The sequence below is a fragment of the Plectropomus leopardus genome, chromosome 13 (genome assembly GCF_026936395.1).
Source record: "Plectropomus leopardus strain MGB_pleo_1.0 chromosome 13, ASM2693639v1, whole genome shotgun sequence".
In the NCBI taxonomy this organism is placed as follows: Eukaryota; Metazoa; Chordata; class Actinopteri; order Perciformes; family Serranidae; genus Plectropomus; species Plectropomus leopardus.
The window spans coordinates 35,226,305-35,370,483 of NC_142188.1; the positions used below are offsets into that span (position 1 = coordinate 35,226,305).

The following is a 144,179-nucleotide window of genomic DNA, read 5'->3' on the forward strand; positions in this document are numbered from 1 at the left end:
TATTAGGGAATTACAATAATCCAGCCTAGAAGCCAATCATTTTCCACATCTGTTTGAGACAGGATATCCCTAATTTTTGCAATATTAAGCAAGTGAAACAATGGTGTCCTTGAAGTTTGTTTTATATGAGAGGCAACAGATAAATCTCAATGAAATTTAACTCAGAGATTCCTTATGGATACGCTGAAGGCCAACACAATGCCATCTAGAAAAAAATATATTCTTAGAAAAAGAGGTTCTGAGATGTTTGGGGCCAAGTACAATAACTTTAGTTTTGTCTGAATTTAACATCAAGAAATTGCAGCCTATCCAGACTTTTATGTTCTAAACACACACTTTTCTCTAGATAACTGATCAGTTTCATCTGGCTTCATCAATAAGAACAGTTGCATATCATCCGCATAACAATGGAAATATACAGAGTTATTTCTAATAATGTTGCTTAAGGGAAGTAAAGTGAAAAGTTTTGGTCCAAGCACAGAACCTTGTGGTACTCCAAAACAGACTTCAGTATGCATGAAGGATTGATTATTAATTTGAAAGATCTGAGAATGATCTGATAAGAGATTTAAGAAAGATTTAAACCAGCTTTAAAGCTTTCCTTTAAGGCTTATCAGGTGTTCCAGTCTGTGCAGTAAGGTCATTCGTGTCAAATGCAGCATTGAGATCTAATAAAATTAGTACAGAGACAAGTCCTTTATCAGAGGTGATCAATAAGTCATTATTAATTTTTACTAATGTCATCTCAGTACTATGAAGCACTCCAAATCCTGACTGAAAATCCTCAAATAAATTATTTTAATGGAGAAAGTCACAGAGCTGATTAGCAACTACTTTCTCAAGGATTTTAGAGATAAAGGGGAGACCAGATATCAGTATATAGTTTGCTAAAACCTCTGGACTGAGAGTGGGCTTTTTTAGAATAGTATTATAGTAGTAATAGTATAATCACAGCTACTTTAAAGGACTGTGGTAGATAGTCTGTTAACTCTTTGAGTGCCAGCCCTATTATATAATGGAAAGTGGCTTGTGTCAGCTTTTCTGGCCATTTTGAGTCATCTTTCAAGACCCATAGAATATTTTGTACAAAGACTCTGAAAACACCAAATGGCTCAAATGAAAGAAGAAACTCTCTTTTTTGTCATGGAAAAAAAACCCTTTGTTTACACCTTGTTCCATTCTTGATTAATCTGAAGTTGAATAGAGGCGAGTTTCATCAAAAAGACCACTTTTTTTTCTAGAAGCTGTGAAAAATGCATTTAGAAGTGCAGAAAATGCAGAAGTAAGAAAAGGTCAAATATTACAAACAAGGACTGTTGAAAAAGTGAGTCTCTCAGAGCACCTGGTAAAGTTTTCATCCTGGTCTCAGGCTGTCAGCACTGTAGCACGTCTGTAATGGCGACTTCTGAAAGATAAATTAAATGCATACTCCACAGTAAGTGAACAACAAGATGCAGAACACAAGCATATGAGGATGAAATAAAGATACTAAGCAAAAGGAATCTGTTACCTAGTAACAGCAAGCTGTATCATCTTGATATCTTTCTCACTCCTAACCACTTCATCACCATGAAGGCCACCACTGCACCACCTCCCCAAGGCAAGTTTGTCAGAGAGGATATATATGGACAAAAAAGATGGCGTCAAGTGCAGTACCTGGCGGAGCAGTCATGGAGCCGTTGGAGGAAAGTGTATCTCCATAACATCACTGTCAGACAGCAACGGCACATGGTAAAGGGAAACATTCAAGAAGGTGTTGTTGTGATGAACACAGATGAAGCACAGCCAAGATCTGTTTGAAGATTTGGAAGAGCAAACAGCAAACAGTATTTAAAACAGTATGAAAGATTTAATGATCGACAGAATACCTGCTCATTCACCAGTACACCTCCTTGAGGATTATATGCTGGCATGGTGTAAAATACTGATTTAGTTGTAAGGGTAGTATTACAACATTCATTTCCAAAACACAAAAACTGCATTCTCTGTATCTAGCCCTTATAGCAGTGCTACTGTGGGCTAAAATATGTATTCTTTAAATCATTATCCTAGTTTCGTCAACAAGACAAAGATTGTGAGACATATCCAAAGCAACTTGACAGAGAAACAGTCTCTTTTGTCTTGTGTTCACATTTCCTTTACATTATCAGTTCTGTCACCTCTCCAGTGGACTTCAACATTCAAAACAATGATTTGATAGTGCTGTGAAACAAGCAGATTCTTCAGAAAATATTGGTCTTGGGATTCATTACTTTGTCACTGAATACAGGTCAACAGGCTCAAGGAAGGTTTTAAGGACACTTCAAAAGTACTTTTACTTACTTTACTTATTTAAGATAGCTCAGATTTAGAGCATATATTATGGCCATCAGCAAAGCACAGCACCTTGGGATAAAGGAAGTTTCTAAAAGGGTGTCCAATTAGTCACCATGAGGTTAATTCCATGCTGTGTATTGAGTGTCGATGCTTAGATCTTTTTCATTTGACAAGTTCACAGTGAAAAACAGATTCTAGTTCACATTACAGGAAAATTATGGTTTATTTAAAATTGGGTGTTTATTTTGAAGTTTTGTCCATCACTCCTAATGATTATAATAACATGTTATTTAGTTAAAACTCCTGAAAAAGAGTGGCAGAGGATGATGAGGGATCCCTCTTCCAGGACGGACAGACGTGCAATAGATGTCGTAAATAACAATGAAATACAATTGTGGTAAAAAGGAAAGAGGGAAGGGGGAGAGAGGCACAGCAATAATGGAAACAGACGCATGTCATACAATAACGATAGGTGTGAAATTATTGAATGCACGCTAAGATGATATTGTGGGTGTCGATAAGAGCGTCATGCATATATTGATAGGGAGGTAAGGCATGGTCACGGCATCGGCGGAACCAGGACCAAGGCCACGATCAGGGCGAGCAGGGGGTATAGTATCAGTGCAGCCACAGCATGAGCACAACCAAAGGCAGGGTCACAGCGTCAGCACAGCTATCACCACGATCAGGCAAAGCCAAGGTTGCGGTCAGGATCTGGGAAAACTAGGAAACAAGGGAGAAGGAATGCTCTGGAGAGGCAACGGGATTAGTGTAGGGCAGTTCAACAGACCCAGGCTATGTAATTGCGAGCCCCAGGTAGTGACAGTCCCACATGGCTAATACAGATGCAAGGCTAAGCTAAACTACTGAGGCTAAGCTAAGCTAACAAACAGCTATCACAGATACAAGGCTTAACAAAGCAGTAAGCGTAATGCAGTAAACAGAAGTGTGATTTTCAGGTGGCAGGAGTAAGAGAAGGAAAAGAAGCTCAGCATATCATAGAAAGTCCCCCGGCAGATTAAACCTATGTACTATAACTAACTGTAACTATAGGCTGGTCCAGGACACCTGAGCCAGTCCTAATAAGTAGACCATTGATGTGTGAGGTAAATTTGGTGCTATTGCACTGTATAAAAATTAGGTTATTGAATGTTTTCGCGCTCCATTGTTGCACTTTATATATGGTCCCTAAGCACTCGTCTGACAGCCCAATGACCAATGTAAATTGTCCGGCTTGGTGGACAGATATTTTGGATGAAAATGAGGTTATAGCTTGTTTTTAGACAAACTGCGATTAGAATGAGGCATTGTTTGTGTTTTGACAGCATTTCATTCATGAAGAAATGAGATCAAATCTGTCAATATATCCACTTAGCATATCCACTTCCACTGTGTGAGTGGATATGCAGCTTCTCCTTTTTACATTTGTTTTCATATATAGAGTGTGTTTCTGTATTTGCAGCACGTTTCTATATTTGTGCCGTTGTCCTTAAGCATTTGTTTTTGTATTTGCAGTGCGTTTCTGTATATACACTCGTTTTGGTATATGCAACGCATTTCTCTATATGCAGCGCGTTTACCCTTGTCAGCCACCATGCAATATGCTTAAACAGTGAACCAACAGGAAGCAGAGCAGGAGCAAGTTTCTGTGCACATCTGTGCAGGTATAAATGGGAGGAATATAGGAGGAGCCTGATATATAAACTCACATTGAGAATCTGCTGTGTGTAGACATAATTCTTGAAGAAAATCTAATCAAACTATGTTGTCCTACTAGTTTTCCAGTTTTGCACATTTCTGACATAAAAACAAGTTGTTTCTAAGTGCTTAAGGACAGAAATGACAGCTTTAGCTATTATGCTCCTAACTGACTGATGATCTGTGAGCATGCAGGCAGCCCCAGGACCAGAAACAGGTTTGACCTGTTGACCCCGACAGAGAGAGAGAGAGTGAGAACTCCCACTGAATCCCACACATCAGCCACAGCAAGTTAGTGTTTTGAATTATCTTTATTAAGTAAACTCTACACTTTTAGTATTGCTTTTACCTTTTTTTCACTCTAAATAATAACCTTTTGCAATCAGCACATACAGATTTTCAATCAAGCTACACTTTTTGAGGAATACAAAAATATCACAGTACATTTTCTACTAAGTCACCTTCACCTTTGTGGTCCAGGGCCAATCAGAGAGGCAGGCTAAGAACCACAGCAGCTGCCTGGACAGAGATGGAACATTTAACAGCACCATGTCTATGAGCTAACCACATTAAAAAGAGGAGTCATTCAAACACTCTTATCTAATTTTTGACAGGTGTGGGTGAGTGTTTGGACTCAAGCAGGGAGAGCCAAACCATGGCTGCGTCTCATTTCAGGGGCAACTGTAATAAACTTCTGGATTCTGAAGTAGTGACCTTTGGAGGTGTCCGCCAAAGTTAGTCCTTCCTAGAGTATCTATCTATCTATCTATCTATCTATCTATCTATCTATCTATCTGTCTATCTGTATATATATATATATATATATATATATATATATATATATATATATATACACACCCTGCACACATTCTGTGCCCAAGTATGTACAGGAGAGTGATCCTGGATGGCCCTGTTTGGCCCTGGCTGTGGTTAACTGGCCTCTGGTTTGGTCTGGAGCTGTTTTCACATCAATCCCCGGGCAGGCTGAAATGTAAATGCGGATCCCACACAACAACAGCACATTCTCTCATTCTATTTCTGTTCCTTTCTGCATACATGTAATATTCTATACAGAGTATCAAAAAATATTAAACAAAATACTGAAAAATCCTCACCCGTACTCACAATATAATTTCTCATATTAAACCCTTTTTTTCCTTGCAAAACTTCCTTTTCTTTCACACTGCAAAGATTCAGATCCATAGTGATAAGCTTTTGGTGATAGAGGTCTCACAGCAACTACCACTCTGGACAGGAATGTTGCAGCATGAAAATTCACACTTGCACTCAGTGGTTTCATTAGAACAAAACTAAAAAAACTACAAAATACTGGAAATGAAGTGAGGATGGTGATTGAGAGATCACACTCAATGTCTTTTGTTGAAGGTAAATGGAAGAGGCGAGTTAGATGAAGAAAGGAAGGACATTTGAACTCCACAGTTACACAAACATGAACCATGGTGGACAGACACAGATAAAAAAGAAAGTCTGTGGGAGTTGGGGGTACGAGAGCTGACTGTACTGCCTGTGTGCTGTGTTTGTTTGAGTCCACATAGCACAGAGCAGGGTCCCAGACAGAACCTGACAGCTTGAGCACAGCCCACTCAGTGCAATGGCAGTAGTAATGTTGGAGGCTGAGTGGTTGCTGGATGGGACTCAATCCAGGCCCAATACAGTCTCCCCCATGAGCGTGCTGCTCAGGGGGAGAAGGTCGCCATCTCCAGGGAGATGCGCTGCCATAGCTCCTTGGTCTGCTTGCCTCTCTTCAGGTTCTGCAGCACGTCGTTAAATTGCATCATACCCACCGGCGTCAGGCAGAAAGCACCTCGAGCACTGCGAATAATGTTGACAAAGTCATCATAGTCAGCAGGCGTCAGGTGGATGAGCCGGTGGTGGATATACTGCAGAAAAAGAGAGGGAGGTGTGATTGTACAGAGCGCCTGGATGAGGACAATTCAGAGATCAGATAGCACTGAGATAGAGCAGCACTGAATGGGCCAATAAAAATGTATTATATGATAGACAAACATGGATTCCTATTCATTTAAATGAGAGCTGATCATTCAGCCTATAACTTGCAAAGGTTACTTTGTGCATTTCCTTCGCGTTCATAATTTGTGACACCATTCAAAACATACACAGAACAGGATGCAATGATTTGCAAACCTCTTTTGACCCATATTCTATTGAACAGAGGTTCCAAAAAAGTTTTAAAAGTTAAATTCTTTCTTGTTCTTTAAAAAAAAAGTTTATTAAACAGACTTGACATTTTTGTCAAAATGCTATTATTTTTACCCAAAACTATTCAAGAAGCAACATATTGCTCACCCTCCACTCCAGGGACACCGCCTAAAATTTTTTGTAAGTGTAAAAAGGACATCAAGTCCTTTAATCAAGAAGTTGTGCCGGGGGGGGGGTGGAGCTGTTCCACTGTAACAATATACAATGTTTAGCTATGAGTGAAATGAATGCAACAAGGTCAGCTTAGTATTTGGTAAACCTGCATTCAAGAGGAGACACACCAAAAAAATAGCAATTAGGGGTCATGGGGTTAGGGGAATCTCAAGTGCTTTACGGTGCGTACCCACCAAACGCGATTAAAAATGATCGCGCCTCAAGATTACATACAAAGTCAATGCAAAGACGCGATTTGACGCCTCATTTTGCCGGGCGACGCGATGGACGCGATTGCGCGGCCAACGCCTCGCGTCCAACGCTCGAGTTGAAATAATTGAACTTTTGCGGCGTCGTCGCGTGAAGACGCGCCGCGACAGCCTATCAGCGTTGAGATCGTCATCGACGTGCTGACGTATGGACGTCCTGGTGTTCCCTCGCAAAATCTAATCAAACCGCCAGAAACAATGGAGGAGCAGCTTATCGTCGCCGTCACCGCTCACCCAGAGCTGTACGACAGTTCCTGTCCCTTGTTGCAGGAGACGCTGGAACTCGCCGAGCTCACGCCGCCTCCGTAGGGTAGCATGCACCCAGAACCGACGTCGGCGCCTAGCCCGCAGACGACGCTGGGAACTTCTCCAGAGCAGATGCGGTGCAGCGATCGTCAACGAGAGAATGAAATGGCGGAAGAAATGTTGTTGTTTGGGCAGGCTCAACGCGCGGCGCGATTTCGCGTGTCGAGTCCCATTTGGGGTTTTTTATGCGGCGTCAAAACTGGAGCGTCCGGCGCGACGCGATTTCATTTGAGGCGCGATGAAATAATTTTTATCGCGTTTGGTGGGTACGCACGGTTAGAGAGGGTGTCAAAAAAAGACGCCCAAAAAGGGATAAGCTTTGAGCAAGAGAAAAATGCATGTGTGCGATCTACTGGAGACAGAGAGAAAGCACTTGATACAGAAATCACCCTTAAGCTTGGCCTTGGTATGAAGGATCCTGTAAACAACTTTGAGTTGAATAAGGCTCATCGGAGCACGTGTGCAAGTTGAGTTGATCCTGAGCAGTGCATCCCTCCACCAGTTTTCATCTAACTTGAACCACAGTTCCCTTTTCCTTTGTCAGAGAAGAGAAGATGATTATAAATAGACGAAATATTGTTTTTCTTGTAGGGACGTCATTATATCCTCTGACCGTTTTCTCAAGTGTCTAAGGAAGGGATGTAAAATGAGCTCTTGTGAAGTTGCATAATTGGAAGTATCAAAACAGATCCTGATTTGGTAAGCTGAATTTCGTTACGACATTTTTAAAACTTCCAAACAATTCATAAAAGTAGAAGTCATTAAAGGAAACAAGCCCCCTCTTCTTCCATAACCTAAAAGCTGGATCAAGAGTAGAGGGTAGAAATAAGTGATTGCTGCAAATTGGAGTGAAAACAGAAGTAACTTTTAATCCAACATGTTGTTTAAACTGTTTCCAGATTTTGAGTGAGGAAACTACAACAGGGTCACTAGTGTGTCAGGAAGGAAATACTAAGAAAGGAGCAAAATGTAATGCAGGAAGAGAAGAGTTGGCTTCTATGATACACAAATCGATGTCAGGGGAATGACACAATTTCTTATGTTTCTGGAGGTTGGTGACCCAGTAATACAGCAACACGTTGGGTAAGGCCAAGCCTTGTTTGGCCCTTTTTGAATCCTATGGGGCTTACCACCCCAAATAAATACTATAATGGCATTAAGAAAAGACCTGGGGAGAAAAAGAGGAAGAGTCTGACAAAGAAATAGGATTCGAAGTAGAACGTTCATTTTTAACATTTCAATTTGGCGCACAGGCGAGAGGTAACATGTACCATCTTTGAGGGTCCAGTTTAATCTGTTCAGTCAATGTCATCAAATTATTCTCATAAAGAGAATGCGAGATGTTGACACCTAAATATTTAAAGCAACTGAGAGATAGGTGAAAGGTAGTGCTCCTGGGAGGATAAATTTGGCCAACTGATTGACAGGATAACAAACATTCTTAGTTTGTATTTAGTTTGTAACCTAAAAATACTCTGAAGGTCTTAAACAGATTCACTATTTGATGAACACAGTTTACTGGATCTTGTACGTATAGTAACAGGTAATCTGCATACCATGCCAATCTGTGTTCAATACATTCTCTGTGTATGCCTGAGAACAAAGTGGAACATTTCAGAGCTATAGACAGGGGCTCTATAGCTAGCACAAAGAGTAGAGGTGAGAGGGGGCACCACTGGCGTGTGCCACGATTGGGAGGGAAAGGCAGAGAGGTTTAAGAATTTGTTTTAACTTCTTTCTTGTTCTTGCTTGATAACAACTTCAGTGTCTCAATGGGGTCTCCGTTGTCGTATTTTGTGCTCCATAATGTGCCACTCATGGAGATCGAAACCCTGTTCTATTAAGGACCTGGTTCTGCTTTTTTCAAAACTCGAAAATCAATCATGATTTTATCAATACTGCTGTCATGTCCAGTGGATCCTATAATGTAACATTACATTTCTAGTTGAGTCATGTCATTTAAATACAATCACTCGTCCACATACATCGTGTCCAATTAAGTTTTTGAATACAATTGAATTGCCAGCCAACTAAGCAAAGAAATCTGGTTGTCAGTTGCTTACGAGGATAGATAAAGTTTGGCTGCATTTTACCAAAGCAAAAGATAAGAAGGAAGCGAAATGCAATTTATGTTGCAAAATGATTTCTTGCATGAGGGAACACAACCTCCATGGCCAAGTACATCAACACTTTGCATCATAAGCTAAATGCAGAACCTTCGACTTTCTTCAGGTTGAAAAAAACTCCATCAACTCTGTCAGCTGCTGCTGCCACAGCCAGCAGTGTCTTCATCATAATCCACTCAAAGCAGCGGTGGGAAACATACCCAAAATAAATATAAAAATATATAACGTTGCATAAGATTTCATTGTGATGTGTTCAAGGTTGGCTCAATAAAATGACTATTATGCAATGGTAAATAAAACGTCATCATGATGTTTTGAAATTTGACGTCAAGAAAAAGAAAAAGTAGTTTCTGGTGTGAAACTTGACTAATACAGTTTTGCAATAAAAGCAAAACTAGTTCTGCCAAAAACATATTGTCGCCTCATCTTTCCACCAAATAATAGAAATATATCGATAGTGGGATCGATAAAGACTCAGATAGTTTAGGAGTCATGATAATGGTATTAATATCAATAAAAATTAACAATCCCCATCCCCAATCTGGATGGTTCTTTTCGTCTTCAGCTCTGAGGACACCAAGTCTGAGACTTGATTGACTGATCAACCAAGCCAACCGAGGATGCCCTGTTCATACCCAATCATGCTAATATCACCCGTTACCAAATAACCTGTTTACCTGTGGAGTGTTATAGGTGTTTTTTTGATCATGCTACAACTTAACAACTGAGAATTAAATATTCTGTCGTACTGTATTCAAATAAACATATGTCAAAGAGGATTTGCAAATCATTGTGTTCTGTTTTTATTTACATTGAACACATTGCCCCAAGTTTTTTGGAATAGGGGTTGTATTTATGAATATCTTGATAAGGGGTTTGCTGCCTTTTAAATATAGATTAGGCTGAATAGTTAAAACACAGAAGTGAGAGCTTTGGATGTATGACACAAAATGTGTTTAAGTCGCAGAGCTTTATTATTCCTGAGTGGAATAAAATTGTGTCAGGTAGCTGCATGTTTCCGGATTGCTGCACACATCCCTGATTTGTTCACAGACTCTAATCGGGCTGACGTGCTCAACTAAATAGAGCTCTGTGGTTGGGATTTAGAATAGGGATGTCATCTCCCTATGCCTGAACAGGAAATGTGTAGGTGTACAAGTGTAGAGATGTTTTGTAGTGAGATGTTTACTGCTGTACAGATTGTTGTAAACAACTGTTAAATTCTCATATGTTCTTCAAGTAGTGTAGTAGACGCTATACATGCTGAGATGCGGAAGGCTGACATTAACACATCTTTGTGTTGACTTCGCAGATGATCTCACTCTCCTTTCAACCAACCAACCCAACCTACGAGCTAAATATGACAGGCTCAACAACTTTGCCAGACAGGTCAGACTCAACATCAACACCTCCAAGACAAAGGTTATGTGTGTAAACACCAGCCCCACAGCACCCATTCTTGTGATAAGGAACTTCTTGAGTCCCTACCTGGGCAGCCTTATCAGTAAGGACAGCAGGACCCAAAAAGACATCAAAGCAAGGCAAGGAAAGGCTCAGGTTGCCTTCTCCCAACTCTGTTCCATCTGGAGATCCAAACAATACAGCCTTGAAATCAAGATGCTGTTATATAACAGTAATGTCAAGTCTATTCTGCTGTATGGTTCAGGGAGTTGGCAAGTAGTCAAAACAGACATGAGGAGACTCATGACCAAAGACTTTAAAATTGTTCAGTATTTTTTTCATAATGTCGATTGCTTTGTTTCCATGGCACAAAAGAGAAAATAAAAAACAAGAAAATGAAATAAACAACATAAACAACCAAGCATCACTATCAATATCAGCTATTGGCCTTATTGTTATTTTAAACACCACTATCAGTATCGCCCAGAAATTCCCAAATGGCGTAGGCAGGGCACTATTCGTGGCGTGCGGCTTTCTGTGTGTTTGCATGTTTTTATGGTTGTTTTGTGTTTTCTGTAAACTCATCAAAAGCGTGAAATCAACTGCAACAAGTATGACAACCACGCCGAAATATTGGCACCTGATTGCCTCCCTCAAACCAACATTTGTGATCTGGACTGCAGGATCCCATTAAATGCCATGGAGGAAGTATCACTTATCCACAGGAGACTCTGCTGGATCTGCAGCTTGCTTCCCTGGATCTATGCGCATCATCTCTCCTTAATGGAATACCTCTGTCTCTACTAAGAAATTATTACACCAAGTGCATTTGGAGGAAAAGGGGATCCAGAGGAGGAATTCACAACAGAATGAGGAGACGAGGTAGGAGGCTGCCACTAGCTGCAATAACCCTTTCTAATGTGCGGTCATTACCAAACAAAATGACAGAACTTTCTGCACTCATCAAACACGACTCCGACTACTGTCAAAGTCGTCTCTTCTGTGTAGTGGATGATGAGGACAACTCTTAATAAGAAGACATTCAAATTCCTTAACAAAACGGAAACTTCTTTTGGAGATTCCTTGGATGAGCCTCGGGGTCAGCTAATGGACCTAACTGCCCTGTTGAGCTTATGACTCTGGTAAGCAGAACTAAATTACAACAGATTTTATTGCCTGACCGACAGTTTGAGTGAACTTAAGACTCATCTGGGGCAAGGAGCTGTCAACTGAGCTCCTGCAAAGACTGAAGGGGACATCAGGAGATCCCTGCATCATAGGAACTAACAATTTATGCTTTTGTTGCGTAACCAATGCTTTTGTTGCGTAACTGTAAGAGAAGACCACATTAACTGATTTTCATATTCAAAGTACAATGTACTTTGAAATGTTGTGTGGTGATCTCATACCTACAGACTGGAACTTTGCTTACATGCCTATTTTGAGGCCAAACTCACAAACACAAGCTGTGCATGTGTGTGTGTGTGTGTGTGTGTGTGTGTGTGTATTGATGGATGTGACCTTTTGTAACCCTCTGCCAGCAGCAATGTTACACAATGAATGGAAAGACATTTTATACAGACTTGCATCTCCTTTATCTGTAGCTTAATTATCCTTCCTTCACACTGTTGTGTGCAGATGCTATATCGTTTTGTAATCATGTGAACTGTGATTTTCTAATAATTCGTTTTGTTGATAGACCTTTGGTCATATTAAGTACTTTCATACTTTGTTATATTTTGATGCTAACACTTGTATACCTTTACTCAAATAGGATTTTTAATAACCTTTAATTATATCATTGTTTTGACACTGTAGTATTACACTTATTTTTACACATATTCTTTATGTTTGTTAAATGTGGTTAATACTGTTTTACTTAGTTAATGATCTGCCAAATAATTATTTGGTTTTCTTATAAGTGTTTGGTATTGATCAGCAAAGGAAAGTGATTTCAAACATTGAAGATTTGAGTGCCTGTAGTGAACTTTATCAACACTTTCGAAAGAAATTAGATGTAGACAATTAAAACAGTAGGAGTGATAAAAGGGAGGAGTGTATTTTTCCCACTTTGACGGTCAAGCACCACACCCCTTTGTCATAAGAGTACCCCAGTGAAGTCGAAGGACTTTGACATTTTTGGGTTTTTTGCACTTTTTGACTTTTGGGCTTTTGCATCTTACCCTCCTCCTTTGAGGAGGTGGGGTGAGGGGGTGGTGGATGCCTGCTTGTGCTGCAGCCCTGAGATGCTGTGAGCTGGTGTTAATCTACCTTGAAAGGGAGAACCTTTGAATGGCCTGTGCCTAAATGCCAATTAAGAACCAAAGGAGTTTGCACAGTCTCTCTTGTGCTTTGGTTCTTAATCGGCATTTAGGCACAGGCTAGACTGTGCCACAGGAGACTTTGAATGAAACGAGGCCTGATGAGCTGTCATGGTGATCTCATCTCACCCACATGAGGTGTCAGGATGATCCAGCTGTTCATGGAGGAGAGAGATGGAGGAAACAAACTCAAGCCAAGTTTGCATGCCCCCCCCCCACCACCAAAAAAAATCAAAATGGGCTATCAACCTTTCTATTTTAATGGGTGGTACTACAATTTTATAAACTGTAATTTTTAATGTAAGCTTCCTGATAGCCGAAGTCCCATTACTCCTTATGCCGATTCATATGTTTCTGAGTCATAATGTTGCATTATGAGTTAAAGTTATGTATTTTGGTATTGATTTATTAATTAATTAATAATTTAAATGAATTCATTAATGAATCCTTATTTAAACCACTTCATCTGCTACACGGACACATGGTTATTAGATAAGATAACCGATGTTGTTTCGGACAGATTTAACATTGTACGCTTTGACAAAGACCCCAGGCAAACACGGAAGTTGATTTGGGGGCGGACTTTACTTGGCTGTAAACAACAGTAACCTCAAAGTCAAGCACCAAGCACCATGAGATCACGTATGTGTCATTTAGACCGTACTACCTACCATGAGACTTTACAAAGATCACAGTTATTCTAGCATATGTCCCTGGGCCTGACAACACATTTGCAGTAGAACACATTGGTGATTGTTACAACAGAGCTGTAAACCAGAGCAGCGAAAAGCCTGTGTTTTTGCTCGGGGACTTTAACAAGTGTGATGTCACTACATTATTCCAAAATTTGGAGCAGTATGTGTCATCACGCACCAGACTTGCAATAATGCTGGATCTGTGTTTTGGTAACATACTGGGTGCCTATGTCTCAAAGCCCTGCCCACCACTTGGCCGCTGTGACCATAATGTCATTCTGTTGCAACCAAAATACAGACAAAAACTGTAAACAGACAATATACAAATAAAAACCATTAAACTCTGGAATGAGGACTCTGTTGAGACATTAAGGGGCTGCATGGAGATGACAGATTGGGAAATATTTTTCCAAAGCTGTGAAGGGGAACTAAGCCCACTGACAGACTCTATTTCCTCCTATTTGACTTTCTGTGTGGACACTGCCATTCCATCAAAATAGGTTTAGCTGTAACCCAACAACAAGCCTTAGATTCATACACCCTCTGCAACCACCTTCAAGCATTACAGATCAACTCTACATTGATACTATGGATAAAGGACTTTCAGAAAGGGCCTCAGTATGTGGCAGTCAATGGTTTTAAATCCAAAAACATGACTTTAAACACTGGGGTCCCCCAGGGCTGTTTTATCCCCTATTTTATTTTCCATTTACACAAACAATATAACTTACAATAACAATGACATTTCACTTTTTAAATATGCAGATGACATGGCCCTGGTTTCTCACATTAAGGATGAGATCTCACTGCCCCCACCCTCTCTTTGAACGCCTGAGGCTGAATGGCCAGGCAGTGGAGCAGGTGGAGGCCTTTAAGTACCTAGGCACAGAGATTGACAGCCTTCTGTCTTTCTCCCAACACATCCTATCAGTATACAAGAAGGCACAACAATGCCTGTTGCTGCAGAGGAATTTTAGAGAATTTGATGTGGGGAAAGGACATTTTCAACAGCTGTGTACAAGTCACTCATTAAATTTGTACTCCCTTTTAAGATCACATCGTGGTTTGACTTCATTGCAAAGCTTTCACAGATCATTAACCAAACAAGTAAAATAACTGGTAAAACCCAAACTCCACTGTCAATACCCAAGCAGTTGAAAGGAAAGCCAGTCATATTACAAAATATCCCACTCCACCTCTGCATACGTCTTTTCAGGTACTACCATTAGGCTTCCACTATAAAGACATCCTGGCCAAGAAAAACACCTATAAAAATCTCTTCATTCCCACTGCCATAAATATCTTAAATAAAAGGTAATGGTCTCTACATCTACATAAGCACTATGCCACTATGTCACTTTGCACACAGTAGTTGCACTTTTTATTCTGTCTAAACTATTTGTATATTACGTATTTCTTCTGTTTTTAGGAACACATGCTGTGTGTTTTTTTGTCTGAGTTTGTTTTGCACTGCATGCTGAGCCATCTAAGAAGATTTTTTTGTCACAACAGACAATGGATTTTTCTGAATCTGAATCTCTAATAGATTCATAACATGAATGTAGCAGGATTGTTTTAGAGTTCAAAATGATACTATACTGATATTAGTCTATGTGCATTAGATAATTAGTAATATTAACTGAAGGAGAAACCAAAGTATATCATTGCACAATTTATCAACTCTCCATAATGACATCACTTTCCACTAGCCTATATACTGCAACTGCAGTTTCAAGTTCCTGAAATTTATCAATGGCTTTTGGTTGTGTCGTGCCACATTTGTGGCCTTGCACACATTGTGGCCACATTTGGCCACAGCTGGCTCTCTCTCTCACACACTCTACTGTGATTGGTGCACTACTTAGAATGTGTGTGGAAATGTCACAGTGATATAGGTGCACATTCTATGCATACTAAATTTCTTACCTTGTGATGACACCAAGTTAAGTAAACAATGAAACTCAAACGAGGTTCTGGTTTTGTCGTGCCACATTTGTGGCCTTGCACACACTGTGGCCACATTTGGCCATCCCTAGGAAAGAATTCTGGCTGTGCCACTGCCATATACTTTTTTATGAATGCAGCATAGATAGAGAGGAGTGTTACCTGCAGGTAGGCCTGTTGGCAACGCTGGACTAGCTGGTGGAAAGCAGGTGTTCGGAGGTGGGCGTGGATGTGGGCAGGGTTCAGCCTCTGCAGAGCCTCCATGATGATCTCCTGAAGGACGAACGGACTGAGGACACCTTTTGCTGCTCCAACACAGAACTGGTACACATAGTTGACTCCTTGCAGGATGAACAGGCAGAGGGAAGAAAGGTGAAGAAGCAGATATAAAGAAAGGGAAAAGAATCACTGTCAATTAAGGTTTAAATTTAACTTGAGGCAACATTCTGAAGTGACAAGATTTAAGTCTGCTTTGATTGATCAGCAAGCTAAGTAAACAATGAAACTGGGAGGAGCAGAGCCTTCTGAAAAAGCATAATAGGGCCTCTTTCATATCAGTGTCCTGAAATTGGTATTGGTTTGTATAAAAAAAATTTTCTACACTGTTCATCCTATAATGAAAAAACATTCAAACACCCTTATAGCTTACTGTCTAAATGTTACCTTATTGCGGATGTGTGTACTGTGGACTCGAGTCACTTGACATGGACATGAGTCAGACTTGAGTCACAGTTTTGACTTAAACATACTTAATACATTTTCCTAAATAGTAAATGGCCCTGCACTTGTATAGTGCTTTTCTAGATGTTCAACCACTCAAAGCACTTTCACACTAAATGTCACATTCACCCATTCACACACACATTCACACACTGAGGCTACCGTACAAGGTGCCACCTGCTCATTCATATGCGTGCATTCACATGCACTCACACTCCTATGGAACAGCCATCAGGAGCAATTCTGGGCTCAGTATCTTGCCCTAGGATACTTCTACATGTTGACTGGAAGAGCCGGAGATTGAACTCCAATCTTCTTATTAGCGGACAACCCGCTCTACCTCTGAGCTACAGCCGCCCCAAATAGTACATTATATAAAAAGTGTGTGATGGATCAATTAATTTCCTAAATCAACAAACGTTTTACATTTAGCTGACACTCAATTCCCCAGATCCACTTTGTCTAAACCAATCCACCAGCAAGTTGCCATAGAGAATCATAAAGAACTCAAGTTATGTCACTGAGCACCAGTTGGAAAAAGGATATCAAAGAAAGTTTCGTTTGCATACAAAAACAACACAGTGGTCAACGATAAAAAATGAACAGCTTGCCAAACTTGAAGCTCAAAAGTCGAAAATAGAATTGAAAAAAGAAATAAATAAAAAGCATTTATGATTTTTGTAAATGTTTTATGTTCTTATTCTGTTCATTAAAATTATTGTCATGGTCACTGCATTTGGTGAAGAGTGCTTACTGATGTGTTAAGGGCTAAAACTCAAAGTTTAGGACTTGAAACGTATCAGTCTTGACTTAGGACTTACTTGTGACTTTGTAAAACAATGATTTGATCCCGACTCTGCCTCATAGCCATTGTTTCATTTCTAGTTCAGTGAAATCCTATGTATTGGAGTTCAGAGAAAAACACAATGAATCTGTGACTGTGAGCTTTGTTGAGTGGTCATAGCCATACTCACAGTTACTAAAAGCCATTGTTATTTTAGTTTGTCTGCTACTATCTTCAGTAGGCCACCTTCAAGCTATCTCCAGCCCTTGCTCCATACTTGAGTATGCTTCTAGTCATACTCAAGTATATACTGGATGCCCCAACATCCCATAAATCAGGCAACTAACCAATAACAACCAAATTGGTCCTTCATTATTGTCCATGAGCAGGCTTACCTAGCCTCGCAGCCAGTCCCAGCAGCCATTTGACATCCTCGGTGTAAGGTGGGCTCCTGGAGAAGTTGTTTGGGTGGTCATTGTGAGCCCTTCTGCCCAGCATCTCTAATGCCAGCATGCCTTCACACAAAAGAACAATAGAGATCAAATTTGTTCAGCTCACACTTTGGTCAGAGTAAAATACAACTCATATTCCAAAAAAAGTTGGGACATTGTGTAAAATGTAAAGGAAAACAGAATGCAATGATTTGCAAATCTTTTTTGACCCATTGACAATTGACTGCAGTACAATGACAAGATATCGAATTGTAAAACTGTTTCGTGTCTATTCTTTTGTATACACTCAAAGTTGTGACAGGCGCAACAAAAGACTGGGAAAGTTGTGAAGCACTTAAAGAAGAACTGTTTGGAGCATTTCTCAGGTAAACAGGTTAATTATAATGACTGAGTATGAAAAGGGCATCCTTGAAAGGCTCAGCCATTCACAAGCTGGGACTATCACTTTGTGAAAAACTGTGTGAGCAAACAGTCCAACAGTTTGAAACATTTCTCAATTCCATCCATCCATCCATCCATCCATCCATCCATCGGGTCACGGGGGCAGCAGCCTAAGCAGGGAAGCCCAGACTTCCCTCTCCCCGGCCACTTCGTCCAGCTCTTCCTGGGGCCGAGGCGTTCCCAGGCCAATTAACAATAACAAAGAATTAGTGATTTCACTGTCTATAATACATAATATCATCAAAGGATTCAGAGATCTGGGGAATTCTCTACACATAAGGGGTAAGGCTGAAAAACTGAAAAGGTCATGACCTTTGACCCCTCAGGCAGCAGTGCATCAAAAGTCAACACGATTGTATAAAAGATATGACTACATTGGTAAGTTCAGACTCTACCATGCAAAGTGAAAGCCAAAATGAACAACATCCAGGAACATCGGCGACTTCTCTGGACCCAAGCTTATCTGAGATGGACTGAGAAAGTGGAAAGCAATTTAAAAAAGTAATTTTTTCAAATTGCTTTTAGAAATCAGGGACTTGGTGTCCTCTGGGCCAAAGAGGAAAAGAACCCTCTACATTGTTATCAGCTTAAAAATCCCACCTCCTTTGGATTTAGGGCTGTATAATTATTAAACACAGACTGCTCACCAACTCTGTAGGCAGAATGCAGGTAATGCAGGCCCTGCTGGCTGATTGGCTGGTTGTGCTGCTCATCCTCTGCTGGGAAAGGAGTGCTGGCCAATGAGCCTGGCTGGGCGGAAAGGGAGGGAAGGGATGCTCCCTGTATGGCCTGGATGGTTGGGCCGGAGTGGACACTGCCTACTGTAAAGCATGATAGGCACATGTGACTGTTAAAGCATAGACCAACACACACCCACCGCCCACAAAACAGACACACAGTGTGTAGTCCTGACCTGCTACAGTAGTGCTGAGAGGTAGGCCAGTATCAGCGTGGTAGGGATGGACGGCAATCTGAGTCATGGATGGGACGGGGACACCAGGGAATGTCACAGCTGTGGCTGCAATAGGTGGCTGGGGGCCAGTGGCAACAGAGAATGGGTACTGTGCACCAATGAAGGCTGGGTGCATTCCCTGAAGAAATACATACATACATACATACATACATACATACATACACACACACACACACACACACACACACACACACACACACACACACACAGAAAAAACAGCTCTAAAGATCGGTCTGAATATGTCTATAATGCATAGTTATTGACATATATAAGCCATCATGTATAGTGATTGACTTGTTATTGTTAGGCAAGTTTTGGAAATCTCAGAATCTATTTGGGTTTTTTGCTAATTTTTATGATTTCCAAACTTTTTGGCTTTTTCATCTTTTCTTTTTCAAGTACCTAATTTAAAAAATTGTTCATAGACAAAAAATGAATGGTCACATTAAAAAAAAATTACTGAATAAGTTATGTCTAAGTATTTTGTTGACTAATCATCCAATTGATTATAATCAAGAAAATAATCAGCAGATTAATTTAGAAGTGATGAGAATTTTTTTTTTTTGAGTTTGGCATTTCAAAAATTGTTCAAACATTTACTGCCTACACTGATTTATGTAGTTTTAAAGACAACAACAAATCTTTACTTTCAAACTGCAGCTGTGAACACCTTCTTACTGCATGTATTTCTTAAACAAAAGGAAATTCTACAGAAAGTCTGATGGTTGTATGAGGAAGAGTTCTGACCTGTGCATATGCAGCCCCAGCTACAGGGAAGACAGTGGGTCTGGGGACATGCTGCAGAGGGTGTCCCAGGTACTGGGGGGTGCAGACGGTGGGGAGATGGGCCTGGATGGTGGTGTAGGGGTGGAGGCCCTGGCTGTGGGGGTGAGTCATGGCCTGCCCGGGCATGGCATGGGACTGGTAGATGGTGGAGCCCACAGAGATGACAGGTACAACAGCTGCTGCAGTGACTGAGGCTGTGACTGTTGCCACCCCAGTAGACTCCATATTGGCGCCGGTGTCAAGGACAACACAGCTAGACTCCGGTGCCCTCCTTCCCGAGCCCCCGTTGGCCCCACAGCGCCCAGAGCTCTCCCGCTGTTGGCCTGTGCCCCCACCCACTGACTGCTCATACAGCCAGTACCACTGGTGAGCCACCTCAAATAGAACCTCAGGGTAAACACCTCCACCCTTGGCTGCTTCCTCAACTGCCATGCAGGCCTTCTCCAACATCACATTATCCTGGAGGGAGACAGGGACAGTCAGGGAGTTTAATACCTTTTTGTGAGCACAACAAGAGAAACAAATGGGCAACAGTGTTCAGCTGCAATTTGGATTTTGTCACTGCAATCAATAAAATTCTGAAATGAGAAAAAGATTAAGCTCATGAGATTCATTTCATTTTGTGGTGCCAGAACTAAATTCAGATATGACTTTCACACCACATACAGGGACAAAATATGAGCAAGCATACACAGATTCACCAGAATTCAGATTGTTTTTTTGTGACTGGCCTACAGCAAACTACATGAGCAGCCGAAAAAGTACTACAGACATATTTTTCAGACATGTCATTTTCAATCTCAATCGCCCCCTTGTGTCTGACTGCATTACAGGTTTTTCTCTGTCTTGCTTTGTTCTTGCTATGACGACGGAAGCGCATGCTGATGCAGCAGCCAGTAGCTCCTCAAATTCTTGATACTTTTGTGACATTTTCCTATTTTTTTCAACTGCATGGCCCCTTCTGGTGAAGCACGACTTTCCTACGATAGAGGAGCACTCATCGACATCAGGAAAGGTTGTGTAGTTCTTGGACTGAATGCAGCAGACCACGAGAGGATCTGAACAAACAGCATACACCAAGCTGCCAGTCAAACCAAAAAGGTAAAAACGAAACCAAAAGCACCAGACGCAGAGAGGGAGGGGAGCCGGTATCAAGGCAAAGCTGACCCGACTTAGACTGAGAGCTGTTGCTCTACCAAGCCTTCTTCTGGCTAATGAGCAGTTGCAGAAGAATAAAATTGATAAGATGCAATTGAGGCTCACTCAGCAACAGGAGATCAGAGACTGCTCTGCAGATATCTTTACAGAGACATGGTTAACCCCTAACATCCCAGATCAAGCTGTTGCACTAGATGGGCGGACTTTGTCAAGAGCAGACTGCTTTGAATAAAGACTCCGGGAGGAGAGGAGGAGGGCTTTGTGTTTATATAAATGATGCTTGGTGTTTTAAACGCAGTTAAAGTGAATGGAGTGTTCTTACCAGATGTTGAGTTTTATATATACATACCCCCAGAGCCCTTTAAGAGAGAGTCGCGTCATCTCTGTTTGCTCCCATGGACCATTTTTTCACAGCAATGGCGGAACGTGGAGCATCTCAATAGTTCCCGAAAGTAGCATTGATTGCAGCGGCGCAATGGAGTTACAGCAGAGAAGACCATTTGTGATGGGCTTTAACAGGATAAGACATCTAAAGAATCTTTTTTTGAAAATATCAGCATATTTTAACTGAATTAAGATGTGCATTAAAGCATGATACTGGATTAACTGCCGCTAAATATTAGTACATTAACAAAGCAATAACAGATATGCTAACAGAGTAAGATAACGTTAGTAAACTGTACTGTATATACTGAACACATATCATTAGCCGCTAACAGTCAATCAGTCATTTTCTGTAACCGCTTGTCCTCGTAAGGGTCGTGGGGGGCGGAAGGCGGGGTACACCCTGGACAGTTCGCCAGACCATTGCAGATTAGCTGCTAACAGCGTGTTAGAAAAGGCTTGTGTGATTTGTTTTACAGCTCAGCTTTGTTAAAGATAACATGGTGCTTGATAGCAGAGTGCTATTTTATGGTACATAAGTATTGATATGGATTAAGAGTGCATATTTGAGATTAATAAACAATATAAAAAAACATTACTGTAAATGGAAATGTAATTTAAGGGTGAATGTTTTTAGCTTTGTGATTTTGATTATTCCATTTGTCTTTATTATGTTTCAGCTCAGCTGATTTTCCATTGATGACAAAGGGAGGGAAGCTGAAAGACCTGAATGATATCACAGGGTAAGTCATTTAAAAAATGAAAAGTACTAGGCTTAATGGGGAATTATTCTGAATACTACTGTTACACTACTGTATTTTATTTTATTTTTTATTTTGTTATATGTATATATGTAATCTTCTTATTGTATATTGGTAACTTACAATAAGAGCACGGGGTGCTGAAGGAACTATTTCGAAGCGGGTTATAAAAACACAGAATGCTCTAGTTTAATACAGTTCATTAACGTATAAATCCCATAGAGGGCAATGTTACACAGCCTAATGAAGGCTCTCCTCTGGAGCGCAGATCTGACTAATTCATGCATTCACATGCAGTGGTTTACACTTTGCATTAAAATCACTCTCTTATATTCACGGTAGGATGACAGTATAGAACAATGAAGTAGCCTAGACCTTTTTAAACAAAGGAAAAAGCTTGGACACAGGGACAGGCAGGCTGACAAAGGATCAAACTCTGATAAATTATTAAAAAAGGACCAATATTTGTAGGCCTATCATATGAAATACTATAGACAAATGCTGAGGTTAGCACAGCAATAGTTAATTTCTAAGCGAGTAATTCACTATAATAACACAACTAACAGTTTCATAACTGAAGTTGGGGAAAAAACATGCCTCATCTCTCAAAGTGGTTTCCACAGAGGCCCATAAAGGTATGTCTAACCCTCTCTCCTGTCCTTTTCTCCCTCTCTCTTTCAGCAAAAGAGCTACACAGGATTCAATGGAGCCTGGAGACTCCCTGCACTAAGACAGCACCCTCATCCTGAAAATCATTCTTATTTTTATTAAACCATATACAAGGCCTGTCAATGGTGTGCTCTTTGTTTGGCCTTTCTCTACATGCCTGGATCGTCCCTGTGCAGCACAGCAAAACATGGTGGAGGACACCACAAGAGAAGTACATATACCAACTGCTTGATGTGCTATTTATGTTTCTTAGTTTATTAGATATTAATTAAATTAATTAATTGCAGTAAAAGTCGGTAAGAAAGACAAAGATAAAATAAATAAATGATATACACATGTGTATATATATATATATATAAGCAATAACCAGCAACCTGCTCCTTTGCCATGGTAAGTCTAAAATATGTCAGCATAACCATATATGTCATATCCACGTCACTCATATTTATACTATGTAATATACATTATATACATAAAAGTACTATATATGTATTTATTTATATATTTGTACTTTAATCATATTCAACCCTTATTTGGCACTCAGTTACTTTTTTTCTATTGCCTCTGACTCTTGAGCTGCTGAAATGTGTGAATCTCCTAATAATCTTCAAATATAAGGACGTTTTACTTTAAAAAAAACAATATAATAATGAAACTAAAGACAATGCGCTCTTTGTATATTGTAAATCAATGTGGTTATTGACTGCTATTTAGCGAAAATCTGAGTTTTGTCTCTTCGTATAATGCATTCAAATGGCACGCCAGACACTTCTGGGAACTATTCGAAGCCTCCATGAGTGCGTGACGCTCAAGCATTTTGAACCTCCGTTGTCATAACTCTGTTTATTCTAGTGCACTACATACCCCAAGATAGAAATTCAAAAAATGCAGGAAGGAATTGTATGATGCCATCAGCAGCAACATCACCAAGCAACCAGATGGAATCTTCATAGTAGCTGGTGATTTTAATCAAGCAGACCTCAAATCTGTCCTACCTAAATTCCACCAGCATGTCTAGATCCCCTTCAGAGGAATAAATATCCTGGACCACATGTATACAAATATTCTTGACAGCTACAAAGCCCTCGAATGCCCTCACTTTAGCCTGTCAGATCATATTGCTCTGCTCCTCCTGCCGACATACTGTCAGCTGATAAAAAGGCTCAAACCAACAGTTAAAACTATTAAAGTGTGGACAGATGAAGCCACAGCAACTCTACAGGACTGTTTTGAGCACAAGGATTAGCAAATGTTCAAAGATGCTCTCACTCAAGATATGAAGATCAATTCTTCTGTGACATCATATATCAGCATATGTGCTGATGACGTGGTGATCACAAAGACGGTGAGATCATTCCCCAATGAGAAAGCCTGGATGAATGGGGAGGTGAGGGTTCTTCTCAGAGCAAAAAAGCTGCCTTTCAGCCAGGGGACAAGGAGGCATACATTATCGCCAGAGCACGACTGAGAGCTGGCATCAAGGAGGCTAAGAGGAAACATCAGCAGAGACTGGAGAGGGACCTCTTCAGCAACAGCATTAAAGATATGTGGAAGGGTGATTCAAAATGTCATAGGCTACAAAAGCAGGAGCGCTCCCATGAAGCCACGCTGCCGGACGAGCTGAACACATTTTACGCTCGCTTTGACCTTCTCAGTAAGGACTCAGCTGTGAAGTTTCCGCCTACAGAGGACTGCCCCCTCTCAGTGACCCCAGCAGATGTGAGAAAACTCTTGCTGAGAGTGAATCTAAACAAGTCTGCAGGCCCCGGCAATATTCCTGGATGTTTACTAAAAATCCAACCCCTCCTGATAAAGTGCTTTGAGAAACTGGTTCACCAGCACATCAAAGACAACATCCCTGCCAACCAGGACCTTCACCAGTATGCTTTCAGAACCAACAGGTCCACAGAGGATGCCGAATCTACTGCTCCTCAGTCTTCCCTGACCTGTAGGATAAGAACAGCTACATTAGGATGGTGTGTGTTTACTTCAGCTCAGCAGTAAACACAATCTCTACCATGAAGCTGATCGGAAAACTTAACACTCTGGGCTTCAGTACAACACTCTGCAACTGGATACTGGACTTCCTCACATGCAGACCCCAGAGAATAAGGACTGGCAGTCTCACCTCCGCTACATTAGTGCTCAAAACCGGAGCCCCCCAGGGCTGTGTGCTCAGCCCCCTCCTGTTCACACTGTACACCCATGACTGCACTCCCAGACATCAGGAGAACTCTATTGTGAAGGATGCGGATGACACCACCATCATTGGCCGTCTTACAAACTACGATGAGAGTTTATACCGGGAGGAAATCAACAATTTTGCAGAGTGGTACACAGTGAACAATCTACTGCTCAACGTCAGTAAAACCAAGAAGCTGATTGTTGATTTTAGTAAGAAGGAGGCAAAGACACACCTCCCTGTCTACATCAGTGGAGCTGAGATGGAGCAGGTGAACAGCTGTAGGTTCTTTGGAATTACTGTCACTTAGAACCTATCTTGATCATCACACATCACCACCCAGATTAAAAAAACACAGAAGGGGTACCTGGTGGATCAGTGGATAGAGCGGGCGCCCCATGTATAGAGGCTGTGTCATCGCTGCAGCGGCCATGGGTTTGATTCGAGCCTCGGCCCTTTGCTGCTTGTCATCCCCTCTCTCTCTCCCCCTTTCACATTTGTGCTGTCCTATCAATTAAAGGCAAAAATGCCCCCCAAAATATCTTTAATAAAAAAAATATAAAGTAAAATAAAAAAAAAAACAGAAAAGGCTCTACTTCATATGGAAACTTAGGAAGGCTAAATTATAGAGCAAGATCCTGGTTAACTTCTACAAAGGAGCAATAGAAAGCTCATTGTACTTTCTGTTCCAGTCATTAATGGTAAGTGGCATAGGTCACTTCAAGATGTTAGAGCATACTGAGGTGGAGATGCCTATAGCGACCACTACTTAACGCTGCCACCATCAAGCTCACACTAAAGAAATTGGTCCAACAAGGTTAGCGACAGAAGATACTGGACATTGCTTAACTCCACTTTGTATTGGAACTCAGAAACTGCTTTAGCACACTAGATGCTTCCTCTAAAATCGAGGAAAACCCACCATTGACAATAAATGGAATACTATCAAGACCATATACTCTGAATCAGCACAAAAAGTCCTAGGCTTCAAGCAGAAAGGGGGCAACGAATGGATATCAGCTAACATCTGGCATCACGAACCGGCATGGTTAGCGCATGGCCCAGGACAGGAAGGCTCTACAGCGGGTGATTAAAACTGCCCAGAACATCACCGGTTCCCATCTACAGAGCATCATTGACCTCACAGAAGTGAAGCGTCTGCACAAAGCCCAAAGGATACTGAAAGACAGCAGCCACCCCAGCCACAGCCTGTTCACCCTGCGGCCATCTGTAAAAAGATACAGAAGTATCTGCTGCTGAACAACCAGACTACAGAGCAACTTGTTTCCCCAGGCCGTGAGATCCAACTCCTCCTTCAATGCCAAAAAGATGCAGCAGGATTTTGGATCAACTTTAATTTCATTTCTTCTTAAAACACATTTAAGAAAAATGAGTATAAATCTACATTGTACCTTGTACCTTGTCATAGTGCCCACCCCTCAATTTTAGTAAAGGGACATAGGCCAAACTAAAAACTCAAAGTACATGGTAATTCATTTTTCCACAAGACGGTTTCTGACACTGAAGGTAGTTCTCATAACCCTGATTGTTCAAGTGTTTGTTTTTATTATAAGTTTGGTTTTAATGACTTATTAAATTATACAAAAGGCGACTTATCTGTGGTGATTGGCAGCTGTGTGTGCCATTCCATACACTCGCATTCAATGGGGCTGCTTGCGACTGGTCAGATGGGTGTTTTGGAGGGGAACTCTGCCAATGCAGATATCGCAACTGTGCAGAATCCAGCTCTCAATGATGTCACCCTCACAAGATGACAATGCCCATATCTCAGATATTTTAACTTTACTAAAGCAGAGCAAATGTACGTAGGGGCGCACCGTCCATCTTTATATACGTACAGCCTAGGTTTGTGACCATTGCTTGAAACCAAAGCTGAAATTCAGTCTGAATCTTTTTGCATTTTATCCCTTTTCTTTCAAATAGAGATGTGCCATTTCCCCATGTTGATGCTAAGACCTACTGTTGGCCTGAGGGGGTGGGCCTTCCATGTGGTTGGCAGCTGCTGCTTATCAACAGCCATAGCATCTCCTCAGACACCACTTTCTTCACAGGCATGGGTTACTGTTACAGCCCCACGGACATGATCATTAACCTGTCTCTGCTCAACCTGCAGCCTCAAAGCCAGCATTAGATTCCATTTTGATTACGATAAGCACAGTCTTCAATTCCATTTTTTTCTTTTTTTTAAATTATTCTTATGATTCTCATTACTACTACTGTCCTCCATAGTTTAGTTTTATCAATTTTACTTTGGCTCTCTTTCCCCTGGTCACACCTCACTTATAGCAACATTTTGTTGTACAACTTCACACAGACTGCGACATCCACCCTGCAAGAAGGAGCGCTACCGCAGGTCATTCATCCCATCTGCAATAAGACTCTATAACATCAGCATCACTGGCTGAATAATTTGCACAACAAATTTTTGTAAATTCTATTCTCAAATCCATCTTTTGTGTACATACTTATTCTATTACTTACTTATTATTATGTGTACATACCTTATTTCCTCTATGTACATACTTATTTTATTACTTATTTATTGTTATTTGTTATTGTTATTTTCTTTGTTACATTTCACTTTTCTTTTTTCATGCTGCTGTAACATTTGAAATTTCCCCCAATGGGGGATCAATAAAGGAATATTCTATTCTTCTATTCTATTCTATACAGAAAAAAACAAAGCTTTGGGGTTTTTTTTGGCATTCATTAATTCTTTCATTCATTCACCCACCCAGTTAACTGGATTACTAAACAAATCAACAAAAAAAAAAATTTACATTGAAAATTACAACAAAAAAGCTGTAATCTTTTCATCTTGGGACCAAGCGCACAACAAACACATTGACAGGTTTTATCGATTATTCTAAAGGTCCTTAGGTAGGTCCTTCTAAACTATAAACATACTCCCAAAGTACCTGCTCTTTGCACTGCACCAGGGCTCTCTGGATTTCATTAGGATTGAGGGCATGAGCGTGAGGCAGACAGCTCAGGGCCAGCTCTGCTGCCGCCCGCACCATGTTGGGGTCTCTGGCCCGCGATGCTCGGTCAGCAAGGGATGCCACCTCTGGAGGGGTGAGGTGACCGTCCCAGCACTCTACCAAAATGTTGAGGGCAGCACTGCCGATCTCCATGGCCTGGCCTAAAGAAAAGAAAGAGTAAACAGAATGTGGGCAGGAAGGAAAGCAAAGAAAGAAGGGACGCTGTATTTGAAAATCTGGGTCTTCAAGTTTCTGTCGAACTCTTCTCTCACACACACTACCCCTCACCAGTGATCCAGGACACATGTGAGGAGTAGGTCCTGGACAGCCAGTTGGGTGAGACAAAGTTGTGTAGGCCAAGAGCATAGAGGCCAATCTCAAAGGCACAGAGGTGCAGGTTTCTGTGGGGCCCCTGGTGGCCCCCGCTGGCTGACGGCTGGGTGAAAATGGAGGTGGAGGAGTTTCCTCCAGCTTTGATCAGCACCGTTTTGGCCAGCTCAAAGTAAAAATGGGCTGCTGCCTCTGATGGCTGGTTGGGTACATGAGGGGCATGGCACTCTGGACGTCGCCCTTTGTACCTGAACACAGAGAAATATATGACATGTGAATTAAGATTAATTTTCAAAATGAAGAGACAAAAAATAGATTTGTTTTCAAGAAAAACTCTTACATTCCATAAATAACTAGAAATACCACCATGTGGTTGTATGCCTCTGAGCACCAGTCATGTTGCAAGACAATCTTTGGGCACCAAAGATTAGCATCACCAGTTTGGTATCTGTCCAAATGTCTCCCTTTCTGTTCCTGACTTAGCCTCCACCCTCACACTCAGCACTGGCTCCTGAAAAGGCTGCGTGCTAAGCCTGCTACTGTACTCTCTTCCTACATATGACTGTTCACCTATAATTGACACGACTGTGACTGGACTTATCTCGGGGGATGATGAGTTGGCTTACCAAGATGAGGTCCACAGACTGATGCTGTGGTGCTCTGCAAACAACCTGTCACTGAACACAAAGAAAACACAAGAACTTATCCTGGACTTCAGGATGTGCAAAGCTGACCCCCCCGTGTCTGGGAAATTGGTGGTGGCCTTCTACTGCTGTGCTATAGAGAGAATTTTAACATACTGTCTCATGGTGTGGTATGCAGGCTGCTCAGCAGCACAAAAAATCTTTGGATGCCCTCTGCCCTCACTCCAGGACATTGCTGATGCCAGCTACCACTCCAGAGCAAGAAACATTGTCAAAGACTCTTCTCAGCCCGGACACCACCTATTTGACCTTCTTCCCTCAGGTAGCTTATACAGGTCAATAAAATCACGAACCACTAAACTTAAGAACAGTTCCTTTCCAGTTCCTTTCCAAGGCCATCCACTCTCTCAACCAACACACATAATGACTCTGCAAGCCATTTACTGAGAATTGTGCAATACATGTCAATTTATTTATTTTACATATTTATATTCTATACTAATGCACTTTTCCCCTGCCCTTGTTTTATGACTGTTTTTTATGTGCATGTGTTTTCAGTGTGATTATATTATTTTTAAGCACTGCTGGGAGGGGCACACACAATTTCGATGTATTTTTGATGCAATGACAATAAAGGCATCTTATCTTATGACATTGAGTATTAACCAGAAAGGTGTTTTTGCAGAATATTATGATGTGACACTTGACCATTGACCAGTTGGATATAAAATCTCAGAACTTCATCACTATATCCTATTAGACGTTTGTGTGCAAATTTGAGTGTATGAATTCTTAAATTATGGCCAAAAACATGTTTTATGAGATTTGACCTTCCACCACCAGATTCTAATCAGTTCATCTTGAGTCCAAGTGGAGAAAACTCCCTTGAGGTCAACTTCAAAGATTGCGTTCATGAGATTGAAATTTTAAGTCATAGTGACCTTGACCGTTGAACACCAAATTCTAATCAGCTCACCGTCGAGTCCCAGTTAGGCTTGGTATACATTTTTTGATATTGGCTAAACCTCACAGAATTTTACCGGGTTATATGGAATATGGTGTGCGGCACTAACCCCCCTTCCCATCAACTCTGGTTTGGTCAAAATAATCCCTTAATTCACCGGTTTAGATGTGAAAATAAGATTTTGTCCCTTTGGTGTCTCTGCTACTGCAGGGACAACACGGGCTGTTGTTGACCTGCTGCTCACAGTCTTGTCTTGACCTCCAGTGGCACACGATGCACACTGCATTTAAAGCATCCTCATTAAAGCCTCTCCAGTATGAAATTAATAGAAAGATGAGGGTGCTGAGATGAGATGAGATGAGATGCTGAAAATAATTTATTAACTCTCTTAATTCTTCATCCTTTCCCCCCACCACAAATACCTTTACTAGAGTAACTGAATCCAGCAGGTCAGTTATTGATCACATAATTACAAATATTCGCAATACTTTTATTGAGGTATAGTATTTTCAGGTACTACAGACCGCTCTCCCCTTGCTAAAATGATTGATGATTCACATCCTAAATCAAAAATTAATCATAAATCATGGCTTACTTCTATAGTAAGCCATGATTTATGATTCATTTTTGAAATTAAAAATCTGTATATAAAAAGAACAAACTTTCTTTTGTGTTGTTGAGTGTTACTTGAACAGCCCAAGATAACATAAAAATAATCAGATACAAAATACAGAAATAAGTTTACATATGAAATACCAATGAGTATGCGAAGATTACACCGTGCTGATTGAAGCTTCTCAGGGTGATCAAAAGCAATCATGGAAAGTGCTTAACAAAGTCCTCACCTAAGGTCCTAAAACCACTGTGTTTCCTGGCACCAAAATCAAATGCCATGTCAGAAATGCCAGCAATGATCTTAACATTACTGATTCTTATATCGGATAATGTTAGCAATTTTATCTCCATCTACTAAAATGCTCATAGAAAATAAGCCAACCAAATGGTTCGTTCAGGCAATAACTTAAAGGCTTTTTTTAAAAAGTCAATTTTTTTGACTGATGGATATGAAGTCTCAAAAAAACCTATTATGGTGTCAGAAGCACAGCGCTCACTTGGTTTGGAAGCTATATGTATGGGAAGGATCAATTTGTGTGATGTAGAGGGTCACAAATCTCAAAGTAAATCCCTCAAATATTACATCCCCCAAGAACCCATTTTTGAGGCTGCTACTCAAGAAACTCCTCTAGCATTATTAGTGTTATTTGCTGTTGACACAAATTTATTCTTATCACACAAAAATCTAAATGATCTGCAAAAAAAGTGTTAATAAGGAACTGATTAAAGTAGATATACAGTTTGAATGCAGCAAGTTATCCCTAAATAAAAGCAAGACAAACTTCATTATTTTAAGTTCCAATAGAAATCAGTGTTGAAGATTTTGTATTGGAATACATGGTGAGGTTATTGAGAGTGAAGTCCACCAGATTCCTGGGGTTGCAAAATGTCAAATTGAAAAATTGACAAAGAAATTATCAGAACATATTGGCTTATTCTTCAAGTTGAGGCTCTTATTTTCACAAAGGCACTTTTAACCTTATACAAGTCTTTATTTGAGCCTCATATAAACTACTTTACCTTTCCTAGTTATCTTGTGACATTAAAGACTCTATAGAAGAAAGTAATTAGTGCCATGGTCCCTGTTAAATGCTCCTACTGGCCTTCTTTTTCATAGTTACAGTCTACTGGAGCTAACTGATTGTTGTATCTTTCACAATGCTTGCATAGTGTATAATGTTGTATTTATGCTCATCAACATAGGTGACCTCATTCCAATTGAGTTTTCAACTCATACATGAGACCAGAAAAAAAGCATCTTATAGGGGGAAAAACATGTCAACTTAAATGTACGAGCTTTAGTGTGGTTGGCAGGGGTTCACAAGTATGGAATGGGTTTGATAACAGCAAGAATGTTTACATGCACACAAAAAAGACAATCATTATCTGATTTAAGGAGTTATCTCACTATTCAAGTGGTCATGTAAACAGCATAATGCAATATGGTTTATCAGGAGAAAAGCCATTATCAGATTAGGAAAAATCCGATAAACACACGTTTGTCCAATAGTCTGTTTTATTCGGCGCATGTTTATTGTTAATCTGGTTTCTTTTTGTTGTTTGACATCTGCACATGTGTTGGCGAAAGCAGAAGTGTTGAACAATCATGTAATGCAGTGAACGACTTTGACTCTAGAATACAACTGAGTGTTTGACAACCAAGTTATACACTCACTGGCCACTTTATTAGGCACACCTGTCCAACTGCTCGTGAACGCAAATTTCTAATCAGCCAATCACATGGCAGCAACTCAATGCATTTAGGGCTGTAGACATGGTCAGGACGATCTGTTGCGGTTCAAACCGAGCATCAGAATGGGGAAGAAAGGTGATTTAAGTGACTTTGAACGTGGCATGGTTGTTGGTGCCAGATGGGCTGGTCTGAGTATTTCAGAAACTGCTGATCTGCTGGGATTTTCACGCACAACCATCTCTATGGTTTACAGAGAACGGTCCGAAAAAGAGAAAATATCCAATGAGTGGCAGTTCTGTGGGCGAAAATGCCTTGTTGATGCCAGAGGTCAGAGGAGAATGGCCAGACTGGTTTGAGCTGATAGAAAGGCAACAGTAACTCAAATAACCACTCGTTACAACCGAGATATGCAGAAGAGCATCTCTGAACGCACAACACGTCGAACCTTGAGGCAGATGGGCTACAGCAGCAGAAGACCACACCGGGTGCCACTCCTGTCAGCTAAGAACAGGAAACTGAGGCTACAATTCGCACAGGCTCACCAAAATTGGACAATAGAAGATTGGAAAAACGTTGCCTGGTCTAATGAGTCTTAATTTCTGCTGCGACATTCGGATGGTAGGGTCAGAATTTGGCGTCAACAACATGAAAGCAGGGATCCATCCTGCCTTGTATCAATGGTTCAGGCTGGTGGTGGTGGTGTAATGGTGTGGGGGATATTTTCTTGACACACTTTGGGCCCCTTAGTACCAATTGAGTATCGTTGCAATGCCACAGCCTACCTGAGTATTGTTGCTGACCATCCCCATCCCTTTATGACCACAGTGTACTCATCTTCTGATGGCTACTTCCAGCAGGATAACGCGCCATGTCATAAAGCTCGAATCATCTCAGACTGGTTTCTTGAACATGACAATGAGTTCACTGTACTCAAATGGCCTCCACAGTCACCAGATCTCAATCCAATAGAGCACCTTTGGGATGTGGTGGAACGGGAGATTCGCATCATGGATGTGCAGCCGACAAATCTGCAGCAACTGCATGATGCTATCATGTCAATATGGACCAAACTCTCTGAGGACTGTTTCCAGTACCTTGTTGAATCTATGCCACGAAGGATTAAGGCAGTTCTTAAGGCAAAAGGGGGTCCAACCCGGTGTGGCCGGTGAGTGTATGTGCTTCTGCGGCGTTTCATGAGCATGAAACGTGAGACAGACAGACAGACAAACAGAGCGGAGCTTCTCCTCAAAGCACCACAGACAAATATTCAGAGATGGAAAGTGACTTCTTTAGACTTCTACTTTGTATTAGTTTCAGGTTTACTCAGACTTTGGATGGAATTATTTAGAAAAATCAGGACGCATCGCTCCGTGTCTCATGCAGCTGCTTGTGCTGAGCTCTCAGTATTATTACCAGGGGCAGATGTAGTAATCTGGGGGCCTGGGGCCACAGGCACATTGCATTATTTTCACCCTTTCTCTAACTGGGAATGTTGTCATGTTGTTGGCAGCTATAGAAGAAGTAGGCCTACACCAAAAAAATATTTCCGAGTAAAATGATTAATAGCACACAGCAGAGGCTGAAGTCATATGCATCATATACTTATTAAGCTCAAACACACCATGGTCAAATGACACTGTGTCAGTGAACTATGAGGGTAAAAAACAAAAAACCAAACAAAACAAAAAAAAGCAATAAGCAAGATAATAAGTTATTAATGGTAATCAAGGTAAAATGTTCAATTAATTATGATACTGATTTTAGGTATAATTGCCTAGCCCTACTTCATGCTAAATGAAATGAAGGATTTGAACATCCTTCATATCCTGGTTGGGAGAAAGTATAGAAAAAGCTTCACAAATGCACCCCGAGACATCCTAAAATTCTCTTTCCATTCTGTATCAGAGAACTCCTTGAGCACCACACACTCCCACTAGTTCTTACTCCGAATGCACTCCAGCAAGCATGGGTTTTCCGTGCGAGGGGAGGAAGAACTACGCTGAGACCAAGAGCAGATGCTTAGTGTAGAAAAGCTTGTCGTCGTTTTCTACTCAAAGAGACAATGCGAAGAAAGCCTGCACCATTTAGCAAGAACAGCCCTGACCAGCTGCGAAAACAAGACAAGACGTTTTTTTAAAATAACAGGAAGTTTGGGTTTTACATCATGAACTTGGATAGAAATCCAACTAATTGAATCAATCATGTACACTAGGTTTTTCTGATTATCGCATGACTGAAGCGCTTGTAAACATGTCAAATCATATCATTACCATTACCTGATTATTCCCAGTAACCGGATTATTGTGGTCATGTAAAGATGCTCAAAAATGTCATTATTGTCATTATCTATTTTACAAAAGAGCTTTAGGCAGCAGTTATAACAAAAATATGTCAAAGCCTTATTGGCCGGGGACTTCTAAACCAGTTACTTTCAAAATCCATTTACATTGTACTGTTATGTCCACTTGCCATATGTCTCTATTTATGGTATCTTACCTATATAGTAGGCATGGTGCTTAAGACTGATGGAATAAATGTCTTGGGACCACTGAGATGCTAGCATTATAGGGTGAAGTTTTTAGGTGTTTGTATAGTCTAAAGAGTTTTGTAGCTGTAAATGTTACAGTATAATCTATGCACTGATCTGTGTCTGACAAGCTTTAGATAGCTTATTAGGGTGTCTGTTTTCATATCTTAATTATGTCTCATGAATTCTACTCGTATCTTTGAACTTTTTTGTGAGTAGGAATAAGTTCAACTGAAAAAAAACGAACTGCCTAAACATTTTTCCAACTACGCTTTACCTTATCTCTCATCAGCCTTTTTACATTTGGACTGTACTGTTTCCAGAGGTCTCGTGTTTGTTATCATAAGGCCGCTCTGTGTTTGACTTTTCTGTTGCACTCATGTTTATTATCTGTCTCCTTTGATTGGTAAAAAAAAAAAAAGTAACGCTATTATAATTTCCTCTCTCTTTAGATGTTACATATATAACTAATTTAACAATTTACTGAAAGTATAAGAGCAGCAGACATCTAAAGAGTTTTAAAACTATTTCCATCATATGACAACCAATTTATCACTTGTCAGATGACAAAATGGCCAAGATTTCCTGCAAACCAAGATCATTGAGGAATTAATTTTGTCTGGTGCAGCACATTGCTGAACAGCATTATATTATTACTATCTCTTTGGCTTTGATAAAAATAAATTTAATGTTTGTGCCTCAAAAGTCTCATTGTGAACTGTTGTGAGCTGTGCTTTTGACAGAGGTCTGTACTTCAAAGCCCTGAACATATTGTTTTACAAGCTTCTCTGAGCTTCCTCATGTGTAGTCACACATCCATAGTGTAATAAAAATGGTCTCTGTCCCCTGACCACTTAAATTATTTAAATCTAAAATAAACAAAAAGGGGAGTTGTACTTGAAAATCTAATAAAAACGAACATCTCTACTGTAAGAGAACATTATAACAGGAGAATTAAATGTGGACTTTTTAACATCAGATCTTTATCATCTAAAGTTCTTTTAGTTAATGATTTGATATTGAATAATCATATTGATTTCTTCTGTCTCCCCCTCCCCTGGACCTGGTTGTGTCCTGATGGCCTGAATGAACCCACTCCTCCCTGTCATATAAATACTCACATTCCGGTTTGATTCACATTTATTGATTAATATGATTTGATTCAATCTTAGTAATAGATCCTAGACCTAAATTAAATTATAATTCATTTGAGGGGTTTTTTCTTAGTCTCTCACACCCAACCTGGAAAACTTTACGGCCAATACTATTTGTTATAGTGTACTGCACTACCGCCCCATACTCTGAATTTCTATCTGAATTCTCAGAGTTGGGTTCAAGTTTAGTTTAAGTTATTATTGTAGGTGAATTAAATATTCATGCGGACATTAATAATGATAGCCTCAGAGTGTACATAAACCCACTCACTGTTTTAACCACATCCTAGATCTTGTTCTGGCATACAGCATCAAAATTTATGATTTAATAGTCTTCCCTGAGAATCCTGCTTTGTCTGATCATTATTTAATAACCTTTGATTTCTTATTACTTGATTACATGCCACTCAGCAAGTTACTATAATAGATGTCTGTCTGAAAGTGCTGCAGCTAAATTTAAGGAATTGATTCAATCAGCATTAACTGAGAATGCTTATACTAACTTAAGTCCCAAAGTGATTATCTTGTTGATAGTGCTGCTGGCTCACTGCAATTAAATCTTGATTCCACTGTACCTCTTAAGAAGAAAATAGTGAAACTAAGAAAATTAAAGCTGCAAGCAGCGTTGAAAGGGCCCTTGGAGTGAGATATCTCACATGGTGTAGTATTTCCAGCATCCAATAATTGGCACTGGAGGGCGCATGAATTACCAAGTCACTTTGGTGTACATCATTTGAATAGAATAGAACAGAATAGAATAGAATGCCTTTATTGTCATTGTACAACAAAATTACGAGTTCTTCGTCTGATCAGATGCAGTAGCATAAGAGGACATGCAAATTAAAAAAAGCACTTTTCACATATTTGAACAGCAGACACAGTCATTGATTAGCAGACACACTCAGACATAGATTAGTATAAATATTTGGAAGGGAGGCTGGCTTTGATGTAGTCAGCTATGAGCCTTTCAAAACACTTCATAACTGCAGATGTTAGTGCTATGGTTTTGTAGTAATTAAGGCAGCTGACTGGTGGCTTTTTTGGGTACAGGGATGATGGTGGCCGACTTCAGACAGGAAGAGATGGTAGCTCGTGCCAGGGACAGGTTGAATATCCTGGTGAGGATTCCAGAGAGCTGGTCAGTACAAGCTTTGAGTACTTTGCCAAGTACTCCATCAGGTCCTGCTGCTTTCCTGGGATTCACCTTGTTCAGCACCTGGCTCAGATGAAGTACTTCAAGTGATGAGATTATGCTGGTGGACTGTTTGGGGCCTCTTTGCCTCAAAGCGAGCAAAGAAACGGTTAAGCTCCTCTGCCAGGGAGGTGTCAGCACCAAACACTTGCCATGGGTTGTTGTGTGAGAGATGGTCCTCCACCTTCCTCTTGTAAATCTCTTTAGCAGCTTTGATGCCTCTCCTTAGGTCTGCCCTTGCCATGTTGTATTGTTCTCTGTCACCAGACCTGAAGGCCAAGTCCTGGGATCTCAGGAGGGCTTGTATGTCCCTTGACATCCAGGGTTTCTTGTTGGGGTAGACCCGGATGCGTTTGTCAACAGCGACAGAGTCAGTGCAGTTCTTGATGTAAGCTAGGACAGTCTCAGTGTGTTCCTCCAGATCTTGCTGATCAAATATGTCCCATGATGTGTGCAAAACAGTCTTGCAGTTGTGGGAGTGCTCCCACAGGCCAGGTTTTTATAGTTTTTATTTCTGGTTTTGTCTTGCGTCTGAGGGGTGTGTATGCAGGAAGAAGGAGCAGTGAGAGGTGGTCGGACAGGCCTAGGTTGTGGGGAAGGCGACTGGTCTGTATGCATTCTTCAGGTTGAAATAGACACGGTCCAGATTGTTCTTTCCTCTGGTGGAACATCGTACATATTGTACATTTTTGGGGAGCACAGTCTTTAAACATGCATGATTGAATTCCTCTGCTACAATGTGAGCTCCGTCGGGATGGAACTTCTGCTGTTAGTCAATGATGTCCTGCATGTGATCGAGAGCTAAGCTAGCGTTAGCATCTGGTGGAATGATTTGTAGACCAAACCATGTAAATATCATGTAAATCAAATGATAATTAGCTGTCAAGGCTTACTTCCTGTTGCCAGTAGGTGGCGCTATCACGACTAATGCATTTTTAATACAGATGTGTTCAGGGCAGGACCCCTATCAAACCTATGATGTTTCAGGCAGATCGGGTTTGGGGGGTGGGTACAAGAGGATTTTTTGTGCATCTGGGCATGAGACATAAGTGTACTGAATTTTGTAACTGTAGGCGAAATTGGCAATTGTGGCTACACGCTAGGGGGCGCTGCAAAGTCATTTTGCCACACCCATTTCCAACATCACCAAAATACAAAATTTTGGTGGCGTTGCCAGAGCAAACTATTACTCATCATTAATTGAGGAAAATAAAAACAATCCATTTCTTTTCAACACTGTAGCCAGGCTGACACAGAGTCACGTTTCTATAAGTGGATTTTATTTCCCTAGCCCTCAAGCGATGACTTTATGAGTTTCTTTGATGAGATAACTATAACTATTAGAGAAAAAAACCATCAACTCCTGCCCTCAACCTAAATGACCTCAAACAGAGGAAATTTAGATACGGCTGTAAGGCCTTGAATTCACTTTGACTGTTTTTTACCCAATCAACCTTCACCAACTAACAATTTCCTCATCCTAGCCAACAACTTGCCTGTTAGACCCCATCCTGACCAAGCTACTTAAGGAAGCTTTAGCCTTAGTTTACAATTCTTTATTAGCTATAATTAATGTCTCTATTAAGAGGCTATGCATCACAGTCCTTTAAAGTAGCTGTCATTAAACCTCTTCTAAAAAAGCCCACTCTCAGTCCAGAGGTTTTAGTAAACAATATACCAATATCTTATCACCCCTTTCTCTCTAAAATCCTTGAGAAAGTAGTTGCTAATCAACTGTGTGACTTAATTCACAATAATAGTTTAAGGATTTTCAGTCAAGATTTTGAGTGCATCACAGCACAGAGACAGCACTGATTAAAAATACTAATGACTTATTGATCAGGAGGACTTGTAGCCGTGCTAATTTTATTAGATCTCAGTGCTGCATTTGACAAAATCGACCATCAAATCTTACTACAAACACTGGAACATTTAATTGGCCTTAATGGATCGGCACTGAGCTCGTTTAAATCATACTTATCAGATCGTTCTCAGTTTGTTTATATTAATGATCAATCCCCCTTGTATACTAAATTCTTTTTCGTAGTGCTGCAAGGTTCTGTGCTTGGACCAATCCTTTTCACTTTATCTATGCTTCCCCTAGGCAACATTATTAAACATCACTCCGTAATTTCCAATTTAATGCGGATGATACACAACTATACTTATTGATGAAGCCAGATGAAACTGATCAGTTATCTAGACTACAAGTGTGTGTTAAGAACATAAAAGTCTCGATGAGCCACAATTTCCTGATGTTAAATTCAGACAAAACCGAAGTTATTGTACTTGGATCCAAACACCTCAGAAACTCTTTTTCTAAGGATATATATTTTTTTAGATGGCTTTGCCTTGGTCTCCAGCACAACTGTAAGGAACCTCAGAATTATATTTGATCACAATTTATCTTTTGCCTCTCATATATAACAAACTGCATTCTTTCACTTACATAATTTTGCAGAAATTAAGCATATCCTGTCTCAAACAGATGCAGAAAAAACTGTGCATGCATTTGTTCCTTCTAGGCTGGATCATTGTAATTCTTTATTATCACATTGCTCCAACAAGTCTATAAAGACTCTCCAACTGGTCCAGAATGGACCATGTTGACTCAGCATTTGATTCTTGTGTGTAATGTAGCTACTAGGATCGTCAGGGACAACCGTTGCTTCTCCAGGGCTGCTATCTTCAATGTCTGTTACCTTGTCTTTGTATTTTTTCTTTTGTATTTTTTCTATGTCCTTTTTTATGCCTGCAAAACCAATTACCCTTTGGGGACAGATAAAGTTAAGGTTGAAGTTGAGAATGCTGTGGCATTTGTACTAACAGCAACAAGGGAAAGGGATCATAATTCTCTTGTATTAGCTTATTTGCACTGGCTCCCCGTAAAATCCAGAACTGAATTTAAAATCTGCTCCTTACTTACGTACATAGCTCTGAATGGTCAGGCTCCGTCATGTCTTTTAGAGCTCATAGTTCCCTATCATCCTTCAAGAGCACTGTGCTGAAAATGCAGGGTTACTTCTGGTTTCTCAAGTCTCCAAAAGTAGGATGGGAGCCATAGCCTTCAGCTATCACGCTCCTCTTTTGTAGAACCCTCTTCCAGTTTCAGTCCGGGAGGCAGACAGTCTACACATTTAAGAGTAGACTTAACACTTTCCTCTCCAACAGAGCTTATAGTTAGGGCTGGTTCAGGCTTGCCATGGACCAGCCCCTAATTAGGCTGACATAGGTCTAGTCTGCCGGCAGACCTCCTATGATACACTGAGCTCCTCTCTCCTTCTCTTTCTCTCTCTTCATCTGCAAACACTCACTTCCTATTACTGCATGTCACTAACTCAGCTTCTTCTCTGGAGGGTTTGTGCTCCCTTGTTTCGCAGATTTCTCGGATCATGGCTACGCCTGATCATGGTCATGGATGTGCTGATGCTGTGGTCCTGTCTGTGGCTGTACCTGTGTCTGAGTCTATTCAATGCCAAATTCTACTAACAATAATATATATTTCTATTACTATTGTTGTTTTGTCATTGTTAACATTATCGCTGCTGGGCATCTCTCCCCCTCTCTTTCTCTTTTTCTCTTTTCCTCTCTCTCCTATTTATCATTTTGTCATCATTTTGTTATCCTCCATGTGCGATTGGTGTACATATTTGTTTGTACATATTTATTATACATATATTTTTCGAGACTGTTGAGTTGTTGGCACCTTGTAACTTTATGTTACTATTTTTATATTTGTAATTATTTTTTACTATTGTATTGTTCTTTTGCTGCTTATCCTGTACCTCATAGCTGCTGTAACACTGCAAATTTCCCCACTGTGGGACTAATAAAAGACTATCTTATCTACTGTAATTTAATTTATTTTACAACATCTAATGCATGTCTGTCCATCCTGGTAGAAGGATCCCTTCTCAGCCACTCATCCTGAGGTTTCTACCACATCCCCCTGATATAGGGTTTTTTGGGGGGAGTTTTTCCATAGTGGATGTGAGGGTCCAGAGGGATGTCATATGCTGTAAAGCCCTCTGAGGTAAATTGTGATTTGTGATTATGGGCTTTCTAAATAAAATTGACTTGACTTGACTGTTCACATTTGGTCTAAATCAGCATTCGGGAACAGTTTAATTACAGGTCAGTTTGGTAATTTTGCTTAAGTCAGGCTTCAAGCAATGAACATCACTTTTAATGAGGTGGATTTATAGTTGTATGTTATGGCGTCATGATGTGGCCACATGGTTTTGCCATGGCTGATGTGCACCTCCTTAAAAAAAACTACCTACACATTGGGGGTACAGTAGCTACAGATAAAACTCTTTGACACCACAAGAGTTGAGCTGTGAATAATCAGATTTCACTACTTAATTTTCTAATGGAGAAGCCTTAACCTTAATTTAATTTCTTCTTAAACCACATTGACAAAATGACAAATAAATCTACCTTGTACCTTGTTGAGAGTAGAGAAAACATTATGGAAGTTAAGGATGGGCTCTGTAATATTTTCTTTTTCAGCAACACACATCTAGCAAATACATTTTCATCACATGCCTTCTTCTCATTGCGAACCCAGGTCTTTGTAACAGTGAATGTAGGTAGGTAATGAGAAGGAGAGAAATGTGGAAGTTACCTGAATGTGACTTCAGTTCTAAAAGTAGGTTCGTAGTTCACCATCGCCCGGTATCACAAAGTTAATAACAGAATCTTAACACAGTTACTGCAGGGTATAGGATTTAAAATAAGGACATGGCCTGATCATGTAGTATGGCACATCTGTCTATTGTTGTAGTTAAGGCTGTACCTGACTCAGAATTTTGCAATTTGAATCAGATTTGGCTGTTCTATACGAACATTCGATGATCAGTTTTTTTATTTTTTAGATATATAAAATTAGAATAGGCTAAGAGGGACATTCAGTGTGACAATGGCATTCACTTATTATTCACATATTAAACAAGCTAACAGTGCTAATGATGGGTCGTAAGTGCACAAAAATACGTTTTGCCAACACTAGATATCAAACAATAGCCACAGTATCTGATTAAGTTTCTGTGTGATGTAAATTCACCATTTCTAAGCAGAAGAGAGAAGATATTGCCTTACAATAAGGAGTCTCTCTTTGTCCTAGTGCCGCTGCATCACATCAACTCCAGCTTGTATAAAAAAACTATCATAAAACTCAAGGGCACTCACTCCACAGCAAAAAAAACAAAAAACAAAAACGAAACAAAAAAGAACTAGTGCAAAATTTGAATTTGATTAACAATTGCTTGGTTGGCTACAAATGATATATAAAACATCTATCACAAGAACAGGAGTAACCAGTACCCTATAGTAGAAAAAAATAGAAGAGAATATTTAGTATCTTTTGATTATTCAAAATATACAAGGAGTAGAGATTGGAGATGAATAACACAAAATGGCAATGCATGGAAATTATATAATTCTCTACTAAACAAATGGAACCCAGTCAGTTATGGAAATAATGGATAAAATCAAGCAAAACTTTGGTTTATCTTGGTATAACTTCAATACAAGAAATCATTAAACAAACTCATATTTTCCAAAAGAACTGATATAACTGGTGGTAAGAGAGATAACATTTGTATAAGCACAATAAGAGCGTAGGTAAAACTTCTAAAAACTATTTCAAAAAGATTGGGTTTATTTGAATCGCAAAATACCAAAATTTACAATCAAGTTTGATAGATGACACATTCAAAATATGGGCCAACATAGAATTGACCAGATTTAGCCAGGTGATCACAAATAAGGGGGTGAAAACCCATGGGAATATTGAAAAAATATTTAAACTTCCACATGCTCACTTTTATAAATACCTACAAGCAAGAAGCCATCTGATAATATATATAGCCAACACAAATAATAAATTAATCTCTGAATGTTTTAGGACAAATATATAGAATTATTTAAGGCAATAAACAGGAGGAGAAATGTTAAGTAATGATTAATGACATCTGAAACATGTCATGTTCAGCTTTTGTGCCTAAAGTCTGTTTGGAAACAGCAGGGACATATAAATGAACTGCAATAAACTTGATCATGTGTGCTTTTAATACCTTCTGTTAAACAACATGTCCATCTGACATTTTATAATGCCTAGTCTCACCAAGGAAGTCATTTTGGTGAAAGTAGTGCAAAAGTAGTGCAATGCATTACTCTACATCGATAGTAATACTGTAATATAACTTATTACTTTCAAATAAGGGTAACAAAAAGTTATATATTACATTTTAAAAGTAACTTGCTCAACACTGATAAATAAATTACTACAGAAAACAGTGTTGGTAGTGCTGTGTGGCAGTCAGATAAAGCTGTTCACACAATCCTGTCCCATCCATCATCTGAGGACTTGCATTGTTTGTAAGACGATCTGCAAACTGGCAGTGTATGGATGTTTAATTATTGACTTCAGAAGGAAGGAGGAGGTCTCCCCAGTGGTAATTAAGGGCCAGCAGGTAGAAACTGTCCAGTCGTACAAATATCTTGGTGTCTACCTGCACAATAAATTAACCTGGAGTATGAACACTGCTGTTGTACTCAAGAAGGTTAAGTCAAGGTTATTCTTTTTGAAGGAAGCTTACATTCTTTGACATGTCTTTTATCAGAGAATCTTAGCTCGTGTCCTAATGGCAACTTCACTACAGTTGATAAAAACATGATCAATAAGATAATCAGAAAGGCTGGCTTGGTTATTGGCCTTACTCCAGACTCACATGAAACCATTGTAGCAAGCGAAAAGGGGTTACACTAAAAACAGTTGTGTGTATTGAAAGCCATCCATTACACTGTGTATTGTTAATGGACTCAGAAGCTAGGCAATTCAGGATGCCTTAGTGTTCTTCTGAAGGTCTTTTCTTCTAGAAGCTGTTGAATTTTTTAATGAATACTTTTAGATGTAGTCTCAGCTGAAGATGAAGTCTCAAATAGCTTTTTATTGGTGTTATTTGTGTGTTTTACATTTGTTTTTGTACATAGTGTGTTGCCTGTGCGAGTTGTTCCTGGTGGAAACTCAGGAACAACACAAGTTTTATTCATCCCCCATTGGGGATGAATAAAACTTTCTAATCTAATCTAATCAAATCTAATCTAAATTTAGTTTAACAATTTATATTGTGTGGTTTCAGCTAACATGCCTAAATCAATATCTTAAGTTATTTAACACTAACCTGTTCGCGCACCTTTGATTAGTATTATATTTCATATTAGTTGTATAATAACTATTACTTCATATTTGTCATATCAACTGTCATTTTACATTTGTAAGTATGTATAGTAGAGTTGTGTCTACTTGTGTGTTAGTTTTACAAAAAATAAGTATTCAAGTAACTTCATAAACGGAATCCCAATACTCCTGGATTTATCTGAGTACATATGTAAAGCTGACTGGTTAACTGGACACAAGGAGCTCTAGTGAGTGCAATCCGATGTAGTTGTCAAATTGCATCAACTTTGATTTTTTTAAAAAGGTCATTGTTCTAATGCTAAGCAATCTAACCAACTAGAGGGTTGGAAACAAACAAAAAAAATGCTCTTAGAGGCTGTGCCATCAGTGTGTGATTGTGTATGAAATGAATGTATAAAAAAAAGTAGCAGGTCGAACCTTGTTCGGTAGCCTCAGCCACAAGTGTATGAATGTATGTGTGAATCACTGAATATAACAAGTTGTGAGAAAGCACTTTGGGTGGTCGAACAACTAGAAAAGTGCTGTAAAAATGTAGGTCCATTTACCATTTATGTGCAGTCCACGTTTATATATTACATTGTTGTGTGAGTAACGTAGCTCCTTTGGGATATAGTTTAGTACAGTGGAGTAAGTGCATGGTTGAGAGAGAGAGAGAGAGAGAGAGAGAGAGAGAGAGAGAGAGAGAGAGAGAGAGAGAAACTATGGATGTGCTCAGAGCACACAGATGCTCAGGTGTGTTGGTGTTGGCAATTGAAGCAGAGAGGAAACTGGCAGTAGAACTGTCGAGTAGTTTTAAATGTATGTAGGTTTTAACTTAATTTTTTTTAATACTTAATACGGGGTAAGTCATCATGGTTACATTTGATGTTTACAAGGTCAGAATGTTCTACTGTGACTGCAAGATTTTACAATTCAATAGCTCAACAAAGACATGTTATTCATATCAATTCATGCATCAGTTCATGTAGTTTTAACATTAAAATGCACGATAGAACAGTGTGTATGCTGACCAAACCCAATGTTGTGTTGCTCATATCATAGAATGATTTATTACTTGTGTATAGTAAAAATACAGAGGATAAGAACTTACTCAACTTATTCCATACAGAATTGTAGCACTTGTCTACAAACAACAACTACAATTATATTATTTTCCCATATTGTTCAGACCTTGTGTAAATCCAGCTTCAGCCTCCTTCATAAAATACCCAGCTAGTGACCAAGGCTTGACAGGCAGTTGACTTGTGTGATGTCTGATGAGGTCCCAAGTAGACTTCTGTCAGCAGTCAGGCTTTATATTTCAATTCAATATGTTGTGGGTAATTCTAGTAACATGGCTAGTGTACCTTTATATGTCTTAGTAAGCTGATGAAGAGGAAGTCTGTGCTTACCTGCTGGTGTCGGTGTTCTTAGCCCTGGCCCCGCCCCCCGCCCTGCGGGAGCCGCTGGAGGAGGAGGAGCCGAGTGAATCAGAGGATGAACTGCTGATGCTGTCACTGTCCTGGCCCCGCCCCCAAGATGTTGCTGCCCAGCCGCCCCGGAGCGGCCGCCGGCTGAGTGTGGGGGAACTGTCTGAGGTTGTCTCTGGGGCACTGCTGTCAATACTTGCCATGCCTGTCCAAACAACATGCACATCACATTTACATCTTCATTGTGTGTGCTTGTTGATTATTTTATGTGGAGGTTAAAGTGACAGTAAATTGTGTTCTGTTTAAAGAACATTGACATTTCTGAGTTTACCAGTGTGTTTCTTCTTCTGCCGGACAGGTGAGCCCCAGCAGCGCTGGCTGTATCCACAGCGTGCCCCCAGTGCCAGACGACTGGGCACTGTGGCCTCGAGCTTAAATGGAGCAGTTTCATTCTGCTGGTTATTTGATAACGAAGGACCATCTGACACTGCAGGGAAAGAAAATGTGTTAGCATAGTTTGATTACCTAATGCATGGTGACATTGGAATCTAAGTTTCATAAATGTAAACCAAGTCAAAAAATCTAAACTCAAGTCAATATCAATTTTATATTTGATTTGAAGATTCTCTTATTACCTTTAAAGTAATACATGGGCTGGCTCCTAGTAAGACTGTTGAAAGGCTGTTCCCCAATGAGCCAGAATATCTGATAACAACAACCACAATTCCTAAAGTTGGGATGCTGTGTAAAATGTAAATAAAAATGTAATGCAATGACAAATGCAAATGCAAATAGTGCTCCACCTTTTTTCAATTGAATACAGTCCAAAGGCAATATATTTAATGTTCAGACTGAGAAAGATCTTGTTTTTTTTTTTTGTAAATATACACTGATTCTGAATTTTATGCTTGTAACACGTTCCAGAGAGTTGGGACAGGGGCATTTTTACCACTGTGTGGCATCACCTTTTCTTTTAACAACACTAGTAAGTTTTTGGGAACTTAGGAGAGTTACTGTTGAAGTTTTGAAAGTCAAATTACTTCCCTTGCTTGATATATGACTTAAGTTGCCTGACAGTCTGGGGTCTCTGTTGTTATAGGGCCTGTGCCCACCTACCTTTTTTTGTGTTCTTCAATAGTTCCCTATGAGAGGCAGGCATCTGCTGCCACATGCGGTGGCCCAGAAAAAAAAGCGCTGCACCCTCCTTTTTTTTCAGAGCGTTCTGTATTTTCTGTGCACCCACTCCCTGTGCTTCGAGTTGAAAATCTCTGAACTTTTTAGCAAGGCTACTGTCACAAAAGTGACAGAGGGGGCTGTCTGTAGGAGCAGATCAGCCGGTGGACACTGGGTGTTTCTTGATGTGTTACGCTTTCATCACTGCACCATTGTAAGCTTGTCGTTCACTGTGTAGTCTTCCCTCTGTTAATGTAGCATTATGTTAGCTTAATAGCTAAAGCTAATGTAGAGGTATTGTCATTGAAACAAAACCCACATGCAACACGTTGTTAAAAAAAAAAGAAAAGACAAAACGCGCTCTTTTATGAACCCATCAGATGAAGCTCTCGAGCACCTTGCCACCTGTTTTCTGCTGAAGAAAAATGCTAGGCCCTTACTTTGCACTTCATAATACACTACATACTATTTGTTTAATGGGAGACAGGTCTGGACTGCAGCAGGTTAGTCTAATAGCTGCACTCTTTAAGGACAAAGCCATGCTGTTGGAACACGGGCAGAATGTGTCTCATTGTCTCTCTGGAAGCAGGGACGTTCCTGAAAAGACGTCATCTGGATGGCAGCATATGTTGCCCCAAAACCTGTATGTAGCTTTCAGCATTCATGGTGCCTTCACAGTTACCCATGATGTTACCCATGATGACATGGACACTCATACAACCCATTCCATCACAAATGCTGGCTTTGGACTTTGAGCTGGTAACAATCTGGATGGTCCTTTTCCTCTTTAGCCCAGAGGACACCAAGTTCATGATTTCCAAATTGCCTTTCATCCTTTCATCCCTCCTTTCATTGCCGATCATGAGATTATCACCTGTAAGCAATTAACCTTTTTACCTGTGGAATATTTTATTCTATATTAAGTTTTTTTTGACATTGCATTAAATCAGAATGACTGTATATTTACAAAACACAATAACTTTTTTTCAGTTTGAACATGAAATATCTGGTCTTTAGACTGTATTCAATTGAAAATTGGTGGAAAAGGATTTGGAAATCATTACATTCTATTTTTATTTAAAGTTGACAGCGTCTAAATTGTTTTGAAATTGGGGTTGTATATGAAGCTGCTGTGGATGGTCTAAAGTATACTAAGACAAAGCACCAAGAAAGGGGGTGGCAGGAGTGGAGGTTCTCACCATGCTCCCTGTTCTCAGCAGTGCTCTCTCCTGCTGAACTGTTCTGTATTCGGTTAAGATCAGCCTGTTGTGCCACCTCATCACCAGCCACTGCCGCAGCAGAGGATGAGCTAGAAGAAGAGGCTGGCAAAGTGGTTGCAGATGAAGATGAGGGTGTGTGTTTGGAGACACCCCCAGCAGCCCCGCTCACCCCACTCTGACTGGCGGCAGTGTGTTTGGACGGGCTGCGCTGGCTGCTAGCAGCTGGCTTGCTGGAGTAGAAGGAGCTTAGAGTTTGGGGCTTGTGGGTCTGACTTTCCCTGTCCAACAATTTATCAAGTATCTGAGGATGGAAGGAGGAGAGAGAGAGAAACAAGAAGTGACACAGGAAAGAGACAGAAGTCTTCATTAAAGAAACAGGATGAAAAACTTTTCTTCCTAAACTCCACTCTGGGTTACAGAAGACAGTATAGCAAAAACAGTATGTTTATTATTGAGTTTTCTTATTTTACACAATAACAGTAGAAGACAGACACATGAAACTAGTAACAAAAACAAGCAAAAAACAGCTCAGATCAAGAATCTTATGTAGACGGTTACTGGAATCAGCTTTTGTTGCTGGTGAATCTTATCTTGCAAGAAGGTTCAGGCAACTCCTTGCAAAATAATAGTAGAAAAATCAGGTCCAACATAATTCAGATAAGGCAGCCAGGTTTATAGAACTGATCTACAGTAAAGTGCAAAACTATTCACCCCCCTGTGGCATTTTTGTTATTATATACGTATATACGTATATATATATAAATATAAATTTCAATTTAAATATATATATATGTGTGTGTGTGTGTGTGTGTGTATATATATATATATATATATATATATATATATATATATATATATATATATATATATATATATATATAAGGGGATAGAAGGCTAATGCAAAAGGGAGAGACAACGGAGGACAGCCCTGTCTAGTCCCTTTATTCGTAAAAAAGCTCTTTGATCTGAACCCATTAGTCATAACTGCAACTTGAGGGTCATTATATAAGACTTTATCCCATTTCACAAAATTATTACCAGGACCAAATTTTTCTAATGTGTAAAATATAAAAAACGCTCAATTCAGTCAAATGCTTTTTCTGTGTCTAGAGAAGCACTAGACCATCTAGAGTTTTGTCCAAAAAAAACACTTAAGAGATGTCTAACATTGTTAGTTGAATTTAGTTCTTTTATGGTATTCTTTAATTAGTATGGGCAAGAGGTCCTCTAAACAAGTAACTATAATTTAAGAAGGAAATTTTTGGTCCACATTTAAGGAGGAACAAGACTCCGAACATTTTCCATTTTTAATATAAGTGAAATATAAGCCTCCCAAAGAGCTGCAGGTATTTCTGCAGTATAAAATGAATGAAAGAACATTTCAACTTACAATTCTAAAAGTAGGTCCGCTAATTCCATAAAAAAATAGCTGCAAAACCCATTAGGTCCAGGTGACTATCTTTAATGGCATTATTACATCATCTCTTCTAATGGGGCCATTGTGAGAAGACTTTTCTGTTTTTCAGATAATGCTGGGAGATTAATATGAGGAAGAAAATTCTTCCAATAATTGGGGTACATTACTCGACTGTTCCTAAGAGTACAAACTTGTGTAAAATTCTTGGAGTTAGTTGTTTAACAACTTATTTTCTTGCGCGTTGCCCTTAGCATTACCAATACCTGATATAGCCAAAGACTCTACTCTTTCCTTTCTTTGCATCTTCAGTAAGGAGACAATTTATAGATGTTCTGGGCGCAGATGTTTTTTCCCATAAATAGGTGACTTAAAGTTTATATAAGCTTTTTCATTATCTGACTTCACCCTCTAAAGACTTGTTTTCCTTGTTTTCAGCCCCCCCAGTGGCAGAATAAGATATAAGTAAGGGATTATCTTTGATTTCAGGTTGATGGTTAAAATGCCTTACATTTTGTGGAAATATGAGCTGTGAAGTTTTAAAGAATTCTTGTATGAAATTCTACTGTCAAGATCCATTTACTGAACCTTCAAGATTTATATCCACAACCATAGTGGCACTGTTGTGTTAAAATGCATGCTCTGCTGATAGAAAAACAAGCTGTTTATCAAATCCCAGATCAAGCAGTTACACTGGATGGGGAGACATTGTTGGGAGCCATAAGGACTCTGATGCAAGTTCACGTTACCGTTAATCCCCAACCTTGTCTAGATCTGTCAACTCAATAACCATAACAGCAACGCTGTAGCATGTCACAAAACTGACTGCTATAAGAAAAAAAATACAAGGGCAGAAACATGTTCACAGGAAATGCACTGAATTCAGGTGAAGAAGAACCTTAGTTTATGTCTCTTATCTATGCAAAAAAATATTTTTTCAACATGGTAAGTATTTTACTTCATTTTATGGGATTGTAAATCCCTCATATATGCATATTGCAGAACATTTGTGACTATATGTCTATTTTTATTATTATGACTGTAACTGATTGCAGTTCTGTTGATTGATTGCATTCTATATTGTATTGTATTTTGTATTTCTTTTATCATTTGTAAAGCACTTTGTGAGTCCTCTCTGTGAGAAGTGCTATAAAAACAAAATTTACTTACTTGCTTACTATATATTCCAATTACAAACTCTTAGCTTAATTTCCATTATTTCAAAGTGTTAATATGAAAATAAGATTAAGAATATCCTGACAAACTTCATTTAAAAAGCAGAAACATACAATGACTGAGCTGTGTAAAAACAAAGAAACCAAACAAAATATCATATAGAATAGAATGTAGGGGAAATGGAGGAATATCCCTCCTTCATGCAAAAAGCTGAATGAAAAGCAAAAAGCAAAAAACCATGACTATTTAGTCACATTTTGCAACCAGATGCACTACTGCAATTTGCAAATACTGTTAATATATATGATCACAGTGAATGAATCCTCAATGTCAAAGGCGTTCTGGTATCCTTTTTAATGGTCTGCTAACGCTAACATCCAACTGCTGACCAGAACTTCAAGTCCACAGCAAAAACACTGACACATCCAGCCCGAGACGAGCCAGGTCCTTAAAATGAAAGCTCCATGGGTCTCGCTTTGATTTATTTAATTATAACAATACTTTTTAAAAATTTCATTATAAAAGTACTATATTTAACGTCCTTATAACTATATTTCATTAAATATTATATAACAGTAGTGTTTTAACTTTATTGTATGACAGTAGCCACTTTTACTTTATTGTAAAGGCAGTTCATTAAATTATTTTGTATTTTAGTAGTTAACATTAGTTTAAAGGATATTTGAGAAAAATATCAAGCTATATATTGTTTAGCACGATATAGCCTTAAAATAACGCTAAATCAATTTAAAGCAATATTGCCCAGCCCTACATCACACCACTGAATATTATGCCAAATTAACATAGGATTTACCATGGATCACACTGCTTTAAACAACAAGGTAATATTTTGCATTCTGTGACAATAATTCAGACACAAGTTGACTGAAGCAATTCTCTTAAAGGGACAAGACACTCCCTCGAGTTAGGCCAAAATGAGAGGGAGGGTTATTTTATAATTTATTTTGTGAAAATAGGCTACTGTGAGCTATTTGTTTATTCATAGTTTCAAGCACAGGGTATACATTGGATCGATTTTAATAACTTTAAGAAAGATGTGCAATGTGCAGCTGTGTTATCTAGGAAAATAGAAGTTTCAGATCAGACTCAGTATCGGCAAGAAATATTAGATGGCTCTGATGGGGACTGGGAGCAAGAAAACTGATCAGGACATCCCTACTAGAAACATTAGATAATGGTTCTCCACGCACCCCTGATCTGTTGTCCTATTTTTAAAGCCAGCGGGCATCTGGCACATCTGAACACATCTCAGTTATCAGTCAGAACTGTTCAGGAAAAACAAAAAAACTTTCCAATTTATTATCAAATGGTTAGAATTACAACAGTAGTGATAGCTACCTTCTTTAGCTTGCTCTGGTCATCTTTATAGGTGATCATGAGAGCCAGAGCCAGATCACCTTTCACTCGTCTAGTTCCTTCACACAGCAGAGGATGCTCCGCCTCACTTACTGTGGTCTTCATACCTTCAGACATGCAGAGGGTTGCGACAAGCAGAGATACCAGTGTGTCGGTGAACAGTATATGGTTTAAAGTAAAGACAAAAACAGTGGACATGAAAGAAGTGGTGAGAAGATAAAAAGAGACTGAATCTAATTCAGACTTTGATTAAGGAACAGGACAAGAATAATTTTACCAAGTGCAGCAACAGCAGCTTCAAAGCCTAGCTCTTCATCACCAGGCATCTCGTTGTTACGGTTGCGGCTTGGTGGACGGGAGCCTGTTGGGGACACAACTGCACAAACAATATGAAAAAGAGTGAAAGGGTGTATATATGTAGTATATATATTAGTGTATATATACGATATATACTGTATAATTTAAATGTAACATTAGTCTGATTCTAGATGGGGACCTCTGTTGCATGTCTGACATTTTTTGCTTCAAATCAGTTGAAAGCCTGCTTACTGCCTGAATGCACAAACTCTTGTGTAATATTACTCAAAATGGAATATTTAAAAATTTTAGCTTGAGCCGACAAGAAAAACCTCTAAAGAAATATCAACAATGTCACTTATATCCAAAAAATCTATGAACACTAAATGGCTTGGCTTTAGACCAATCTTAAAAACAAGACAAGACGAGACAAGACGAGACAAGACAAGACAAAAAACTGAAGGCATCTCCTTTATGTTAAATTTAACGCAAAAACTACATATCCAAGTTAGTACAGTTCAACATTTTAAATCTTAAACTTAGATTTTAAAGGTTTAAATCCAGGGATCAAACAATAACTGGTGCTCACCTGGGGTACACAGTACATCAAATATGAAGCTGGCCAACATAAGAGGCAGCACAGGTCTATAATCACAGAAGTTTCCATCTCTAAGCTGCTCGCCTCTCTCTCTGATGGCCGACATCTCCACCAGGCCCAGAGGAATCTTCTTCAACAGAGCTACCACTTCCGACTCCTGGTAGGCCAGCTTCACCTGGTCAACCCAAACCCACAAACACAATGAGTATGTGTGCTAGACATAATTTCTCCACTCTGTATACAAGTATACGCATGATACATTTGACATGTAGGAACAAAGCAGCCATTCTCAAAAAACAACTGTTGTTTACCTACATTTTCAGCATTTTAGAGACAATCCTATTCATACTAACTTACAGAGATTCTCTATTATGGCTAACCTGCTTGTAATGGATAAAATAAAAATATGCAGCATGTAAACACCATAACACACATCAGTCCAAAAAAATACTAAGGGTGTGAAATAGTTTATTTTGGGATTCAAAAATGGCATGGGATTAGGGCCGAAATGATCAATTAGTCAGTCAGAAATGTTATTCTTTTGTGATCATCCATTTACCAGGACACATTTAGATTAGCATGGCTGAAATCGTGGACAGGCTTCCATGCAGGTTTTCAAATAAGTTTTACTTGACTGCTGATAAATTCTTATATTGACCATCATAATATCATACTGTAAAATTTACAACTAAATAGTACTAAAAGAAATTTTTTTGGAGCAACATCAGCTGCCACACGAGCAATGTCTTGTTCTTGGACATCCCTGCTTTTTCCAGCAATATAGTAAAATAGTACAGCTACTAGACCGCCCTGCCTGCAGTCCAGACCTGTCACCTATTAAAAAATTGTGGGGCATTATGAAGTGTAAAATTCAACAATGGAAACCCCAGACTGTTGAGCAACTGCATATATCAAGCAAGACTGGGCAAGAATTTCACTTCAAAACTTCAACAATTATTGTCTTCAGTTCTTAAAACACTTACTGACTGTGCATTCACACTGGATATGTTTCTGTTTCCATTCAAAGTACATCAAACATCAAATATCTTATCTTATGACTGTATTCAAATAGGTATAGCTCAAAATAGATTTCAAAATCACTGCATTCTGTCTTTATTTACATGTTACACAGCATCCCAAACTTCTCTGAAATTGCAGCTGTATATAGTTGTGAAGCCCCACACAAAAAAGACAGAAAGCATGACTAGTGGATGTATTTTCAAAGCTTCAGAAATTAAACCAGCCCATACTCTGCCACTCAGTCCAGTTTTCAAAATCAGAGACCCCCACCAAGGGTTGCCAACCGTCCAGTATAATGCAGTATTGTCCCGTATTTCAAGGTAAAATGTGCCGTCCCGTACTGAATTAATATCGGACGCAAATTGTCCCATATTTCTGTAAACACCCTACTCTAACTCATAAACTATGTTTTCACATGCTTTGAAAGACATGAGCATGATAAAACCAAAATAGTTTCACGCGACATAACGAAGAAATATTATATAATAAAAGAGAGAGTGACACTGAATGACAGACCCAGCTGCATAGTTGCCATAGTTACAGAGACTCAGATGCCTGCTTTTTAAAAATGTCATTACATCCGTCCATGAAAAGAAAGATGCGGTCTGTAAACAGAACATAATGACAATGACATAACTGACAACACATGGGTCGGTCCAATAGGAGGAAAAGTGTACAAGGTAAACTAATCTGACTGAACAGGAGCACCACGCTCTCTTTGAACCGCTGACTGTTGCTGTATCAAGTTATGCGAAGGTCCATTGGCGCCCGACTGTTAAGCTGCTGAAGTTAGAAAGCTGCATATGTCTGATTCTGTTTAACACAGGCTATCTCAGTCACTATGGAGCTGCGCACACATGCACAAGCCATGTTTCCACTCCCACAGTGAGCCATAAATTTATGTAGAAATGCCTTAAATCCCATTGCATGTCGGTATCTGTGCCTGCTTCATCGCTCATTGGATCTGTCAATGAGAAATAGGCATGAGGAAAAAACAAAGTTAAGTTTTACAAACGGTCTTGCACCAGCAATTATCTCCAACAGAACAGCTGTCATTATGCAAGACCATTACATACAGAGGTGGCTATTAATATCGCCCATACCCCTAATCACATGCACCTGTTAACCATCTTCAAGCTGATAGCACAATCATCATTATAGAACATATAGAACAGATTATTGAAAAGTATTTACTAACCCATATTAAAACAGACTTCAAAAACTGACACAATTCAGGATAAAATCAAAAGCTCAAGGAAATAATAGTACACATAGGCTAAATGATTATTCAGGTTAGCCTAAGTAAGTTTGTGATGGCATCTTTAAGTGGGTTCATACAAGACAGTGTATACTGAAAAGAAAAAAAAAACACAATATTGGGGAACCTAAAAAAACTTGTATCTATGTATAAAAAACACAAATTTGTGCGTGAAACTTTGCCAGAATGCAGGAAATGAGGTCTCAGACACAAAAATCTCGTGGGAGAGGGCCCCCAATCCCCCTCTTGATTTGTGTCGGTCTGGGATGGAGCCACAAGGTGTTCCTTATTTTTCCACCCTGAAGTTGGCAACCCTACCCCTTACCTAAATTCCACTTAGACGTACAAAAATTGAGAGGCAGATGTAGCACCTCATCATTTTTTTGTAATTTCCAGGCATTTTACTTTAATGTTCTCCTCCTACAGATTTAATTGTATGAACTCTAAATTTGGTACAAAGCATCTACAGATGTTGCAGATGCTTCATTGTGAAGCGTTTTTATCAAATGGCGTGGATGCGGTGTGGTGTCAAACTACATAATTTACCACGAAAAAGAAAGTGGTTTATAACTATGTTTATTACCTACAGTTATGTAAAAGAAATTAGGACACCCATTAAATATTCAGTTCTTTGTTAAGAAATGTTCACATATTGATGCCTAATTTTGTTTTTATTTATCTCTGGAAAATAAAGAGATTCAATTGCAGGTAAACAACAACAAGTAACCTTGTTTTACTCATTAAAAAGATATCAACAAAAATGCATATTCTAACTGAGGAAAAAGTTAGGACACCCTACCCCCTAATAGCTAGTGTTACCCCCTTTGGCTGAAAAAACTTCAGTGAGACGCTTCTTGTAACCATCTACCAGTCTCTGACATCAGTCTGAGGAAAGTTTGCCCCACTCCTTAACGCAGAATTCTTTCAGCTGTGAGATGTTTGAGGGGTTTCTTGCATGTACAGCTCGTTTCAGGTCACCCCACAGCATCTCAATGGGATTAAGATCTGGGCTTTGACTTGGCCATACCAGGACTCTCCATTTCTTAGTTTTCAGTCAGTCCTTGGTGGATTTACTGGTATGTTTTCGGTCACTGTCATGTTACAGGGTGCAGTTTCGCTTTAGCTTTAAGTTTTTTACAGTTGGTCTCACATGTTCCTCAAGCACCCTCTGATACACAGTAGAATTCATGGTGGATTCTGCGATGGTGAGCTGGCCAGGGACTGCTGCAGCAAAGCATCCCCAAACCATGACACTTCCACCACCGTGCTTCACAGTTGGTATGAGGTTCCTTTTCTGGAATGCTGTATTTGGTTTACGCCAAACATGTTCTCTGTTCTGGTGTCAAAATAATTCAGTTTTAGACTCATCTGTCCAAAGAACACTATTCCAGAAGTCCCGGTCTTTGTATACGTTCTCTCTGGCAAACTTTAGTCTAGCCTTTGTGTTTTTCTTAGAGAGCAAAGATTTCCTCCTTGTACACCTCCTATTAAAGTTACACTTATGCAGTCTCTTTCTGATTGTAGAGGCATGTACTTTCACATCAACAGTAGCAAGAGCCTGCTGTAAGTCCCGTGATGACATTTTAGGGTTTTTGGAGGCTTCTTTAGCATCTTGTCTGCTCTTGGGGTGAACTTGCTTGGACGGCCAGACCTGGGCATGTTGACAGTTGTTTTGAATGTCCTCCACTTGTAAACTATTTTCCAGACAGTGGATTGGCTGATTTCAAATTCTTTTGAGATCTTTTCAAATCCCTCACCAGACTCATAAGCTGCTACAATCTTCTTTCTGAAGGCCTCAGACGACTCTTTCGATCTTACCATGCTGTTCACTCTCACTTCAGTCAGGTGCACACCAAACTAAATGAGGTTTAAATAGGGCAAGCCTCCTTCACAATGCTGAGTAACGATGTTTTAATCATGTGCACCTGATGTGATACACCTGTGTATGATTTTAGCGATTTTTAATGGGATTAAATGTGGGGATGTCCTAATTTATTTCTCACCAGAAATTGCATTTATTTATTTAATATTAAATCTTACAGAATGTTTTTTAAGAAATCTCTTAATTGTGTAGTTATATTACTTGAATCTCTTAGTATTGTTAAAATCAATATTAAATATCCACAAGCCCAAATTTGTTAAAAAAAACACACAGACTGTCATAGGGTGTCCTATATTTTTGACATGACTGTAATCTTCCCAAAACTACACGTTTCATAAGACTCCTGCCCATGACAATTCTATGTGATAATCAGAGTGTCACCTACTGGCAAAAGGAGATGACATGTCTTAAACTTTCATGTTCTGTTCTCAGCAGGCTGACCAGATCAATCTCAAATTTGGACAAAAAAGCCTTCAGACTTTGATGATGCTTAATTGTGAGGACTGTGAGTTTTTGTACAATGGTGTTACAGTTGCAGTGCGGCGAATTGTGATGTTTTGACATTATACTGAAATTACACTGTTGTAGCTTGACACCAGCTGGTCACATTTGATGAGAGTCCAGGCCTGAACAAATACGCAGTGCGATTATGAATCATTGTCATAGCACCACCTACTGGTAAGAGGAAGTTAGATTTTTTTCCGCTTTAATGTCCTCCTCTAAGCAGATTAACCTAATTAACCTCAAATTTGCTCTGAATAGTTGTAAGACTTAAATGATAATAAGATACAAGGCATTTACATTTTTACTTAACGCCATTGCCATGGTGATGCATTTTTCACCATAACACTGGAAACTCTGTTTGAGGGGCTAAGGATGCTTAAAATCTCACAAAACATGGCACACATAAGAAGTCCTAAAATGTGGTATCTGCTATGATATTTTCTTTTTATTTTCGGCTTTAGTGTTGCAAGAAGGCTCTGTAGCGTGCCACAGAAAATTTCAACAAAGCTGCCCCCGCGGTATGTTTTACATAGAGCTATGAAACTTGAGAGGTATGTGTAATACACCTACAAAGAAGCTTCCTGGAGCCAAGCCCTAAACCTAACAGGAATTCAACCATTTTGAATTTTACATACATTTTTAGGCGTTTTTTCCCCAACATTTCCTGGCCTCATACTTAAACAAACTCCTCCAACAGATTTCAATTGATCAACCTTAAATTTGGACAAGAGAATCTACATAAGTTGGCTATGCTAAATTGTGAAGAGTTTTAAATTTCGTCAAATGGTGTAGCAGTAACGCCGCAATGAATTTCGATATTATGATATGACACAGGAAGCTAATGTCATTTGACTTAACTTCCTATCTGCTCCAAATGTCAAATGTCCAATTCACTTATACTTATAGCGCCACCAACTGGCAACAGGAAACTGGCTTGAAATGTACCAGTTCCAAATTTAGTAAGCTACAGCCAAAAAGGATAGTCTGTCTGATCAACAACGAATAGAGTCCCACTTTGTTTTATTTATTCAACCACACAAATCTGTAATCTGATATGGGTTTTTTGCTTGGATTTCGCATGAGGCAGTGTATATATACACACACACACACGCAAAACATGTTTGTAGGTTAATGTATGAGACACGTGTGATATGTGTGTCGATAGATGTACTGCATAAATATATTTTTCTATTTTCTTTACTAGTTTAAATACCTATTTTGCAGTTTTACTAATTTGTTATTTATGTGATCTGTTGTTAATTTCATTCACTGTATTTATACTGTAATAGTGCTTTGAGAGAGAGAGAGATGCAGCTCCAAAAGTCAATAATCTATAATCCGTCTGAAAATGCTGACACAAATGAATGCGTGCACACTGCATAGATTTACACACAAAATGTTAGGCTGACAGGTCCAGTATTATACAAGACAAGCTGCCAATAGACAGATACACACAAACACAGAAAACCAAATAGATGATCACCGCCAGGCATAGCCTGGCAGAGATAGTAATAAATGTTACTCTACTCTACTTTTAGGAATTTTCAAGTATCTGTGCATATAGAATGTGTATGTGTACTTATGTAAAAGTGAAAGACCTCCAGAGCTTTGGTAGATGCTGGTGGTCTTTGGAGTTCCAGGGAGAACATGCCGGTGCTGAAGGCCAGGTTGTGGAGCTCCAGTCGTTCACTTAGAACAGTAAGGAGGAAGGCGGCTTTTGACAGTGTGTTGGTAGCTACCTGCGTCTGACGGCTCGTTGACACCTTGCTCTTCTTACCCTGAATTAGGGAAAATAATAATTATGTCAGCAAATTTTAAAAAAAGTTACTTCTGAGAAGGAGATTCACACTTTAAAAGTATTATTTTTTGTGAATAGTTAAAATTTGTGTCTCCTAAAGAAACGGGCGCAAAACAAAAATTGGCACAGTAACAATGGTTTTCGTTCATGAAGAAAGACTCAAAATCCCGATACACATTTCAAGACACTGACTGATGAGTTTGTAAGATTAAGACTGTAAACAGAAGGAGTGAAGAGAAGTAAAAGCACATTGGAGAATGTGTTGCAGGGTGTTGGGACCTGTGACTGGACCTACCTTTGTCTGTGGCTGCTCTACTTTCAAGTCTGGAGGGTTGGCTAACAGATCTCTAGCCAGCTCCACAGCCAGCCGACATGCCTCATTACTATAGCCATGAGCATGTAGGGCCTCCGCACACGCAAACAGCACCTGCACACGCAAGCACAAGCACACGCACACACACACAGACAGACAGACAGTATTCAGGTTAGTAAAACAAAAGTGGGGTTTTCACATCTGTGCTAAATGGCCTGGAAGTATGTTTCTCCAGTGGCATTAGATCAGGTGTGAACACAAGATAAAAGACCCTGTGCCACTAAATATATGTTGAACGCAGTAGTCCATTCTCTAGGTATATGGTCATCACTTTTACTTATTTAGTTATTTTTTATTCTATTTTTTTACTTTTTATTCAGTGTTTCATTTTTTCCAAATAACATAACATTTCCTGACATAAGACCTCTTAAAATAAGTAAAATATAAATAAATAAAAGTATAAGTATATTGTATATATATTTTAAAATGATAATAACTAAAAAAAAAACAAAAAACAAAAACAAAACCCAAACAAACAAAAAAAACATAAGCAATACACTTAAGTATACAATTAAATAAGTTAAATTATTAATACAAAACAACTCAATTAGTTAAATCAATAATAGAAAACTGAGAATTGCAAAGAGGGGAAGCATTTACACGGCAAGATCAGTTACAGATGAAAACAATAGTAAAAGTTTGAGTGATATTTCATTATAATACAGTCTATTGCAACAACCCATTCTTCTTGACTAAACCCCCAAATACAATCTTACTTGAGCCAACCTTTGTAAAAGTTTTTCAGTTGCAAACTTGCCATTATTCATTCCATTGTGTAAATCCTTTTGAGTCATCCACTGGGTTACGGACGGTAGTTTAGTGTCAAGATTTATCTTTCGCCTCCCATATAAAACAAACTTCAAGGACTGCTTTTTTTCACTTACATAACATCGCAAAATTTAAACATATCCTATCCCAGACAGATTCTGAAACATTAGTACATGCATTTGTCACCTTTAGGCTGGATTACTGTAATTCCCTATTATTCGGTTGCCCCAACAAATCACTTTGGTCTCTCCAACTGGTGCCGAACACTGCTACACGTGTTTATACGGGAGCCGAGAAAAGGGTCCATATTTCTCCTGTTTCAGCTTCGTTGCACTGGCTCCCTGTAAAATCCAGAACTCAATTTAAAACCCTCCTCCTTACTTACAAAGCTCTAAATGGTCAGGCTCCATCCTATCTGTCGCACTCATAGTTCCTTACCAACCCTCAAGATCACTGCGCTCTGAAAGTGCAGGATTACTTGTGGTTCCCAAAGTTTCCAAATGTAGGTAGGAACTAGAGCCTTCAGTTACCATGCTCCTCTCTTATGGAACCATCTTCCAGTTCCAATTAGGGAGGCAGACACTGTTTCCATTTTAGGGGTAGACTTAAGACCTTCCTATAAAGTTTGTAATTAGGGCTGGCTAAGGTTGCCCGGACCTGCCCATGATTAGGCTGACATAGGTTTAACCTGCCGGGGGACTCTCTATAGGGGTCAGAGAGCAGTGGGGACTAACACTGCTCTCTGACCTTTATATTTAAGCCATAATAGCTGATTAGTGACCCTAGTTTCGTTAGTGTGTATATTCCTAGAGCACAAGTTTCTTGTGCTCAGTTGAAATCCCCGTCACACTGACGGGGAGGAGGGAAAGGTGGCAGAGCTTTCGGCCCAATCCATTGGGGGAAGTTTTGAGTCTGTTCAGACCTGCCACTCTGGCTCTGCTTCCTCTCTCTTTCTTTTCTGTTACTGCTCTCTGGCATTCATAGTTAAGTCGTAATTGCTCATCAGTGACTCTAGGATGCTCATTGAGTGCTTGAGTGCCATGCCTTAAGGTGTGCTTGTGCTGTGGCTGCACTGATACTGTGCCCCCCGCTCGCCCTGATCGTGGTCTTGGTCCTCGTTGCCCCGATGCTGTGATCATGTCTTTGGACACCTCTGTATCAATACATGCATGAGACTCTTATCAACACCCACAATATCATCATAGAGTGCATTTGATAATTTCACACCTGCCGTTATTGTTATATGACGTGTCTGTTTCCACTATTGCTGTGCCTCTCTCCCCTTCCCCCTCTCTCTTTCTCTTTCTTTTTTGCCACAATTGTATTTCATTTGTTATTTACGACATCTATTGCGTGTCTGCCCATCCTGAAAGAGGAATCCCTCATCATCGTCTGCCGCTCTTCCTGAGGTTTCTTCCTTGTTCTTTTTATCCTCGTTACAGGGGTTCACGGAAAAAATGGAGCAAATCAACCTCGGCTCATATTTTTCCCAAATGCGCTGATAGAAAAACTGTTCACAGACCATATAATGCAGGAAATGATGCTGAGGGTTTTTAGAAATAGTTGCCTTCTATAGCTGTCCACTAGACACACTAGGTCATCTCCAGCCTTAGAACTACATGGAAGAAGTACTAATTCACTGCTGCACGCAGTGTTGCCCTTGCTCAGAGAGACATGGCCGCATCAGTCAGCTTCCAGTGAGTAGCCCCAACATGCACAGAGGTGTGAGGGCCCGTTCATCGCTGCTCGCGCCTTTAATTAGGGCCCGAGCACCAAGGTTGTGAGGACTCTATTGTGTCCGCTCCGTTTATTATTGTTGTTATTATTTCGCCGAATGAATTGTTTTTTTGAGGGCTTTATCATACTCACAAAACTCATTCAGCTTTGCACACTTATGGGAACTGGTGAAATTTTTTGTATTTTATAGGTGTCTTGTATAGGTGTCAAAAAATGAGCTCAGTAGCGCCCCCTAAATGTCAGCCCCGGCAAACCATTTCATGTAGAGGAAAGAAAATTTGGAGGTACAAAGAACATCCTAATACGAACAAAAAATCCTCTTAGAGCAATGACATCAAAAACTGTCATAACTTGACCCCAGATGGTCAGATCTTAACAAAATTTCACACATTTGATCAGAGGCCAGGCCTGAAAACACCTGCAGTGCAATTTTAAATCACAGTCATAGCACCACCTTGTGGTAACAGGAAGTTACTTTTTTTAAACTTTGTTTCTTCCTCCAGAGCAGCTTAACCCCAGTGACCTCATACTCATAATACTGAGAAGACTTTCATGATACACAGAAAAAAAACTTTTGCGTTTTCGTCACACGCTATTGCCTTAGTAACACACTATTCGCCATAAAATAGATAGCACTTTTTGAGGGACAAGGCATGCACAAAAACACACCAAATGTGTCTAGATCCATCAGAAATCCTAAATTGTGATATCTGATATGATTTTTTGGCATTGATGTGCAAAAACGGCTCTTGAGCGCCCCCTAGAAAATTCCAACAAAGGAGCTCCCGCAGACCGGCAAATCTAAAGCTACGAACATTAAGGGACTGATGTAGATCATCAGGAAAAAGGAGAAATATATACACTGTCATTTTTACCCAAGTTTCAACAGTGCTGTCAGTGGTAAATCACAACGCGCACACACACACAACACACACACACCTGCTAAAGTTAGTTAGCTCATCTCCAGCCTTAGCACTACATGGAGGAAACACCTATCACTGCTGCAAGCAGTGTTGCCCATTCCCAGAGAGACACGGCCGCATCAGTCTGCGTCCAGCAAGGAGCCCCGACGTGAGCGTAGGGGCGAGGACCCTCTTGAAACTGAAGGAAATATTATTATTATTAGAGCCCGAGCAGCGAATGGTGTGAGGACCCTCTTGAAACTGAAGGAATTCTTTTTCTTATTCTTCTTCTTCTTATTATTCTCTCAAATAAATTGCCTTTTTGAGGACTTTAACAAATTAAAAAAGTCACGCAACTTTGCAGACTTATCAGGTCTGGTGAAAAATTTGATATTTTAATGGTCTCGTGTGTGGGTGGGAGGAAATGTAACAGTTGCGCCCCCTACTGATTTCCAATGAAGCAGCCCCCGCAGAACGTTTTACCTAGAGCTGTGAAACTTTAGAGGCCTGTGCAACACCCTAGCACTTACAAAAAAGTCTCTTGGGGCCATAACGTAAAACCAACAGGAAGTCAGCCATTTTGATTAGAAGTTGTAGTTTTGGTGTAATTTTGGCCATTTTCAGGGGTCGTGATCTTGAGAACTTGTCCTAGAGGTTTCATCAGATTGACTTCAAATGTTATGGCTACCTTCATAAGACCTTTGACAGCAAAAGTTGTTCAAATCATGAGTTTTCATCACACCGTGTGATCTGTATGAGGCATTTAATTTGCATGTTCTGCCATAAACCAGGAAGTAAACAGGAAGTGGTATGTAACTCTGCTGTAAATGGTCTGATATGACCCAAACTTAACATATTTGATGGGAGTCCCGCCCTGAACACATCTATATGACAATTTTAAGTGATAATGAGAGCGCCACCTATTTGCACAAGAAAAGTAAAGTTTTACAATAAGATGTCCAGCTCCTAGTAGGTTGACTCAAAATGGTCTCAAAAAATCTTTAAGACCTTGATGATGCTTGAAAATAAATATTGAGAGTTTTCGTTGAAAGGGGATAACGAAGTCGGGTGGACAATTTCGATGTTTCAACATGACATCAAAAACTGTTGTAACTTCGCCCCAGATGGTCAGATCTTTACAAAATTCCACAGATTTGATAAGAGTCCAGGCCTTCAAGACATCCGCAGTACAATTTTGAATCTTACTCATAGCGCCACCTATTGGTAGCAGGAAGTTACTTTTACTCTTTGATTTTTCCCCTGTAGCAGGTTAACTTAATTGACCTCATATCCAATTAGAATACTGTAAAGACCTTCATGATGCACAGAAATAACACTTTTGAGTTTTCATCAAACGCTGTTGCCAAAGTTACGCATTATTCGCCATAAAACTGGAGGCACTTTTTGAGAAGCAAGACATGCATCAAAACTCACCAAACTTAGCACACACATCAGATGTCAAAATGTGATATTTGATATGATTTTTTTTTTTGCACTGATGTGCCAAAATAGCTTTGTGGCGCCCCCTACAGATTTCAATGAAGCAGCCCCTACAGTACATTTCTCCTAGAGCTACAAACTTGGGAGGCATATGTAACAGCCCAAGACCTACAAAAAACCCATACCCTAAACCCAACAGGAAGTCGGCCATTTTGAATTGAATTTTCCAATCTTCTCGTACCGATTTTATTCGATTGACTTCAAAATCTAAACATCCTCTCAGAAGGCTCTGGACATCAAAAGTTATTACATTTGTGAGTTTTTGTTACACCGTGTGGCCGTTACTGGGCCAAACATTTCCATGTCTCGCCTTTAACCAGGAAGTAGTTTATAACTGAGGGACATGGTCCAATCTTCACCAAACTTCACGTTTGATGATTGTCTTGGCCAGAACACATCTACATGACAACCATTACCATTACTTTTAGCGCCCCCTACTGGCAACATGAAATGTCATGGAAATTAGATGCTTTCTTCTTTGATGGAATGCTCCTACAGATTGTATACGATTGACTTCAAATCTGGTGACAAAACCTTTAAGCCCTTAATGATGCCTCCCTCTGAAGTATAGGTTTTCCATGAATGCTGTTGTCATGGAGACCCAGTGGTGGCTGCAAAAAAGGAAGTTGTTGTAACTTAACTTTAGGTCGACCGATTGGCCCCAGATTTTACAGTTGTGGTCAGACTGCAGCCCTGAACACATCAACATGTCCTTTAATATGATACTCACTGAGCCACCTACTGTCAACAGGAAGGACGCCTCGTACCACAACTATCCTTTGATTTTCATGAAGTTTACATGTTTTGTTCGACAAATGATGTAGACCAAAATGCCAGAGATTTTGTGTGTCCAAAGGAAGTAATTCAGCATGTGAAATATCTTCCTCAAGGGTCCAAAGTCTCTACATAGTTTTTCCAAGTTTCACTGAAATGCAGATTGCATCACTGAGTCCCTGTAGCCTTGACTTGCCTGGGGATGCGAGGGCCCGTTCATAGCTACTTGCAGCTTTAATTATTATTATTATTCCTTGAAATGAATTTGCTTTTAGGGGGGGCTTTAACATGTGCAAAAACTCATGAAACTTTGCAGCCTTGTCAAAACTGATGAACTTGTCAATATTTTTTAGGTCTCAGGCTGGGACCTATAAAAATGGCTCATGAGTGCCCCCTAGACACTTTCTACAGAGGAGCCCTCAAAGGCCATTGCACCTACAACTACAATAATTGGCAGGCACATGCAACACCCAAAGATGGATGAAAAAGTCTCTTGGAGCCATACTGTAAACCCAACAGGAAGTTGGCCATTTGGAATTGAAAGTGCAATTTTGGTGCATTTTTGGCGTTTCACAGGGGTCATAACTTTTCGAACTAGTCCTACAGATTTCATACGATGGACTTCAAAATTTAAAAATCCTCTCAAAAGGCCTGGGACCAAAAGTTATTAGATTCGTGATTCGTGAATGGGCCAAACATTTCCATGCCTCGCCATAAACCAGGAAGTAAACAGGAAGTAGTTTATAACTCTGAGTGACATGGTCCAATCTTCGCCAAACTTCACATGTTGGATGACAGTCCCACCCTGAACACATCTACATGATAAGCATTACCATTTCTTATAGCGCCTCCTACTGACCACAGGAAATGACATGAAAATCACGTGTTCTTTGATGTATATCTCCTACAGATTTCACCCAACTGACTTTAAATGTGGGTACTTAGACCTTCCTTAAGACCTGTAACACAACAACTGATTTAAAAAATTTAGTTTTCGTCACAGTATGTGGGCGTGGCTTGGTTTCCAACTTTGAACATCACTGCCATGGCAACATGGTCTTCACCGCCAAACAGGAAGTTGTTGTAACTTCACTTTGCATCAACAGATTGGCCCTCAGATTTTACAGGTATGATCAAGGTGCAGCCCTAAACACATCAACGTGTCAATTAAGCATGATAATCACAGCACCACCAACTGGTAAAAGCAAGAAGGCAAGTAAGCCTCTTCACACAACTATACTACATCATCTGTAGACCAAGATGATGTACATTACCTGGTGGCCACAGGATGTATTACCGCATATGAAATATCTAACTAAAGGATCGAAACTCTCTGCCTCCTTGTTCCGAATTTCACTAAAAAGAAAGATCCTGGGACATCAAAAGTTATTCAGTTTCTGAGTTTTCATCACAACATGTGGGCGTGGTTAGGTTTTTCACTTCGTCACTGCGTCGCCATGACACAGTAAGTTGTGGTAACTCAGCCAGACATTGTCCAATCTGCCCCAAATTTCTCATGCTCAATGAGAGTCCTGACCTGAACACATCTGCATTGCCCATTTAACTTACTGGCATACTGCAACCTACTGGAAACGTAAAGTTAAATGAGTTATATTTTTAGGTGCATGCTCTCACAGGTTTACCACATTCAGCTCAAACTTCGCAACAAAAGCTGCTTTAAAGACCTTCATGATGCCTCCTTGTGAAGATCATATATTTTCAATAACCACTCTTGCCATGGCAATGCTTTGGCAGCCCTGAACACATTAACATATAAGTTAACCATGATACTCAACGTGCCACCTACTGGCAACAGGAAGTATACCTTGCAACACAATTATCCTTTGATTTACATGAACTTTACATGGTTTGTTCTATAAATGATGTTCACTAAGATGACATGGAAATTATGTCACCTCCACTGCCACCTAGTGGCCACTGGAAATACTATGCCATGTGACATTTCTCACTCCAGGGAGAAAACTCTGGGTGCATAATCTTACTTTCACAGAGATAAGCACCTGTGTCAGATGGAGTTCTGGAAGGAACCCCTACATGTCTGGGGGTGCAAGGGCCTGTTCATCGCTGCTTGCAGCTTTAATTTTTTTTTTTGTTTTCCCAAATGAATCGCATTTTTGGAGGTCTAAACCTGCTCAAAAACTCATGAAAGTTGGTACGCTCATCCGGACTGGCCAAAAATTTTATATTTCTGTGTTTTTGGAAACAGGTGTGGCAAAATTGCTTCACAGCACCCCGTAACATGCAGCCACTATGGAAAGTTCACATAAAGTTTCACCTACTATTATAAAATTCACTACACTCATGTATCATGCCAAGATGCACAAAAAAGCCTCTTGGACTGAACCCCCAAACCCAACTGGAAGTCAGACATTTTGATTTTGTGCTCATTTTTGCCATCTTGTCCAACTGGATTAATCTCATTGATTTCAGAACTGGTGTGTCCATTCTCTCGCAACACTTTTTCCTGTTCGGTGGCATACAAATTTGATGTCTCGCCATACAACAGGACATTGTTGTAACTTTGGTGTACAGTGTCGATAGTTTGATAAGGGTCCTGCCCTGAACACATCTGTATGACAATTTCACTAGTCATAATAGTGCCACCTACTGGCAACAGGAAGTAACCCTTGAGGGACAATTATCATTGGATTTACATGATATTTATCTGGTTTGGTCTGTAAATGATGTACAACTAGATGACTTGGAAATTGTGTCCCCTCCACTGCCACGTAGCGGATGATGGAAGCACTACACCATGTGCAGTAGTACCAGTGTCTCTGCATGCATTATCTGACCTTCACACAGATAAGTGACTGTGTCAGTCGGAGTCCCGCAATGAACCCCGACATGCGTGGGGGTACGAGGGCCCTTTCATGGCTGCTTGCAGCTTTAGTCAATAGTCTTCGGAAACCAGTTCACTACTGGCAATTTGTTGTATTTCAATTTAGAAATGGTTTCTTTAATTTCGTCCTCTGTGATAGGTGTTACTAATTTAGCTGCTTCATCTTTGAAAAATTTTGTCATTTTGAGGGGTCTGAAAAATTCATTAATTATTTCTTTCTTAGATTTGTGTACGTGGCCCTTATATACTATAAGTGTTAATCATTTGCAACATTTTGCAAAAACAACTGCTATTCTCTGAAGATTTGTCTCAGTAAGATTAGTTTCAGGGTATCTGATCTTAGGAACTGTGAGTCTAGACTGGGCTTTCTGGAGTTGAAGTGCCAGCAGCCTGTTTGCTTTATTAGCTTTATTTTCTATTAGTAAATCTAAGAGACCCCTCTGCCTTGTATGTTAGTGCCTCATGCAATTGCAACTTAACTTCCTCTAACTTTTTAAATGTGTCTTCTTTTATATATTGTCTATATTACCTATCTAATATATTTATTTCACTTTCCAATCATCATTTTTTATGGCAAAGTACTCAGCTAGTTCCATTTGTAACTCTTGTTTAATGTGAGTATCTGTTAATAATGAGACATTAAACCTTCACTACCTAAAATGATCATCTAATCCTCAATCAATTTTCATTGTGACTGGACCATGGTCCAAAATACTGCTTGATTCAGCTGTGGTTTCTTTTATTTGGTGTATGTCCCTTTTTTTTTTAGATGAAAAACAGGTCTTGTCTTGAGTAGCTCCCATGTACTTTTTCATGTCAGATCCATGTCACAGTGAAGCTGGTACTGTAATGGCCTCTGGTGATACATTGCTGTGACTTTGGCAGTGGTAAGTCTTTCTTCTGTATTTTTAATTCTCTGCTCATGCCCATTCACCTAGTCTCTTATGTCTGTGACAGCTTGTTCCAGTCATTCAAGGGACATCTTAGTGTGACTATGTCCATCTCGATTTTCTTACAGAATTTCCTCAACTCTTCTAGTACATTCATCTCTGACTGACATTTGTTGCTAGCATTCAAGTGAGCAAGGCTTTTTGTGTTACATTTTTCTTCCTTTTATTTGAGGCTTCTTGTCTGTCAGGGTTCTTCTGTCTAGAGGTTGCACACATTCTTTAGGAATGTTGCTTTTTGTATTTTAGCATTTAATAAATAGGGATGTCAAAATAATACTAAACAATACTCAGATAGTAATCAATACTAAATTTAGTATTCGAGATAATACTCATTTGCAACATTATCAATACCATTAGTACTTTCTTCACCTCCTCTTTGAAGCAGAGACAGGCTTACAGCCCCTTCTTAAGGCTCACTCAGCAACGGGAGATCAGACTGCTCTGCGCCATCTTCACAGAGACATGGTTAAACATCCCAGATCATCCTGTTGCACTGGATGGACTGTCCTTTGGACACAAGACTATGATGCAAATTCAAAAAATGCACTCCAGGAATTTAATGATGCCATAAGCAGCAACATGCCCAAGGAACTGGATGCAATTTTCAAAGTAGTTGCTGATTTTAATCAACTCACCCTGCAACTCCAAAGATATAGCAGGATTAAGGGCAAAAGGACCAATAAATCTACCTTCTACCTTCCTTCTCTCACTAGCAGGTGACATTAGCTGTTGTCCACAACACCCTCAACTCAAAAGTGGCGCCAGTTGGTCTTTATGAGGGATTAAGAGAGGTCAGGAAACTTCCCGTTTCAACATCATTGGAGTATTAAACATTTATAATAAACGGTAACCTGGCCAGCAGCACACATTAATGGTAGCTGCTTTATTATTAGCCATTAGCCGACAGCCAAATAAGCTGTCTGTTATGCTATTGTTAAGTTAGCTGATTAACAACAACTAAAACAAACCCACTTCCATTAATGTGCGAGCTAGGCAGTCAATGTTATCAGTCCTGCCCATTTATAACGTTATTCGACAGTGTTAATTTAACTAGTTAACACAATTATCTGTGTTTGAGAAGTGTTATATTTCTCTTAAAGTCCCAGACTGAAACTGAGAAAAGTCAACCTGCAGCTAGACTGAAACACTCACAGCCTAACCTACCAACTCTTTTTTTTTTTTTTTTTTATCAGTGACCAAAATATGGTGCCAACTCACCAGAAGCACAGAAAATAAACAGGGCTGTAGCAGACTGCATATGCACAACATTGTTGCAGTTTTTCTTTCTTCTTTTTTTTTCACTACCCTAGACAACCTAAAAACATTGTTGTCATTGATCATTGATTGTATTGGTTGTATTGTTCTAATCTTCACTGAATATATTTTTAAGGGGTGCCTTAAAAGTAGCTCAGTTGGTAGAGCGGCGCCCCATGTACAGAGGCTAAGTCCTTGCTGCAGTTTGATTTCGGCCTCGCCCCTTTGCTGCATGTCATCCCCTCTCTCTCCCCCATTCATGCATACACTGACCTGTTACCCAATAAATGCATAAAAGGCAAAAAAAAAAAAAAAAAACATTAAAAAAAAAAATTAATGCCTTTTAATTTTTAGACATTTGTTTTAAAAATTGTATCTAGTATTTCTCTGGGTAATGGTATTGAGTTAAATAAAGTATGAAATAAGAATCATGACAACCTTACTAATAACTATACTTGTCACTTTTTTCCTGCTCTGCTCGAGAGCTCTGTTTCTATGCTGCCATACTCCACCAATGATGTCACCGGAAGACGATCACTTTGATTTAAACGTAACAAATTCTGTTAATGTATGGAATAATCATGTTTTTGTTTTGCTTTTTTAGATGAAAACCTTTTGTAGTTTGTGCACTTGTGCAACCATTGCAGAATGTCATTTGATTAGTCCTCCTTTGGGTTGTAGCTGCAACCATGAACTGTCTCCCTTCATGGATCGAGAAATGGTGACCAGGCTGTTAGAAGTCATAGCTTACAAATATCACAGCAAATGTTGGCCTAGTCTTTTGTTTCAACCCACACAGATGTTGCACCAATCAAATTTCAGTACTGACACTGTCAGCCTGTACCAGAAATTCACGCCCATTGGAGAACACTTGGTTGTCTTTCCTTACCTCCATGCGTCCCTCCTGCTCCAGCGGTTTCATCCCTGCAAAGATGTCTGGCTCCTCCTCCTGGTGGCTGTCTGTCAGCTGTCTGTCTGCTCCCTCCTCTGAGGCAGCACTCAGATAGTATGCCTGATAGTCATCTTCACCAACAGCTTCTCCTCCTGCAGCTCCACCTGCTGCCTCAGCTCCTTGGTTAGCTAGTCCACCTGAAGCTTCTGCCCCACTCATTGCTGCTGTTCCAGCAGACGTCCCCTCTCTGCAGCCCCGTGGTGACTTGGCAGATGTTTGAGTGTTACCTGATCTTGCTATGGCAGTTGAGGTGGAAGGCTGCTTACTGCCAGCTGAGTCTACATCTTCATCTTTGTTATGAACAGGCTCCACTTCCAGCTCTGCTTCCTTCTCTGCAGCACAGGGCATGTCCATAACAACTAACACTGTCTCTTTGGAAGGGAAGCAAGGTGGAGCAGACTCTGCAGTGGGCATAACAGCTGAGGCATGGCTGACACGCTTTGTTTCAAACATCTTGCTCCCTCCGCTGCTGTTGCTGTACTTGCGTGAGTCTCGGAGCAGTGGGCTTGGGGAGGGCAGCATCTCTGGTGGCGGAGGGAGAAATTCAAAAGTGTTGCTAGCCTCAGCCCCCAGAGCCAGACTACAACCATCGTCCAAGCTGAGCTCAGCCAGATCCGGCTCTAGGGAGCTGTCCTCACTGCTGGTCCTCCGCTTGGCACTAGCATGCTTACCCCCTCCTAACCCTCCACTTCCTCCAGGACCTCCCAGAGATGCCCCCTTCCCAACTCCTTGTGTTAGTTTCAGCTTTCCTCCAGAGGAGGAGCCTGGCCCTTTATACATGCACTTCCCTCCTCCATCTTCCAGGGCCAAAGAGACACTCCCTCCCAGACGAACCAGCATCCCTCCCCCTCCACTCACTGACAGACCCTTCCTCTTGGTCAGTATGGTCTCCTTGGGTCGCACTGCTACCTCCTGTGGATGACCACTTCCTCTTCCTTTATAATCTCCCCAGCTCCGCATTCAGCTCTGCCCCCCCCTCCTGGTTCAAGAGGTTCTCCCCCCAGTCCTGCAACAGCTTTGACTCCTCTCTGGTGCTGCACTGCCCTGGACCAACAGACTGTGGCACTCTTCTTATCAGCGCTGCAGTAAGTGATGCCATCCAGTGGGTAGGCCACTTCCCAGTTAAAATAGCAGGACTCCACAGCAGGCTTGAAGCCCTGGAACAGTTTATCCAGGGACTTGCGATGTTGTCCCCGCTTCACTATCTCTATAACTTTCAAGTGCCATTGCTTGAGCTGGCCTGCCAATTCTAGACGCCTGGAAGACATCATACACAGTCATTATTTTCAGTCTCTACTTAATATTTACCCTTAGCTTAAATATGTCTTCAGTTCAATTTGCTATAAATGGCAGATACAGTATTTCAACACATTCTCATTCATTACAGTCATTCTCATTCACTTTCTTATTCTAAAAGCAGTGTGTGGTCTGGTGTCACCAGTCTAACCTGCAGGGGCTCATCGTGGGGTCGAGCACCGCCAGCCTCCATAGCACCACCATCTCATCACACATGCTGGCACAGGCATGAGCTGCCACTTCTGACTGGCCGTTGCTGCGCCCAGTGTGGCCACTGGCACTGCTGTGGGATGCTGAGGTCCGAACACTATACCACCAGCTGATGATCTAGACACATGCAGTTAGACAATAAAGTGAGGTGTGTGTCAACGAATGAACAGTAGAACGACTGCCTTTTTATTGAAAGCCCACATATAAATTCTATACAAGGTTGGAGGTCTGACACATTGCCAGCACAATGTACCGGCATATATAAAACTTAGTAAGCTGTCATTAATGTAACAGAGATCTATATTTGGGATGGGCAATTAATCAAAAATCACTTGAAACGGACATTCAGAACCTCTAACCGATGTAATCTTGCCCATGTCGGTTATTTCGGTTATTTAAAAATTATGTTAATCCTTTCCCCACCGAAATTATTTAGAATCACCGGTCTGAGAATGCTGTTATGATCTGTTACTGTTGCACCAGTCTGTGACTGGTACTACGGTCTGTGACTGTTGCCACTGTCTGTGACTGCTGCTACAGTCTGTGACTGCTGCTACAGTCTGAGAATCTGTGACTGTTGTTACAGTCTGCGACTACTGTTACAGTCTGTGACTGCTGCTACAGTCTGTGACTGCTGCTACAGTCCGAGAATGCTGTTATAATCTGTGACTGTTGTCACAATCTTTACATCAGTCTGTCTTTATATCAGTATATCTGTCAGTTATTTCGGTTATTTGAAAATTATGTTAATCCTTTCCCCACCGAAATTATTTAGAATCACCAGTCTGAGAATGCTGTTATGATCTGTTACAGCTGCACCAGTCTGTGACTGTTGACTGCTACAACAGTCTGTGACTGTTGCTACAGTCTGTGACTGCTGTTATAATCTGTGACTGTTGTTACAGTCTGCGACTACTGCTACAGTCTGTGACTGCTGCTACAGTCTGTGACTGCTGCTACAGTCTGAGAATGCTGTTATAATCTGTGACTGTGACTGCAGTCATTTTCTCGCCCCAAACTTATGCAAAAATACATTCGCCCATAGGCGTAATTTATGGGGGGGATGGGTGGGTTGCAACCCACCCAATAATTTAAACCAGCCACCACAACCCCCCCAATATCATATCATAATTATTTAAAATGAATGTTAGGTATTATAAACACGACAATGTGGTAGATTTTCTCAATGGCAGTAAAAAAAAAAAGTGACTGGTCTGCGCCCCCATTTGACTCGTGGTCTAATGTTGAATGAATGAAAGTTAGTCCTCCTCTCTGCTGTGCTGTGTCTCTTAGCTGTTATTTAACACAGCCTGCTGCTGCTGTGGGGCAGATGCTGCTTGGACCGGGCGGTGCTTACGGCGGCTCGATCAACTTCGTCGCTCGCTTTGACAAGAAAGTTTAAATAAAAAAAAGTCTCCAGAGAGTTTGGACAGTCGTCTGATTTTACCAGAAAGTTGGCAACACTCATATAGTGGTCTGGAAATCTCACGATCTAGTGTGTTTGAGGCGAGCCGACGGCGGCGTGTTCTTCATAATTCGTCCGGGTTCGGAGTGCGGGGTGCGGACCCAATTGGATGTTACACCTGCATAATGCGCCTGAGTGTGTGTGTACGTGTGTGTGTGAGTGTAGCCTATACTACATGCTGAAAAGAGCATCACAGGAAGAAAGATCAGAGTCCAAAGTGGCCGTGTTTCTGCTAAAAACCCGCCGGACCGAACCGAAACCAGCCCAGTGTTTCTCCGCACACAAACACACACAGTGATCCACACGTTATAGCCTAAACACACACGTACACACACACAGGCACGCACACAGTAAAAAAAATGTAAACAAAAAAAGACAAAACAATGCTGGGTCTTTTGTGTCAGTAAATAGGGTTAGGCAAAGGCGTAAACAAACTTTTGGTGCTTTTACGTAAAGTAGGGCAGTGCCCACACAGAATGGGCTAATTCACAGAGACAATGAGATAAAACACACTAGTGTATTGATAATCATCAGTAAAGCAAAGAATGCAAAGAATATAAAATTTAGTTAGCAAGTTCAAAAAATTACATTTTGCTGTAATGTAAGCAAGGTTAAGTCCATTATACAATCCTGTTGGATTGTAAGGTGTGTTGTATCGTAAAGTTGTCTTATTGCTTTGAGGTTTATGGTTAAAACCTTTGATAGTTTGTTATTCTGTGTGTTCTTTGGACAAATAAACCTAAACCTAGTTGTAAATGTGATTTATGCTATATTTTCACTAGTGATCTGTCTCTCTACCTGAGCGGCTCATGCAGCCTGTGTCACTCAACCCCCCCAATGTTCAACTCAAAGTTACATCCTTGCATTCGCCAGTGATGATCTAAACTCCATATTACACCAGTGATGGCATAAATCCATGTCATAACAATTTTAAGTTACAAGTCATGTACTAAAGTCAAAGCTAACCTTCTAATTCCCCAGTTCAGGGAAATAATTACTATGATATACAGTGATTTAATTAATGTATGTGTCACAGCAATGCTTTGAGTTTGAGGTCCAGTACTTTTTCCTTATCAGACATCTGACATATAGAGTCTATAATTTTAATATTATCTTTATCATTAATATCATAACACAGCAGTGATGTGGAAATTTGACATTTTTTTTAAATATTCATCTATTATTATTGTTTTTTGGGATGACCGAATAATATAATTTTAACAATAATAAGACAAGTTATTGATAATTATTTCTATATAATTATTTTTAGACAAAGGAATTTGTTTTTTAGAACATCTGATAAATTAGTCAAAAAAAATAATCATTAGATTATTTGAGAATATATAATATTTGAATATATAATATTTGAGAAAAATAATCGATACGCGCAAGTATTCATATAAATCAGAAGACGCAGTAAAATTCAAAATGAGGCTGTGTGTCAAGCATGTCAAGTGCAGGGAAACATTTGTATTTTAAATTTGAACCACTCGGTCTCATTGCAAAAAATGTAGACATGTTCTTATCTAAAATGAATGGCATTTTTTTCATGAGTTATGAAAATAGGTGTGCTCCATAAGACCAATGAAAAAATGTTGATTATATGTTATCTATACTAAAATATATTATTTATCCTGAAGTAAGCCCCCAGCAGAAAAATGCTAGGGCTGGGAGATGAGCTAACCACTACTGCCAACTTCAGGTGAAACTGAGCAGGAAGACGATCCGGAGTGAGTGTCTGATAAAAACTGTGCTCACTGTGATGCAGCTGCAACAGCCACCCTGGCCACTGTTTTTTAAAGTCGTGCTGATGCTCTCTGCTGCTCCGTCATTTTTCTCTGTGTGCTGTTAGTGTCCTCTGTTCATGCTGTGAGGTTATCAGTTATAAATTTGCTTTTCACTATGTGAATAGTGTCCAGAAATAGTGGCGTGAGAGGGTTTGAAGTGTCTGCTGCATGAGTCTTATAGTCAGTGCATCAGAACTGGTGGCTGTACCAGGTTACCTGCACCAGTGTATGTAGAGTTCAAAAATATGTACACAGCTCAATTTTTACGTGCACTTCCGTGTATATGCAGATTGTATTTTGTGCCCTGCCTGCATTATTGGCTGAGGACTATATAACACTACCAAAAGGCTGCAGGCCATAAAGGTCACGGCAAAAGAAGAGTAAAAGCTGACAGAGGGTAGGGGCTCTGCAGATTCATACACTCCCACACACTTCTACTGGGTTGTAAGTAATAATTGAGAGATTACTTCTGTGTGAGTCTTTGTAGTTTGTTTTTCTTTTACAAAAACCCTGCACAGTATACTTTTAAGTCTGATACCATGTCTACAAGAACAGTTTTAACTTTTCAACTCTACTTAAACACCAACATGCCCACGTCTGTAGTTTTTAAACTTTGCAGTGGTTTACTTTTAGCAGCTGAAGCTTGGGTCGTGTAAGGACATACTTGTTCATAGGTGAGGCACTGCTCAGTGAGAATCTCAAGCAGTGGGGCTGCATTGCTGTCTCGTCTCTTAAGCATCTCCCTGACGATGGACAGAAGGTTCCAGATTCCTTCTGGCTCTCGGCCCCTTAGAGGTCTTAGTAGGCATGCCCATTCAGCAGCAGCTGGCGGCTCCGTGGACGAAAGGTACATGGAGTTTACGTCACTGTGGTACACAAACAAACAGCACTGACTTTAGTCAAGTAACATTGATGGACATCAATCAAAAAGAAAGAGGGAGTGAAAGTAAAATAGTAGAGTAAAAATAAAGACTCAAGAAGATGAAGCTATTTTTTGTATTGTTCATAGTTTCTGGACAGCATGTGAAAGTTCGTGAAGTGTTTGGGTATAATCCTAAAATGTAAAATATTCCTGCTAAAGCCTCCCAGAAATGCTTAAGGAACCATTTTGTAAGACAGGCAGTGCCTACCTGAAGACAACAGGCGAGGGCCCACAGAACTTGTGCAAAGTCTTTTTGATGTTGTCACTGAGGGTCGACTCATCCAAATACCAGGTGCTCTGATCAGACGCTGAAGGGCCTGCTGTCGGGTCTACACACATCATGTAATGATAGTTTAAGCTTTCACTTTCTTTTTCCAGAGAAAAGTTTGACTGAAATGATAAAAAGTTCTCCTTTGGCAATAATATCAGACTGCACATCAGGACAGCTCAAGGTAATGAAAACAGATTGACAACAATCCATTGTCATTACTTCCACTATACCTGGAGCTCCACACACAGTGTTGATGGCAGTAGACTGAGAGGACAGCAGCTCATCCAGCAGCCGTTGAGCTGTGGGTAGGATCTGGAGACACAAAACTGAATGAAACTTGCTTCGACATATATGCAGCATAAATCGTTTAAGTATCATACTTGCATTTTGTTCAATATTTTGGTTATTTGAGTTAAAGGCTAAGTTTTGTGTATTTCAGCCTAGACCCTTTTTCTTCTGTTTTTTCCTTTTTTGCGTCTAAAGGACTTTAAAATATGTTGAAACTGGTCCAGTATTAGAGAGAAACAGGTTGCATGTAACAATTCAGGGCATTTTCACACTGTCAATTTACTTCAGTTAAAAGTGTTTTATCTCTGAAAAGCTCAGATTATTATTCTAAGTGTCTGACAATTTATGGAAATGATCCCTACAGAGATTCAGCTTTTATTCTCGCACTCGCTCAATACTGGACCTATTTCAAAAACTGTTATTTTCTTTAGTCACTCAATTACAAAAATATGGGAAAATTGTGTCTAGATTGAAAAGACTAAACTTTGCCTTTAACATCTGGTACAGGTGGATGTTACCTGCTGAGGCAGCTCACTGATGAGGTACTGAGCAAACTTTTGAAGCTGGTCCCTCTGTAGCCTGGACAAAGACTCAGAAACTGGAGCTCTCAAACATACTGCTGATGCCTGCATGCACACAAACACGCATGCACACACACACACACACACACACATACACACACAAACACACACTATAATGAGAACCAGTAACCCAGTGACCTCAGTTAACAAGTTAAGTTTAAGTTTAAGTTTAAGTTTAGTTATTTATAAAGCACCTTTAAGAAGACAGCAGTCGATCAAAGTGCTGTACATAGGATACATAAAAAGTAAATAAACAGATAGATTACAATAAAAAAAACAATAAAATTAAAACAGCGAAATGAAAACAGTAAAAGAAGAAAAACTGCAGTGCCTGTGATTTGTGTGCTCTTTTATGAAATGCCAGGGAGAAGAGATGGGTCTTTAGGGAAGATCTAAAAGCCTCTAGGGTCTGGGAGGTTCAAATATGGAGGGGGAGACTGTTCCAGAGTCTAGGGGCAACCGCTGCGAAGGCCCTGTCCCCTCTAGTCTTCAGTCTGGTTTTGGGGATCTCCAGCAGCAGCTGGTCACAGGACCTTAACGGTCTGGTTGGGAAGTGACGATGCAAGAGCTCAGACAGGTACAGAAGGGCAAGACCATCGAGGGCTTTAAAAACGATTGAAAGAAGTTTAAAAACATTGCAAAAGCAGACCGGGAGCCAGTGAAGGCACACTAAAACTGGTGTGATGTGGTCGCGCTTTTTCTTGCCAGGAAGGAGTCGAGCAGCAGCGTTCTGGATAAGCTAAGGGCAGTTGATAGATGACTGGTCCAAGCCAGTGTACAAGGAGTTGCAGTAATCTAATCTAGATGTAATAAAGGCATGGACAGTCTTTTCAAGATCAACCTTTGACAAATAGCACTTGGTCTTTCCTAAAAGACGGAGTTGTTAAAAGCTTGTTTTTACAATGGCACTGATCTGCTTATCAAATCAAAAATATCAAAAATAAAACTAAGGTTTTTAACGACGGACTGAAAGTTGGAACTCAGAGGGCCCAGGATATCAGTAGAGCAGGTTGTGGAGGTGTTTCCTCTGAACAGGATGATTTCCTTCTTAGATTAATTAAGTTTGAGAAAGTTTGCACTCATCCATAATTTAACTTCGCTAACCATGAAAAGTCTGAATAGAATCCTAGCCTGGCGACCTTAGTGGGATGTAAATTTGGACATTGTCCGGCTAGCAATGAAAAGAAATGTTATGTTTCTGAAACAACACCCCCAAGTGGCATACACAAAAGAAAAAGGATAGGACCCAAGATGGAGCCTTGAGGGACTCCACAGGTCAGCGGGGCCACATTGGAGGAAATGTGGCCTAACCGCACAGAGAAGGTCTGCTCTGCCAGGTAGGACCTGAACTAGCAGAGGGCAGAGCCTGTGATGCCTACATAATGCTCAAGATGCTATAGGAGAATTTCATGGTCTACGGTGTCAAAGGCAGCAGACAGGTCTAGGAGCATCAAGAAGGCAGGACTACCTTAGCTAACAAGTACATTATATCTGTGCGCATTCTTTAAAATAAAAGACAAGTTTAACATTCCCAGGCATCATATTCGCTGTATCTCAAGCTCAGGTCAGCCAGAGAGGCTTACAGTTCCCTCTATACAACGCTCTCATATGGCGTGTTTCCACTACATTGTACTGGTTCTATTCTACTCTACTCTACTTGCCTTTTTATAGTTTTACATTTGGAAAAAGTAACCAGGTATCGCAGCATGTACAGCCAGCCGTTTAAATGGGAAACTCTGAGTGAGTGAGTGAGTGGGTGAGTTTGCACCACTGCTCAGTGTGACTGATGATGTAAAGTTCTGTTTCCCCACTAGTCATTGCTCTTTCAAAATAACAGGCATGAACACGGTGGACAGACTGACAGATGCTGACAGTCCTGGATTACTATAAAGTTAATTATCATTTTCTGTAACCACTGTAGAATGGCAGCATGGTGGAAATAGCAAGCTGGAGACCTGACAAGCTATCCGCGGTCCAGCTTTGGATTGAGGAGAGAGGATCATCTCATCAGTCTGTTTGAGCAGCAGCTGTGTCTGTAAGACACGAGCCTTACATTTAAAGCATTATTAATTAATATGTGTTACAGAGTCAGAACGGGTAGCGCTGCCCTTAATAAGAGAAGAAGAAAATCTGACACTCATGGAAACTGAAGTGAATATTACATGTTAGTGTTGCCATAATGACAAAAAAATTCTGATTGGTTATCAGGGGCGACAGGATGATTCACAAGGGAAGATGTGTTAAATGGTCAGCAGATACAACTCCAGACAAAGCAGCTCTCCCCCGCTGTGTGACTGTGTCCAACGTTAGGTGTACTGGTCTCCATTTAAACATGTATTTAGGCTACATGAACTTTGGACTGGACTGCAACAACACTTTTATTACACCAACGGTTCTCAACCTGGGGGCCCCAGGGTCTTAAGGCCTTCTTGATCTTAAGGGGTGCTAAAAACTTTAAAAAATATGTATAAAATAAACAGTAGGCCAGTATTTCATAACTTTCTGCAAAGATAACTAAATCAAAATTAAAATAAAGAAGTCCCTGAAGGAGAAATGTTGAGAACCACTGTACACGGTCCAGCCATATACTAGGTTTTAACCTAGTCCTGTTCTTAAATAAATGATCATTATATAGCTTTAAAGGTTCCTTAAAAAAAACATTATTGCCCATCATAAATCCAAAGCGAGAGTCAAAGTGATGTTTTTAAGTTGCTTATCTTGTATGACCAAAACCCATGCTATCCAATTATTCATTTTTTTTGGTATTTCCCCTGACCATAACTTTGTGTGGTTGTCAATTTTCTGTCAAGACTGACCCATTTCCTTCTCTTCTAATGTTGATGCTGTGTCTGATACATCCTGTGGTCAATGAATACTTTTGTTTGGTTTTCTGCTGATAAAAGAGTATCAACTGATGTGATGAAATGGTTATAGAATTTGTTTGTGGAAACATAAACTCACATTGTGGATCCTGAAGAGGCAGAGCGCCACCACATGGGCACACCATTTGGCACCAGCACCACAGGTGCAGCTGCAGGAAGTAATGCGGCAGCGGTCAAACATGACCGCCACATTGTAGGCCCCTTTAGACTGACCAGCTTGACTGGAAACCACTGTAGCACTGAGATGGAAGCCTGGTGTAACGAAATAGTGTAGTGAAATTCACAGGGAGACAGACAAACACAGAATTAGGGAAAACAGCAGGAATGGGTTGGACAAGGACATAAAAACACTTTCTGAACTCTGTACTGTTTTATTTAACACACTAAATTTTATGAATTTACCATGTATTGATTATAGAAATGGGCTGCTGTTACAGAAATTTGTAATGTACTAACTATACAATATACAATTTATAGATACCACGGAAGTGAATGGAATGGCTTAATATCAAACGTTACTCAACTGGTACCTGTCACAACTACAAGCTTAAAGGGGAATTCCGGTATTTTTCACTCTATGTTTTCCATGTTTGGATATTTGAATGATTCTTTTTTACCACAGGTCTTGGAATCACTCCAGTAGATCAGCTGAGCCAGCAGCTGCGACGCATCTTCAACAGTTTTAACGTAATCCTGTGGGGCAATTGAATATAGCAAAGTTTTGTCGTTCAAAAGTGTTTGTTTTTCTCAGACGTGCTCTTATTGTTATACTAAGAGTCAGAAACGATAGTGACCAAGAGTAACCTTGGTGTTGACCCACAAACAGTTTCTATATCTATATCTATCTATACGTATATATATATACATATATATTGCATGTAAATAAATTTACAGCACTTACTCAACATATAGTTGCCTGTTTGGTCCCTGTGGTCTTGGTTGCCTCTTCCAGTTTATTTTGGGCGCATGAAAAAAAGTCTCTAGTTCAGCCCAGTTGATAAAGAAGGGGAAAATCCTCCACTGCAGTGATACAACGTGGGGGACTTTCTGTGGTCTCGTCTCTGGAAACATCACAGCCAATGGTGTTTCACAAATCCCATTCTTGGCAACAAAGGCTTTCTTTTGCTGTAGCCATGGGCTCACAGCACACACACAAACACCACCAAATTTCTGAACGCAGCTGCTTCTCTGGCCTTTTGCCCCTCTCGCTGTCTTGCTTGGTCTTCAGTTTCTCTAAATTCTTCAGCTGTATGTTCTGACTCAAAGAGATAGGGGTGGCCATCATACTCAAACTGCTCATCCATGTTGGTGACATCCATGTTGGTGACATCGAAATCATCGACATCGTGAAATCTTCAACCATGACCTTGATAACGACTATTCTGTAGTTCTTCTCTGTAAACAACCAACTCCACACTCCAGCTGTCTCATAGCAACATCAACAACATGTTGTTGGTACAATTAGAAAATGCACAAACATTAATCATTGCTCTTTGATATCTCCTGGATACCTGTAACTCCAACGCAACAAACTCTACTCTCCACCCTTTCATAGCAACATCCGCCAGCATCCTCATAGAACGCAGCAGTAAATCAAGATTTCACTGCGAGACTTCAACTTGGACAAGACTGTTTCTGGGTTAACACAAAGGTTACTCTCAGTTACTATCATCTCCGACTCTTAATATAATAATATGAGCATGCCAATGAGAAAAACACTGTTGATGGGCGAAACTTTGCCAAATGCAATTGCCCCACACAGGATTACGTTAAAACTGATGAGGATGTGTCGCAGCTCAGCTGATTTACTGGAGCGATTCCAAGACCCGTGTTGAGTCCGAATCATTCACACATCAATACATGTAAACATAGGGCCCAGGTTGAAAAATACTGGAATTCTTCTTGAAGTGTAGTTGACTGGTATGCCATACTGAGCAAAATATCATCGATGCTGTTATAGTTTACAATAGGAATGAAAGCTGTGCCTATCTATGTACAATAAGAGGTACATCCAAACCTACCAATCTGCAGGGGGTCTTTGACCGCCCTGATCCTGTAGAGCTGTTCTCCACGTTGGAATTCATCGGGACTCCCATTAGCTAAGCAGGAATACAACCTGCAGCAGGAGGAGGACAGAGGCAAAGAGAGGGCGAGAGGACCCACAGAGAATGGACAGGGGCAGTGAGAGAGACAGGAAGAGAGAGAAAAAGAAGAAAAATGTGAAGGGAGGATAAAGAGAAACAAATTGGCAGGTGAATCACAAAACTGAGTATCTCCACAGTGGTAAGTCCTGTTTATTCATCTATCCTGTTTAGATGATGTCAAAATGTATTTAAAGTAAAAAAAAAAAAAACATCATATTAGGGAGGATTCAGTGACACACTGAATTTACACTGCATTGCTGGCTTTAATGTGTAAAAATGAGGTGAAGTAGAAGGGATAAATAGAAATGGGTATTATGAGTACAAATGTCATGAAAAGTCAAATAATACCAAAAATGTAAAAAGATGCGGAATGTGTTGAGGTTTGAGTTGATACTACACTCCATTGTTGGCTCAAATTTATTCTAATGAGACAAAGCAGTTTGAGTACTTAGTAAAGTGGGAGTGGGCTTGTTCAGTACAAATGTTACTGAAAAGTTTAATGACAGCAATAATGTAAAAAAGTAGAATTTATATAGAATGTTGAAAAGCTGCCGCAACATGGCATTGCAGTAAAGGTGAATGAACAATGCATAAAAGATGAAGAACATTGTACTTTTAGATAGTGTCTTGCTGAAAGTGTTTTTTCAAAAGCCTGAAAATGTCTGAGTCCTGTAGCTGTTATGCTTACAAAGGAATGTACATAGCATGTCATAACAGAATAGTAGACTGAACTAGAAAATTTCTCCAGAAAATTTGACAGCCTGCTTCCACGCTGAGGACTTAACAACAAATCTAGAAAATCGATTATAATCGATTATCAAATGTGTTGGAAACTAATAAAATAATCATTTCGTTGTGTTGCGTGATTATTATGCGAGTTGCTGTGCCGGGGGACTGTTTACAGGAATGGAGGTGGAGAAGACGGTGTTTCAATTATCAAATAAAATCCATAGTTGCAGCTCTTGACTTAATATAAATAGCAGTAGCTATTAGATCAGAGTACAAATTCCACCTATACATTTACTGTATGTAGTAGTAGTAGTAGAAGTAGTAAAGGCAAATATGTCACAGAAAAAAAATAAAAAGAAAAAAGTTGTATAAAGATGGACAAGGAGGGACAAAGACACAGTCAACCAGTCAGCTGTGTGTGTGTATTTAGGACATTTTCATGTTGCAGCTTTAACTTTACAGAAGGATTCTTAATAAAGCAATGTTAAAAATCTAAACATGATATTCACAGCAGAGAGAGAGAGAGAGACAGAGAGAGATATTTATGAATATTTATTATATGTGTGTCTGTGTCTGTGTGTGTGTGTGTCTGTGTGTTTGTGTCAGAGAGAGAGAGAGAAAAAGGGGGGAGGGGGGGTAGTTTTAAACCTGGAACTTCTGAAGGCTTAAATCTGTTATCTTCTTGTTAACATGCATCTTTGTATTGGAGAACACAGCCACACACGAAGAAACATGTCTCTGTGTTTGTGTGTAAGTGGCAGCTTCCTAACACCTGCCCCACTGTGAGGAGACATTATTATTGGGGGTAAATATTGGGGTTGTTTTGATATTGGGGTTGGTTTGATATTGGGGTTGGTTTGATATTGATCAAAACAGTAATATTGACTTCTCCCATCAAGGAAAGTAATTATTAACTATATGAATGAGTTTGCACTTTTATGTTTGGAGGAAGTATAATCCAAAAAAGAAAGAATTCACTTGGTATTAAACTACGCGTAAGACTTTCAGATTGGATTTTTTTTCTTGATTTCTAGGACCTTGCTATCAAGTATTGAGAAATGCAGTTACAGTAGCATAGTCATTTCTGACCATGCTGTAGTATCTTTAGAATATAAAACTAGAAAAGAATTTCATGGACCTCCTAGGTGGAGATTTGATACCAAGTGGCTGCAAGACCCGGAGCTTATTTAATTTATCGATTCACAAACAGAATTGTTTTTTCAGGTTAATACATCTGAAACTTCACCATTAATTACATGGGATGCTTTTAAAACCTATATTAGAGGACAGATATTTAGCTATACCAGTTTTAAATCAAAATAATTAAAAAACCAAATGTTAGAAATTGAAAATGAAATAAAACTATTAGAAGGTGAAATTTTAAATATGAATACTTTAACGTGAGCAGCACTTAAACATAAATAAACCATACTAAGATAGACTACAATGAACGATCTTTAAAGAAAGCCTTAAACAATCGTTACAAATTTTCAAAAATCATTTTTCGACCACTGGAAAAAAGCAGGTAAACTGCTTGCCTGGCAAAATAATATCTCCAGAATGAAAAAATTATTCCAAAATTGGAGTAGTCTAATGGGACCATTACAATGGACCCAATGGAATAAATGAAACATTTAAAATATACTATGAAAAGCTCTATAAATCAGCTCAGTCTACAAACAAAACAAATTTCTTGACAAGCCTGATTTCCCAAGCTATACGATGCCCTTGCATGTATGAAGGGAGGAAAAGCACCAGGCCCAGATGGGCTCCTTGTTAATATACACAAACCTTTAAAGATAGGCTGCCCCCCCCCCCTTCTTAAGCATGCTAAAAGAGACATTCAGGTCAAACTCCTTGCCACCATCTCTCTCCGGGACCCTATTACATTCATTTTGAAACCTGTCAAATTAGCATTTAAATGTGAATCATATTAGCCCATATCACTTTTAAACTCAGATACTAAGCTTGTAGCCAAAGTTACAGCAATGAGGTTAGAGAGATTCTTGCCGACACTTGTACATGCAGATCAGAATGGTCTGAATCAGTCTTCAGTCAGCTGGAAAAGAAGAACAGCGACATCAGGATGCCTTTTGTTGACTTTGGCTCAGCATTCAACACAATGTCTCCTATGACGCTGATTGGAAAACTTAACACTCTGGGCTTCAGTACAACACTCTGCAACTGGATACTGGACTTCCTCACATGCAGACCCCAGAGAGTTCAAATTGGCAGTCACACCTACTCTGCAGTAGTGCTCAACACTGTTCACCCATGACTGCACTCGCAGACATCAGGAGAACTCTATTGTAAAGTATGTGGACGACAACACAATCATCGTTCAGCGCTCATACCAGGAGGAAATCCACAATTTTACAGAGTGGTGCACCCAGGACACCCAGGTTAACCACCCAGGTTAAAAAAAAGCACAGAAATGGCTCTACTTCCTACAGAAACTTATGAAAGACTAAATTCCAGAGCAAGATCCTAGTTAACTTCTACATTGGAGCAATAGAAAGCATACTGAAGGGAAACATTGCAAACTGGCATGGTTCGTGCACAGACCAGGACAGGAAGGCTCTATAGCGGTTGATTAAAACTGCCCAAAACATCACTGGTTCGCATTTACAGAGCATCAGTGACCTTGGTGAGGTGAGGTGTCTGCACAGAGCCCAAAGGATACTGAAAGACAGCAACCACCCCAGCCCAGCCACAGTCTGTTCCCCCTCCTGCCATCTGGAAAAAGATACAGAAGTTTCCGCTGCCGAACCACCAGACTATGGAGCAGCATCTTTCCCCAGGCTGTGAGACTGCTCAATTCCATTTTCATTTCTTCTCAAACCACATTTAAGAAAAATGACAATAAACCTACCTTGTACCTTGTTTATCAGAGGCAAGCAGGCATTTCATAATTTGAGAAGGGTGCTCAATGTTATCTAAAATGAAAAAGAAAGTCCAGACACAGCCATTCTATCCCTGGTTGTGGAGAAAGCCTTCGACAGGGTGGAGTGGCTGGATCTATTTGAAATATTGCCAAGATTTGGCCTAGGTGAAAATATTCTGAAATGGATAACTATGCTATATTCCGATCCTAGCGCTGAAATCCTCACCAACACCTTTATCTCTAAACCGTTTAGTCTGTCAAGGGGAACTCGCCAGAGGTGCCCCATTTCACCCTTGTTGTTTGTACTATCAATAGAACCGCTAGCAATGACAATGAAATCTCATCCGCTAATAACAGGGATAACAATTGGAAATTATGATCGTCATATCGGCCTTTTTGCTGATGATATAATACTTTTTCGAAAAAATCTTACACAGTCTCTATCAACACTTACAGAACTATTGAAATCCTTTGGGAGTTCCTCAAGCTATAAAGTCAATAATGCAAAGTTTTTTTACCTTAAAAAGACAGTCCACCATTTGGGGATGCCTTTCACAATTCACCTTGCGGTTTTACTTATCTGGGGATAAAGGTCACCCCAGATATAAATGAACTAGTTCCAGAGAACTAGAAGCCAATCATACTATCCACATCAGAATCTCTAAAAAGATGGTTGGAGCTGCCCATGTCTTTAATTGAACGTTTTACCAAACATTTTAGATCTATTCCTTTACATCCTCCATCTAACCTTTTCTCTAAATTGAAAAAAAATAATAACTTACTTTATTTGGAAAAACCGATGCACTAGACTTAGTCTCATCTTATTATATTGGCCCTATGAAAGAGGAGGACTCCAAATTCCAAATTTTCTCTAGTATTATTGGGCCGCACAAATCAGAGCACCCATGTTTTGGTTCACAGACGGCTCGACAATACCCTGGGTCACAACTGAAAGTGTCACTACATCTTCTTTACCTTTACAGTTGTACTTGTACTCCAACTCACTAAAAAACCTACTAAAAGGTACTGATTATCCATTTGTCAGGAACACTATAATAGTCTGGTACATAATACAAGCACACTTAAATATAGTGTCAGATATATGGCTTTACACCGATATGGGGAAACCACAGATTTTCTCCAGGTAGAGATGACCCCTGGCTTCACATCGTGGGCATAAAGGGTGGTCAGCAAAATTATGGACTTGTATAAGGAAAATGATATGCTCTATAGTTTCACTAATTTGCAAAGAAAGTACATTATTCCTCCAAAGCGCTTAAACAATCTCCTTGCAGACCCCCTCTGTCAAGCCTTGAAAAAAACATACTAGACAATCTTGAAGGTCACAGCCAGGTTTCCCTTCTGTATAAACTTATTGTAGATAACTCCAAAGAATCCTCCAACAATAAGAGGCTGGCTTGGGCTGGAGACTTATATGAAGAAAATTCTGAGGATGACTGGAAAATAGTCTGCCAAAATGCACAAAGTCAGACTATTTATACCTTTAAGTGAATGCAATTTAAATGGATTATTCATACATATATAACTTCCTTCCTGTTGCATGGCTTTCATAAAAAAAACATTCTGATCTGTGTATTAAATGTGGTCTAGAAGAAGGTACATTATTTCAATGTCTTTGGAGCTGCCCAAAATCGTTTTTTAAAAATGGGAAAAGGACATGCACTATACATCTGATATTATCTCAATTAAGCTACCTGTCTGCCCTTGGACATTCATCCTTGGGCTTTTTCCACCCGAACTTAATCTTTCAGATACAAAAAAAAAAAAAAACAAGGTTGTTACTCGATGGTCATTTCAGGTTAAATACTGTATTTCAACAGCCTGGACTGGAAAAGCACTGGAATGCCAACAGTCAGTTACTGGTCTAAAAGTCTCTCTAAATGTTAATTGGAAAAAAATGGAATAACTGATTTACGCTAAAAAAAAGTTAAAAAATACTCAGTTTCTTTCAAATATGGGGACAATTTACTAAATTTCTTGAAAGCCACCTACCAAGATATATGAACATTTGAGAACATGAAGGAATGTATTTAAACAATGTAATGACACAACACAATTGCTACCTAAGAATCATATGAGATGTGTGTGTTTTTAATATTTGTTTTGTTCTGTTTAGTTTTTTGTGCCTTGGTTGTTTTTGTTTATGTAAACTTTGTATGTGTATCTGTTGTCTTATATTTTCCTGAAAAACCACAATAAATAAAACAGAAAAATATAACACATTGACCAGAGAGAGGAGAAGCTCCTGAATGCAGACATATCGTGTTTGTCCAGAAAATGTCAAAAAATGTGGGCAAAATCTTGAATTAAAAAACAGGTACTGTCAGCCAATTTCCAGAAATTACTCATCTCAGTTTGTGTTGGAGTAAATCTGGATTTTTTTTTTGGCTCTCCTCTCATTTGGAGGCTTACTGAGCCAGATATGTAAACTGTTTGCTTCCACAAATACATATGTGCGACTGGAAGAAGTTTTCCTACGTTTTTATGTATAATATGTGTAGATCGACTTTAAATTGTGAGCATCGCTCATCAGGATTTTGGGAAATAAAATGAACAAATTATTAGCATGGCAAATTAAGAGGGTGAAATCTGACACATTTATACACTCGATATTAACAGGGGACGGTAGATAACTTGATGACTCAGTAACTGTAAATGTAGAATTTAAAATCTTTTACAAAGATCTATATAAAACTGAGCAGTATGACGAAAACATTTGAGCAAAAAGACATATGAAGGAATACCTCTCCCCAGATTACAGAATGGTGATTAAAAAAAACAACTTGACACTGACATATCAGAGATAGCGGTCCTCTGAGCCATCAAATCTCTAAAAAATAAGGCTCCTGGACCAGACAGTTTCCCCATTAAGTACTACAAACCTTCCTCTAAGAAATTACTGACCCCTCTTACAAATATGAATAAAGAAGCTCTGGAAAATAGAAAAATGACTCGTTGGAAGTAGCAACAATCACACTGCTCCCCAAACCAGGGAATGACAAACAGAAGTGGGACTCATACAAGTCCCTCAGCCTCCTAAATGCAGATTATAATGTTTTATCGTAGTCAATTGCCCTCAGACTATTAGATATTATACCAAAGTTAATTCATGCTAACCAAACAGGGTTTGTCAAGATCAGACATGGAGTGGACAATGTGCAGCAACTACTCCATATACTAGATGCTACCCAAAAGAATGGAAAACCTATGCTAATAATATCTATAAACAAGGCATTTGACAGAATTGAGCCATGCTTCCTCTTCCAGACCCTGAAGGCCATGGACTTTGGAGAGAAATGTATTCAGTGTGTTAAAACACTATTTAATGCTCCCAAAGCCAACATTTTAACAAATTATGTCCTGTCTTAACACTTTCTTGTTATCCAGAGGCTGCCAGCAAGGCTGTCCAAGCTCACCTTCACTCTTTGCACTTGCGATTGAGCCATTAGCCATTTCCATCCAATCCAATCCCACCATTGCAGGAATCAAATATGTTACAATTGAACATACACTCTCTCTTTCCGTAGATTACATCTTATTATATATAACTAATGTGCACATATTAGTTCCCCCATTATAGCAATGTTTAAAAGGAATACAGCGCAGTTTCGGGATATAAATTAAACTATACTTAAAGAGAAATGTTGCCACTAAATATACAAGATAATAATAATAGAAGAGGTTCGAGCTATGTTTAAAGTTGTATAAATTCTTTCAAATGACACCAAAAACATTTACTACTTATTTATTTACTTACTACTTATTAATTTATTTTAAAAATTAAGAATTTCAAAGAAAGATAACTTTTGGGCCTTTTAAAAATGATTTTTGGTTTTATTGGTAGATATCATTTTTGGTTTTATTATATTTTATTATATAGCCTCCAGATTAACATCCCCATTATCATGAGGTTTAGTCAGTATCCAGTTGACTAATTACCCAAATGATGATTTCAGCATTTGGGGGAAACCTTGTCAGATGATGAATCGACTGGCAAAATAAAATATCAGAGTTTAAACTCACTTATAACTAAGTTAGAATCATTTAAAATGTTTTTAAAAAAGTTGTACATTACCACATTCAATTGTGGATTCTACACACAACAGAAGGAACATAATACAGCAGTAAACACATAACACAGATTGCAAGGCTATTCGAAAACAGCATTGTTGTTGCACACCAACTCCAAACCAGGTTTTGTGATTTGGAGTCAGTGTGCAGGGCATTTTCTTTTCAGTGATTATCACAGAGACTTACTGTGTGTAAACATTTCATAGAATATTTTACACTCTCTTCTCTCAGTAAATGGGTTGGCTGATAGGGATTCATAAAATTCCACTGTCAGTAGTTCACAGGAATGTCAACCAGCACATCCCAAATAGGAGGTGAAGAAAAACAATTTGGGTTATTGGTGCTCTCACCTGATGTCCTCCTCATTCTCTGGGAAGCTCCAGTAAGCAATGCGCAGCTGGAGCTGTTCTGGGACAGGGGGGTAGACCTTTTCCACCACCTCAAAAGGGATGTGGAATGCTACCTGTTTTGCTGACAACTCCACCAGTGGAATCACCTGACCATCTGAGGAAGACCACAGAAAAGAGGAAGATCAGCTCAGTCAGTGGGGTGAGAAGCAAAACACTACAAGAAATCTGTGCATTAATTTTCCTTGATTCTATTATCACATTAGTAAAAACACTGAGCTGACTGAGCTCAACAACCTTATAAGATGTATTACAATATTTAAGAGTGACTTAACAGTAGGTTGAACTGTTTCATTCTGTTTTACCATATATATATATATATATATATATATATATATATATATATATATATAAATACTATAAATACTATGGGGGGGGGCTGATTAGGAAATATATTTATAGGTTTAGGAAGGGTAAAATGAAAATTTAAAAACGAAAAGTCACACCCCAGCCACCCACCTCCTCTGATAAATGTCCCTTAGAGGGTTTGGGTCAGGTTTGGGTACGGGTAACACATATAGCCGGGAAAAAGTCTTCAACACAACACCAGACCCTGCCTTGTTACTATAAGCCGACATTCATAACCTCGGGAAGGAGGGAGAGTGGTGCAGGACCAGAGTGGAGCTGTCAGGAGTCGGCTGCTAATTTGTCATCCTTTACAAACTTCAAATTGGGGGTCAACCAATATTGGTTTTTCAGGGCTGATACCAATAATGATTATTTGTACTTAATGAGAAAGATATCCTATATTCGAACTGATATGCAATTACAATAATAATAAAATTTAGAATTTGGAATATAACAAACTCCAACACAAAACCTACTCAAATGCCTTTAGCAAATGTTTAACCAAAAATGAAACAGTCAACATCATATGATCAAGTTCCCTGCAACTTGTTTTCAAGTTTTCAAGTTCAGTAAAAATGTAAATAAAAAATGAATGAATAAAAATAGCTCCCTAAGGTTTTACAATGTAAAAGTTCCTCCATGTTGACAATTTCTTTGCACTTTTTCATTAATTTTATCAGCGATCATTAAAATAATACGCCGATACAGATAATCGTCAAAATGTCAAATATTGGCTAAATTTGGGGATAATAGATTTGTATTATGAATGCCAAGACATTATTTAAGATCCACTGAAACCCCAAATGACCAAAAATCGAGATGTTGACATAAATCCACACTTCCCTTATCTAGAAATGAGCGGTTTCATCTTCCAGCTGCTTTTGATAGAGCACACCACATATTTACAATATTATACATCACTTCAATGTTGCAGCTCATTTTAATTACTTTATGCAGCCCTATTCTGAAGAGTTTGTGAATAGCAAAAGGAGTGCATAAAAAAGCATCAAAAGAGGATGTTCTCAAACGCAAGAAAACCCCTGGACCATAGTGTAGTTCATTTATAACCTAACATTAGCATTTACTTCTGGCATCAAGTTCCCGAAAGAGGTGCTCATTTGTGAAGATAATCTTGCTGAACAAAACATGTAGGTATTATAAACATTTTTTGGCACAGATCTTTTTTTCTGTAATGACCCAAAATCAAATGCAAAAATCCTGCTGGCTTTTTGATGAGCTAGCCAGGGAGACACTAACATCCATGTCCACAGACAGAAAAAAAAGATCACTGGAGTGCTGTATTGTGGTCATGTCGTCACATTTCACAGACACACGTGTCTGTGTGCGTGTGTGTACTCACAATACACACACACACACACACACACACACACATATGTATGTATGTATGTATATACGTATTCACATACATACATATATTGATATATAGATATATGTCTAAACACCTTTTCTATATATTTATATATCTTTAGTAAACCTTATTTAGCTTTATTGTCCTTGTTTTTAACTGTTAACAGTCAAATTTATTTAATGTGTCAACAAACTATAAGTGATTCTGGTTAACATTGGTTCACTTTTACACTCCTTAGGAAATACACGGACTATTTTAAATATTTAAAAAGAATGGAAATTTGTGCGTTTTAAAGTATGTCCTTCTCCAACCTTTAATCTTGACAGTTGGGGAGTTGGGTCCAGCAGACTGCTTCCTCCATCCCCTCCAATTCTGACAGAGGCTCTCGGCCTCTGAGATGAAGGAGCACAGAGAGTCTTCCTCGAACCGGTCCGAGTCTTCAAAGGAGAACCTTTCCCCATCCTCCCACTCGGCGAACATCAGTTCCATTACATCCACTTTAAAATGCTTTTGAGTCCAGAGGACTGCGACTTGAGGCCACAGCATATCATTGATGTAAAATCAAGAGAAAACTCTGCAAACAGTGTCCAACAAGAGTCTCGAGACTGGGGGAGGGGAGGCAACCAGCAACCAAAACACAGCTGAGAGGCTTACCGCTGGGCCCTCAAACACAGCTACATAATACAAGCTGACAATGCGGTGGTCTCCTTTAAATAGTCTTATGGAATATATATGTGTGTGTGTGTGTATATATATATATATATATATATATATATATATATATATATATATATATATATATATACACACAAAACAAAACTTTATTTTAAAAATATCTTTACGTAGCTTCTCTTGTGTTTAGAGGTGGTTACTTAGGCTATATATTAATAAAACTATTAGTTATTTCGATCGATTTAATAATTTACTCCGTATTGCCTAGCTGAGTTGTGGCTCCCTTTACACCCAATAACTTCGAACAAAAGGCCCTGTCTTCCTCTTGATTGAGTTATTGCCGACCGCTGCCGCTGAGACAAACGAGCCAAAAGTATCGTTACTGTCTAATAATGCAAAACTGAAAACGTCCATCCACTATGCAGCTAAGAACGCGAATAAGCCATGTGTTAGAACAGCGCTGGCTAAGGCTAGCGATGTGATAACATCTTTAAGAAGTTGATTTCCTTCACCCAGGCGTCCTAGTCTTTTCTGCCAATGTACTACACTACACTGAATGTCTAGATTTTCTTGTAACATTAACATTTATACCAACCCTGGAAGTACTTAATGACTTTCATTGCAAAATATTTCACTGAGTCGATGTCAAAACACTTGGCGTTAGCACTGCCAACTGTCTTTTTTGCTCTACATTTAGTGAGCTAGTGTAATGTTATTATGCTGGGCTGATAATGCAGATAACACATAGCAACGTTAGCCGAAAGGCTAATTAGGCTAATTAGGCTAATAACGGCATACTGAAAAAACACAAACAGCTGTCATCCGCCGCGTACCACTATATTGAGGTTAAATTTTGTTTTGAACACAACGACGAGTTTGTTCAGGTCTGTTTACCTCCGTTCTCTCTCGGTACAACTACCTTCCATTAGCTAACGTTGTGTTAGCAGTAGAAAGCTAACCTCCAATCGGCTAACTTCAGCTAGCTTAAGTAACTTGGCTGTTTGTTTATATTTACTGTTGACACTTTACATCTTCCGCCCTGGAAGTACTACATGTTTATCTTCTCGACTTTTGTATTTTTCTACATACGGTTAACATTGTGATATTAACCCCCCCTCGCTCCTAGCTTCTGTTTTCCTCTCAGGTATTTGTTTCGGAGCCTCCTCTCTGATGAAGGCTGCTTTATTCCTCAGTCCGTTTTGGTGCTCAGATTCCAGTGAGTCCTCCAGATACCTCTTCTCCCGACTGACACCAGTTGTGCTGCCGTCTTATTATCTTATCTGACCTAAAATGAGAACGGGATTCCCAGATGATTTTCAGTATCCCTCTCGCCCGGGCTCCGTTAGAACGGATCTCCCTGCCGGGGGAAGATGGCTCACCTCTCTTGCTGCTCCTCCGCCATCAGCTGATTACAGCTTCCGGTTGCTAGTTCTACACAGGCAGTGGTTAAGTTCGGGTGGAAAAGCGTGCAGTCAAGTTACGTTTCAACAAACATAATACATCTAAGCAATATGTCTTCTTCATCATGCCAATTTTTGCTTCCTTGCCTGCTCTCTCGTCACGTGACCGAGAAAACTAAGGGTTCGTCCATATATTCTCCTTTGATTCCTCTTTCTACGTTTATTTGACCCGGAAATCGATTGAGACCGAAGGGCTGAAAAACACATCAACTGCTTAAATTCACTCGGAGGAGTAGAGGAGAGAGAAGGCTTTCAGAAGACAGGGGTTGCATTATATTATGATAACCTATTTCCTTGCTTCCCTCACTCGCCTTCTCTCCTCGCGTCCTAATCCCATCCACAGGAGGTGCGAGCGTCGGAGGCTAGGAAGAAATGGGAGGAGAGAGCAGGCCAGACTGCGAAATGAGACAACCTCGGTTCCACAACGTCATTCTGTCTCTGTTTTCATTCTTTTTTTTTTCTTTTTTTTGGGGGGGTTATTCCATACATGAATCGAGCATATTTTCATATTCAGTCAAGTAACAAACAGGAAATAGGACACTTGAACTAGTTAGTGTTTTTAAAGAATTGTTCAATTTCCATTCAAAATAATTTAACCCAAGGGCATTCTTAAAATAAATGTCAAATACTTTCAATGTCATTATTACAAAAGACACAATTTTCAGGAGACATTTTGTGTGTAAAACAAATATCACTTACCATACGATCACCTTTAACTGTACAGAGAAATGAATGTTGATGAGACAACATTTAAAACAATTGGAGGAAATGTGGTTACACAACTAGGAAGAAATTCCAGTAGCACCAAAACAAACTAGAATGATTACATCAAAAGATTTAATTTTGTGATATTGTTTTTTGTTGATGTTTGTCACTTTATGTGTCTATGTTACAGTTGAGGAATGCGTCATTTATGTTTTCTTTGTCCTTTACAAATCTTAAAGATTTACTTTGTGACAATTGTTATAGTGATCTGAGACTACAGCACACTGCATGAACTGTTTATGAAGAAAACTAATAGTATCTCACTACACAGGTGGAGCGAGGAGGGAACATGGCAGAGGAGCCCAGAGGAGCTAGAGGACACTCACACTTTGGACAAAGCTGCATCCCACCTCCCTGAGACAAGGCATTGGTAATTCCTTCCATCATGGTGAGAAAGTGCTCATTTTCAACAAATCTAAACCTACCCTGTCTATGGTACATCCTGCATAAAGACCAACTAAAATAATAAAAATAACTTGACAGCTTTGTGAGCAGTCCTTTAGATCAAAATCAACTTATCGATGAAGAGAAAGGGTGATCCATGATAACACTGTGTCTAGTCCCCCCTGTCCGTATGAGCCACCCCCATCTTTTGATGTTGGCTTTGATTAGAACGATTTGCTTTCACTTCAAGCATAACTTCTTACAATCTGTCGCTAATTTTCCTCAGACTAATTCATTGTCTGATATCCATAGTTTAAGCTGTGCATGCTCCCCAAATTTAATGATAGTCTTTGTCTCTCTAATGACAGCGGATATTCTATATAATACACTCATTCTTTACCAGAGAGATGCAAAGACTTGTGACTAGGACCATAGAGGCAAAACCCGTACTAACATGTATTGCTCCACACATTGTACTGAAACGATATACTGTTCTTAACCGTGTTACATTTACCACAAGAACAACCATAGACATCATGCACTTCATTGTAACTCAGCTTGTTCCGCCAATAGAAGAGAATCCACATTTTGTATAAGATTGAAACTGACTATGGCTGAATAAACTTTGGACAAAGTGTGTTTCAAAAAAAAAAAAAGTGTGGATTGATGCAGTAAATACACACTTGGGCACTACAGACACCCCGCTGCACAGCCGAGGTGTGAATGGTTCTAATTAGCATTTGACTAACACTGGCATCTGACCTGGCTGGTCTCCCACACAACCATTGAATGAAACCACAGACATTTCAAAATGAAAATCACCTGTGATTGGATAGTAAAACTCTCCCTCGTTGGTCACCTTTGAGACATGGGTATGGTGGTTTGACCCTCCCGTTAATATTACTATAATAATAATACTTATTATTATTACTATTATTTTATCAATAGTAGTAGCCTATTAGTATATTATCATTATTATTGTATCTTTATTTTTTATTATTACTATTATACAGTTACTGAAGACACCTGTCACAATATCAGCTGAGAATAAAAGACACATTTGCCAGGAATATATTGAAAATAATAATGCTTCATTTCATAAACAAAAGAACAAAAATAAACAACAGAGCAGAGTTGTTACATGAGATGCTTGAAATGCAGTCTTTGCTGCTTTTGGGTCGCATGCTGTCGGTGCCGGTCTGAATGAAGGCAGCACGATACGCAGCCTTTTGTGGTGTGTTGCTACATATTTTAGGTTCCCTTCAGTCTCTCCTCAAGAAGAGCATATAGTTCAGAGAGCTCCTGGCTTCTAAAGGATGGTGGCCACACAATCCGTAGCTTCCCTGTCAGCGGTGCAGTCGTCCTCATCAGATATCATGTCTATTGAGATTCTTCTCCAAATATCTATTTCCCTTTTTGGTCAAGACAGCTCTCCTCGTTTCCAGCAACTGAAAACGCAAGTAGTACAATTAGTTCTGATATTATAGCTGCTAGACATTTTTGATCCCATTCAGCAGAGTGCATTCAGCTTTTTTCTTTAAATCTTACCTTTGTATCGGGTCATAGCGCCTGTCGTTTCACTCGGTTTTGGAGACGTCGCAGTTTCTTATAAAAACAACATCAAAGTCACTTTGGTGAGCAAATATCCGGGCTTGAACAGCAGGCATAGTCAATGTGGCACATTACACATTTAGATAGACATGTTTGATTCCATTCAGCACAGTACATTCAGCTTTTTTTTCTTTAAATCTTACCTTTGTATCGGGTCATAGCGCCTGTCGTTTCACTCGGTTTTGGAGACGTCGCACAGTTTCTTATAAAAATAACATCAAAGTCACTTTGGTGAACAAATATCCGGGCTTGAACAGCAGACATAGCCAATGTGGTACGTAACACATTTATATTCTTGAATTTGAACATGTAATTCACTCAGACTCACGCACCTAATATCTCCTCACTGGTTGTCGTGCCTGTCCTCCTCCTGCTGCATCAGTTGTTTGTGATGAGGATCAGCTGCAGCGTCTCGATGCAGCTCATTCGAAACAATGATTCCAGTGCCTCTTCAACTGCTTACCGTAATTTTGCCATCTTGGTCTTGCTTTGTACTGAGCTCTGTCTTGCTACTCTGATATTTTTGGGTATGATTCCATGTTAACAAACACACGCACTTCGTCTCGTGTGCGTTCAAATTTCCGAGGCAAAAAACGAGACCATGAGAAAATGACCAGCCACACATGGACATTGAAATTTCCATCCAATCGGCACACAGGAGGTGGGACAAAGCCTTCGCAACCCTTGCTGTTTGGCTCAGACTCCTGTTTCCCTGGCGAGTCAATGCGCAGAGATTGATGATGTAACCACGCTCACTGCGGAGCCTCTGGATGTCTAAACAGAGCATATGTGATATCAGTGGAAAGCTTAGATTCTACACATTATGAGTTTTAAAATCATGTTCACAGGGGCAGATTTAGAATATTGGGGGCCTGGTACCCCAGCCTAACCGCCCTGCTTTGATTTCACCCATTCTCTAAGTTATACTGCTCTCTAACTCTTACAGGTGATGAAGAGTTGCAGGAAGTTTGCTATAAATTACATTTAAACACAGGAGACACCCCCCCCAATCAACAGCACAGACATCAAGGCATGCCATCCTCTCCCTTGGAGAAAAAAGCAGTGACAAACCGGCCATAATATTCTGATTTACCTGCTGGAAAAGCAAGAATGCACTGCTTAGACAAGGAAGGAAGCTGACAGGATCCAATGTTGATGTGAATGAACATCTCACAAAGAAAAACCACACACTCTATGTTCTGCTCTTGCTTTACTGGACAGCTTAGCAGATAGCTAACATCTTATCCATAATGTAAGACCCAGGAAACTGAAGTTGAGTTGAGGGCTTTAGTTTGGATATCTTTCTTTTGTAAAACTGTGAAAACATGAAACAATAAAATTACAAACAGCTCATACACATAAACATTGCAAACAACACAATACAGCATAAAGCTGTTGCATAAGTAAATAAACAATCTCAAATATGAGCCATAAAGGCCCAGTTAGCATCCAAGCTCATTTTAGCATTGTTCATCAAAGGCAGATGCTAATTGCAGTTAGCAGCCTTTACAACTCTACACAAGTAACAGAAAACACATAATTAGCCTTTTTGAATGTGCGCTGCAGTATGAAGTTCCATACACACAAAAATACTTACAGACTTTGATTTTCAGAGGATAAATGGTTGTAAAGCTGTTACATGTGCTCTTAACAGAGTGAAACATAACTGAGCTACCTACTGCAAGCAAAAAGGGACATAAAACATGAATGCATTACATTTTTACACCATTAAGTGTCTCCACATGTCACACAAAGAATGTGGGGCAGAACTCTCTATATAAAGATGGACAACATGACAGTCCTCCCACAGTGTAACTATGCATCCTCTGTTGCCCTCTGGTATCTGACTGCAGTATAGGTCCGAAGACCTGCCTCTCCATGATAGTGAATAGGGCATAGGCCAAACTAAAAACTCAAAGTACATGCCAAATAATTTTTTTCCCAAAGATGGTTTCTGTCACTGATGGTAGTTGTCATTGCCCTGATGTTTGTTCAAGTGTTTGTTTTTATGATTTGTTTGGTTTTAATGAGTTATTAATAATACAAAAGGGGGCTTTTCTGCCATGATTGACAGCTGCGACTGCCTTTCCATGCACTTGCATTCAATGGAGCTGTTCGCGATTAGTTGGATGGATGTATTGGCGGAAACTCCCCCCACTACTACTGCGCAGACGCTGGCTCCCAGTGACATCACCCTTGACATATGGCAATGCCCATATCTTGGATATTTTAACCTTACTTCTGCATAGCGGGGATAAGTGGGGGCGAGTCATTCATCTTAAAATACAATCTATGAGAAAAACACAAACATTGCTAGAAAGCACAACCCCTAAGGACACAGAACATAATGCAATCAACATGGACCACAAACTGTAAGGTGTTCATCACACTAAATGGGTCACCAGAGGAGGTCAAAGTGCTGGTCCTCAAGACATTGTTGAACTAGAAACTGATGATGGGGTAGACTGATTATAAACTTGGTAAATCAAGGAGTGATACTGATGTACCGGAGGAGTTTTTGGAGCAGCAAATCTCAAAAGAGGAAAGCTTGGACGAAATAGATGGTGAAATGGAGAAAGAAACAAAGACGGATGATTTGGAAAATTAAGTTTCAAGAGTTTTAGAGTACAGAGAACATATAACACTGAGGAAAACAAAAATAAGATGTGCATGCAGGAAAGAGCAAGCAGACACAATGGGTCCATTCCAATACGTTAACCCAACTCCAAGCATCCTCCACTCCCCTCCTTCCTCACGTCATAGTCCCCGGAGGAGTTGAGGAGGAGATGCAAGGAGAGATGAGGGGAAGCTGTGAATTTGGAAATCCTCAGTCCCACAGCATCAGTCTGAAGTGGCATCAGTAACAGATGACATGCTGCACAGCTGATCAGCTGTCCATCTGACAGGGAGATAAGAATACTTTAAAATCTGATTCATATAGGGATCAGGGTTATAATTATTTTGGCCTTTTGTTTCCTTGTGTTATTTATCTGCACAGTTATACACCACACAGCCTCTCTGTGTAAGAATGTGTGTTAGTGATGACCCCTCCCCTCCAGGTGAACTCATTGAAAAATATCGCAGAATTTGGGCAGACGGGTCATAAAGTGACAGAGCAGGATTCTAAGTAATTTATTATTAATTAAAAAAAGCAACAGCGATATTGTGCGATTACCTCCTCCTCTCTCTCCTCCTTCTCCTCTCTCTCCACCTCTTCCTCTCCTCTCTCTTCAGCTCCTCCTCTCTCCCCTCCTCCTCTTCTCTCTCTATCTCTGTCACACAGCGGCAGCTTCATCATCAGCTGCTTAACTGCTTTATTCTGCATCTGAGCAGGAACAAGTGTTTAAATCCAACATATTTAGATTAACTTCTGTTGTCATAATATCGGGTAAAAATATTTCCCTCTGCACATACGAAGGTTGTTTAACAGCACGTTTTAATATCAAGGACGCATCTCTGTGTCCACACTGAACAGTCTACATGAAATATACACTAACATCACATAAACAAACCTCTGTAGGATATCAGCTGTGTGCACAAGATCATACTGGAGATGTAATCACATAAAACATGGGTGAGAACTTGTTGTCTCTGTGCTGATGCCGATACCATGTAGAAACACACAATTTCATTGAGTGTGGTTCGGGTTCAGGTCATTGATTAATGTGTGTTAATGGGTCGGCATGTAGATTAGTTCTAATAAAGGGTGACCTGACCCATGAATCATTGATTAAAACGTCAATTTAAAAAAATCAAAAACAAAAAAGGCCTAAGTGAAATAAGCTGCTGATATGTGTGATGCCAAAACACTTAAAATTAAAATATCCTAAAACCTCTTCCCTGTTAGTTTTATCACACATAATTAGATAGACCATGGTTCTCACCCGGAAAAGGGTGGCGTGCCCCCTCCGGATCGGGGATGAAGTCCTGCCCCAAGTGGAGGAGTTTAAGTACCTCGGGGTCTTGTTCACGAGTGAGGGAAGGATGGAATGGGAGATCGACAGGCGGATCGGTGCGGCGTCTGCAGTAATGTGGACTCTGCACCGGTCTGTCTTGGTGAAGAGGGAGCTGAGCCGAAAGGCAAAGCTTTCGATTTACCAGTCGATCTTCGTTCCTACCCTCACCTATGGTCACGAGCTTTGGGTAGTGACCGAAAGAATAAGATCGCGGGTACAAGCGGCCGAAATGAGTTTCCTTCGTAGGGTGGCTGGGCTCTCCCTTAGAGATAGGGTGAGAAGCTCGGTCATCCGGGAGGAGCTCGGAGTAGAGCCGCTGCTCCTCCGCATTGAGAAGAGCCAGATGAGGTGGCTCGGGCATCTAATTAGGATGCCTCCAGGACGCCTCCCTGGTGAGGTGTTCAGGGCACGTCCCACCGGTAGGAGGCCCCGGGGAAGACCCAGGACACGCTGGAGAGACTACGTCTCTCAGCTGACCTGGGAACGCCTCGGGGTCCCCCGGGAAGAGCTGGATGAAGTGGCCGGGGAGAGGGAAGTCTGGGTTTCCCTGCTTAGGCTGCTGCCCCCGCGACCTGACCCCGGATAAGCGGAAGAAAATGGATGGATGGATGAATTAGATGGCACATTAAATCAGGCCTACATTTCATCATGTGACAGTGTTCTATGATATTATCTATAGATCTCTTTCGTGACTGTGCAGAATGAGCGCTGAGAGAATAAACTGTGTAAATAAATAAGACGCGTGAGGAGTTGCAGCAAATATATGATCCAATGCAAATGAAGAATCTCTGTGACCCTCTGGGAGCTCCTTAGTTTCGCCACTCAATAAAAGACTTCCGTGTAGGATACACCGGTGTATCCTCGCTCTGGGCTCCTCCAAAAGCCTCCTCTCTCCTCCATCCTCGCCTCCCCCAAGTGCATTTGTGCAGTTAGAAGATCCTCCAAGACGACGGAAGGAAAACGATTTCCGGGTCACTGGAGAAGGTAGGAAGGGAGGAAGCATAAATTAACGTACTGTAAAGGAACCAATGTCTGTAATGTCCTATGAATCAGACCCCATGTGTAATGCTGTGAAACTGCCAAAACTTGCAAATGAACAAGATTTAGGAGACATCAGCCATCGCAGTACTCTTGGGGACAGCTTGAGATAGCTGTGAACAATAATCCCAGTCTGACAAAAACAGACAAATTCAGTTTTATGGTAAATGGACTGTACTTGCATAGCACTTTTCTAGTCTTTTCAACTACTCAAAGCCCTTTCACAGCACATGTCACATTCACCCATTCACACAGTACTGGCAGAGGCTACCGTACAAGGTGTCACCGACTAGGTAGTAACCATTCATAAGCATGCACACTCCAATGACACAGCTTCGGGAGTAAATTGGGGTTCAGTATCTTGCCCAAGGATACTTTGACATAAGGACAGAAGGAGCCGGGGAACTAACCACTGGCCTTCCTATCAGAGGACGACCACTCTACCTCTGAGCCACAGCTGCCCAAAATGAGATGGTATCTCACTGGCACAGCCACTAATGTTGTTGCAGGATCGCCATTAACTGAAGCCAATTATGATAACGCCATTCAGCTACTACAGAACAGATTTGGCAGAAAAGATTTGGTGATTAATGCACATATGACAAAACTTATAAATCTTAATCCTGTTAATAATGGCAGTGACATTAAAGCCCACAGATATTTGAACGATAACTGAGAAGTACAGATTTGTGGTTTGGCTTCAATAGGAATTGTCTCTGACACTCTGTTGTGCCCCATTCTAATGCAGCTTACACCTGAGGAGATGACTTTGGAGTTTGGCAGACAAGTTGAAGAGGATGATATCTGGAAGGTTAAAGAACCTATGAGCTTCATTCAGAAGGAGGTGGACAGCCAAGAACGCATTGCAAACATGACCAAAAGCGCAAAGGAAAGCACAAGTAAGGAACATGAAAAGGAAATGCCAGGTGCATGGGAAATGTGCACCAAATGATAGAATATGATCACAGTATCATCTCTTTATGATTCCAATGAAATGGACAGACAAACTTGCCTTTTCTGTGAGAAACACAGTCACATGTCTTAACAGTATAATTAGAAGTTTGTGCCTGAAAAACAAGACAAATTAAGAAGACAGGGAAGATGCTTTGTGTGCTTTGGAAGACATGTTGCCAAGAACTGTCATACCAAAGGCATTTCTTTTGAAATATGTAACCGTCGACATCATAAAGCCCTTGTGGTCCCATGATGGAAGTGAATTCACTCAGGAAAATGAGCCAGCAGATGCAATGATTTCAGTTTCCCCCAGTGAATCTTAACAAGAAACAGTTCTCCAGACCTCCACTGTCGGGAAAGGGACTCCAGTAAAATGACAACTCACCTGCTGTCTGTTAGATGGAGGGAGTCAGCAAAGCTTTATGCGTCAAGATATCTCCCAGGCCGTAAACCTGCCTCAAAGTAGGTGAAGAGATTTTAAAACCAAAACATTTGACTCCAGCTCTCCACAAAAAAATCACTTGCAATAAAGGCAAATTAAGATTGAGCAACATCAGAAATGGCCAAAGTGTAGATCTAGAAGTTTTAGAAGAACTGCCAGTGTGTTCTTCTATTATGAGAGGCCAGAAAGGCCACAAAGGCATGCAACTGGCCGACACTGTGGTAAGTGGAATGAAGATGTAGGAACTGGAAGTCCTCATAGGCGGTGATCATTTATGGGAAGTTGTGTCTTAAAAATTAGAGCACCTCTCTGAATCACTGGTTACACTGGACAGTAAGTTTGGATGGCTTATTCAAGGAACTGTATCCATGCTTAACATAGCTAAGACAAAACCCCCAACTTGTTCTTCCCTCAACCTGTCCATGTGTTTGCTCGTGGGTCCTCCCTCACCCACGGTTCCCCTCACAGAATAATCTGGCCAACCATGGACTCAGCAAATCCAGACTCCATTAAGGATGCGCTCTCCAGTCAAGGAGCTCTCATTGGACGCCGTGAGGATATGCTACACGGAGTAATGGAATCCCTGCAGAACCTCAACGGTCACATCTCTTATGGGGGTGTTTATTCGGGGACTTTCCGAGGAATTGAAGGACGAATTAGCATCCCGTGATGACCCCACATCCCTTCAGAGTCTAATCCTTGTCACTATCAAAATTGATATATATATTGATCGCCTCAGGGAGAGACATAGATATAGGGATAGAGTAGGTCGACCCCGTAGATCCATTCGACCTCCCGCAGAACACCTCCCTTCAATGGTCCCTAGCGCCCCTCAGACCGTTTCCCAGCCTCCTGCGCCCCCTGTAGCCCTGGAGCAGCCCGTGCAGTTGGGTCGTGCCCGCCTTACCCCTGCGGAACGCCAACACAGGAGGAACCACAACCTGTGCATTTATTGTGGCATAGCCGGTCACTACATGACCCACTGTCCCTCACTGCCAAAAGACAGGGCTCATCAGTGACAGAGAGTGCACTGGTGAGCCAAACCTCCTCTCCCTCCACTTCCTGCTCTTCCCCTCAGGTTTCTCTGCCCGCCACCATCCATTGGAATAGCTACTCCCTCCAGACCCAAGTGTTAATCAACTCAGGGGCTGATGACAACTTTATTGATGATGACTGGGCTGAAAGGAGTGGTCTTCTTTCTTGAGCCCCTGGAGAATCCTAAAAAGCCTGCCGTCCAGGCCGAGACTATTAAGTTTTTCATTCTCCCATCTCCTGTAGTTTTAGGTTTACCTTAGCTCCAGGCCCACAACCCCCAAATCGATAGGAAGACCTTGTCTATCACGGGCTGAAGCTTCCAGTGCCACTCCCTGTGTCTCCTCGCCGCATCACCGGCCCATTCCCACTCAGTACCTCCTCCAGTCCCACCTGATTTGTCCTCAGTGCCCCCTGAGTATCATGACCTCGCTACGGTGTTTAGCAAGGAGCTAGCCCTGTCCCTACCCCCTCACTACCCTAGACCTTCTCCCTGGAGCCACCCTTCCCACGAGCCGTCTTTACAACCTCTCATGTCCCAAGAGGGAGGCCATGGAGTCCTATATTCAGGACTCACTGAAAGCGGGTCTCATTCGCCCCTCCTCCTCTCCTTTAGGCACCGGGTTCTTCTTTGTTAAAAAGAAGGACTCTTCCCTCTATCCATGTATTGATTTTCGTGGTCTAAATGAAATCACCATCAAAAATAAGTATCCTCTTCCCCTCATCAACCCCACCTTTGAGCCCCTCTGCCATCTTCAGTAAGCTGGACCTCCATAACGCCTACCATTAGGTACGCATCAAGAAAAGAGACTGTCAGGGTTTGAGGTTTCTGTCCGTCACTACCTGTTTTATTTTGTATTCTCCCCTTCCCCTGTGTTGTCTCTGAGTTTACTTCCTCCCTTTGTTCCCTTTCCCGCCACTGGTGATTACCCTAATTTGCCTCACCCGTGTCTCGTGCTGCCCCACCCTCGTGTGTATATAAGATAAGCTCTCCCTTCCCTCTGTGCTAGTTCATCTTGTCTTCCCTGTGAGCTAACTACCCAGCATTTTTGTATATTGATTCCTTGTGTATGATCTTTGTGACCAATTTCCAGACCTGTGAGCTTTGCCTGATCCTTTTGTACCTTTGCCGTGAGTTTTTGATTCCTGTGTACCGACCTTGGACTGCAATTAAGACCATGGTTCTGCCTAATCCTCTGAGTGCTGTTGCATTACTGTGTCCTCCTTCAACACTCCTCTTGGCCACTTCGAGTATCTGGTGATGCCCTTTGGTTTGACTGTTTTCCAGGCCCTGATAAATGACATCCTGAGAGACACGTTTGGTCAGTTTGTGTTTGTGTATCTCGACAACATCCTCATCTTCTCCTGCACCTTGAAGGAACACAGGCAGCACGTGAGGCTGGTGTTAAAGAGGCTCTCTGAGAATCGACTCTTCGTAAAACCTGAGAAGTGTGAATTCCACTCCCCCTCAGTCAGCTTTCTTGGCTACATCATAGCCAAGGGGCAACTGCAGTCGGGACCCCCCAAGATCCTGGCCATCACAGAGTGGCCCACTCCCTCCTCCCGTAAGGAGCTGCAACGCTTCCTTGGGTTCGCCTATCGTCGCTTCATTCGTGACTATAGCAACGTGGCTGCCCCTCTGACCCGACTCACTTCAATTACAATCCCCTACTCCTGGACTCCTGAAGCGGACTTTGCCTTCACACGACTCAAGTCACTGTTTACCAGTGCCCCTGTGCTTATCCACCCCAACCCGTCCCTGCAATTTGTGGTGGAGGTGGACGCTTCTGACACTGGTGTGAGGGCGGTCCTTTCTCAGAGAGATCCCAAGACCCAGAAGCTCCATCCTTGTGCTTTCTTCTTTTGTTGCCTCTCTCCAGCGGGAAGAAATTACAAAGTTGGTAACAGAGAGCTGCTGGCTGTGGTATTAGTTCTGCGGGTGTGGAGGCACTGGCTGGAGGGTTCCGAGCTCCCTTTTTATCATCTGGACAGACCACAGAAATATCACCTACCTTCGTTCCGTTAAGCGCCTTAACCTCCGACAAGCCCGCTGGTCCCCTTTCCTCAGTCATTTTCATGTTACCCTCTCTTACCGCCCTGGCACCCGCAACAACAAAGCAGACTCCCTTTCCTGGATTCACTCTCCCCCCTCAGACTCTGGCAGTCTGTCTCTGTCTCAGTCTGATCCCATCATTCTGGCTTCCTGCATTGCGGGCGTTGCTAAGTGGGAGATTGAGGAGGTGGTGGGACAGGCTCAGCGTGATCAACTGGACCCTGGAGATGGACCCCCCATCCTTCTTTTCGTTCTTGAGTCCACCCGTTCTCCAGTTCTCCAGTGGGGTCACTCTTCTAAACTCACCTGTCACCCCGGAGCCAAAAGAACACTCTTCTTCCTGCGTCAGTGGTTCTGTTGGCCGAGTATGGAGAGGGTCACCAGAGAGTTTGTGGTGACCTGCTCTGTCTGTGCTCAAGGCAAGGCTTTTCATCGTCCTCCGGCTGGTTTGCTGTGCCCCCTACCCATCCCTAGTCGTCCCTGGTACCACATCGCCGTGGACTTCGTCACAGGTTTGCCTCCCTCTGAGGGTAATATGGTGATTTTGACTATTGTGGATCACTTCTCCAAATCTGTTCACTATGTGCCTTTACAAAAGTTACCGTCAGCTTTCGACACTGCTCATGTGCTAGTTGAACATGTTTTCAAGCTACATGGATTACCCTTGGACATTGTGTCAGATCATGGTCCCCAGTTTGCATCGCAGGTGTGGAGATCGTTCTACAAGTCGCGGGCGCAGCAACCAGCCTCTCTTCTAGATACCTTCCTCAGACCAACGGCCAGATAGAGCGGACCAACCAGGACCTGGAGGCGGCTTTGCGTTGCATCGCTGCCCACCACCCTGTTTCCTGGAGCACCTTCTACCGTGGATTGAATATGCCCACAACTCTCTCTCCTGCTCAGCCACGGATATGTCGCCTTTCATGGTTTGTCTTGGTTATCAACCCCCTTTGTTCCCTGACCAGGAGGAGGTGGCGGCGGTTACAGATTACCTCTGGCTGATCAGTTTGGCAGAGGGTGCGGGCGGTTCTACAACGCAATGGCGGAGAGAAACAAACAGTTGGTGGACCTTCATCGCTCCCTTGCCCCCGGATATCGTCTGGGACAACAGGTCTGGCTCTCGCTTGTGATCTTCCCCTGCAGATGGAGTCTCATAAACTCTCACCCCGTTTTGTTGGTCCCTTTGAGATTACTAAGATTATCAATCCTGTCAATCTATCTTTATCAATCTGTGCAGTTAAAACTGCCCTCTTCGATGAACATTCACCCTGTTTTCCATGTGTCTCTGCTCAAGCCTGTGTCCACCAGTGATCTCTGCCCTCCAGCCACCCCTTCACCCCCATGGCATTCACCGTGTCCCAGATTCTGGATGTGCGGCCACGATGTGTGCGGTTTCCAGTTCCTGGTGGACTGGGAGGGTTACACGCTGGAGGAGCATTCCTGGGTCCCTCAGGGGCTCATTTTGGATGAGTCCTTCTGCGTGACTTTTACTGCCTGCACCCTCTTAAGCCTGGTGGGCTGCCTGGTGGCGTCCGTTGAGGGGGTGGTACTGTGGTGTTTTGTGGATTGTGTGTGTGTAACCGTCAAAAAACAGTGATATGTCCTCTTATTATTTTGCCAAAAGACATTCTGATAAGCTCATTTAGAAGTTTCAAACTAATGTGCCACTATATGATCAGTACAGTGATGTCATCCACAGTACATCGGTCAGGGCTCAGTAAAACTTGTGGAAAATATTGTTACTGATAAATCCATGTACTATCTTCCCCACAGAGCAGTCATTAATTAGGAGCGTATAACTACAAAGCTTAGAGTTGTGTTTAATGCTTCTTCCCATGCGACAGGTTGTCAGTCATTGAATGACTGCTTATTGCCAGGCCCTAATCTAAATCCCCCAGTCCCTTTATTTTGGCAGCAACCATTCGATCTGTAGTGCTGCCAGTGTACAGGAAGCTGGCAACCTTACCCTAACCCCTCTCCATGCAAGCCAAAAGTATCTTAAAAGATGTGGGAATGAATCCATGTAAATGGAGCATAAATTCTGCAGAGCTGAAAAACCTGTCAGATGAAAAAAATGGAAACACAGCAAGTGGAAATGTTGATGTGAAAAATAATGGTTCTTAATAGGTTTGTAATAGGTTGTTAACAGGATGACTTACTCTTTGATTTGAGGAGCTTGATGGATTTTCTGGAAAACAAAACAAACACAGAAAGGGAAGTGTTTCAAGCTGCTGTGCGCCTTCTTGATCCAATAGGATTCCTTTCTCCCTTTACATTTAGAGCGAAATGCCTTTTCCAATAAATGTGGGACCCTGCCCTTGAATGGGACAATGAGTAACTCGAGGAATTATAACATCTTTGGCAGCAGTGGTGCATGGAATTACCTAACATAAGAAAAATAAATATCCCCAGATGTTGTCATGCGGCACTCACAGATAAGAATGCACCTTTGAATAAAGAGGTCTATGTCTTCAGTGATGCAAGTACAAGTGCATACTGCGTAGCTGCTTATCTGAAAGTCACCCCTGAAGGTGGTGAGTGCATGGTAACTCTGATAACATCTAAAACAAGAGTAACGCCACTTAAAAAAGTTACGTTACCCAGACTTGCCAGGTGGGTTTATCTGAGCTAGACTTAGTCAATATGTTATTATGTATCTTCATATGGTTAAGAATCAAGAGAAAATGTGGAATGACTGTGATAACTTTGCACTGGATAAAGAGTTTAGCTAAGCAGTGGAAACCTTTTGTAGAAAGCCCAGTCAGAGAGATCCAGAGTCTCATTCTTATTGCAGCGGGAATGAAAGTCCTACAGATGTTGCAACAAGAGGCATAAGTGTTAATAAGTTGTGGGACAATTCTCTGTGGTGGACAGGTCCAAAGTGGCTTTTAAAAAGAAAATTACTGTGAAGAAAACATTGAAACACATGAAAATGATGACACTGTGAAAGAAACTCCCTGTATATTGGGGAGGATGTGAACTCTGGTCCTCCATGGAAATTACGGGCATGGTCGGGGGCTCCTAATCAAGAGTGACACGGGAGAGATGGGACACCGGGAGGACACCAGGAGAGGGCATGGAAAAACGGGGGTGTCCCCAGAAATTGGGAGGCAAGTTTGCCTCCACCTCCTAAGGGGAAAACTGCGGTGTACTATGCCATCCTACGCCAACCTCGCTAACAGTTAGGCCTGGCGGGGGGTCTCCAGTCTCGTTAACACTGTAGGGAAACACTGCAGATTTGCAGCAGGATGCTGTCCTATCATACGGGACGCAGCAGGAAAATGCTTCCACTAATGTCGATTGCTTTTTACCAGCTGTTTGTGGGCTGACGCGGTCTTGTGCATCTCAGAGTGAGACACATTTCCCCCTCAGCTGCTACAAAGTGGTGTCGCTGCTGCATTTAGTTGCAACAGTCTTTAAATAAACTTTGCAGTGGACTGTGGTTTGTATCTGGTTCTGCAGTTCGAATTAATTGATAAAATCGATTTATAGCCCAGCCCTACTGGTAGATGCTTGTTGCTTATTAGATTGTTCTGTGTTTCTACTATTAACTCATTATTTTACTGTGTTTTTGTGACATTTTTTCTATTAACTTAGTTTATTGTTTATTGTTTTGTTTATTACTGGTTAAGTAAAGAGTAAAAACACATCAATATAATAAGTCAACTGTGAAAATATAGAGCACTATAATTAAATAGACAAAAACAGAGCAATGTAATAAGTAAACAGCAAAACAAAGAGCAGTATCTTAAGTAAAAAGCAAAAAAAAAAAAAGGGAGCACTTTAATAATAATACAGCCCGCGACTTACCATGTAATTATGTGGCACTTACGATGTAATTACGTGACACTTACATGACACCTACAAGGTACTTTTGACGAAAGATGTTGAAAGTTATCCCTTAAGTCTTAGTACCTGGTACCTACAGGGTACCATAGAAGGATAAAATACAGGAAAGATGTAGGAAGTTGCTCGCTAAGTATTTTTGTAAGTACTGGCTACCTACAGCGTAATTTAGAGGATTTGTAGTTATCTCCTTTATCTCTGTTTTTTGTAAGTATGGAGTACTTAGGGGAAAGATGTTTGAAATTATCCTCCAAGTATTTTGTAAAGTACCTGTACTTTAGAGGAAAATAAATTAATTTATCCTCTAAATATTTTCTTAGCATTTTTACAAAAATGGGATCCTGCTAATAATGCAATTTTCTGTTGTATTTATAATTCTAAGGACTTAATATACTTTTTAGTTTTATCTCTAGTTATCGTACTTGTCTTTTGCATCATAGGGTATATTGTTTGAACAAACAGCACACCAAGGTAATGTGTTTTTATTTGTATGACTCTTCTTTACATCCCCTCATTTTGGGTTTTCCCTGCCTGAGAGAACACAACCCTCACATTGACTGGGGTACTGGGAGGGTCTTGAGTTGGGCAGAAAAGTGTCATTGTGTCAGTCTCATTGTGTTGTGTCTAACAGAAAGACCGGTGAGAAGATTGTTTGCAACACTGGTTCTGTCACTCTGGACTCAGGTATCAGCATGCCTGATCTGTCCTCTGTTCCTAGCTGCTACCATGACTTGGGTGAGGTTTTTAGCAAAAGTAAGGCCACATCCCTTCCCCCACACAGGCCTTATGATTGCCCTGTTGACCTGATCCCAGGGGCCCCTATACCCAAGGGCAATTTGTATGCTATCTCAGGCCCTGAAAAGCAGGCCATGACTGATTATATTGACTCCTCTCTGAAAGTGGGACTTATCCGTCCTTCCTCATCACCTGCTGGGGCGGGGTTTTTCTTTGTGGGGAAGAAGGATGGGTCCCTCAGACCTTGCATTCATTACTCACCACTGAATGACATTACTATTAACAACCGATACCTCCTGCCACTCATGTCGTCAGCCTTTGATCAACTTCAACAGGCTAAAATCTTCACTAAATTGGACTTGAGAAATGCTTACCACCTGATTCGTATCCGAGAGTGGGACGAATGGAAGACAGGGTTTAATACACCTAGTGGCCACTATGAATACCTTGTCATGCCTTTTGGACTAACCAATGCTCCTGCTGTTTTCCAGGCCATGATAAACGATGTGCTCAGGGACTACTTAAACCAGTTTGTTTATGTATACCTTGATGACATTTTGATCTTTTCTCCGGACCCAGACTCCCATGTGTGTCATGATCGTTAGGTTCTCCAGCGGTTGCTGGAGAACCAACTGTATGTAAAAGCAGAAAAAAGTGTATTTCATGCCGACACGGTATCTTTTCTGGGCTTTGTCATAGATAAGATACAAGACACAGATGGACCCGGCTAAAGTTAGCGCTGTGGCTCAGTGGCCTACACCTGATAGCCGCAAGAAGGTTCAGCAATTCTTAGGATTTGCTAACTTCTACAGGCAGTTTATCAGAAACTTTAGCGCCATAGCTGCTCCTCTCCATGCCCTCACGTCTCCACAGACTCCTTTCCAGTGGCTGAGGAGGCTTTCCATCACCTCAAAGAACGATTCACAACGGCGCCCATCCTCACGGTTCCTGACCCCAACCAGCAGTTCGTGGTGGAGGTGGACGTTTCCAACGAAGGGGTGGAAGCAGTCCTCTCTCAACGATCTGAAAAGGACAACAAGTTCCACCCTTGTGCCTTCCTTTCACGGAAGCTTTTCTCCCGCTGAAAGGAACTACGACATGGGAAACCGTGAGTTGTTGGCGGTCAAGGTTGCTCTGGAAGAGTGGAGACACTGGCTGGAGGGAGATGAGCATCCCTTCATTGTGTGGACAGATCACAAGAACTTGGAATACATTCGTGGAGTCAAGAGAATGAACTCACGTCAGGCGAGATGGACACTGATTTTCAATCGATTTAATTTTGTCTTGTCTTACAGGCCGGGGTCGCAGACCACGAAGCCCGACGCCTTGTCACGTCTGTATGATTCTTCTTTTTTTTGGGGAAAAAAAAGGAAGAACCCTCAGGAAGAGTGGTAGAGGATGATGAGGGATCCCTCTTCCAGAACGGACAGACGAGCAATAGATGTCGTAAATAACAAATGAAATACAATCATGGCAAAAAAAGGAAAGAAAAAAAAGAGGGGGAGAAAGACACAGCAATAACAGAAACAGATGCAAGTCATATCACAATAACGGTAGAGGTGAAAATATTAATTGCACTCTATGATGATGTTGAGGGTGATGATAACAGTCTCATGCATATGTTGATAGGGAGGTGTCCACAGGCAAGATCACAACATCAGCGCAACCAGGACCAGACCACAATCAGGGCGAGTGGGGGGCACAGTATCAGTACAGTAACAGCATGAGCACAACCAAAGGCAGGGTTGCAGCATCAGCACAGCTATCACCACGGTCAGGCACAGCAGAGGTTACGGCCAGGATCCAGGAAAACTAGGAAACAAGGGAGCAGGAATGCTTCCAAGAGGCAACAGGATTAGCGTAGTGCAATTCAACAGACCCAGGCTCTGTAATCGCGAGCCCCAGGTAGTGAGAGTACCACATGGCTATCACAGATGTAAGGCTAAGCTAAACTACTGAAGCAAAGCTAAGCTTGCAAATGGCAATGCAGTTAACAGACATGCATGATTTTCCGATGGCGGCATTGAGAGAAGGAAAAGGAGCTCACCGTATCAGAGGAAGTCCCCCGGCAGGTTAATTTTAAATTCAATCCTGGATTTCACAGGGAGCCAGAGCAAAGAAGCTAAAACAGGAGAAATATGATCCCTTTTCTTGCTTCCTGTTAAAACACGAGCAGCTGCGTTCTGCACCAGTTGGAGAGACCTAAGAGATTTGTTGGGGCAACCTAATAATAGGGAGTTACAGTAATCCAGCCTAGAGGTGACAAATGCATGTACTAATTTTTCAGCATCTGTTTGGGACAGGATATGTCTAATTTTTGCGATGTTACACAAGTGAAAGAAAGCTGTCCTTGAAGTTTGTTTTATATGGGATAAATCTTAATCAAATAAAACTCTGAGATTCCGTACAGTAGTGCTAGAGGCCAAGGTAATGCCATCTAGAGAAATTACATTGTTGGAAAAGAAGCGTCTGAGGTGTTTGGGGCCAAGAACAATGACTTCAGTTTTGTCTGAATTCAACATCAGGAAATTGCGGCTCATCCAGGCTTTTACATCCTTAAGACATGTTTGAAGTCTAGATAGCTGATCCATTTCATCTGGTTTCATAGATAGACATAATTGCGTATCCTCAGCATAACAATGGAAATTTATAGTGTTTTATAATTATGTTGCCTAGAGGAAGCATATATAAAGTAAAAAGGATTGGTCCAAGCACTGAACCTTGTGGCACTCCTAAGCAGACCTTAGTATGTGCGGAGGGTTGATCATTGATGTGAACAAATTGGGAACGATCTGATAAGTATAAATGTGAACTACAATGTAAATATCAATATATATCTTGCACTCCAACCATTCTTGTATATACTTTAATTCCATGGTTCTGTTTCTTGCACTGTTACACTGTTACTTGTGTTACTTGTTTTGTTTTGCACTGTAAGACTCATACTTTTTATATTTTATATTTTATATTTGTATCTTCTATCTTATCTGTTTTCTTTTTCTATATTTATGTTGCACCAACCCACCAGAACAAATTCCTCGTATTGTGTTAACTATACCTGGCAATAAATCTTTTTCTGATTCTGATTCTGATTCTGAAGTATGACTTAAACCAGGCCAGTGACATTCCCTTTAGGCCAATTAAGTTTTCCAGTCTGTGCAGTAAGATTTGATGGTCAATGGTGTCAAATGCGGCACTGAGATCTAATAGGATTAAAGCAGAGACCAGACCTGTGTCAGAAGCGATAAATAAATCGTTATTAAGTTTTGCAAGTCCCGTCTCTGTACTATGATGAACTCTGAAGCCTGACTGAAAGTCCTCGAATAAAGTATTATCTTGGAGAAAGTCACAGAGTTGATGAGCAACCACTCTCTCAAGGATTTTAGAAATAAAGGGGAGATTAGATATCGGTTTATAGTTAGGTAAAATCTCGGGATTGAGAGTGGGCTTCTTTAGAAGAGGTTTAGTGACAGCTACTTTAAAAGACAGAGGTACATAGCCTGTTAATAAAGACGCATTGATTATATCTAAAAAAAAGTTGTCTAATAAGGGCAAAATTTCCTTAAGGAGCTTAGTTGGGATGGGGTCTAGCAGGCATGTTGATGACTTAGATGAAGAAATCAAAGTGTAGAGTCGATGAAAGTCAATGGAAAGAAACGGTCCAAATAGATTTCAGGCCTTGCTGCCATATCCAGGCTATCTGCGTCCGGGGTCAGGTCAGGTAAGGGCAAGAGGTGATGTATTTTATCTCGAATAGTTATAATTTTTATCATTAAAGAAATTCATAAAGTCGTCACTGCTTAGGGCCGAAGGTATACAAGGCTCTATGGAGCTGTGACTCTGAGTCAGCCTGGCTACAGTGTTGAAAAGAAACCTGGGATTGTTTTTGTTTTCCTCAATTAATGATGAATAATAGTTTGCCCTGGCATGGCGGAGGGCCTTCTTATACACTTTAAGACTGTCCAGCCAGACTAAACGGGATTCTTCCAGTTTGGTTGAACGCCAGTGTCTTTCAAATTTTCGTGATGTTTATTTCAATTTGCGAATCTGGAGGTTAAACTTGCTAAGCTTGAATCAAAAATAGCAGCGACTCCCCCTCCTTGGCCATTGTCCCGTGCAACGTGACTATTTATATGACCAGGAGGAGTGGATTCATTCAGGCTAACGTATTTATCAGGACAAAGCCAGGTCTCAGTGAGTCATAATAAATCAATATGGTTATCCAATATAAAATCAGTGACTAAATGAGCTTTGGTTGGAAGCACCTAATAATAACACCTAATATTATGAATTTAGATCAGTCTGGTTTTGTCCCAGACAGGCATTTAAGTGGTAATGTGAGAAGAACTATAAATATAATGAAATACTTTCAGAAGACGAGGCAACAACTACTCATGTTAACACTCGATGCTGAAAAGTCCTTTGACAGGGTACTGTGGCCTTTTAATTTTTGAAACGTGTAAAAAATTTTATTTCAATGAAAAATTTCTTAGCTGGTTACAAATGATGTATAAAACACCAAATGCGAGGACTCGAGTAAATGGCATCCACTTAAGGGTCTTAAGTGGCTTTTAAGAGGTACGCAGCAGGGGGATCCTCTTGCCCCCTTGATTTTATTTTAGCCATGTAACCACTAGCAAAAAAAAAAAAGAAACAATCATAATATACAAGGAATACAGATAGGACACGAAGAACACAACATGTTGATGTATGCAGATGATGTTATTTTATATTTAACTAATGCAATTATCTTCATCATCATCCATCTCATCATATGACAAACTCCCAGCCTCACAGGATCCAGATAGACACTCCACCACCAGTCACAACCCCACCAGACACACCTGCACTCACTCTCCGAACACTTTTAACATTCCTACTGTTGTAACCACAAACAAGCATCATAGCAATAACACCGGCGGAGCCAGCGTCAACAACTGAAAGACAATAAAACCACAGACAACCATCCTGCAGAGGAAGCAGACTGCCATGACCCTCAACATGGCGCTACTGAATGTATGTTCACTTTCAAACAAAACTTTTCTTATTAATGAACTGATTTTAGATCATAAGATTGATTGATTGTTTTTAATGACTATAAAGCAAAATGGAGAAAAATAGAATTACAATTACAAATTCCATTACAAATGGAAAATACATTGGATGAAATCATATTTACCAAAGCTAGTAACAAAACTGCTGAAAAAATAGATAATATCTGCATCAGAAGTTCTAAGACCCTGGATAAAAGTTAAACGAAGAACCCCGGCACTGTTCCTTACATCAGATCAATACTTGTATAGAATCTTAATAAGAACAGCAGTGAAACAGATCACCAAAAACTGGCTGAAACCAACTCCACCACAAAAAATGAAATAAAAAATGAAAAAGAAACAAAAAATGACATTTATAACATGGAATGAATAACACATAGGATGAGGAGATGAGGAACTTAAATAATGTCTTTGAGTTACGGTGGAAAAAGATGAAAAATACTGACCCAATGAATTGAAATAAATAAATAGATAATAAAAAGGGTTGAACAAACTCTCTCTTTTCTTTTGGTGTGGATAAATTACCAGAGGTGTGTACCTATGCTTGTGTGAAACTTTTGTGTTTTACATACCTTTTTTTCAGTACATAATATATGCAACCTTAGTCATGCATAAGCTGACATGTTGTATATCTTTTCTGTCTATCTCTCTTAAAACTATCAAATAAAAAGTATTCTAAAAAAAATAAAAGGAGAAAGTTGGGAGAACTTAGACACGAAAAGGGAGACTTCAGCTGAACTCGCAGAAGAGATGCGACGCCTCATCACCCTTGCATAACCAGGAGTTGATGTTCAGCTGCAGGATCAATTGGCAACTGATGCCTTCCTAAGGTCAAAGAAATCAAAGAGTGGCTTATAAAGTTATGAACAGAGATCCATGTTCCCTGGCAGAGGATCAAAAGTGTGTAGAGGCTCATGAGTATAACTTCAAGGCTTTACTGTGGGAGGTGAAATTGAAATGAAAAGTAGAGCAAGATGCATTTCTTGGGCTGATGTTGGAGACACCTGTGAGGACTTCAACAATGCCTCCCAGAGGGTGCAGTTCCCTCAATATGTGACTGTGGATCAGTTTGCTGCACTGACGGATCAAGTTCAGACCCTTGTTCATACAGTAGGAAATCTGCAGCTCAAGTTTGAACATTTCCATTCTGTATATGCGGAGCACCAGCAAACAAAAGCAATAACAGCACTGCCACAGCCTCTAGAAAGGAGGCAGGACTATCATCAGGTGCAGCCCAGCAGAATGCGCTCCCCGACACCCAGCCCAAGCTGTGGGAAAGCTGAGTGTTATAAATGTGGAGAACCAGGACATTTCAAGAGGGACTGCATTAGACCACAGAGCCCGACAGCTAAACGTAACTATGGTGGCAAAGACTCAGACCAACCGCCACAGTCCTGAGGGACACTAAATCCAGATCCCCAATCACAGGGGCTACAAATTGGCTGCACTAAAACCAAAGGTGAGAGTCTACAGATTTCTGTGAAACTACAATTACAATACAAACTACAATTTTGCCAGAGTAATCTTAGGGGAGGCCACCACCATACCACCTACATCAGAATGTGTTGTCTGGGGTGAGGTAGATGACCCTTGGCCAGGTATCCCAGCTGTACTAGAGCCTTTGAACATTACCAAAGCTGTAGCCTCTGCAAGTGCTGCAACCACCATGGAGAAGCGGGTGGTGAGATGCGCAGTGAGGAGCAACATTTTGTCCCACTACTGCTAACTTACCAGTCCCTCTTTGCCAAAAGTGACCCTGATCTGGGTTATCTGTCTGCTGTTACACACAAAATTGACACAGGATCGGCTAAGCCTGTACACTAGCCAGTGAATACCTTCTTTGTCCAAGATCGAAGAGTGTCTCGATGTTCTTGACGGAGCTACTATGTTCTCAACAGTTGACCTCCAGTCTGCCGTGGATGGCAAAGACTGTGAGAAGACAGCTTTCATCACCAAATGGGGCCTCTGCGAGTATACAAGCATGCCATTTGGTCTCTGCAATGCCCCAAGCACATTTCAGAGGGTGATGGAGCTTGTCCTTAGAGGACTTCAGTGGGAGACCTTGCTGATCTAACTGGACAATGTCATGATCCTTGGCAGAGGAGTGGATGAAAGCCTGGACTGTCTGGCGCAGGTCTTTGAGCGTCTTAACAGCTATGGGCTGAAACTGAAGCCATCCAAGTGTCAGTGGCTTCAAGAGGAAGTTCTCTTCCTGGACCATGTTGTGGCTGTTGATGGAATCCACCCAAACCCAGCTCTGGTCAGGGATGTGCAGCTTTGGGAGCCCCCCAGCAACACAAAAGACCTGCAGGCTTTCCTTGGGCTGTGTAACTACTACCGGGAGTTTGTTCCAGCATTTACAGAAGTTGCAAGCCCTCTCTGATGGTAATGAAATGTCAGTAATGAAATGCATGCAAGTTCCAGGACTTGCAAAGAAAGCTAAGCTGCAAAGTTACCAAGCTGGAGCACCTCTGGACCGTCTCCATCTTGACATCCTTGGGCCATTCCCTGTATCCAGTGTGGGAAACAAGTGCATTCTCTTCATAACTGATCAGTTCATCAGATGGTTCGAGGCCTTTCCTGTACCTGACCAAGGGGCTGAAACAACATCACTTTGTCACAAGATTTGGAGCCCCTCTCAAGTTGCACACTGATCAGGGTCTCAATTTTGAAAGTTCCCTGTTTCGGAGTGTATGCGAGCTCCTACAGATCACAAAGATGAGGACCACCCCCTGGCACCCTTCCTCTAATGGGCAGGTAGAACGGTTCAACAGAACCTTACTCCAAATGATCCGGTGCTATGTTAACCAAAACCAAGAGAACTGGGACGAACATCTGCCACTTCTCACCTCAGCCTATCACAGTTCCCGACATACCGTCACAGGGTTCACATCTAACAGGCTCATGCTTGGCAGAGAAGTTAATCAACCACAAGATATCCAGTCTGCACAAGAACATCAAAAGAAGATGTATGACATTTGAGCATGGGAACCTTCTTACAGTGCTGGAGATTTAGTGTATGTTAAGGATGACACAAAAAAGACGAGACTAAGCCCCAAGTTTCAAGCACCTTGGAAGGGCCCCTTGATTGTTATTGCATGCTGTAGTCCTGTTCTGTACAAGGTTCAAGGATGGAAACGCAGCAAGATAATGCACCATGATCAGCTTAAACCATACAACTGAAGTGAAATGGTACCCACTTCGGTCAAATGGAGGATGTAATGATAAGTGCTAACAAAGGTGTCGCCAGTAGGTGGCAGTATGTCATCAGGAGGCCACATACAAAGTAAATGTTGTAACAGGAAGTGTGGAAGTTACGTGAGAGTTATCCAGCGGGAGCTGAGGAATAAGCAGCTAGCTGAAGCTAGCATAAAATTCTAAATTATGTTTATTAATGTATAAACAAGAACTTTACAGAGGAGGAGCCAGATAATGCAGCTGTGTCAAGACACAGCCACACAGTTAGCTGAGGAGGATGTCTTGCTGGTACCAGAGCTGCCAATCCAGAAGGAGAGAGGCAGCTGGACCTGTATTAAAGTAATGTGAACGAGACTTACAGATGCAGAAACCACCACTCAGATCATTTTGCTGTTGCTGTTTCCCACTTACAAACACAAGCTGAAACAGATGCGGATGACAGAGCAGTTTAAGTGTGGTCGGCCGAGGCAGTCCTTCCTATTGGATGGAGAAAAAGGGAGGAGGTAGCTTTGCCGCTGACCTGAACTACTACTACTGTTGGTTTGACATCCAGGACTTCAGTTCAATGACAGAGAGGCTTAGAAACAGTCTATAGCTGTGTCCCAATTCAGGGTCTGCATCCTTCGGAGGCTGCATTCGAAGGCCGACATGTCACTGGCCATGCGAAGGCTGTCCCATTTGGTCAAAAGTCGAAGGCTCCTCCTTTCGCAGCCCACAAATGCGTCCTCCTTTTCCCTCTGTTTGGAGGATGCATCGCTACTATCCTTCGCGGCCTTCCATTTCGCAAGATTCCTTGCGTGCCGGTCAAACTCCTTTGTCATCATGGCGGCACAGAGCGGAGATCGGAGCGCAGATTTTACATTCAAATGTAAGTATTGGGTTTTAAACCATTTGAAAATTAAACGCCAGATATTTTAAACTTTGAGGGACCTTAAAACCTCAGTTTCTTGTAATAATTTGCGACGCTAGTCATGCTAACATGTAGCCACCTAGCATAATAGCTATGTAGAGCAGCTTGGCGCTGTAGCCCCGCTGTGCTGCCCGCAGCAGAGGAGAGCTCCGCCCGCTGAGCGAGGCTCTGCTGCCTGTTTAGCTTGATGCCAGGAGCTCTCAGCCTTTGGATGTAAAGCCTTAAAAGCTTCACTTTCAAATGTCAAACGTCCAGAGGTTGACTTAAATGTTCTTGTGACTGTGGAGATGCTATTTATGCTTCATAACACTAGCTATATAAATGGACCAAGACAGAAGTTTGAGTCCTGCTTTATTTAAACTGTGCAACTGTAGAGTCAAGTTAACTGTTTGGATTGAATATTAGATTAATTCAACATAATAAAATAATATTAAGAATAATAAAAAATATTATTATTTCTGTGACATAAGAACTTTTATGTTTGTCATGCTTTACATTTCATCTTGCTTTAGGGAGCAAGGAGCAAACTGAAAGCTTCATAAAGCTGCGTGGAAAGAATGGCCATCAGTTCACAGGGGCCAAAAACACTGCCACTGTGGGATGGAGGTAAGGCAATAAAAAATAGCTCTTGTATTCTATAAATATTTAATGTTAAAGATACTTAAATTAACCCAAATCCTTTATAAAGTCTAAACTAAAGTGATAATTTAAAGAACAAATTGCATCATCTAAATGTTTGAGAGATTTTGTATCTGTCCTGATGATGTTTGTCTGTGTTTAGAACAATCCTGGAAAAAATGGGCCTGGAGGGGAAGGTAGAGCCCCAACAGGCAAAAAAATGGGACAATCTTAAAAAAAATACAAAGTATGTACAGGTTTGGATGATGATTTCAAAACTAAATTATATTTGTTTTACGCATTCAAGTCAATAAATACTCTGTTATGCTGTAAAGCCCTCTGAGGAAAACTGTGGTTTGTGATAATGGCCTTTTTTAATAAAACTGACTTGCTGAATACTGCTGCTGTTGACATGATTGATTTCCTTTGCCTCAGGATTGCAAATATCCAGGGACAGGAGAGGGGGTCAGCGGGAAGCCCACCGCTGCAACTTGGCCCTGGTTTGTCCTCATGAATGAGATATTAGGACAGACGCCTTCCATGGCTCCCCTGTCCTAATTGCCTCCATCCCTGAGGACACACCAGGGCCAAGTGCTGCGGGGGCTGATCACGAGGATGAGGAGGAGGAGGATGATGAGGAGGAGAACCAGCCAGGGCCAGCGAGGAAGAGAAAGAGAGGGAGAGAGGATGAACTCCTTAATTTAATTAAGGAGGACATGAGGCAGCAAAGAGAGGCAGAGGAGAGGAGAGCTCAGGAGAGCAGAGAGGATGGAGAGGCTCTTCTCTACTTGAGAGAATGGTGGACAGGCGGTGATTTTTTTTTTGTTGTTGTTTTTTGCTGAAAGTGTTTGAGTTCTGTTTTATATTGTTTATATTTTTGAATTATTTTGTATAGTTGTTTCACATTTAAGATTTTATGTTGTATTTATTAAAATATTGTTACTTTGTAACACGTGTATTCCATTTAGTATTTACAAATGTTTTCTTTTATTTACAAAAATCAGAACATTTCTAACTATTTACAAGGAGGCAGTCTTAAAATTTACAATTATTTACAAAAATACAACAGAAATTACTAGTCCTGCCACCGAGCACCACTGACAGCCTCCAACCCGTTCTCCCCCTCATCCTCATCCTGCATGTCGTCCTGCAGCTCATCCTGTGGGGCCATGATGTCTCCCGCCCCCAGGCAGATGTTGTGCAGGACGGCACATGCTGTTATGACCTGAAATGAAAAAAAAAATTCATTAATTTTGATTTACTCTGCTTCACTATTAAAATGAAATCCTGTTGAGTGATGACGTACCTGAGGCACAAAGGTGTGGTGCACCTCCAGCGCTTGCAAGAAGATGGAGCGAAACCTGGTCTTCATCATTCCAAAGGCACGCTCGATGATAGCGCGTGCCCTGGAATGATGGTGGTTGAAGCGCTGGGCTCCCACACCTCGTACTGGCCGCTTGTAGGGAGTGATGAGGGGGAGTGGCTGTTGGAGGCACGGGTACCCGCTGTCTGCGAGGATGAAGTGCCCTGGAGGAGGGTAGATGGCCCGCCTGTACAGTGGGCTGTGCCGGAGTACTCTGGAGTCGTGCACCGACCCCGGCCAGCCCACGTACGTGTCGATGAAACGGCCCTGATGGTCACAAACTGCCTGCAGGATAACTGATGCAAACAGTTTCCTGTTCTTGTAACAGTGACCATCAGGGCCGCTTGGTGGCTTGATCCTGACATGGCAGCCGTCGATTGCTCCAGCAGCTTTTACAAAAGCTCTGTGTCTTGCCAGCCCTGCAAATCCACGAGTTACTGTCGCTAGGTCTTCTGCAGTCCTTGGGAGGCAGATGACCTTGTGGCGAATCGCCACCACCTCCTCAGTAATTCGGTGGACGATGCGGTGGACAGTGGAGCGAGGCATCCCAAACACTCTGGAGACCACCCTGTATGACGCCCCACTCGCCAGCCAGAAGAGGAACACCAAGGTCTCTATTGTGGCACCCCATCCGTGTCTCTGCTCCTGGTGGAGAAGGTCCAGCAGCACTGCCAGAGACTCTCTGCTCAGCCTGAAGTCCTGCCTGGTGTCACCCTGCCCAAAAAACCTGTCCAGCACAGGGACGGCCAGGTTTATCCTGCAGTACAGGGGTCTGGTCTGAATTGGGAAAGGAGGAGAACAGGGGATAAAAAATGATTATCTCAACAAAAGCTATTTAATTTGAGTTAATGAGATCTTTTAGTTAATTTCATAGCTTAGATAGATAATGCTTATTCTGTCTATCCACTTGAAAGAGAGTTAGTTAATCACTTGATCTTTCTTATGATCAACATCAGGTTATCAGTCACTTTATTAATTTGGAATATATTAATTATTAGAAATAAAATGAAACAAATACAGCACAATACATTGTAGAAAGTAATGTACTGCACATTAACTAAACAATATTGGACATCAATGTACATTTGAATATTGTAGCCTGACATCTCAGCACTTTATTTAATGAACAAACAAATAAAAACCCTTATAAAAGACATCACAATAGATTCTATAATTAGCGTTATTGTCACTTCTTGGTAATAAATGTATACAGGTATGCTAGTTACTGCTAACTAGCATAACTGTTATCTAGCTAATGATAACATTGCTTTGGGTTAAAATAACAGGTTTACCTCTCCATGGTCCGCTCTCAGCCGGAGATAAATCAGCCGCCGAAGCTGGCGCTGACGGAGGCGCTTCTCCTCTTCCTCCTGCAAAATAAAAATTAAAAATAAAAAAACGATTAGCTCAGGCTCCATAACTTCTTTTCGTTTTTGAGTTGTCCCTCTTCTCTCTCCCGCGAGCGCGAGCTTTGACAGTAGAACTCCTTTGTGACGTAGGGTAAGGGCGGGAATATCTCGTGATGCAACCAGGAAATCCTCCGAAGGCTAGACCGTCCCAATTAACAACCGTTGATGCAGCCTCCGAAGGATGCAGACCCTGAATTGGGACACAGCTTATAACATGAGATCAAGGATGGGTGGGGTCAGCCAATTGTCCTCATTGAGGAGGAGGTGAGACAGGGCCTAGAGGCTCAATCCATTTCAGGCCCCAGGGCTAGATCTTATTAAAGGGAGAGAAAAATACTCAGATGAGCTCACCGGCATTCTATGCCATCTCTTCAACCCCTCTCTCCAGAATATCAGATTTCTTTTAGATAAACATGAACTCAACTCATGGAAGACTTCCTGCTTGGTTCCAGTGCCAAAGATCGCACACTCCAGGGAGCCCAACCACTACAGGCCTGTGGCCCTGACCCCCCATCTGATGAAGACCCTGAAGAGGCTCATCCTGCACCACCTTTGTCCACTGTTGAGCTCAGTGCTGGACCCCCTGCAGTTCGCCTACCAGCCCGGCATCGGGGTGGACGACGGTGTCATCTACCTACTGCACCGATCCCTCTCAGCACTGTGAGGGTCATGTTTTTTGACTTCTCCAATGCCTTCAACACCATCCAGCCTGCACTGCTGAGAGGGAAGCTAGAGGCAGCCGGTGTGGACAAGCAGCTGACTGCATGGATCATCACCTACCTCACCAACAGACCACAGTATGTGAGGCTCCACAACTGTGTGTCTGATGTAGTAGTCTGCATCACAGGGGTGCTGCAGGGCCCAGTGTTCTCACCCTTTCTGTTCAGTCTGTACACAGACTTTGTTTACAACACTGACCACTGCCACCTACAGAAGTTCTAAGATGATCCGGCCATCTTTGGATGTGCATCGGATGGGAACGACCAGGAATACAGTGGGGTCATCAGTGACTTTATCGGCAGGTGTGAGATCAATGCCCTGCAAATCAATGCCAACAAGACAAAAGAGATGGTCATAGACTCCAGGAGGAAGTCACCCCCTGTCACACCGGTGAGAATTCAGGGAAAAGAGATAGAGACAGAGGACTCTTACGGGTACCTTGGTGTTCACCTCAATAATAAACTGGATTGGACTACAAACACAGACGGCCTGTACAAGAAGGGCCAGAGCCGACTCCACCTGCTGAGGAGACTGAGGTCCTTCGGAGTCTGCAGGATCCTGTTAAAGACATTCTACGACTCCGTTGTAGCAGCTGCCCTCTTCTATGCAGTGGTCTGCTGGGGGGTTGGGGGGGTGCACCGACAGGGACAGAAACAGGATTTACAAACTGGTGCGGAGGTCTGGCTCTGTGTTGGGATGTTCTCTGGAATCTGTGGGTGTGGTGGGTGAGAGGAGGATGTTGGCAAATGTTCATCATGGACAACTCTCACCACCCTCTGCACAAGACTGCACTGAGCAGCTCCTTCAGTCAGAGACTGAAACCCCCTTGCTGCAGGAAGGAGCACTTTCGCAGATCATTCATCCCAACAGCAGTTAGACTCTATAACGCATCATGAAGTCATGAGTCACTTGGACACTTTATCCCCAATGTCTCCACTTACCTTGAACCACTCGAACACTTTGCCTCCACTGTCCCCACTTTATATTTATATTACATACATTCATATATAGTACATATAAATATGTATTTGTATTTATTATCTACATATTTCCACAAGCCTTCACCCATAATGCATACTGTGTATGCTTGCATATAGATTACCTTCAGCTAACGATGTATATATCGCATGTTTTTTCTTCGTTATCTTTATTTTAAATTGCTGTATATAATGCTACTCTTCTTATTGATATCACTTTTAAATTGCTGTTTTCCTTCTGTCATCTGTATCTGAGCTGCGGTAATGAACAAATTTTGCCAATGTGGGATCAATAAAGTTTTATCTATTTATCTATCTATCTATCTATCTATCTATCTATCTATCTATCTATCTATCTATCTATCTATCTATCTATCTATCTATCTATCTATCTATCTATCTATATATATATCTATATATATATATATATCTAACTCTGTTGCATCGACTCAGATGGTCTGGGATGCATTTAAAGTTACTTATAGATATTGGAGTATTAGTTATGGCAATGCAAAGCATAAGGGGAGAAACCAAAAGAAAAACAAACTCAGTTTAGAACTGAAAAACATTGAAATGCAACATATGAGAGACCCCAGTGATCAGAAATTAAAATAATTGGTGTTATCTACTAGAGCAGAATTATAAGCAATCCTTCATGAGGAAACTTCATTTGCATTATATAGACCGAAGAAAAAATATTTTGAATTTGGCAATAACGCTGGTAGGTGTTATGTTGGTTTGAACTTAAATTGAAACAAACTGAGTATAACTCCTCAATATCAGCCATACATGACCATACTGGATATCTACCATGTGACCAGAAACCTGGCATTTTAAAAATTCTATTCAAATTTGTATAAATCACAATGTAGTGCAAATACAAATTTGATAGATGACTTTCTCAATAATGCACCTCTCCCACAGCTGAGAGACTACGAAAAGGCCTACTTGGAAGCAGACATAAAGGAAACAGAGGTTAAGGCAGTCATTAAAGCTATCACTGTGGGTAAAGCACCTGGACAGGATGGTTATAGTATAGAATTTTATTAATGTTTCCATGACGTCCTGTCTCCCATACTGACTTTATTATATAAAGATATTATTGCCACACGATCAATGCCTGGCACTATGAATACTGCTGTTCTGTTATTTCTTTATGGCCCAAACCAGGTAAAGACCATCTACAAATGGGCAATTTCAAACCTCTCAGCTTGTTAAATAACGATTATAAAATGTTTGTTAAGACTCTTGCTGTACGCCTTGAACAAGTCATCTCCTCAGTTTTTCACTTAGACCAAGTGGGCTTTATTGCAATGTTGCTCATAAAAGAAGACTCTTTAATGTAATGTCAGAGGCTACATCCCTCCAGCACTCAGCCGTTGCAATGTCACTTGATGCTAAACAAGCATTTGACCTGATCGAGGGATCTTATTTTTTCCATATTCTGCCTAAATTTGGTTTTGGTGTCTTTTGCCTCTGTCACAATGAATGGTTTAATATCTCCCCTCTCCAGTTTTTCAAATCCAACAGGCAGGGATGCCCAGCTTCACCAGTTATTTTCACATTGAGAGCCCTTTGCATGTGCCATCCGGGCAAATCAGAACACAACTGGTATCACACTTTTAGATCATGTGTTTAAAGCCAACCCTTTTGCAGATAATATTTTATTGATGTAATCTAGACCAGGTTATTCAGTCCCTCATCTTCTTAAACTTATTAATGATTTTGGTCTATTTTCTGGCTACAAATATTATTGGGCCAAGAGTGAGGCCATCTATTTAAATCACCTTACACATTTTGGAAAGCTTGTGTCAACCCCAATAGTGTGGAAGTCTCATGGCATGAAATATCTAGGTGTTAATATTAAAACACTGATAAATAGCAGAGTTATATGGACCCAACCTTTTGAAATCTATCAGAGAAGATTTGAAGAGATGAGCAAACTTACCATTATCTCTGTGGGGGAGGGCAGAAGTTCCTAAAATGAATGTACTTCCTAGATTGGCTTTTCTTTTTTCTGCAATCCCACTGAAATTTCTCCAGAAATAGTTTAATGAAATAAACATGTTGTTTTCACTGGTCTAATGGAATGATAAAAGCCAAAAATTAATCTTAAAAAATTATCCATTCTGAGGAACAAAGGTAGGTTAGGGATACCAGATGTGTATCATTATTACCTAGCTTACAATGGTCAATATCCAAAATCTTGGGCCTACAAAACAAATAATACAGAGGTAGGTAGCTGTAGATGGCTGGAGCAGAAAACTGTGTCTGAAAATTAGAAAGATGTTTCTCTAGCCTGCTTTTGGTATTATCCTAAATATAACAAATGTGTCCAAATTCCTTTAATTTTGTTTTCATTCAAAGTGGCTAAAGCATTACATAAACATCTTAAAATCAGTGGCTTATCCTTGCCTTCTTGTCACATTTGGAAGAACCCACTTTTCACAGCTGTGGTTAAACCAATTTTAAAAGACATATGGCAAAGAAGAAATATTAATGAGTTGAGTCAGTTACTGAAGGGCGGAGAATTAATTCATTTTCATGCTTTTGAGACAAACTTTGGTTTAAATAGCTCAAACTTCTTCCAATACTTACAGCTAAAATCTATTCTGTGTAACTACACACTCCAAAATATATCTCTTGGCAGCAAAGAATCTACTGACAGTCAGTTACGAGATTTGGCCAAAAGCAGATGAATCGTCTCAAAACAGTACAGATTATTATACCATCTTTTTTTTTTTTAAAGATCTGGGTGTAACACTCACAACAGAGCAGTTGGAAGCTATACTATGTCGATCAAGAAATGTTTTGAAATGGGTGAGATATAAAGTTGTACAATTAAAGATTTTATTTAGGTCATATATTACCCCACAGAAGCTGAAGAAAATTAACTGTAATATCTCAGATTTATGCTGACATGGTTGCGGGATGACCAGCACACTAATGCATCAGCATTGGTACTACCCAGAGGTCAGAAGATTCTGGATTAAATACTGAGATTTTTTGTGTAAATATTGAATGTAAACTTCCAATTATGTCCACTAGCAGGTTTACTGGGAAATAAAGTAGATGGAGTTACCTCAAAAGAATTACAGCACTTGATTGGCTTAGCCTTTTCTCAGTAAAACATACAATTCATATTAATTGGAATATGAGGAAAGCGAATTGTTTCTATTTAGACTGCGGGCTTAATGATTATTTAGATTAGGCTTCTAAGGAACAAGCAGAATCTGTTCTTCAAGATTGGGGCATTAACCACACAGACTCTCTCAGCTTAATTATGACTGCTTTGAATCTTGACTCGCCTAAGGATACACATTAATAATGTTAATAATAACCAATGGAGACTGAGTCCCTGTTTTGCTTTTTTAATCCCTTGATGTTATTTTTGTTGTAGTCTTGTCTATCCACTCAAGTACACTTGTAGATAAAATTAGGTAAATTACGTGGTGCATGCTGTTGGTTCTTTGACAGACATTATATGACCTATGCTAGTGTATAATGCCACAAACAGATACATCTATAGAGTCCCTTGCTGATATATTCTCCTGTCATATTTTGTTGTAAACTTGTTTTTTAATGATAGTTAATTGCACCTCCACACCCCCTGGGATGCATGATGACTCTTTGTTGTTGTTCAATGCTCCAATGATGAAATTGTTTCTGATGGTTAGAGGCGATAATACGTCGGCATATGTTTGATAAACTTGGGTTACTTCTCCCATGTCTTGTAATGATAGCTAAAAGATAAAAAAGGGAAAGTGTTATTATAACCTTTCTATAACACTCATTTAGCCAAGTTACATCAAAGTTATTAACATTATTTAGCATTGTTTTTTATATTAGCAAAATATAAGTGAATTATTAAATAAATTGATATATTGTGAAATATTTAATTAAATTAACCATTTTTCATGGACTTGTCATCTGGCTGAATTTAGTGTTAATAGGTTGCAATGCCAAGAGGTGCTTGCAAGCAGTCGTTCTTAATGTCATGTGGATGTTGGAGCCTGTTTCTGTCTCTGGGTACTTGCTCTGGTCCAGACTGAACGACTTTTGGATGGATTGTGATGACGTGTCTTTTCTTGTCTAGAATAATCAAGTTTCTTGTTTGTTCCCCTCATGTTTCATTGTCGTATACTTCCTGTTTTATTGCGATACTCACTTGTTTTGTTTCAGGTCTTACATTTCCAGGTCTTTGCACTTGTGTCTTGTTGTCTCCCTGCCCTTTGAATAGTTAGTCTAAACACAGCGTGGTACAGACGTTCATGCTTCCCTCAGGATAAATTGAAGTCGTTTTGGTGACCCTTTGACTATGCTATGCTCACATCTTTTTTAATGTTAAATAATCATATGTAATTGTGATTTCAATAAAATAGCTAGCCCATTGGCTTGAGTTGAAGTCAGTGATCTATAAATCCTTCTCTCCCATGGACCTGTTGGGTAAACACCTTAATGAGTTACCACAAATTGCTAAGAAAAACCCTTTGATAACTAATATGCTGACATGAAAATAAAGGAACATTTCCAAAAACACTGCCCACTTAATGTTATAATGACATTGGTATACAACCCAGAGCTTTTAGCACAAGGAATAGGACCAAATTTTCTATTTTGGCAAAGAGTGGACATAACTAGAGTTTACTTATTATTACTTCTTATTATCACTTCCATAATGGGAGATTTGAATCACTGAAAGCTCAGTACAATATGCCAAATAAAGATTTCTATAAATTCTTACAGTTCAGGCATTATGTGTTTAAGAAAGCCAAGTTGCTAAAAATGACTCTCACCCGCTAAAGAAGTTTCTGGATCACATAGTGCAAAAGCACTTTATATCTTATTTTTAGTCTGAGATATTAAATTTGAACATGGACATACTTGCATGGTTAAAAACATTGTGGTGCACATTGCTCAAATGTGTGATAGATGACGTGTGGGAAGAGATCTTGTGGTTGCCCTCCAGAACTTCAATATGCAATAGATATAAAGAGTTACATTACAATGTACTACATAATATCTATATCCATCCATCCATCCATTTTCGGCCGCTTAGCTGTGGCCGGGTCGCGAGGGCAACAGGCTAAGCAGAGCACTCCAGGTGTCCCTCTCCCCAGCAACGCTTTCTAGTAGGACCCCAAGGCGTTCCCAGGCCAGACAGGATATGTAATCCCTCCAGCGTATTCTGGGTCTGCACCAGGGCCTCCTACCAGTAGGACGTGCCCAGAACACCTCCAGACGGTGGCGCCCAGGAAGCACCCTGATCAGATGCCCGACCCACCTCAAATGGCCCTTTTCGATGCGAAGGAGCAGCAGCTCCACTTCAAGTTCCTCACCCTATTTCTAAGGCTGAGCCCAGCCACCATTTCAGTTATGTACTGTCAATATGTTGAAAGTTACTGAAACTAACTAAATGTATATTGAAAAAACACCTAGAAATAACGATGTAACTATAACAAACAGCAAAAGTATTGTACACGAAAATGCAGCAATGAAACTGTGAATTAAAATACAGTAATGTTATTATAAAAATAACCTTACAGTAATTTATTTGCATTCAGCTGCTGGTAAGTTACTGTAAAATTTATAGTGAATGAATGAGTGTTGACGAATGAAATTTAAATCAATAAACACTTTACTTCAGGTAGTAACACATTACGTGACATTGTAAATGTAATAATATTACCCTAAATCCTGTTAGTAGCGCGTTATGTCACTTGTTACTGCTCAAAAGTAGTCTGTTACTGTAACACATTACTTTTGATCTCCCGTTCACACTGTACACCCATGACTGCACTCCCAGACATCTATTATGAAGTATGCCAACAACACCACCATCACCAGCCATATTACAAACAACAGTGAGAGTTCATGCCGGGAGGAAATCAACAATCTTGCAAAGTGATGCACAGAAAACACCCTAACTGCTCAATGACAGTAAAACCAAGGAGATGATTGTTGATTTTTAGAGAGAAGGAGGCAAAGACACACACCCCTGTCTACATCAGTGAAGCTGAGGTAGAGCAGGTGAACAGCTATAGGTTCCTTGGAATTACTATCACAGAGAACCTGTCTTGGTCATCACACATGACCACCCAGGTTAAAAAAGCACAGAAAAGGCTCTACTTCCTCCAGAAACTTAGGAAGGCTAAATTCCAGAGCAAGATCCTGGTTAACTTCTACAGAGGAGAAATAGAAAGCATGCTGACTGGAAACTGGAAAGTGGCATGGTTCGTGCACGGCCCAGGACAAGAAGGCTCTACAGCGGGTGATTAAAACTGCCAAGAACATCCCTGATTCCCATCTACAGAGCATCAATGACCTCGGTGAAGTGAGGTGTCTGCACAGAGCCCAAAGGATACTGAAAGACAGCAGCCATCCCAGCCACTGTCTGTTCACCCTGCTGCCATCTGGGAAAATAGAGAAGATAGAAGGTAGAAGGCATATTCATTAGTCATTTTTAAAACAAAGTTTAAAAACGAAATTGAATTTGTTCTTTGGAGTTAAAGGATGAGTTGATTAAAATAAGCAGCTACTATGAAGATTATATCTGGTTGCTTGCACATGGTGCTGCTGATGGCATCTTTCAATTCCTCCATTGAAAGAGCATTTTTTGAATTTGCATCAGTCTTGTGTCTTATGGCTCCCAACATGGTCCGTCTATCCAGTGCAACAGCTTGATCCAGGATGTTTGGGGTTTACCATATCTCTGTGAAGATGTGTGCAAAGCAGTTTCTGATTTCCCGTTGTCCCGTCTCATCCACATTCTCCTGTGACCAGACATTAGCCAGAAGAAGGCTCCGTAGAGGAACAGCTCTCAGTCCAAGTCGGGTCAGCCTCGCCCTAATGCTGGCTATCCTCCCTCTCTTCGTCCAGCGCTTTTGGTTTCATTTCTCCCCTCTGGTCTGACTGGCCGCTCGCCAAATGCCATTGGTGGGGATCCTCTTGCGCTCTGCTGCATTCAGTCCAAACCTTACACAACTTTTCCCGATGTCGATAAGTGCTTCTCTATCACAGAAAACTCATGCTACAGCTGAGGGGGCCTTGGAGTCAAACAATCTAGAAAAATCTAGCAAAAAAGTATTAAGCATTTGAGAGGCTACAGGCTGCTGCATCTACATACACTGCCGTCGTCGTAGCAATAGGAAGTATCTTATAAAATCTGAAATACAAAAATATCCGCTGCTAAACCACCAGACTACAAAGCAGCTTCTTTCCCCAGGATGTGAGACTTCTCAACTCCTCCTTCAGCGCCAAAAAGATGTAGCAGGATTTAGGATCAACTTTATTTTAATTTCTTCTTAAACCATGTTTAAGAAAAATGACAATAAATCTACCTTGTACCTTGTACATTGTTGAAGTGTCATTTGTCCCGAATGTGAATGCTGATTAAAACCGTTCCCAACCTTTTGTCTGTGTATATTCATATTCAGACATCCAGGTGACAGAAACTTCAAAAAGGTTTTATTTTTTAAAAACACTGGACTAAAAACTTTTCAGTGTTCATCCAAACAAATAAATACACACAAAGAAGTCACATGACAAGCACATGGCATGAGATCACATGACTTGTGGGAGATGTAGTTCACAGGTGTGTTTGTCAGAGAAGATGGTGTTCCCAGCAGATTATGGTGGTGCCCTTCCCCCTCACTAAACAGAGGAGGGAGACTGAGACATCACTTTCAGTTTACAATGCTGTGTTTAAAACAGTTCCTCTGCACTTTATGGACGAACCAACTTGCTCCACCTCACAGTCAGGGGGAGGGGCACCACCATAATCTGCTGAGAACACCATCTTCTCTGGCCGGATCTCAAGTCTCTTATTTTTCATTTCCTTGCTCCTCGATCTTCGCTTTGACCAGAAGTTGGTCTTGATGCGCGATCTTAAAGGTTGCCCCAAAGTGCTTATTTGTGCTGAGGACTGAGGATCGAGGAGGGACCTCTGAGCAGCGATGAACGAGGACACTTGAGAGCAGTCTTAACAGATTTTTTTTCTTTCGGCTGACAATCCCCCGTCAGTCCTTGATTGACAGTTTCACACCGGAGTGAAGATAGATCAGAGACTACAGTCACATTTATGACTCCCAAGTTTGATATTTCATTTATCTCCTGATTCACTATCCAAAAAACAGAACAACAAAAGGGCCAAAAACAATGGTCTTCATTTTTTTTTAACAATCGATTTGGCCCATCTGTCTATCTTTAAAATGGAGACAGTTAAAGTCCAAGAGAGTCTTTCTATCAGCATACAACACTTTCTACTCTCATTTATATTCAGTCACAAGTCAGGTTGATCATCCCTGATCGGGGTTTGGCCCTATAAATAATTTATAGTGTTCAAAAGACACCATGAAACACATTCTGGGTTATCAAATAAATAATTTTCAATCAGAAAATAAATAAATAGCCTGTAGATGCAAATAATGAACCTCCTAAATAAGATAAACGCATTCTGCGACTCTAAGTGGGACAAAGTACAGTATGAATGCAGAGCGCACAATTACACGCTGTGCATATGGCACCAGTACCGGAGGTTCCCTGGGAGGGTGAGAGTTTTTTCTACTTGCAGCAACCAAGAGAAAAACTCCTTCAATTTGGTGACCCCGACGTGATTCTTAAAAAGTAACCAGCAGCGCCTGGACGATTGATACGGGAGGCAGGTGAACGGGTTGGAGGAGAAAAAGGATTAATCCTCACAAACAAGGTAAGCACCACCTTTTTCACAAAAGTGTGCACATTGGGCATTGACAAATTTTCCTCCGAGACCTGATTCATCCCTCCTCCTGTTAGTATTTTGTAGTGTAATCTGAGCAAAAGCAAGCAACAAGTAGGAAATAAATAACCTAGAAGTTCAGAGGGGGTTTCGGACCTAATGTACACCTGCTTTCTAGTGTTATTAGTACATGTACACGGGTCCTCACGGCGTAGGGGGTTTCGGACCTTAAAAGCCTACACGTGAGAGTTCCTGTAGGGGGCTTCTGGCCTTAAAAGCCTACACGCAAGTGTGTGTGATAATAGAGGGATTGTGGGGAGGGCCTGGTGTATGCTGATCATACACACATCTGCAAGAAGGTTAAGTATTGGGGTGGTTTGGAAGGAAAGTTATTTCATGAATTAAAAGATCGGGATACTGTGTGAATCTTAAACACCCAGTGAGAGACCGCAGTTTTCTCTCTAGGAGAATCTGTAGAAGCTTGTCTCTCAGCAGCCCTGATTGACCTACAGGAGTCATTCATGAGACATGGGAAGACTGTAACATGGGAAGGGAAGTGGGAATTAATAAAACATAACATCTCAGTGTGCCAACCAGAAAAAAGGAAAGGAAAAATATTCAAACAATTAGAGGACTGGTATGGGACAAAAAGACGACTAGGTTGGTTTCCTCATGACGACTGCAAGGATGACATAAAAAAGACTCTCCAGACTTGACTGCTCTTTTAACTGTGTCAAAAGAGCAGTTCAAAGATGCTGAAAAGGAAGAAGATGAGGCAGGGAGGTTTTCTAAAAAAAAGAGAAAGGCTAAGAAAAAAACCAAAGAGCTAGATCAGGACATGGGATATGTAAACCTAATCCTGGTCTCACATCCAGTCTCTCACACAAAAAATCCACCCCCTCCTTTTCCTGCTCACAACCCGTCTGACAATCCTCCTCCCTATAACCCAGCACACAAGACAGTACGTTTACCACCCGTGTCCGCATCTAAAGAGTCAGATAAAAATCAAGCCCCAGAAATGGAGAGGTGGGAGCAGGAGAAACGTAGATATGAGAATGCAGCATGTCAGGAAGTGGGAAGGGAAAGGTTAGAAGTGTGGGAGGATGAAGATAAGAAGGATAAGCAACGTAGGGACAGACATGACAGAGGTGGAGAGTATGATATTAGGGGAAGCCGGACAGATACAGATAGTAGTGAAAGTGAGGAAGAGGAGATAACGGGGGAGATTAGTAAAGTAAGGATAAGAGGAAGTGGGTTAAGAAACTCGTACAGGCTGAAGGAGAAAGAAAGAGCAGGGAAAGGATTTCAGACAGGTAAGAGATGGCAAGACCTGTAGCTCCCCCTGTTTGCAGAAGGCCCAAATAAACTCCCCACCAAATATAAACCTCTAAAGTTTAAAGTTTTCGTTGGGTGACATGAAAGCGTTAGTAAATCAGTTACCTCCCCTGAGGGAAGGAGCTCAGCCATGGTTGAACAAGGTTTAACAACTCACACAGGGGCAGACTGTCGCCATGGGAGATATGAGAGGCCTTCTAGGCCACTCCTGTGGATCCTGGGAGAGTGACGCGATAGAAAGACAGGCAAGAACACAACTAGTAGCAGATAACACCCCATTTAGTTTGTATGCTTCTGTATTTGGAGACGCACTTAGAGCACGGTTCCCCGGTTCCTGCACACAAACGACATAAACTCACGTTCCACCCGCAACCGGGTGAGTCAGCATCTGTGTTCTTGAGTAAATGCTCTCAGGAGTGGGTGGATAAAACAGGAGAACAGGTCAGGGAAACAAGGGATGTTTTATTTGCGGAGACACGGGACACTGGGTTAAAAACTGCCCGTATAATAGCTATGGTCTGCAGCAGGGAGGGAATGGAGGTCCCCCAAGAGGAAACGCACCTTCACAAGCACCCAACCCACATATGGCACCAGGAGGATGGCCAGCACCTCCCAGTGGGTAGGGGCAATTTCCACAACAATAGGGATACCTGACAGAAGAACTATAGGGTTTGGCAGCCCCCTGTAGACTTTTGTGACTTTGGGGAATCAGACATTGAATCACAGTGGCTGTGAAACGTGCACCTCAGGGAACCTCGTTGCATTTTCCTGATGGAACTGTCATCAGCTGTGGCTCATCCTACGACACCTCTCCCAGACAGATGCTTCTGGGGGCCTCTACCCCGTATACTGCTGCTGCACCACCAGCTGACATATACTGGGTTTTGTTAGACACAGAAAACAATCCCTTGATAGATCAGTTTAACTTATGGGCCCCGTGGATACATTCCCTCACCTCTTATCATCCCCCTCCTGATCCTCCCCACTGCACGTTGTACTATGATAGAACTGATGACCTAATCTATTTCACCGAGTTTGAAGAACAGGTTGAGGGTCAGACATGGACTATACAAACGGATGGCCTGTATGTGGGACCAGAGGGTGTGGCAGCAGCCGTCGTATTACCTGAATATGGAAATACTTGGTACAAAATGTCGAACACCACTGTGCCACATGTCTCTCTGGCCCTCCATGCAGGGCATCAAGCCAAAGAATTGGGTCCCATGGTAAAACAGGCACTTACACTTATGCATCAACCACTAACGATTTTGACCTCACACGCCACAGTAGCGTTTGTAACATCCTCTGGATTCACACTGACACCATTAAGACAGGACAGAATTTTGAAAACGCTGACACAGCCACACATAACATTTGTACATCAGGGTATAAATATGGCAGATCAAATACTGGAAGGACCCCCACATTGTTGTATAACAGCAACTCAGGATAAAACTAAAGTAAGATCTGATCTAAGTGAAACTCCGCTGACTAACCCAGAAGTAGAGTTGTACACAGATGGGTGTTGTTTCAGACATCCAGACTGGGGGCTGCAAGCAGGATACACTGTAAATATGATAATGATAGCCTCAGACCCACCAATAAGTGATAATGTAAATATGGAAACAATTAAAAAAGCACAAGGGGCTATTTCTGAAGAAATAAAAAAGTACTGGCAGTCAAAAGGGGGGCAACAGAAGAGCCAAGACATATGGCATGTAAATAATCAAGTAATAATGCCCCCACAGTGGCTTAATAGCATGTTGACACAGACTCACGGACCTGATCACAGGAACATTGGACAGATGACTCATGACTTACGACATTGCTGGATTGACAGGAAGAATGAAGCACTCAGAAATGTTGTAAAAGAGTGCGCAGTGTGTCAAACATGCAACGTAAGACCAGCTCTTAGTGTGGAAGCTGGCAAATACCCAGAACCAACAGCTCCAGGTGAAGAGATAAACATTGATTTTACAGACATGTTGAAACGTGAGAATGGGAATTGTTACATGTTGGTCATTGTGGACTCCTTTTCGAGGTGAGTTGAGGCCTATCCCACAGCGAAAGAGGACGCCACGTCAGTAATCAAATGTTTTATTAACCATTACATTCCCACTCAGAGTTTCCCCAAGTTAATTCGATCAAATAACGGAACACATTTTAAAAACAAAGACCTGGAGAAAGTTGAAAAAGCTTTAGGACTAAAGCATAGATATGGGACAGTATATCACCCTCAGTCCCAGGGAAAGGTGGAAAGAATGAATCAAACATTGAAGAACAAACTGTTGAAGATTGTAATGACTTACAAGCTTAAGTGGCCAGAAGCTCTGCCTCTGGCCCTCTTAGGAGTGAGAGCTGCAGTGAATAGGGAGACTAGCTTGACTCCCTTTGAGTTATATCATGGCAGAGAAATACCTGGTCCAACTCACTCCTTAAGAGAAATTCCGAATATGGGGTATAAGCCATATTATGTGAAAATAAATGCTCTGGTGTCAGAATTCTCTATTCCCACAGATTTATCAGCAGGAGAAAATACCTCCACAGGGGAACAAGAACCAGAGAAGGGACCAGAAGGACCTCCAGAGTTTCTGGACAGGACCTTTTAAAGTGACAGCCAGAACTCACTCAGCAGTTAAACTGGCGGGAAAGGGTAACAACTGGTATCACCTCTCCCAGTGTGCTCTGAGTGCCACTGGTCCGGAGGAAGGAGCTGAGAACAAATAAATACATGATAGTTTGTGTGTAAGCCTATGCATCAATCCATTAATCAAGTATTCTTCTGTGTGTGTCAGATCTAGGAACCAGATCCACTCGTCCAGGAGGCCCGAGTGCCTGTGTAATCTGTAAAAGGAGGGAGGACCTGAAAAGAGGTAAATCATGCGGTCTATAACCTGCTTCATTTTTTTCAGAATTCAGGTCCCTCTCAGCCACCATGCACGAGCACTCGGGTGTCTGGAATCCCCTGGATGACTGGCTGTATCGCATGCTTGGCAAGTATAAGGACATTATAGTATCATTATTTACTTCTTGCATAGTTGTTGTGGTTGCTTAAGCATTTTGTGGTTGTTGCTGTATTCCTTGTGCTCATACTCTAACTGAAAAAGCTATTGTGACAGCCCTGACAAAGAAGGACACCTATGGACCTCCACTGCCGTACGGACAAATGTGTGTCCTCACTGAGGAACGCCATTCCCTACTGGGCATAGATGGAAAAGATAGTCTGAACGAATTTAGGGAGGACTCACAAGTATAAAAGAGAACTCAGTAGATGAGGGTTTCAATGTCAGAGATGGGGAGACATATCTGCTCCATCGCAAGTTAACTACTGTGTTATGATTGTGGACTCAGTTGTACTGAGTTCAAAAGAGGGAGTGTAAACTTTTTTCCACAGGTTGTATTCGTTTTACAGGTTGAACTCAGGTGAGCTGAGTTCAAAAGAGGGATTATGTTGGAGTATGTAAGTATATGATTCAGTGTTCATGTTCACCCCTTAAAGAAAGATGAAACATAATGTTCAAATAGGATAAGAGAGAAGATATATTTCTGCATGATCAGTGTCCTGGATGATAATCTAACCTTGAGGGTCAGTTGTGAGAGTGGGAGCATGATGTGAAGAGAACTTGATATGTGGAGATAAGAGGAGGAGATGGAAGTGGGTCAAAAGGGCGTGGGTGTGTGGTATCTATGATTTTGTTCAACAGGACACACAGAAGAGAAAAACAATTCCTAATAATTGATTGCCCTTGAATTTGACCAATCCAAAGATGATGCCACGCTGAAAGGGGAGCCAGATAATGAGGGGAACCAACCAGAAGATGATTCTACCTTCATTTACATTTCCTCATTGTAAATAGTATAAAAGACTGGATCAGAGAAAGACAGGTTGTCAGAATGCAGGCTGACTAGCTGATGTTATCGGCTAGGGAGAGGCATTTCTGATCCAGAGCTCTGTAACTGCTCATTGCTTGCTTGAAAAGATTCACTAAAAGGTTTGGATTCAAAATTCTAAATTCTGTGTGGACATTCAGTTATTTACTGTTTATTGAGTTGCTTTTAAGAATTCTGAACATAGCACTCACCCTGGGAGGATGAGAGTTTTTTCTACTTGCAGCAACCAAGAGAAAAACTCCTTCAGAGGGCACACCAAAACAGCCCAATATCATCATCATCTATCATGAACATTAAACACAGCACATGACATGACATTTAAGCTCATTGAAACATACCTGTGTTCATCAGTGAAATAGAAACATCAGTGGTCTTGCTGTCGTGACATGTGTTACTCTGCAGAGCAGCTGCTGAAAAATGCCTGTTCTGTAGCTGATCAACTGCCACCTTCATCAGAAATTGCATTGCTTCACCTGTGATTTCAAAGAAATCTTCATGTCTCTTAAAACCATCTGTATTCATTTCCTATCTCCTCTCATGGTTTCCTTGAATTTCTCTATGGCCCCCTGGTGGGCGGGTCTTAGCCCCAAGGAAAAGACACAAGTGAGGGAAGCAAGGATGCAATTTAAGGGACTTGGGATCCAGCCAGAAACACACATGTGGACTACATCTCCCACAATTCATGTGATCTCTTGCCATGTGCTTGTCATGTGACTTCATTGTGCATATTTATTTGCCAGAGCAAGTTCCTGTTGCAAACATTTCAACTGATGAAGATGTTTGGATGAACACCAAAATGTCATGTTTTTAAAGTTTTTAGTCCAGTGTTTTTAAAAATAAAACCTTTTTGACATTCCCAACCTTATTCTGTATTATGTGATTGAACACCAATAAGCAGATTTCATTTATCAGTTGGAATATCGTTTTCATTAGTCTTTGCGGAGACTCAAAAAGCCAGGTGAATAGAAGTTATACTTTTGAGTTTTAAATAAATGCAACAGTCAGAGAGCGGTAATTTGGCATTGGTGTGTACTTGAGGAAAGGCAGAATGCTGTGTCAGCAATTCTACACATATGAAGGTGGGGTCAGTGGGTCCTTCCCCAACAATTTCTGGGTGTCATACACTTCATTTCCTGTAATCTGGTGAATTTTTAAGCATGCATTTATGTGAAAAATTTATTCTTTACATGTAGAGGAAGACACAGGCTCTATATGACAATTCAAATGTAATAGCATATAATGCAGTGAGACTCTCAAATATTCTTTATTGTTTTCAAATATTTGTTCTGTGAATTACCTTTTTTAATGTAATCTCAGTCAACACGCATGCAGCCAGAATTTACTCTTCAGTCTTCCTTTGTGTCTTTTGTCTGAAGAGGTAACCTCTTAAAATGTTCATGTGGCACATACAGTATTTGTGGCACATTAATTCAATGATGGAAGCTGTTCCTGGGGAAATGCATGTAGGATGCTATACTGTCCTGTAGGGGTCACTGCAATGTCGCGGGTATGTCATTATAGATAGGAACCAGTCATGCAGTGACAGGTACTGTAGATGGAGAACACGTTTTTGTTTTTTTTTTACCTCAGTGTCAGCTTGTGTCATGCTGATTGTAGTTGTGAAATATTGCTCTTTGTATAATGTTTGTGGACACAGATTGGAGGGTTCTTGCATGTTTCACTGGATCAAAGACAAGAAGAAGGGGGATTCTTATTTTCACCAGACAAACAGTAGCCTGTCTAGGCAGCCCTTCAGTGGCTTTAAGTATAGGCTTGGCCACAATCAATTTATAAACCCCTGGACGTCATGTGTTCATATATGTTCAAGTGAAATTTCTGCATTTCTGCATTCAAAACATATCCCACACGTGTTCTCTGACAAGTCCAGAATATAGTCATTATATTTTAAGAAAAAATATTTGAGCCCTGTGCTGCACATTATATTATTACTCTGCCCAATAGTTTCCCCCTCAGACCATCTAACAGACACTGAGTCCATTTGGGACCCATTTGAGACAAAAGGATGGAGGATCTGTTGTGATCTTTGCATCTCTATCACTAGAGCACAGCTGCTCACAGTTTTTCAACACACCATGCTAAAAGGTGGGATACATTTTTACTTTGTCTTTGTTCAGGGGGTGTACATGATGAGGGTTGCAGCAAGGATGACTAGACACAAGGAGGGGCAGAAGACTGATCCAATCTACTGAAGCATAAGATCAGATCATTCACCCTCTTTCGGTCAGTGCAGGCTGGGAGTTGGGCTCCTTGTGAGCAGAGATGGTTTTGAGGCCCGTCCAGAATCTGCTGATGTTGGTCTGCTGCAAATGATCCTCCATCCAACTCCTGTAGATGTTTTTTCCCTCTCTGATCCTCCTTCTTGGTTTCCTCTCTATACTCTTTAGCTCATCCTTAAAGACCATCTTTTTTTCTTTAGGAGAGCCTTTATGGCAGCAGTAATCCAGGGTTTGTTGTTAGAAAAGTTGATGAAATGAAAGGAGATGTGAGACACAAAAATAAAACAGGAAGTGCAAGAACTGACAGAAATGATGACAAGCAGAAACTTAACCAAGAGCAGGGCATGATAGTTTCTAGGCTCTAATAATACTTGAGCATAAAAGCATGCTGTGGCAAGCTAACAAATGTGTGGTTTAAAACTACAACTTACATCGTCTAAACTTCCAATATTCGATTATAGTCCCAACCCAAAGAGATCTAGATGCAAATAACTAGGTATAGTCATAAGGTCATCTACTGACAACAGGAATTGACATGTTGTCTATTCTGATTGACCTCTGCTACAAAGTTGACTACATCTATTTCAAAAACTTAATAATTTTTTATTGAAAAGATTGTGAGCTTTAGTCAAACAGCGTTGCCATGGCATGGTGGCCATTTTGCATGTTTTGCCATAAAACAGTAAGTTGTTGCTATGTGAGAATACATTTTCCTACCTGCCCCACCTCATGTCCGTAGAGGTCCCTGCCTTATGTCATCATCTAAATTGCCAATATATTGTTATATTCATAGTGCCACCTACTGGCAGCAGGAAGTGAAATCGTTTGCACTTGTATGTAAAATGTATTGTGAAATGCCAAACACACTTCTCTACGCATCAAAAATGAAACACTGTGTGTTATAACACTCCTACTCAAACACCATGCTCAATTAGCATTCACCTGCACCTAGAAGGCATATGGTAAGAAACATGTAATCAATCAGATCACACAAAAATTAGAACTTAAACACCATAAATAGGAGAGTTAGAGGAAGAGGTATTTGAGTAAGAGAAGAACGACAAGGAAGAGGAGCAAGAGAAGGATGAAGAGGAGAAGTAGGAAGAGGAGAAAGAAGAAGAGGTGTACTGAGTATTGAATAAACCGATTTGTTTCCCCATTGCATTTGTGTTCATTTTTCCAGCATGCTATACAATGACATATAGCTGTAGTGTTTTTCGAATTAGCACATATCATTAGAAAAGTAGAAATATTTTAAGTGTTTTAGATTTAACACAGCAATGTGCAGCTGGTGGGGGGAGACTCTAATTACTGGTGTTTGTGTGTGTAAAGTATCATTTTGAGAAGAGTTTATCTAGTTTTGAATGTGGTGTTTACTTTTGCAAGAGATGTAAGATATTTTGTATTTTGTGTGCCTGATTTTGTTTTTTGTGTGTGGAGTTTTGACAGACAGTGCCTTAGTGAAAAACTGTGACACAGCAACATAGCTAAAAAAAACCCCATATGATTGGCTGACGCTTCACAGCGTCATTGGAGCGCTAAGAAAAGTTGAAGCCAACTCGACATTTATTTGGAGACCGTCCGCAGCGTCAAGTGTCAGGTGATGCTTTATGTCACTGGCTTCTATTGTAGCCTGTTACTGTCTCACTCACTAGTGTGAACAAAACATTAATGTGTGTTCTCTAGAAGTTTTAAAAAATTAGCCATAGGCCATTTTCAGTGTCTGCAATCCCTGCAGGAAATTCCATCTAACTCCTGTGTGCAGTGTCCAGTTTTCACTGAAATGCACAACCAACCAGTGTCCCACCTGTATCTCTGGTGTGT

General features: G+C 40.7%; 2 protein-coding genes and 2 long non-coding RNA genes across 4 annotated transcripts; 1 reads left to right on the plus strand and 3 right to left on the minus strand.

Annotated features, from left to right (window-relative positions):
* Positions 1–4,306: 4,306 nt before the first annotated feature.
* On the minus strand, positions 4,307–72,144 carry zswim8 (zinc finger, SWIM-type containing 8). Its single transcript, XM_088086779.1, has 17 exons — positions 71,242–72,144; positions 59,527–59,658; positions 59,032–59,211; positions 52,761–52,944; positions 52,152–52,250; positions 51,857–51,981; positions 47,887–48,208; positions 45,846–46,001; positions 45,497–45,719; positions 28,071–28,360; positions 27,720–27,943; positions 19,588–20,085; positions 18,781–18,958; positions 18,515–18,688; positions 17,370–17,489; positions 15,633–15,811; positions 4,307–5,915 (listed from the first exon to the last, which is right to left on the minus strand). The coding sequence occupies exons 1-17, from the start codon at positions 72,142–72,144 to the stop codon at positions 5,712–5,714; spliced, it is 4,191 nt and encodes a 1,396-aa protein (XP_087942905.1). The 3' UTR covers positions 4,307–5,711.
* Positions 72,145–72,209: 65 nt separating this feature from the next.
* On the minus strand, positions 72,210–95,155 carry LOC148187764 (zinc finger SWIM domain-containing protein 8-like). The gene is made up of 10 exons (XM_088086780.1): positions 93,291–95,155; positions 91,206–91,359; positions 83,028–83,122; positions 81,086–81,258; positions 78,062–78,169; positions 77,486–77,567; positions 77,193–77,313; positions 76,727–76,928; positions 72,752–72,927; positions 72,210–72,561 (listed from the first exon to the last, which is right to left on the minus strand). The coding sequence occupies exons 1-10, from the start codon at positions 93,523–93,525 to the stop codon at positions 72,210–72,212; spliced, it is 1,698 nt and encodes a 565-aa protein (XP_087942906.1). The 5' UTR covers positions 93,526–95,155.
* On the plus strand, positions 95,155–105,460 carry LOC148187765 (uncharacterized). The gene is made up of 3 exons (XR_015778510.1): positions 95,155–95,545; positions 96,148–96,264; positions 103,614–105,460. It is a non-coding gene; the product is annotated as an uncharacterized LOC148187765 (long non-coding RNA).
* Positions 97,331–99,678, minus strand: LOC121954247 (uncharacterized). The gene is made up of 5 exons (XR_006106558.2): positions 99,469–99,678; positions 98,204–98,645; positions 98,015–98,073; positions 97,809–97,865; positions 97,331–97,708 (listed from the first exon to the last, which is right to left on the minus strand). It is a non-coding gene; the product is annotated as an uncharacterized LOC121954247 (long non-coding RNA).
* Positions 105,461–144,179: the final 38,719 nt, after the last annotated feature.

Excerpts from the sequence above, each read along its gene's own strand:
- zswim8 (XM_088086779.1), bottom strand. The coding sequence starts at position 72,144 with ATGCTGGTTCGTCTGGGAGGGAGTGTCTCTTTGGCCCTGGAAGATGGA. Across the intron at positions 52,945-59,031 it reads CATCTACCAAAGCTCTGGAG|GTGAAGCTGGCCTACCAGGA; the intron begins GTCTTTCACTTT and ends TGGGTTGACCAG. Across the intron at positions 48,209-51,856 it reads ACCAGAGCAAGCTAAAGAAG|ATACTTGATAAATTGTTGGA; the intron begins GTAGCTATCACT and ends TTCCATCCTCAG.
- LOC148187764 (XM_088086780.1), bottom strand. The coding sequence starts at position 93,525 with ATGCTGTGGCCTCAAGTCGCAGTCCTCTGGACTCAAAAGCATTTTAAA. Across the intron at positions 83,123-91,205 it reads GAGAATGAGGAGGACATCAG|GTTGTATTCCTGCTTAGCTA; the intron begins GTGAGAGCACCA and ends CTCCTGCTGCAG. Across the intron at positions 72,928-76,726 it reads AGTGCCTCACCTATGAACAA|ATCATCAGCTGGTGGTATAG; the intron begins GTATGTCCTTAC and ends GCATGTGTCTAG.